A 144,179-nucleotide genomic window follows, 5' to 3' on the forward strand; every position below is an offset into this window, starting at 1 on the left:
GATTACAGCGGCAGTTTTTTGCTTTTTGCAGCATTTTGTACTTGCCGATCCTTCGGCTCTTCTTCGTTTTTTCTCTTTCTAGACTCGCCGCTCCGGCGGCGGGCGTGCTATTTTTTTCCTTTCGCTTTGCCGCTCTTTTCTCTCGCGGCTCTCCAGTTTTCCTTTTTTCTCTGTCCATCAGTTTTCTTTTCTCTTTCTCTCACCGCTCCCAACTTATCCGTGGCCTGGTTCCTTCCACCATTCTTTGGAGCATTGGATATCCCTCCTGAGTTCTAACCAGTGGATCACGCATCAGCTTCCAGTTCGATTCGTCCCACTCCTCTTTACCAGAACTTCCTAAGGGTTTTTTCCCACTTGTGGGTTTTTCCCTTTCTTGTCCGGCCTGTTCCCGGTCAAGGGGTCCCAGGACGGCTGTCCAGTCAGCGGTCACTGTGGCTTCTCACCGAGACAGGCAAGTGCTACCTAAAAAACAACGGGATTACCTGAGCCGGCGAAACCTACAGAACACCGGTGACTCTGAGGACTCAGGTGAGGAGAGTGTGGAGGGAAGAAAAGAGAAAGGGGAGACACAGCTTTCACAGCCACGTAAATCACAGATTGAAACGCCATCTAGGACCAAGATGTCTGCCGAAGAACAAGTCCAAGAATTATGGAAGGCTTTTCAGGCCATGTCACTGGAATTACAGGGGGTAAAGTCGGAGAATGCCCTTCTAAAGCAAATGGTAGCGGTCCGGGAACCCTCACATCCTCCGGAATTGCCTCCTATGACTCTTTCGTCAGGAAGATTTGATGGCTCACCTAAAAGGGTGAAGGAATTCCTGGAAGCCTGCAATGTATATTTTACCTTCAGACCACACACCTTCTCTACAGATCAAGCCAGAGTAGGTTTCATGATCTCCAATATGACAGGGAATGCTTTAGCCTGGGCTACTCCGCTAGTTACGAGCAGCAATGCTATTCTACAGGATTGCTCAGGTTTCCAGAACCTATTGAAACAGACTTTCGAGCGACCTGAACTATCTTTTACTGCAGGTGAGGACCTGCTGGATGCACGACAGGGTGCACTGGATGTGCTGTCATATATTTCCTCTTTTAAGACACTGGCGGCAGGAGCAGGATGGTCCGAACAAGCACAATACGCTGTATTCCGAAGAGGGTTGAGAGAGGAGATCAAAGATGAGTTAGCCAGATCTCCACGCTCTCCCACATTTCCAGACTTACTTGCTGCCGCGCTCCACATTGAATACCGTCTCCAAGAGAGAAGGACAGAACGCAGGAAACAAAGAGGACCAGGAAATCTCATGAACCCTCCTTCACACTCTCCTTCTGGACGATTCACCTCTACTCCAAGCGAAGAACCGATGCAGATCGGAGCTACCAGAGCACCTCTATCGTCAGCGGAGAGAAGGCGAAGAAGAGAAAATGGGTTGTGCGCCTATTGTGGTTCCGATCAACATGTACTGAAGGACTGCTCTGAAGTACCGGAGAAGAAGGTGGGAAACGATTACCCTCGGCGCCAATAGGGACGGGCAGCCGGGGGTATTCAGATCTTTTTCAGCGTCCCTATGTCACACTTTCGGTATCAGCGTCAGAATCCCAAGAGGATTCCAGACTGATGGTACTATCTGTTACCTTGAATTTGAATGGAAGACTGGTAGAAACATTAGCCTTATTGGATTGTGGAGCGGCCGGAAACTTCGTGGACACTCTGTGGGCAGACAAGATGGGGCTCACACGGATAGTACGGAAGGTGGGTCAGAAGGTAGAAGGAGTGGACGGTACACCTTTGTCATCCGGATTAATCACTCATACCACTGAACAACTCTCCATGGTCATCAACCAACACACAGAAAACCTGCAGTTCGACATCATTAGAGCCGCACATTTCCCCATAATCTTAGGCATTCCCTGGCTGCGCAGGCATAATCCGTATATCGACTGGACGGAAAATCGACTAAGCTTTTGCTCTACTTACTGTTCGGTACACTGTTTTCCTCCCGATACCAGGGCGGATCAACAGTCTATCAGAGTTCTCTCCAAGGATCATATAGGTATTCACGCGCTTCCTAGTTTCTGTGCAAGATATTTCGGGGTATTTCAAGAGAACCTTCACGCTCAGCTACCTCCCCATAGACCAGAAGACTGTGCAATCGATCTCGAACCTAATGCACTGGTACCATTTGGGCGCATGTTCTCTCTCTCTCAGGCCGAGAAGAAGGCATTAAGAGTCTATCTGGATACCAACTTGGAGAACGGTCTTATTAGACCTTCGAAGTCGCCTGCTGGCGCCTCCCTGTTCTTCATTAAGAAAAAAGACTCGACTGATCTTCGACCCTGTATCGATTACCGGGGCCTCAATAAGGTTACAATCCGTGACCGGTATCCCATGCCACTCATAACCGACATTATTGAGGCAGTACAAGGGGCTCGAATATTTACAAAATTGGATCTCCGAAATGCGTATCATTTGCTTCGCATCACCGAGGGGGACGAATGGAAGACGGCTTTTCGAACTCCATTCGGTTTGTTTGAGTACAGAGTAATGCCGTTCGGCCTAGTGAATGCACCGGCTATATTCCAAAGGTTCATGGACAGGCTATTCTCTGATCTGCTGTCAGTCTCAGTCATCATCTACCTCGATGACATTCTGGTTTTCTCCCCTACCCAGGAGGAACACGTTCAACATGTCACACAAGTACTGTCTCGCCTTCAGAAAAATCAGTTGCTAGTCAAGAGCGGGAAGTGTAAATTTGCAGTATCCTCAGTTCACTATCTCGGATTCATTCTTTCAGAGGAAGGGGTGGCCATGGACCAAACCAAGGTGGATGCGATTCTGGATTGGCCAGCTCCTACTTCAGTCCGAGAAGTCCAGAGATTCCTAGGACTAGCCAACTACTACCGCAGATTCATTTCAGACTTTTCAGAGGTAGTATACCCGATTACGCGCTTACTCAAGAAGGAGGCTATTCCTTTTTTTTGGTCTGAGGAAGCAGAGAAAAGCTTCAACTTTCTCAAAAGATTGTTCTGTACTGCTCCCATTCTCCAGCATCCGGATCAATCAAAACCTTTTGTTCTGGAAACGGACGCGTCTGCGGTAGCTGTAGGAGCGGTGCTTCTCCAGTTTATCCAAGGAGCGGAACACCCCGTAGCCTACATGTCAAAGACCCTTTCTCCCAGCCAGCTCAACTATTCGGTACTGGAGAAAGAACTTCTGGCCATGAAACTAGCCTGCGAAGAGTGGCGCCATCTCCTGCTAGGAGCCAGACATCCTTTTCTGATTAGGACCGATCACAAGAACCTCAAGGTATTACAAGAATTGGAATGTTCAAATTCCAGACAGGCCAGGTGGGCACATCACTTCGCACAGTTTGAATTCCAAGTCTCGTATATCCCGGGATCCCAGAACAGTCTGGCGGATGCCTTATCCCGCAAAGACTCTACCAAGGAACACTTGGAAGTAAAGAGGGAATCCATGTTCAAACGCAACCAAATTCTGGCCTTGGTTGGTTCTTTCCTCAAAGAAGTGAAGACTGCCCTCACTCAGGAAAGACTTCAAATACCCCTACGTAACACCTCTCCTTTTCAACAAAGAGGTGACTGGTTATTCTACAAACAGAAATTTTACATCCCCACGGGTCCTCTTCGTTCGAGAATTCTAAAGTGGAGTCACGACTCTCGCTCGGCCGGCCATAGAGGACCTGAGAGTACTTTGGAACTTCTCTCTAGAACATTTCTTTGGCCAAATGCTAGAAAGGAGACATACGAGTATGTCAACACTTGTCCAATTTGTGCCAGAGCCAAGTACCGCCTAGGAAAACCATTGGGTCTGCTCACTCAGGTCAAACTTCCAACGCGCCCTTGGGGTCTTATATCGACCGATTTCATAGTTGATTTGCCTGTTTCGGAATCCTGTACCTGCATCATGGTCACAGTAGACGCTTTTTCAAAGTTGGCTCATTTTTCTCCCCTTCCTGGTCTGCCCACTGCTGCTAAGATGGCGGAGGTTTTCTCTCGAGATATATTCAAGCTACATGGTCTTCCCGATAAGATAATCTCGGATCGGGGAAGTCAGTATATCTCAAAGTTTTGGACCGCCTTCTGCCACCGTTTGGGCATTGAAAGAGCTCTGTCTTCAGGTTTTCACCCAGAGACCAATGGTCAGACGGAACGCCTTAATGCAACACTGGAACAATACTTAAGGTGTTATATTTCTCAACATCAGGACAACTGGGTATCGCTGCTTCCCACAGCGGAATTCTCATACAACAATACTAGACATTCCTCGACAGAACTCTCTCCTTTCTACTGCACTTACGGGGTTCACCCTCGTGCAGTATTTCCGGAGGTTCCCAGTTATACTAACTCCCCTACAGTGGAAGAGGTATTAGGAAATATCAAGGAGGCCCAAACCTCTGCTATGCGGAGTTTAGAGATTAGCAGAAGACGGACGAAATCCAGTGCCGATCAACATCGGAAAGAATGTCCTGTTTGGAAGCCAGGGGATCAGGTGTGGTTATCCACCAAGTTTCTACCTAGATGGACAAGGCCTTCTAAACTGTCTCCTCGTTTTCTGGGACCTTTCACTATTCTCTCTAAAGTGAATCCTGTAGCTTTCCGCCTTCGGCTTCCTTCCTCTCTTCACCGCATTCACCCGGTCTTTCATTCCTCTCTTCTCAAACCTTACCATCCCGATCTTCACCAGAGAACTATCCCCAGATCTATACTAGCAAAGTCCTCGGAGCCTGAGGAATATGAGGTATCTAAGATCCGTGATTCCAGGTATTATCGTGGACGTCTTGAGTACCTTCTGTCCTGGAAGGGATACCCGGAGTCGGAGGACTCATGGGAACCGGCTTCTCAGGTTCATGCACCAAGGTTATTGGCTACTTTTCACCGCCGCTATCCGGGGAAGCCTGGGGCGGTTAGGTGGGGAGGGGGTCATACTGTCATCCGCAACCGCTACCGCGGATGGCGGCTCCTTCCACGTTGGAGGCTCTCCGGCAGGTAGAGCCATTTAGTCCTTTCTTTGTATCTAGTACCTACCACCACCAATCACAGCACTGCCGGCAGTTTATCTGTCATCCAAGCCCGGCAGTCGCTGCGTTTCAACCGTTGCTGGCGCTCTCTCCAGCGGCTCGTGTTTTTGCGCTCTCCAGCGTTGCCCTCTGCTAGCCTCGACTTGCAGCGGGTCTCCTTTGCTTGCTCACTCCTCATTTTTGGTATAGGAGTTCTTTTCCTCTTACCTATTTCGCTGTTTGATTACAGCGGCAGTTTTTTGCTTTTTGCAGCATTTTGTACTTGCCGATCCTTCGGCTCTTCTTCGTTTTTTCTCTTTCTAGACTCGCCGCTCCGGCGGCGGGCGTGCTATTTTTTTCCTTTCGCTTTGCCGCTCTTTTCTCTCGCGGCTCTCCAGTTTTCCTTTTTTCTCTGTCCATCAGTTTTCTTTTCTCTTTCTCTCACCGCTCCCAACTTATCCGTGGCCTGGTTCCTTCCACCATTCTTTGGAGCATTGGATATCCCTCCTGAGTTCTAACCAGTGGATCACGCATCAGCTTCCAGTTCGATTCGTCCCACTCCTCTTTACCAGAACTTCCTAAGGGTTTTTTCCCACTTGTGGGTTTTTCCCTTTCTTGTCCGGCCTGTTCCCGGTCAAGGGGTCCCAGGACGGCTGTCCAGTCAGCGGTCACTGTGGCTTCTCACCGAGACAGGCAAGTGCTACCTAAAAAACAACGGGATTACCTGAGCCGGCGAAACCTACAGAACACCGGTGACTCTGAGGACTCAGGTGAGGAGAGTGTGGAGGGAAGAAAAGAGAAAGGGGAGACACAGCTTTCACAGCCACGTAAATCACAGTGTCCTTGATGTCCCAAGAAGAGTCAGGTTTTTCGGATGGCTCGACCTTAAAACCGGAGAACAGGTCGAGTGTCCCATCATCTTCTCCGGGTACCCCTCTTGCCTTTGCTCGTGTTCAACCCATCTCCGTAAAAGCTACTCTATGTCCCTCTACTGGCCTTCTTCATGCAGTCAATATCATTATTGATTCCGGTGCCACTGGTAATTACATAGATATTGATTTGGCCCATTCCCTCAATCTACCCTTAGTGGTAAAGACACGACCGGAACACGTCCATGCCGTAGACGGCTCCGCATTGGTTTCTGGTCCTGTTAGACATCAAACTGCACCCCTCTTGTTGAACATACAAGACATACACACAGAAACCTTAAGTTTTGATTTGATCACCGCACCTCAATTCGGTATCATACTAGGGATTCCCTGGTTACGTGAACATAATCCACTGATTAATTGGCAAGCAGGCACTGTACTCTTTGAGTCCGATATTTGTCAGAATTATTGTCTCCCAGTCCATCAAGCCCCTGACACACCCTCTCGGGTCTTGGGAGCCCTAGCACAACTCACACTGACCGTTGACGATCCAGAAGTCATACAGTCCCATACTGTTGGGGGGTTGATTTCTGGGATTCCGCCAGAATATCGGGCTTTCGAATCAGTTTTCGATCGAGGCTCATCTGAGGTACTTCCTCCACATAGAACTTATGACTGCCCAATCGAATTGCTTCCTGATTCCACTGTTCCTTCGGGCAGGATCTACTCTTTGTCTCCTTCGGAGGAACTGGTGTTAAAAGAATATGTACAGAACGCCCTGCGTTTAGGACACATCCGCCCCTCCACTTCACCAGCGGCAAGTCCTATCTTCTTTGTACCCAAGAAGGAGGGGGATTTACGTCCTTGTGTGGATTATCGGCGTCTTAACGCGATCACCAAGAAGGATAGATATCCCATCCCGTTAATTACTCCACTCTTAGATCATTTATCACATGCTTCCGTCTTTACCAAACTTGATCTACGCGGCGCATATAATTTAGTACGCGTTCACGAGGGAGACGAGTGGAAGACTGCTTTCTGTACTCGTTACGGCTTGTACGAATATCTTGTCATGCCCTTTGGCTTATGTAACGCCCCGGCCACGTTCCAACGATTCATGAATGACATTTTCAGGGATATTCTGGATGTGTACATGGTTGTGTATTTGGATGACATCCTGATCTTCTCTCGTGATCTTGATGACCATGTAAAACACGTCCGAGAAGTATTAACCCGTTTAAGAGTACATTCCTTATTTGCCAAACCTGAGAAATGTCAGTTCCATAAGACCTCTGTTGAGTTTTTGGGTTTCCACATCACCCCTGGGGCGTTATCCATGAACGAGTCTAAGGTCAAAGCAGTCTTAGATTGGCCAGTACCTCAAACACTCAAGTCCTTGCAGGCCTTTTTAGGATTCGCCAACTTTTATAGGCGTTTCATTTCTTCCTTTTCCACGATTGTAGCCCCACTCACGGCCCTGACTAGTCCTCGGGTACCATATCAGTGGCAGAGAGAACAGAAGGAGGCTTTTGAGACTTTGAAAACCGCCTTTACTACCGCACCGGTGCTCCAACATCCCAATCCTGATCTTCCGTTCATAGTCGAGGCAGATGCCTCTTCCTTTGCCCTCGGGGTGGTACTGTCACAAACATGTCCTAATACAGGCAAATTACATCCAGTGGCATACCACTCCCGTAAGTTTTCCAGTACTGAGTCTCATTATACCGTTACGGAGAAAGAACTCTTGGCTGTCATGGACGCTTTCCGTGTTTGGCGGCATCATCTTCTGGGGGCTAAACATCCCATCACAGTATACTCCGATCACCGGAATCTACAGGATTTGGCCTCTCTGGAATGCATTAATAGCAGACAGGTCCGATGGCATCTTTTCTTTTCCTCTTTTGACTTCCGTATTATGCACCGTCCTGGAACGGCACATGGGAAGGCGGATGCCTTGTCACGTTCCCCGGGGGGGGGTCCAATTGCCTACATTCCCCGACACTGTTCTCGGAAAGAGTCATGTGATTTGTCTCTGTACTCCCTCATTGTCACTGATAGACTCGGTTCGATCCTGGACTAGCAATCATTCTGACCAGTTGAGAGAATGGGACCCAGTGTATTCTGATGGATTACCGTTCGTACATGAACGCCTGTTCCTTCCTACACCTGACACACGTAATCTGGCCCTTGAGTGGTCTCATGACGCTCCCTTTAACGCTCACCCCGGACAAGAGCGCACTTTAGATCTTCTCAAGCGTTGGTGTTGGTGGCCTTCTATGAAGCGGGATGTAGAATGTTATGTTAGATCATGCGCAGTGTGTGCTCAGGCTAAACATTAAAGGGGTCGACCGATTGGGTTGTTGCTTCCGCTTCCGGTACCTCCCAGGCCCTTGCATACGTTGACGATGGATTTCGTTACTGATCTCCCCAAGTCGAAGGGCTTTGACTCCATCTGGGTGGTGGTGGACATGTTCACTAAAATGGCCCGTTTTGTTCCTTGCAAAGGTATCCCTTCGGCTCCTGTATTAGCGGAATTGTTTTTTGAACATGTGTTCATGCTATTCGGACTTCCTTCGGTCATTATATCTGATCGAGGGTCACAGTTCACCTCTCGGTTTTGGAGATCCCTGAGGAAGCTATTGGGCATTGATACCAGGTACTCTTCGGCCTATCATCCTGAGACCGATGAACAGACCGAAAGGACGAATCAATCTATGGAACAATACCTTCGTTGCCTTATATTGCAACATCAGACCTCTTGGTTGGCCGCTTTACGGCTTGCGGAATTCGCATATAATAATGCGGCTCATTCAGCCACTGGTTATTCTCCTTTTTACGCCCTCTATGGCCAACATCCCAAGGTCTTGCCGGTCCCTGATGCTTCTGGTTCTGCGAACCCTGCGGCCACGACATGTCTTAGGGATCTTTCTGCCTTACACGCTAGTACAGTGGTTCATCTCACTGAAGCAAAGGCTGCTATGAAGGCCCGTGTGGATGGCACGCGTCGGGCTGCTCCCCCTCTGGTGGTGCGTTCCAGGGTCTGGTTGTCTTCACGTCATCTTCGCCTAGTGGGTTGTCGGAAGTTGCTACCTCGCTTTGTCGGTCCTTATGTGATATCAAAGGTTGTGAATCCGGTGGCTTTCCGTCTAGTGCTTCCCAGCTCTTGGCGCATCCATCCTGTGTTTCATGTCTCCCTCCTCAAACCTTGTCCCGACTCTGTCCGTCTTCGTACCCCTGTTGCGCCGGTGTCCTTGACCTCTCCTGATGTTTTCGAGGTGTCGGCCATTTTGGGCTCCAGATGGTTTAGGGGTAGGATCCAGTATCTGGTGGATTGGAAGGGTTACGGCCCGGAGGAACGTTCATGGGTTTCCCCCTCTGACCTGAACGCCCCTCGCTTGGTAGCCCGTTTCCATTTAGACCATCCATCCTGCCCACGGGGTCGTGGGCCGTTGGGGAGGGGCTATGTTAGGCGATCCTCAGCACATCAGGCCTCCCCACATCAGAACACTGCTCACATTCCCCCAACATCTCCACCCCAGCTTCGAGGCTCAAGGGATTCGGTGAACCCACAGAACCGAAAACACTGTACCTTCTTTGGTGTACGGGCTCGATTACAACCTTTCCTGCATTGGCAACTGCCTTGGAGGATATATCGCAGAAGGGGCGGCGTTACGTCATCACGTAGGTCACGTGATACAGTGTGGCGTTCCTCACGTGATCTTGGTGGACGTCGCATGGCCCAGAGACGTCACATGACCCAGGGACACACAGTATAAAGAACTGAGAGGCAGGACGATCATTGCTTCTCAGCTGGCTTCGGACCCTGTTTGGCGTTACTACTTGCTCCTTGCTACCTCGACCACGGAACTCTATCTTGGACTCTCTTGGACACCCCTTTGTACCTTTGCTTGGAACTGTTTACCTGTTGCCGGATTTTTGGACTGCACATCGACTTGTCTTTGGATCATCCCTGAGTATCTTGCTGTACTTCTACGCCCAAGTCAAGCCCTACCTTACAGGTGGCCTACCCGTATCCACACTTACCTGCGGTTCTACCTCTCCAGGGACCGCTGTATCTTTTTGAGCCTCGAACCTCCCTACTAGGTTACCTGGGTCTCCCTTACACCAGATAGGTAAGACACTTTAGATTCTTTTGTTTACCTGCCTGTATTGTGATTGCCTGGTGCTTAACCTCATTCCTTCTTGACAGCAGCATCGGTGTTCCAGAGGCTCCGTGGATCTGGGAAGACATCTCTCACCTGTGGCCTCAAGGGTCGCACAGCGGGTTTCTATTTGTTCCCCTGTGCGTCACTTGGGGACGGAGGTCTCATCGGTCTACACGACACTCAAGTCAGAACATGGAGAAAGAATTGGTGCTTGACAAAGCAATCCAGATCACTAGAGGTGTATAAGAAACCTAGAGTGGGAATAAGAAGAATGGCGGGAAGGGCACCATGCCCAGGGGTGCCTGCCATTCAGTACCGAGGCACCAAAGAGAAGCCAAGGTGGGATGGCAAGGCTGAGAGGACCGGTAGAAGAGAACCATTGAAGTGCCACAGGTGTGCCAGCACTCGCCATCTAGCAAACAATAGGGAATGCCCAGCCAGAAGCAAGAAATGCTCAAACTGTAGGAGGTTTGGACACATGGCGTTTGCTTGCAAGTGGACAGGCAAGAAAATCACATTGGTGGAAGTGAGTGCTGATGCAAGAAGTGACAAATCTTTAGAGGAGGACAAGCCAACCGTCATCATGGTCAACAGTTCCACTGCAAGGAGAGAGAAGCCACACTGTGTGATTAGGGTGGATGCAAATGAGACAAGGGTCATGGCCGTCTCAGGGTCAGACTTAACCACCCGATCAATTCGCACCCACAAAGAGATGGTGGACCAGAGTGAGGCCGAAATCATGAAAACAAAACCCAGACTCACTGTGTTGGGCGGTGCATCTGTTCGCCTGTTTGGATACATCAACAGTAAAATCGAATTCAAAGGGAGGAAAGCATACACAACGGTGTACTTCGCTGAAGAAGGTCCAGCTGTGCTGGGGTGGGATGACCAAGCAAAATTGGACACAAAACTCGACCCGAGCACAGAAGATCAAGTTCTCTCAGTGGCAGTCAGAGGAGCGTCGGTATCACGAGACGAGTTCCCGAAGTTGTTCTCCAATGACCTAAGCAGAATTTAAAACTTTGTACACAAAATCAGGTTACATCAGAATGCAATCCCAACTAAACATAGGGTAAGACCAGTGCCAGCCACTGCACGGCAAGCACTGCAGGTGCAGTTGGAGAAAATGGTCTAAGAAGGCACCATAGAGCCTGTGGAGTCATCAGAATGGCTGAGCCCGGTGGTGCTTATAAAGAAGCAAGGCTTGAATGACTTGAGAGTGTGTATAGACTTACGGAGTTTGAACTTGGAGGTCATCACCGACAGCTACCCACTTCCTGGCATCAATTAACTAATCGTAATGTTGAAAGAGGCAAACGTTTTCTCCAAATTGGACATGCGGGATGCGTACAACGACATTACGTTACATAAAGAGTCTAGACCGCTGATGGCGTTTATCACCTGTAAAGGCATCATGAAGCAAGACACAGACAATAGACTTAAATTAAATCAAATGTCAGATGGTAGGAGGCCTAACTTGCCCTATGCTAAGGTGGGATTTCCCAACCTGAACGAAACTAAGGAACATCTGAGTCAAAGAGTGCAACTTAAAAGTCTGTCTGTGTCCAAAACCTTTCCTTGCCCTCACAACTAAAGCTAACCAATGTGTAGGAATATCAGAGTTAAAAGAAATAGGGCCTCATTACGACCCAGGCGGTAAGGGGTTTACGGCAGCGTTAACAGCGCCGACCCTTACCGCCTGAGTACGAGGTCCCTTAGCGCCATGGCGCTTTTAACACCTGCTTTTAGCAGGTGTTAAAATCCATGGCGCTAAGGGACCATGGAGTTAATTACGCCACCGTAATTTACGGTGGCGTAATTAACGCCTTCCCCACTCCCATTATGCCCTATGGGGCAAAAATGGGAATGGGGAAGGGTAAATGGGGATTGGGGACTTACCGCCCCGCCAAGGTCGGAATGGGGCGGTAAGTCCGCCAACCACCATGGCGTAAACGTAGTTTACGCCATGGTGGTAAAGTCACGGCCCAGGCGGTAACTTACCGCCTGGGTCGTAATGAGGCCCATAGTGTTCAACTCAAAGTTCTGAGCTTCTCCCAGCTCGCAGCTTACTTTCAGCTCCCCTTCCCAAAGCATAAAACAGTTCCATGAAAAAAGTCTCAGAATTACCTTTCTCCAGTTCAAGGTGATAAGTTCAAAATCAATGCTTGGGGTTCCCTTCGCCAAGTTTCAAGTAACACAATCCGAAAACAAAAAGGCCTTGAGACTCCATTCTCAAGACAACAAGTGTGGTCTCTTTAAGTCATAGGGTTCCCTTCCCCAAGACTTCAACTTTGCCACTTACACTTGCTTCAGTATTTTCAAACAGTCTTTACAAAACACCAGGTCAACCTGACCCTCTCTCTGGCTTACCTCGCCAGTTCGTTTGCAGTGGTTTCATTGGGCTGTTTCACAGTGTCCTTATCTTTCACCATTCATGGATGTTTGGTCTAGGTGGCATTTTTGGAATGCACGGTCCACCCATCACAAGTCGCTCAACCAGGATCCCTTGGCTGCTCAGCCGACACAGGTTCCTTGGCACTTGCTCATGTGCACCAAGTCACCTCTTCACTTAGTTCCTTTTATTGTCCTCAGGTTTATGTGTATACTTGCACTCCTCTGGCTTCACCTTGCTAGCCTTGTGGCTCTTCTACCACGTGTCACACACCTCTTGCCAATCTGTGGCCTTGCTGCACTGCATTCATTCATAAAAGTTCACTGTATGGCTTCCTGCAGCCTTTAACGTACTTGACTTCAAGGTTTGAGTTAAATCGTTGTGTGACATGCATTCGATATTCTTTACTTTCAATTCAGTGTTCAATGTGCACTTATTTGCTTCAATGTTAAGTTTACATTTTGTTAGGTATTCAATATGCATATGTTTGTTTAAATGTGAAGTTTACATTTAGTTCCGTATTCAATATGCATATGTTTGTTTAAATGTCAAGTTTCCATTTCGTTTGGTGTTCAATATGCATTCATTTGCTTACTTTCACAGACCGTAGCTCACTTGCAATCGCATAGGAGCGCCCCAGTGCTTGAGCGCCCTCTCGACACTCACCAGCCTTCTGTGTCTCTTCCCGGTGGTTCCTGAAACTTCCTCTGGGCTTCTGAAGCCGGGAAATCCACTGGCGCGAGCCCCACTCACCTGCCGTGTGTTTTTCTTTACACACCGGCACTTCCAAGGCTTCTTCCCGGACGTGTGCAGCGTCCTCTCTACTCCGGGCTCATTAGCAGCTCCTGCTGCTTGTTCTGCGTTATGGAGGCTCCCAGGCCTGTGGGGAATACACAGCCCCCTCGTTTCTGGTCCCACCAGTCCACTTGGGTAATTGCCGGAATCCTGTCTCTTCCTCCGGTCCCACCATGGCGGCATCCTCACAAGGGTCTCCTGCTGGTCTTCCCCATACAGGTCTCCCTGTTGCTCTCTTCCCTGCTTGGCTTGTCTCCCTTTATACACCTATAGCCGTTTAACAGGCTGCAGGTGTGGATGCTTGATTAGCCCTGGATGGCCATGATTAAAGGGACATGACTGACCTTCACAGCTCTTAGTAGGAATATTCCTCGACCCAGTACTAAAGTGGTGAAAGGGTGTAATCTTCATTGCTCTTGGTGGCCTCTTCTTCGTCCCAGTACTGACAAGTGTCATATGTGGGAAAAGGACGGGAGGCGGCTTATAACAGCCCATAAAGGTTTGGGAGTGTTAGGTTTGTTGTCAATAGGAAAAGGGGATACAATGTCTCACTTGAGGGCACCAAACTCCCAATCCTCAAGGACCCTCCACCCAGGTGATCCTGCCTCGTTTCTTCACCCCCAGGGTCAGAATCCAAGAGCGATGGCCTTTCCCTGGCCATCTGCGCAGTGGAGCCAAGGGAGTAGGAGTGAGAATACCCTCAGGTTTCTCACACACCCCGTTTGGCACATTTCAATATATGGACTCATTATTAAAGAACAATGGAAATGTGTCATATTTTCAAGATGACTTTCTGATATACCCAGATGATATACAACCCATGACAGTGTGTTGAGAAAAGTGCTCAAAAAATTACAGGATGCTGGGGTACGGTTGCAGTTCAAAAAGTGCGTAATCAGGGCCAGGGAGGTGGAGTACTTAGGGTACATCATATCCAGAGAGGGCATCAGTACCAAGAAAAAAGTATTACAAGCCATAGTGAAGGCTCCGGCAGCAACCAACAAGGAGGAATTGAGGTCCTTCCTAGGCCTGGCAGAATACTACACAGGGTTTGTGCCTAGATTCTCAGAAGTGGCAGCACCCCTGCGAGAACTGTTGAAGAAAGGGGTGGAATATGAGTGGCATCTGACAGAGGAAGGTGTGTTTAAAGAAGTAAAAGAGAGAATAATGGGTGCACCGTTTCTACAACCCTTCAATCCCCACTGGAATACATTCAACACGACGGACGAGGTGCGTATGGGCTGGGGACATCACTTACCCAGTAGCAGGGCGACACCGGACATGTGGTGGCATTCGTGTCCAAAGCTTTGGCAGATGCTGAAAATAACTATTCAATGATCGAGAAGGAAATGTTGGCGCGCGGCAGGGCCATTGAATATTTCCAGACTTATGTTTGGGACACCAGATTCAATCTCCTCACTGATCACAAAGCACTCATATACATGTTGAGTCCAGGGGGTACGAAAACGCTGACGCCCAGTCTAGCACGCATAGCTGCAGGAGTGCACATGTCATATTGGACACATAGCAGGATGGAAGAACGCACAGGACGAATGCATGTCGAGGCTGCCAGAGGCAGGAGGATCAAGGTCAATGTTCTTAAAAGACGAATGCTTGGTGGCATCCATTGGGGACTTGAGCAGCAAAGCGTACATGGAAATGGGTGAGAACTACCAGAGAGATGAGTCGGAGAAAGATCCCATGATACAAAAGATAACAGACTGGGTCAGGAAAGGGTGGCCCGATGAGAGAACTGTCCCAGAGGGGCTGAGACTATTCTGGAAGGTAGCAGATGAGATATACGAGGCGGATGGCATCCTGTTGCTAGGAGATCCAGTCATACCACCAGCAGGCATGAGGAAAATAATCTTGTGCAGACGTCATTTGGGACACCTCGGGAGCATCATGATGCAGTGCTGTGTCAGGGATGCATTTTGGTGGCCGTGCATGGATCACGACATCCGAATGATGATGTAGCGATACCATGAATGCTTAAACACTGACAGGCGTCTGAAGGTACGACAGGCGCCACTGATTCCAACCGAGATACCAGAGGGAGTATGGCACAAGTTGGGGTTAAATTTCATAGGCCCATTAGAAGGCATGAGTCCGGAGCACAGATACGGAATAGTGATGATCACTTGTCCAAATGGATGGAAGCTGACTTTGTGTCAGACATTTCCACAGCAACGGTCATTGAGGTACTGACCGCAGTTTTCAAAAGGGAAAGATTGCCCAAACTGGTCATCACAGACGATGGTGTTCAGTTGGTATCCAGGGAAATGGAGAAGTTCTTGATAGGAAACAACATCAAGCAGATCAAAGCCTCTCTATACTATCCCCAAGTCAATGGGTTGGTTGAGAGACCAGCAGATTTATAAAGGGTGCACTGCAACTGGCCAGGGACTCAGGCATGGACCCGTACAAAACAATCAAGGAAGATATTGCGGCCCATCGCCTCACTCCCAACAGGACCACCAATGCATGTTACGGGGTAGAAGGGCAGTAGCCACACTGGTGCATCCATGGCTGAACAGAATGTGGGTAGATGAGATAGTGGGCATGGAAGAGGTTGTGTGGAGACAAAGAAGAGTAAGGCCACCATGAAGAGAAGAAGTGACGAAAGGAGAGCCGTCCACAGAGCAGAAGTACAAGCGGGAGAAACAGTCAAAATGTTGCCTGCCCCACAAGGTTTGAGGTTCAGCAGACCGATCCAAGTGGTGCGCAAGGGATCGAATCATGCATACACCCAAGACAGCAACCGATGAAACCTGGAAAGGGTTGCCATTTACAAAAGGACATCAGAGCGGCTGAGAGACTACAGATTGAGAGAATGCAACGTGCAGGAAAATAACAATGCCCTTGCATCTGATGCCAATGGCATGGAACTTGCGAGGGAATGTACCCAGGAGACAGAAGAGCACTGGGCAGCATGGAAGGTGAGAGCGAGGGTCAAGGTGAACGGAGCAGTGTAGCGGTGGAGAGAGTAAGCAAAAGAACATCAATGGTGGGGTCGTCTGTCAGGGAGAATCATGATGGTCGCCCAGACCGAGAGAAATGCAGACCATCTAGGTATGCAGACTTTGTGATGGAGTGGGACCATGCTGCTGAAGAAAAGGAGGTATCCGGTGAGAGAGACTCGCGAGAGCGCGCGTTGAATGCGACATAAGAAGACTCAGCAAGCGAGGAGCGGGGAAGAAGAAACGCACGCGGAGAGAGCCAGAGCAGGTGTAGCATTCCGGAGCTTTTCCATGAGAGACACAACATGAACTTATGCTGAGAAACATTGCTTGAACTTGTTCTGAGAGGTTGCCTTGCAGTGTAGGAGCAGTGAAGACAACTGTTCCCTCCCTGTACATAGGTCTCTGTACATATAAACCTCATTGCAGCAGAACCCTCCCAGAGCTCCAGTCATTATTTACAACAGCCGCCCACTAAAGGTGCCAGAGCAAGTTAACTTTTACAACATGCAAAACAAGAAACAAACAGTATCCAGGCATGGGCACTCAGTGTCCTCTTTCTTTGTCTACTGCTAAAAATGCATGGCATGAAATACACTCTGTCATGTGTCCCCTCTATGCTTGCCTTTTCACCACTTAGCAAGCCCCGCCCATCTGGTGCCTTCCTGCCTGCCGCTCTGTTTCCCTACTTAAGGAGCCCTCCAGCCTCTTTTCCTTTGCAGATGGGGAGCAGGTGCAAGTGGATCTAGGTCATCTGGCCTAAGCCCTGCCCACCTGTTGCCTTCCTGGCTGCCGTTCTTTTTCACCACTTAGCAAGCCCCGCCCACCTGCTGCCTTCCTGCTTGCCGCTCTTTTTCACCACTTAGCAAGCCCCACCCACCTGGTGCCTTCCTGCTTGCCACTCTTTTTCACCACTTAGCAAGCCCCGCCCACCTGGTGCCTTCCTGCTTGCCCCTCTGTTTCTCTACTTAAGGAGCCCTCCAGCCTCTTTTCCTTTGCAGATGGGGAGCAGGTGCAAGTAGGTCTAGGTCACCTGGTCTAAGCACCACCCACCTTCTCAGCCCTGCCTCTTCCTTCCTTCTCTTAACTCTTAAATCAAGGGCGTCTCTCGCCTGGGCGTCTGCAATGAAGGGCAGACGAAGAAAAGGGCAATTCCTGTTTGGACCTGTTTGGACCAGGACCCCCTACTCAGACAGCAGGTAAGCATGCACCAACATGTGTTACCCCCTCTGTCCCCACAGGCCATCGCAACCCCCTCTGGTCCCCCTGTGATGTTCCCTTGTACCCCCCTTCTCGCACACAGGTGTTGCCTGTTTTGCTTGATTATTCTACCCTGCTCCCCCTCATCCTCCTCCAGCCTACTTCTGCAGGAGTCTGTCCTGATACATTCTGGTTTCACCATCACCGTCTTGTGGCCAATGCTGGATTTGACTTTTATGGACTTCATTCATTTACGGTGCGTCACCCTTTCTCAACTCTCATGCTGGATTTCCTTTGCATCTTGTACTCATGGTGACCCTGAATCATGATGTTCCCATCTTCATCTTGTATTCTGTCTTGCAACATTATGTGTTACTACTGACTTCTACAATTATATTCGCTCTCCCATCTTGCTTCTCCACTCTTTTTGACTGCTTACTCTCTGTTCTCTCCTCCTTTCCCCTCTCCCTTTTCCTATCTCCTCCCCTTACTTTCTTCTATGCACTTACTCTATCAGAATGGTCCCTGGACCTAATATGATAGCAACCTCGTCTGTTTCCTCCACCCTCCCATTACTGTTTTTTTCCTCCCCACACCCCCTCCAGCACTATCTGAAATGTCGTCAGGCCTAGTATGATAATCGCTTGTTTTGTTCCTCCCCTCCCTTTCTGCACCCCTCTCCCTGCCCTATTGTTTTTCTCCGGCACTACCAGAAATGTCGTCAGGCCGAGTATGGTAGTCGCCTGTCTGTTTCCATTGCCTTCCCTCCCCCTCCCTTCCTTATCTATGTCTTAGCTCTTGCACTATCTGAAATGTCGTCAGGCCGAGTACGATAGTTAATTTCACATCCTTACTGTTCATGGCCTGTAAGAATGTCATTGTGTTTTCCCTTGTTCCCTCCCTTGCCTTGAAGCGCTTTGAAACACATTGTGTATAGGCGCTATATAAATAAACTATCATATCATATCAGCTAAGGCTAACTTCTTCAACTCGGAAATCGAGCTTGCTGACAACAATACAAGCAAACTCTTCAATATCTTGAAGAGCATAGAAAAACCTGCATCTCTTAACCCCCCCCATTCACGCCATCTGAGGAGGACTGTAATATGGTGCTTAATGCATTTCAAGCCAAAACGGAAAAGGCGAGACAAAACATTATTAAGGCCATAACTTCTTCTAAACAGGAGACCTGCCCCATTGAAGTGAAGGTATCTGCAAGAGAACAACTCTTTAAATTCGACCCCATCTCAGAGGCAGATATGTTATAGGTGCTGAATAGCATGAAACCTACCACTTGCGCAGAAAATATCCTGCCTCTTGGTATCATTCTCCAACACAAAGATATATTTTCTCCCATCCTCCGGAGAATAGTGAATGCTTCGTTTCAAGAGGGCATGGTGCCTAAAGATCTGAAGAAAGTCACTATCACCCCACTTGTTAAAAAAGCGGGACTAGATCCCAAAGATCCCGCAAATCTTCGTCCCATAACCAACTCGAACTTTGTTCTCAAACTGTTAGATAAGGTAGCTACACAGCAACTCCAATACTTTGTAGAGAACCAGGAGATTCTGCACCAGCAACAATCTGGCTTCAGAGCATCCCACAGCACTGAAACAGCCATGCTGGATTTGCAGAATCAGATGCTGACTTTGTTGGACGATAACAAGTTGGGGATGCTGATGCTCCTAGACCTTAGTGCCGCATTTGATTTGGTGGATCACCACCTTCTCATCAAGGTGCTTAGAGAGAATGTTGGTTGCTCGGAGGGAGCTATTGATTGGCTCCTGTCCTTTCTTTCCAACCGCCAAGCGAGAGTACACTGGGGTAGCAGTTTCTCCGACCCATGTGACATCCTATTCGGAGTGCCTCAAGGGGCCAGTTTATCTCCAATGCTGTTTAACATATACATGCGCACTTTGTGTAGCCTACTGGTGAAAGCCGGAGTGTCGTTTACAAATTACGCAGACGACACCCAACTCATATTGGAGTTGGGGGGTAGGAATCATGCCACGGACAGTGACGTGATCACTAGGGTTTACAAGATAATAGACGACTGGATGCAGGCAAACTGGATGTGCCTGAACGATTCAAAAACCGAACTGATGCTGTTTGGCTCCAGTCGTCAGCTGGAAAAACTGGGGGCAGAGTACAACTCATTCCAAATTAAGAATGCCACTATTCAGGTGGTCCCCAAGGTGAAGACTCTGGGTATGATGGTCGATTCTGTGGTCGACTCTCACGCCCAGACCAGTTTCCTCCAAAAAAACACAGCGTACTATCTCAGGCTTATGAAAGCCATTAAGCCATTGCTTAATGAGGGAAACAGGGCAACGATAGCCAGAGCCATTATCCTCTCACGGCTCGACTACGGGAATGCCCTGCTGTTGGGGGCCTCATCCAAGGATCTATCCAGCTGTCAGGTGATCCAGAACAACGCGGTCAGGTTAGTGAACAATCTGAAGAGGAAAGACCATGTTACTGAAGAGAGGCTTAGAGTAGAAGAACGCATAAAGTTAAAGGCTCTCTGCCTGGTACACAAGTGCTTTTTTGGCACAGCGCCTGCCTACTTGAAAACGTGTGTAGTGCCCTACAATCCCAGTAATCTACGCTCGGGGGGAAAATGCCTCTTGATCGTGCCCAAGTTCAAGCTAAAAACCGGGCTGGGCAGATCTTTCCTTGTGCTGGCTCCTAAATTGTGGAACAGCGTCCCCGAATCCCTGAGGTCTGAAGTTAATCACTCTGCGTTTAGGAAGCTGCTGAAGACACACCTTTTTAGATGAGAATTCGGGTGAAGGCCATTTCTCAGGGACACTCTTTAGGCAGTAGCTATTTGTACTTGTCGTCCGTCTCGTACTTGTCGTCCGTCTCGCAGTATCAGTGTTTTATGTACAAGCGCCCTGATGCCCGTGGGCTACCGGCGCTATACAAAAATTAAATACATACATACATCATATCACCATGGATAGACTTAGCCAAAGGGTAGAAGGGAGTGCAGAGGCCACCGGTGTTCTGCATCCAAAGCAAACACTCAGTTTTGCAGAGATATCTGAGCTATTGCGACACTCAATGAGCACGCTTGGACGAGATGAGTGTTTCACAAGCAGGACACGCAATATTGTGCAGGTCAGCGTTACCTCTCTGTTTAATAAAAAGCCCCCCTCGATACTTTGTCCTGTTGGGATATGTCCTGGGTGTTTAAGTGCGCCATGATGCCTGCAGGCTCTGGCGCGTAATAAATAGATAAATAATGAAATACCCCACCAATGGTTTAGAACCAGAACTTTATGGGCATAAAATGCAAGCAGTGGAAGAAGAGAAGTGTGGAAAGTAGGAAAAGGTAGGCACAGAAATACAGGGGCATGAGTCAGGGAACCATGCTGAAAGAGTTGCTCAGGATCACTTAGCATACTCCATGCTAATCAAATGAAAACAGGCTCATGTTAAGTTTGCCAAGTAGCAGAGGGTAACAGGGTGTGTCTGCATACCACATGCCTACACATTTTCGGTAGTGGGCACCACACAGCGTTGGTCAGTGCTTTGAATAGATAAAAGAACTGCAGGTCCTCACCAATCTAGGCTTTAAGAGGGCTGGGGCTCAACCTGGAAGGGTTTTAAAATTGGTCTCACGCCGGAGCACGGCCAAGGCTCATTGACCCATTTCATTTACTCTCAAATTGTGTGTCTGACTCCATGTTGGTAGTTCTCCATTTTTGCCACTTGTGCATCTCGCTCTTCTTGGCTCATTCTCTATTTCTCGATTTGTGTCCATTTCTATGTGTCTCCCTCCCCAGACCCACAATCCAGTCATGTTCTCACACCCTCTTTCACTCTTTATGTAAGTCAGTATTTTCTTCTGAGCCTAGCCTTGGGAGCAGGCTGTGCTGGAACCTCTCAGTAATTCCAACCACAATCTCAGGATAATAGTTTACTGTTAAGCCATTAAAACTAAATGAGATTCTGTCAGACTAATGCACCCATCCCTCAAAGACGCTCATCAATTACAGACTGGCTTTCACCCGTTTTGACAGCCGTATTGTGATGTGCAAAGCATGGCAGTATTTGAGAACTCCCACTCAAACACTCAAATGATTTGCCAAGGATCACACACTTTGGTTAAGCAGTGAATCTGGGATTCTTTCACACAAACGCCCAGTTTGTTGTTTTCACTGTTTTAAGAAAATTTGAATAGCCATATAAATTAGACTTATTTTGCATGTCAAAGTTGATGTAAACTTAGCTTTAAAAGGGGCCCTTTTACTGTTATGTACCTAATATGTTTAAAGTGGACTCATACGGTTGGTCTGCTGGATCACAATATTGAAATGTTTGCCACGGGGGGAGCACGTGGAAGCGGGGTAAAAAGTTGTTGATCTAATGGGTTGCGAAATATTGTATCTGTTTGAAAGAGGCAATAAAAAGAAATGTCACAAAAAAGTTTTTTTTAATTATTTCTCACTGTCATTGCTTATTAATGTATTAGGAATTTGGAAGGTAACTGGAGATGTGTGGGGGTTACAGTCTGAAACGTTCCATCACAATTCCAATTGCTTAAACACTTAAACATTTAGCTATTAGAAAAGTCACTGCTAAAAAGTAGTTTTCTCCGGCTTTCCAAATGAATCCATGCTCCATGTGAACACTCTCAAGGGAAGGCATGCAGAGCTCTCAAGTTTCCTGTGGCCATGTTTGAGAAGACCAGCCAGTCCTGTTTTGGCGTGGAATTCTGGAACTTGTCGTTTTTCTAAATTTCAAATGGGAAAGAAAAAACAAGAATCCAAAGGGAAATAACCAGATGGGACGGCTTTCCCAAGCATGGTGCTCCATGGTTGGTGCTGGCAGCTCTGAGGGTGGATGTTTGGCCCTCCTTTATCCTTCACGGTGGCCCCTGTAGAGACATTATGGACACTGCGGCGGTGGAGAGAAGGCGGGAGAGGACACAGCAAAGGCTGCAGGAAACTAGTCCTTCCTTCCTTTACAGGTAAAATAAAATGCTTTCATTTTCACCTCACCACATAGTTGAGTACCGATACTCTCTTTCCGCTTCGAGAAGTGCAGGAACTCCTATTCTCAAAAGTAAGAAGTGTGGGTACTGAGGGTATGGTGGGGTGGCCCGTTTAGAGCACTGGCATTGGTTTAAAATCGTTGCCAATGAGTTTTTGGTCTGGAACCCACCTAAAGGGCTTTGAGGGTCATGCTGAATCCGACGTTCCATGCATGCCAAGGGAGCGAGCCACAGAGGGGGAGGCCCGACATGGCAATGTTGAAACATCAGGATAGTATAAGGCCTTCACGCGGGACAAAGGAGCATTGTGTCCCTAATGCACGAGAAGGGGTCGCCAGCACATCATTCTGGGCCCCCCTTGAAGCATGTGTTAGGGGAGGTTGCATGTGCTCAGGGGCAGGAGGGCTTACTTGCACACAGTAGAAAACCTGGGAGGTATGCATACAAAGCTGGTCTCCAGTGGCGCACTAGTGCCACCAAACACATTCAGGGCACAGCTCAAAGAAATTGCCGCCACGCATGCAGAGACATGTGTTCAATGCTACAGACAATCGACTTTTAGTCCACACACCAGACTCGGGAGGATAGCTTCGGTGCAATGTGCTCGCCTTGGAAACAAGACGACACGGAGCAACACAGGTTCGATCCCCGGGTCCGCGCTTAGAAACCTCTGGGTATTAAGCCCGTTATAAATAGCCAATCATATCATATCACCCAATAATGCAGCCAGAAACAACATACAATATCTGAGATTGCTGGTCTGAGTGGCACCAGAGATGTGTTGGGTAGAAACAACCATTTGAACCCTACTATGTAGACATTTGCACCTGCCCCCTCATCGTAAGCGGTCTGGAATATTTCTGTTGAGATTGTGTGCCCTCGGAAAGAGAAGAAACTGACTTTGAACGATCAAAAACCAGATTTCTATGGTGATTTTGCAAAAGAGCTGGGCTGCGTGTCCGGACTGGGCAGCCATCGGCTTTTACCAATAGCGTTTGGCCTCCAGCCATTCTTCAATGATGTCATGCAAAGATGTCTTCTTCCTGAATCAGGCAGCCATTGTCTTAATCCTTAAGCGAGGCAACAAAGCCTCGCGTCAGATCGATTCACACCACTAATGCATTCAGATGGTAAAGGTTCTTGACAAATGCGCACATCAGGATTCAACAATCTCCTTTCCAAAGTGGTGAAATCTGACCCAGACGGGCCTACACCAAACAAGCATTAAAGGGACAACATCCAAAGGGTTTGTGGTATCCATTGGGACAAGAAGCTGTTGTCCTTTCTCGTGACCCTGAAAAGGCCTTCCACAGGGTTAGATGGGATCCTGCTGCACAAGTTGGAGGTCTTCGGTGTCCAGTGGCGATGGAAGCACATGGAAGACCTCATATGCTTTCTGACTGTTCGCCAGCTGAAAAAAGGATTCCTGTTGTCACCTTTGCTGCATTTGCTTTTTAGGTACGTTTACCTCAAAATCTATGTCATATGCTGGTCCCAACCTGCAGGAAAGCAACCAACTGCAAGGATATTTCCAGGGATGTATATGAAATAACACTCTCCCAAAGCCCGTAGTTGTACCTCGGATGCTGTATAGTGCACATTAGCGTGGGTCCTGCATCTAAAATGGACTCTAGCCATCGATGAGCGCTCCCTTATTTTTTGTGTGTGTGTGTGTGCGTGCGTGCGTGCGTGCGTGCGTGCGCGACATCAGTGTGTGGTTACTTTAACCCGAGAGATAGCATATCTTGCCGAACTCCCTCACTGCTAGTGGGTCCTCCCTAAATTGTCATTGTTTCATTGGATATATCTGTGCTGCAGATAAAACACAGTGCAATTAAATGATTTGCCCAGGACCACACGTTTTGGTTGTACCAGAAGTGTTGCAGGATGCGCTTCGTTATGTAGACAAGATCACCCCTGTTCATTTTTACATGCTCTTCTTTAGGCCACACCTTCAAGTTTTAGGCCAAGCCCATCAGGCAAGCCACGCCCTCAAGCTCCCCCTCCCCCTCAATTTCTTACCTCACTTAAAGCACTGCTTGCACTCCTGTGAGTTCTGGGAGCGCATTTCAAATTAACAGGCCAATAGAGAATCTGTCATTTTGAAATGCATGGTGCTATACATAAAAAAAATCTATCCCCCAAGCAGAGAAAGAAATCCTTTTTCCCTTTTACCGTCATTGTTCATGTACCCTTTTCTCTTTTCTTTCCTAAATTGGATCAGCGCTGTGATACTTACGGGTTTGGGCGCTGCCAATAAATAAATACTGCTGCTCTTCCACTTTACAAAATGCATTAAAGTGTCAGGAAGGACCCGGTCATGAAATGTGCAAATGCGCAGAAAGGCCCTGAGATGTGCGCAACGGTGTGGGAAAGGGAACTTTGATGTGTGCATCTGTTATTTGCGTATTGGGCACTTTTTTGGGCACAAGTCTTGAGATGCACTAGTGACTACTATGAGATGTCATTTCTGGGGGTAGTGTAGCGATAAACAAATCTAGTGGCATTGCACGCGGATGTTCAGGCGGCAGTAGGAGAGGAGCAGAAGCCACCTCTTCTTTCTGTTGAAGCTTTCGCTCCAGCACCACCATGCCCCAGAGTTCTCATTCTTCAGTCTCTCTGAGCTCAGTCAGCCATCAAAATAGGTTCCATGTGATTTTGTAGAAAAGATTATATGGAATTCGATTTCATCGAATCTTTTTTTTTTTGTGGTAAATTTTGCCGCAAATATATTTGGGGGAGACACCCCAAAACCCCACCATAACCCCTGTACATTCTTTATTCACAGAAAACCACCCTCCCCATATATTGTGGCAAATCCATTCAAATAAATTCGATGAATTCTGCCGCAGCAAAACCTCCCCTATCCCTCAAAATCAATGAGTCAATAGATCAAATGTATGCGGCCTTCAAGGGTGGAAAGTCGCTAAAGTGTCGTGTCTCCATAGAAGCACACGGTGTCATTACTCCACAGCGAGTGTATGAATCGGATTATCCCTGCAGATAAGATTACACCAAATGCACGTTTTCTGGGGGCTCTTTACCAATCCAAAGTGACACTTATGTGAGGGAGTCTTGTTCTACAATACTGCAGATCTACCGGTATTAGCATAATTGACCTTAAAACATTTGTTCGAATTAGTTTGACCTTTTTTTCAGTCAAATGTAATTAATAATATATATGGGGGTGGGTAAGGGTATAGATTATGTTGAGGGGAAGAGGGGGGTGCGGCTGTGGGGGTCTCCCGCCGCATTTGAGACCGAAAAAAAGGTCAAATAAATTTGATCAGATATGATTAGGTCAAATGTTTTAGGTCGAATAGACCCAGATCATAGTCGAATACCACCATGATGGATTCACATATCCTTGGTACAGGCAGGTTCATGACTCGTGGGCACGATAAAGCTTTTGAGTTTAATTTCCTGCACCCTGGAGGTAACATGATCATATAATTACAATGTGTGGCAATGTGCTTTGTGTGTGGAGGTTCTGTGATGATGTCAGAGCTTCTGGGGGCTTTGTGGAATGTGGGTCCTTCCGTGTTCTAAGGGTGACCGTTGGCCGTTGGCAGAAGGAAGTTGGCTGCACGGGTGTGGGGGATCCAGCGTCCGTATCTGTGAGTCAGGTCTTTGTGTACCTACCTACTTTCCTTGCCTCTCCATGAACCCCGAGTGTTTGGCAACCAATGGACATTAAAGCAGAGTGTACTTACCTATGACGATCCGGCCTCCGTCATTTCACAATGCGCACAAAACAACACCCATCTAGCTTGTCTTTGACGCGTGCCCTTAGTAGTCTTTGCAATGGTCAGTGGTGATGCTGATCCCAAAAATAATTTCTCTGTTCATTCTCGTTTTTGCAATAGCACGGTGTACTATTGAGCCGGCATAGGTTCCACCAAGGATAGCTATAGAATGGTAGCTGCTTGGAACCCCAGGTCATTCCAAAGTTCCAGGAGTGACGGTTGGTGACCAGACAGGATGGGAGATTAAACACTGAAGGATGTATATGCTATCTCTCCTACCTCCCTTCTTATTGAAACCCTGTAACTAAATAAAGCGTATCTACATTTATACCAACCTGATCCCAGAGTGTTTCCTGCTTCCAGACTGCGCATGATAAACCCCAATACTACACACGGCTGAAAGTAGGCCCCCCTGATCGCCGAAAAAAGGTCATGTTTTTTCCTCACTCCATGCAGCCACCACACTCAGATGATTCCTGTACAATGGCATGAATCTCTGATACAACTCATGCCAACTCAAAAGAGGTTCCGTGTGTCGCGAAGATTTGGTGAGAGGCCCTTTTCCTACATCAGTACCATGTCATTTAGTCTCATCAATCGCAATAGTTCCTGGAGCCGCCAGGGGCACAAGGAAGCAGAATTCACAATTTTATAATTTAGTATTCATTTTTTCAAAGAGGAATTAAGGCTTTTTTTCATTATTTTGGAAATGTTTTGGTTTATCTTCAGGAAAGAAAACACAACATGTAATATGGGTAAATTAGTCTCCATTGCGCTTGGACTGAAATTGGTGTTAGGTTGATGAATAGTTTGGAAAGCCGCAGTGTTAGTTAGTAGGGTCTTACCCTAGATCCATCAGTAAAAACGTTTCTCATCAAGATAACTATAACACTCTGCTAACTGATATTGTCCAAGAAAATGAATTCAATAACTCAAATTAGTTTGAAATTCGTTATATTGTAAAACAGTTTGTAAAACCTCAATATTGAAATCAACCAAATTGAAAACATCATATGCGAATCTACATTATCTGATGACACTTGCCAAATACGTTAAAAAAAACACACTTAGATTTTAAAGCTTCAGTCTGCCAAATTATAAATGTTGTATGCAACTTAACATGGTCTGGTCACACGTTGCATACATTCAATAGATATGTCATATGCCAACCTAACATTGGATACAATGCAAAAGAAGGTCTGGGAGTCCCACTGCCGACATGAACAGAGCCATTGACCTGTTCTTGGGTGGGTGGCCCCCGGGAGAGTCTCAACCACGCTTTAGCTCACTGCGCTTTTCACAGAGGAGAAATATCCCCACATATCAGTCTTTGTCCTGCCCAGGGGCAGTCCAGCACTGAAATGCTAGGCAATTCTCCTCTGAACAAGAGTACCAAGAGGAACAGTAGACACATGTTTCGGACTAGTCGGGCCTCATGTGAGGTGATGCTTTGCCTCTCTGAGCATAGTGAGCAAGGGGTCCACGTCTGGATTACCCTGGAAACTTAGGGTCCAAAATGTGCATTAAGAGGTCTGGGAGTCCCTCTACTGGTGCGAACACAGTCCATTGACCTGTTCTTGGGTGGGTGGCCCCCGGGAGAGTCTCAACCACGCTTTAGCTCACTTCGCTTTTTACAAAGGAGAAATTTCCATATGCAGATCAGTCTTTGTCCTGCCCAAAGGCAGTCCAGCACCAAAATGCTAGGCAAATCTCCTCTGAACAGGAGTACCAACAGAAACCCCAGACACGTGTTTCGTGTTTCGGCCTAGTCGGGCCTCATGTGAGGTAATGCTCTGCATCTCTGGGCACAGTGAGCAAAGGGTCCAAATCTGGATTACCCTGAAAACTTAGGGTGAGACCCCAAGTACCTCAAAATATGCAAAAGAATTTCTGGGAGTCCCTCTACCGTCCACCCCAGACATGTGTTTCAGCCTAGTCGGGCCTCATCAGTGAGGTGGAGCTGTGTGAGCAAGGAGTCCATGTCTGGATTACCCTGGTCACTTAGGGTGAGAACCCAAAGTACACAAAATTAGCATCAAGAGGTCTGGGAAACCCTCTACTGGTACGAACAGGGCCTGAAAACCCAACAGGTTAGGCTGGCCAGGAGATCCGTGGCCCCTACAGGCATTGTTGTAGTATGGCGGTTTGTAAAGGGTGCTGGTACGTTGCTACCGGTACCCTTATTTCCAGACTACCATACTCGGAATGAGGGCCTACGTCTCTACAACCAACGTATGTTCCACAGCCCTGGCCAATGCATCCTTTCATTGCAGGAAAATAAGGCTCCCCTCTGGGCAGAGATGCCTCTATGCTCTTAACACAGAGCGCCTAGACGTAGACCCGCATGCAGAGCTCAGGGTACTTTTAGTCTACCCGCCTCAACACAGCAGCAAAGCTACCTTGCATGTTGCCTCTTTCCCCACTAACTTAACCCACTCCCCTCTCTTTCACATCCACCAGAGCGCCTGGAGACCATGGCAACAGCAGTAAAATGCAGTGTAAATCCCAGTCATATGACATAACATTGAAACTGATGCTATAGCGAGGTGCAGAGGCGACTGGCACTACAGCCAATGCAAACGGTGGAGGTGCAAAAGGGCCAGCCTCTGCAGGTAGTGCTGCATAAAAGTCCAGAAGGGAAGGGCTCTGCAGCTCGTGTAAAGGGGTAGAGGCACAAAGAGGCCCATGACTGAGGCCCACAGGGATCACTGCAGCTAGTGACAAGGGGGGAGCCAACTGAGGTGGGGATCTGCAGATAGTGTCAGGTTAGAGACACAGAGGGGCCTGTCTCTACAGCAAGTGTAAAAGAGTGGATGCCCTGATGGGTCAGGCTCTGCAACTGTTAGGGGAAGGCACCTAATCCTAAAGGGTGGTGGCTCAGAGGCACCGGTCTCTGCAGGTAGTGCAAAGGGTGGAAGCCCAAAGAGGCACGGCTCTGCAACTATGCCCTGATAGGTCAGGCTCTGCAACTGTTAGGGAAAGGTATAGGGAGCACAGACCATGCAGCTAATCCAAAAGGGTGGTGGCTCAGAGGCACTGGTCTCTGCAGGTAGTGCAAAGGGTGGAAGCCCAAAGAGGCACGGCTCTGCAACTATGCCCTGATAGGTCAGGCTCTGCAACTGTTAGGGAAAGGTATAGGGAGCACAGACCATGCAGCTAATCCAAAAGGGTGGTGGCTCAGAGGCACCGGTCTCTGCAGGTAGTGCAAAGGGTGGAAGCCCAAAGAGGCACGGCTCTGCAACTATGCCCTGATAGGTCAGGCTCTGCAACTGTTATGGCAAGGTTTAGGGAGCTCAGACCATGCAGCTAATCCAAAATGGTGGTGGCTCAGAGGCACCGGTCTCTGCAGGTAGTGCAAAGGGTGGAAGCCCAAAGAGGCACGGCGCTGCAACTATGCCCTGATAGGTCAGGCTATGCAACTGTTAGGGGAAGGCATAGGGAGCTCAGACCATGCAGCTAATCCAAAATGGTGGTGGCTCAGAGGCAGCGGTCTCTGCAGGTAGTGCAAAGGGTGGAAGCCCAAAGAGGCACGGCTCTGCAACTATGCCCTGATAGGCCAGGCTCTGCAACGGTTAGGGAAAGGTATAAGGAGCACAGACCATGCAGCTAATCCAAAAGGGTGGTGGCTCAGAGGCACCGGTCTCTGCGGGTAGTGCAAAGGGTGGAACCCCAAAGCGGCACGGCTCTGCAACTGTTAGGGGAAGGTATAGGGAGCTCAGACCATGCAGCTAATCCAAAATGGTGGTGGCTCAGAGGCACCGGTCTCTGCAGGTAGTGCAAAGGGTGGAAGCCCAAAGAGGCACGGCTCTGCAACTATGCCCTGATAGGGATAGGTCAGGCATTGCAACTGTTAGGGGAAGGTATTGGGAGCTCGGACACTGCAGCTAATCCAAAAGGGTGGTGGCTCAGAGGCACCGGTCTCTGCAGGTAGTGCAAAGGGTGGAAGACCAAAGAGGCACAGCTCTGCAACTATAGCCTAAAAGGGTAAGGATCTGCCAATGCTGGAAATTGGGCCTCATTACAACTCTGCGGTAGCCGTTCCGGCAAAACCGCCATGGCTGTGGCCAGAGTTGTATTTTTACCGGCACCCGCCAATGGGCAAGAACCGGGTCATGCCGAGTTTGGTGGACCCAGTAATTGCCCATTTCCGGGTGCCAGCAATAAGGGACTCCCCATCCCCATTCGACCCCATAGGGCTGAATAGGAATGGGACGTCGGATGCACCGGCACCATTCAGAATGGTGCCGGTGTATCCGACAGGCTGTGCTCGCGGTGCTGCTCTGCCCGCCAGGAGAGACCTGGCGGGCTGACAGGCGCCCGCAAGCACAGCTCGTAGTATGGCAGTCCGGGAACTACGGTACCGGAATGCTTACCAGTACCGTAGTTCCCGGACCGCCATGCTTATAATGAGGCCCATTTACTTTTTTGTATTACTGGGGATCCCACCCAGTTGGGGGGTTGAGGGCGGTATTGTACCCTCTCCTCATAAACATTTGCCTCTCATGCCCTCACAAGATGAATCATGAGCATCTGAAAAATATGTGATGGGTGGGGGGGGGTGAGGTCATATTCTGCAGATAGTTTTAGGGTAGAGCCCTGGCGAGGTCAGGCTTTCAACTAGTGTTAGAGTTTAGTGGGCCGGCCTTGAGAAATAAGGCCCTGGAGCTATGGTTATAGGCAGAACCGAAGAGCCTGGGGAGCCTGGAGCTAGTGTAGAAGCGTGGAGGCCCAGGGAGGACGGTTTTGTAGTGGGCAAGCAAGACTATACTGAGGCCGGGAGGATAGCTCAGGGGCAACGTGCTCGCACAAGACCACGTGGAACAACACAAGTTCGATCCACGGGTCCGCACTTATAAATCTCTGGGTATTAAGCGTGGTGTAAATAAATTATTATAATTATAATATTGAGTTATATTGGCGGCGGCGGGGCGGCGGGGCGGGGGGCAGCCGAGCTCCAGAGAGGTTAGGCCCTGCCACTATACTGTTTGGGGAGGGACTAAGGTTGCCAGAGTAGACCAGTAGTAAAGTGAGAAAGGGCCTCGAGTAACAGGTCAGAGTGCAAGCTCTACAGGGTGCATTACAAGTTAGAGAGGAATACAGGGTCAGGCCTGGAGCCCACCGAACCGAACGGGGATTCGCGTAGCCCGCAGCGTATGTACACCCCGCGCTCTTGGGGCTATTTCCGGCAGACACAGTCGGCTTCTTCGGCCGCTGGCGGATATTAAGTTTCTTCTTGCAGTTAGCCGCCCTAAGCGTTCGAGACCTCGAGGCTCCGAGCCCCCGGGACAGCGTGTCGCGCTGGATGCCCCGCCTATCACTAGATCCCGTGATTGTTATGATGGGATCTCTTCATTTCCCGTTGTCGTGGCAACCCCTACGGGGGTGGAGGCTGGCAAGGAAATGATGGACGGGTTGCCATAGGGACGGTCTTCATTTGTTTAGCAATGACTGCATTTGACTTGTGATGATATCGTGACCGGATGGAATGCCTACGTTCAACGGCCATAGCAACGGTCTTTCGGAAAGTGCACTACGTACTGTGCCAGGGGGAGAGCGGGCATTATCTAGAGCCTTGAGACTGGAGTGACTGTGCATTTTCAGCGTCCTGTGTAGGGAGTACACCGAGCTTTGTTATCTATCCTGCCGCAACACAGGACATGGTATCAGGTTGCAGAGACACAGGGCACTATTGTAAATAGTGCCCTGGGGTATAGGGAAGCTGTTCGTTATTATCAATAATGCCCTCTGCCGGGAGGCACGAGGGCGGCGGAAACTAAATTACCTATACAGTGACTGTTTCAGAGGTGGATTGACTACTGTTGGATGCAGTGTGACCTGCTTTGGCAGGTGGTGAACAATCGCTACTTGATTCAGGGCATTAACAATGATAGTGCCCTGCTCCAGGAAGACTGGGCGTTATCAGGTCCTGTGCTATCTGCTCCACAGGGAGCCAATATCGAGACGGGGCGTTACCACACGAAGTGCCCTAGGACAGGGTGTGTGGGGGGGAGGTGGGGTGGATATGTTGCTCATCACCAAAGCCAGGATGAGCGCTTAGCTGACCATTTTCAATTATGTGGGGACAAAAGCTACTTTAGCTACTAACAGGTATAGCGCCGGCCTAGGCCAGGGCATGGGTGATTATCAGATGCGGGGCCAGGCAGGCACCTTGGCATCAGGCGATACTGCCCTTTGTGCTGGGGCGATGAGAGAGACTGGGCCTTATCAGGCATAATTCCACGCGCCAGGGAGAGGTTGAGACGAGCCAGATTTAGCATTAAGCAAGGGGGAGCGAAACAGGGCATTATCAAGTATAGTGCCCTGAGCTAGCCCCAGCAGCCTACAGCTAAGGGGACCATTATAAGATAGGGCTCTGTACCTTCTCCCCTCAGATTTCACTCTTTCCTCGCCTTAGATCTCCTTCCCCACACTTCGTTTCACCCCTCCCTTCAGTTCTTATTCTCCGGGGTTCCCTTTCCCCTGCAATCTCCATCGCTCGGCCACCCACCCCTCTCTCTATGCCTCCCCCACCCCTTTCCCTCCGATCTCGCTAGTCCTGGGTTTGCACCAATGTCTCCCTCCTTGGCATCCTCACACCCCCCCTCACCCCCCCTCTCCCTGGATTGGATGCCAATCACAGCCACCATTCAAGCGGTCCCAGCCAACCAGCAATACCACCCCCTGGACCAACAATACAAGTACACATGCCATGGTGGGGCTCTGGGCCCAGGCAGTGGTCGAAGTGAGCTGGAACGGTCGGGAGCAGCGTTCCACTACTTTTATTTTTTACTGTTAACAGTTCCACTACTTTTTTCACACTTCCCCACTTTAACGCACATTAGCAGTTCCAGTTAAAAATCGATCTGTTTGAAATCAATTGGCTGTCAACTAGCATGGCTGCAATGCTTGTAAAATGTGTTGCACGTTGCCCCCTTCCTACCTACGCTGTCCCCTGCTTGAGGTCACAGTTCCACTACATTTTCTGATACACTTCTACCACTGGGTCCAGGCGGAGAGGAGCGCGTGGGGGACGGTCCTAGATTTGTCATGCACTTTGAGCAGCAAAGGATGCGGAAGACCTCTAATTGCGTGTGTCCTTATATGCCTGGAAGTGACATCACACAAAAAGGATGTCACAGGAAGTGCTGCTTCAGTCTTTAAAAGTTGTGGTCTTCGCGGAATTATAGCAGCGCACCTCATTGAAGTGGGTAAAATGCAGGCTAGAGTTAAAGCCCTCGGTTTGATCGGGCTTCTAACTGGCTTGGGGCATTATCTGACCTGCCTGTCGGGGTTTATTGCTTAAGCACAACCTCTGCCATTTCACGGCACTTGGCACTTCAGGGGATGGGCTGGGTAGCATGGGATGGGTTGGATTGGAGTTGGTTGGACTGAGAAGTTAGGTTGAGAGGGAGGAGAGTAAGGTTGCTGTGTGCAGGTACGTTTCCAGGTATTTTTGGCTGTGGGCATACCCCGGGGCAGTTATACTTTGTATCAGGAAGACCCTGACCACCACCTGACAGAACCTCCCCCATCACCGCCTCTGTGCAAGACCCAGGGGCCTGAAAGAACTTCCTTGGACAGGTGACAGCCAGCTAAGATTTCTGATGGGCTTCCAGAGGATCATGTGACATAAGACCACCCCCCTTATTTCGTGTCCCCGTGGCATCCGGCCTGTTGTCCCAAAGTAAATAGCCAAAAGCAGCAAAAAGGCAGCCCCGCAGGGCAGCTTCCTGTTTCAGATTGTAAGGGACAGAAGCCCTGACCAACACAGGGCAGCCTCGCCCGTGCTGTCCTCTGCTCTTGAGAGGTGGCATGGATAAGGGACACTTACCCAGCTCCCTGTGGCTCTACCCCTTTTTGGTACTGGAAAGCACATCGCTCTCTGCCTGCCCATGTCCTACAGTCATGAGTGTCCCCTAAACATGGGTCCTCCACATGGCAGTGCCCCCAATGCACCTGTGCGCATTCACTCTGCTAGCCCTTCGCGCCCCACACCCCTCTCTAGGGAAGTTGGTGGTGCTGGCCTCATGATAACAAAACCAGAACGCCCGCCCCCTGCTTCCTCTAAATTCTCCAGTCTTCTTTTGAAGCCATTGCTGGGCCACATCTCACACCGACCTCTTTTGCTATCATCCTTCTCTGCTGGCACCCTCAACCTTTTCTTTCCTGATCTCGGCCTCCCCCTCAGATCTTCTCCCACCGAAGCCCCAGTCGCAGGAGACCTCAACCTCCCCACCATAAGCTCCAGGTGGACTCCATTTTCTCTGACCATTGTCTCGGCTCCCTTCATAACCTGCTGACCCAGAACCATGGCAACTCACTTTATCCCCCCCCCTCCCCTTCATTCAATTCTTCACTGCTGACCCATCATCCCCAGACCACAATCTTCTGCATTTCACTGCTGTCCCTGTCTTTCCCCTTCTCTCTCTCCCGCCCTTCTAAAATCACTGATGAAAAATGTTAACCTGACTATATGTCCTCCTACGTAGACCAAGCCAGGACGCCCCTTAAAGCCCTCCTCCACCTCTTGCTGACACCATCTCATTGGCATTTCTGGAGGTCCGTTCAGCAATGGCCTTCGAGAACCATTGCACCTCTCAATGCTTCACTCCCCCTTCTCACCGACTCCCTCAACTATGTATCTCACCAGTCAACCACCAGCTGAGGACAACCACACACCTCAACCAGCACCACTCGCATAAAACCCACTCTTTAATTCCTACAAAGAATCAGTTCTTGCTTTTGCTTTTAGCCCAGATACAGTAAAATCCATCTGTTACACCACACGCATCTCGACCCTCACCCCCACAAGCTCTCCACAACCCTCAAGTCAATGCCTGCCCTCCTTGGACTTCACGCTTTATCTCCATTCTCTACTGACAACTTTGAAAGCTGCTTTCTCTTCCAACATCAATCGGTTACTAGATACCCAGTCCTCCTCTTTCTCGTCCTCCTTCCTGCTCCCACTCTCTCGTCACTATCACGCTGGCACCCTTGGTCTGCTCCTACATTTACCTAACCTTTCACTTTTCTCTTGTATCTTCCCAGCCTGTTTCAAGGTGTCCACCATCAGACCATCTTGAAGAAGGCCATCTCTTTGCCTGTCCCTTTCCTTGCTCACTATTCCAAAGTCCTCGAGCCTATTGGCATCAGCCACACCATTGAATACCTGAATGTCAATGGACTCAGTGAATCCCTCCTCCAATCTGGGTTTTTCAGCACTCGGCAGAGACACTGCTCACCCATGTCGCTGACTCCCTCACTACGGCCCACCACTGCCATCTCACATTTATCCCCATTCTCGTTACTCTTCTGCTACACATGACACATTTGATCATTCCGCTATCCTGGAACACTGGGACCTCCTCTGCTACCCCCTTCCCACGAGAGGTCCAACAAGGATCCCTTCTTGATACCCACTCTTAATAGTATACCTTTTCTCCCAGAAAGCTCAACCCCCCCCTCCTTCACTCCTGAACAGTCATCTCACATCACTAACTGCCTATCTGCTATCCATCCTTGGATGGTGCTTCATTGCTTGATTTTCAACTGATGTGCAATGGCACAAAAACATAAGTGATCTTTCTCCTGGTCTCCAATGCCACATCCTTTAGCCCCTCTCTTAACTTTTCCCATGACCTTCTTACCGTATCTCCAAAGGCTCACAATCTTGGGGGGTCTCTTTAACAGCGACAAGGCACTTCAGCACTTCCTCACCCGCAGGGCTCAAGCTGCTAGGCTTAACAATTCGTACAATCCGTCCCCATCTCACTTTTCACGCTTCCAAAACACTCATCAGCCACCTGGTCCTCAGATCAGCAGCTGGATGGCTGCTTCAGCCACCTTACGGGACTCCCCTTCTCCTTTGCTCCTCTTAAAAAGGTGTTGAACTTTTAAACCCCTACTCACTAAAACCCCTGACTGTCCTCTCTCCGCTCCACTCACCGCCTTCATGGAGGCTGGCTGTCCATGCATAGTCACTCCGTACACACATTTTATCATCTGGTGTTTCAACCCATACATGGGCGAGGTTCTCCACACACCTAGCTCCACCCATCTATCGATAGTCACCCTCTTATTGCAATCCATGCTCCAAACCCCTCCTTGTTAGGTAAGAATTGGTGCAGTCACACTGCGTGAGACTGCACAACACATATCTGCTTGGTATTAGTTAACCCACCTTTTGGTATAGGACTGTACTACACAAGTTGGTAGTGTGACTGAGCTGCCAGGCTTATCTCAAGAGGGGTACATGTGAGCTGTAAAGCTGTACAATTGAGATTTGTAAATACAAGTAGACAAGTAACACTTACACTCAAGGTTTCAGTTATAAATAGTTACTTATTTATTTAATGTCAGTTTTAAATAAGCATTCTTTAAAAAGGCAATTCATTGTGACAATTCAAATGCACTTTAAAATTACTTTTCAGAGTCAAATAAAGCTGCTGATAATCTTTGGATGTGCTTCATACACTTCTCCTACACCGTGGGGTGACTTCAAGCACAAGAATAGTATTTGCATTTATATACCACACTAATGTACTTTTATAGACTCTAAGGGCCTCATTACACGTTAGGCGGTAAGGGTTTACCGGTACCGGTAAGGGCACCGGTACCGGTAAACCCTTACTGCCTTACTATGAGTTCCCTTTGCGGGACACGACTTTAACGGCTGGTTTTACCAGCCGTTAAAGTAGGGTGCCGCAAAGGGACCTCGGAGCTAATTACGGTACCGCAATTTGCGGTAGCGTAATTAGCGCCTTCCCCATTCCCATTATGCCGTATGGGGCAAAAATGGGAATGGGGAAGGGCCTTGGTGAATGGGGAATTACCGCCCCCGCTCACATTAGAGTAGGGCGGTAATTCCGCCATCCACCAAGGGGGACATGGTAAAATACCGGCAGCAACCATGGCGCTAATAGTGCCATGGTTACCGCCTACCGTGTAATGAGGCCCTAAGTTAGTCTAGATAAGCCTTTCCCAGCAGTACTAGTATCAAGCTCTCAACAACGCTGCCCCCAGCTACCTTACCGAAAGATTCCACAGGAAAACCTCTATCAGACCCATGAGACTAGCCCACACCAACTGCCTCACTGTCCCAATATTCAAGCTCTCTAAAATTGGTGGCTGCAGCTTCCCCGTTAAAGCAGCCCAACTGTGGAACTCCCTACCACACTCCATTAGAGAAGACCAACTTTACCAGAATTTCATACTTAAGTACATTAACTGGCTTAAATCCACAGATCAGTAAATCCCATTCATATATACAGACTGTACAGCTACATTGGCACTCCCCCATCCTTCCTTCCATCTAGTTCCACCAGATTTGTATATAGATTGTACATATGTTTATCATTTTCCTTGATGTATGTCAATGTAAGATCCTCCACAAGGTGTACATGGAGGCATACGAAAACGGAAACTTACCCAACACCATGAAAGAGACGATTATCATCCCTATACTTAAACCCAACAAACCCGCTAATAACTGCGAATCATACCGCCCGATTGCCATGCTAAACTACGACTGCAAGATCCTGACGACAATCCTGGCCAAGAGGCTGGCGAGGGTGATTGGAACCTTGATTCATGAGGACCAGAACGGCTTTGTGCCAGGACGCAACACCACTGCGAACCTGAGGAGGCTCCAACACATCATGGCAGAGACCTATGATCGGGACGAGGACCTAGCGGTGCTCTCCTTGGATGCCATAAAGGCCTTCGATTCAATCTACTGGGAGTGGCTGATCGAAGTGCTAAAAGAATTCGGCTTTGGCGAGAGCTTTGTAAAGTGGGTCGAGGTACTGTATAACGCACTGACAGCGAGAGTGAAGACTGGCAGGATATTGTCCGAAGCCTGGCTGATACAGCGGGGCACGCGGCAGGGATGCCCGCTATCCCCAATGCTATACATACTGGGCCTGGAGCCAGTGGCTGCTTATTTCAGGACACAACACTTCGACGCGGGCATTGGGCTGGGCAGCGATTACGCCATAATATCCATGTATGCAGACGACGTCCTCCTATATCTGAACAATCCCCAGCTCAATGCACAAGTCGCATTGGACATCCTCGACAACTATGCTCGATACTCTGGAATAACATTCAGCAAACTAAAGTCGTGTGCGTTTCCACTGGCCAGACTTAGGGGTCTAGATGCGCCCGACCTCCCAGATGTCGGGATACAATGGCAACCAGAGCAGTTCAAATACCTGGGAATCGAGGTGCGCCATACCCCAGCGCTTACGCACGATCACAACACTGAAAAAGCAGTAAGAGCCCTCCGTAAATCTATGAACTTCTGGTCGAAGTTACCACTGGCAGTTATGGGTAGAGCGGCAATAGTCAAGATGATAGTCCTCCCCCGTCTCTTATACCACTTCACGAACGTATGCTTCTACATCAGACCTCCTTTCTTCAAAAAATTGGACTCTTTGATCAAGGACTTTATATGGGGGTCATCTAGGCACAAGATCTCCCTACCCACACTCACGCTTCCATACAAAGAAGGTGGGATACAACTACCCGATTTGCAAAGGTATTACCTAGCCGCGCAGCTCAGCCACACAACGAAATGGCTCTCCGACGACCTCTCAGCAGAAGTAGGGCTCCTGTGACATCCGACTCCCAAACTGTTCCCTAAAGAAATGCTTTGGAACCCGACGAAACAAACTTCTGGAGTCCCCATGATTGTCAACCTGGGCAGGCAGGTATGGGCCAGAATTGGCTTCCTTCGACAGCTGCAACACCCCTATAATCCCAATACTCCCATCCTGGTGGATGTGTGCAAAACTCAGGCGGACTTGGCGACAGCCAGGAGGTGGGAGAGAGCTGGAATTTATACATGGGGAGATCTGTTTGAAGACGGCATGTTCAGAGAGCTCGAATCGCTACAGGCCAACGAAGGCATCTCGAACACCCAGTTCCTGTGGTACCACCGCCTCAAACGGACAGCAAAGGCACAGTGGCCTGACTGGCCAGAAGAACCCCAGCCGGACCCCCTCCTTCAGGAGATGTACGATCTAGCAGATGGTTGTAAACCGGTCTCCGGCTTGTACACCAAACTAAATGATAGACCCAACCCGAAAAGCGCGTCCCTGAGGCAGAAATGGGAATCCGAACTAGGGATCGCGCTAACCGACAGTGAATGGGAGCGAATACTACTATACCCCAAGGAGGTGTCGAGGAACATTAGATTTAAACAGGTTCAATTGAATGTACTGTACCGGACATACATGACCCCACTCAGAGTTGCAACTTTCAACAAACATGCACCCCCGAACTGCCCCTGGTGCGGAAATGACAAAGCGGACATGGTCCATATGTTTTGGACTTGCACCAAAACAGCAAATTTCTGGTCCATGGTGGAACGTACCTGCACCGCAGCGGGACTCACGAGATATGAGTGGAACCCAAAGGAATGCCTATTGGGAGCTCATCCCAGGCCTAGCAAATACAAACACCTGGTCAAACTGATGGACCTAGCCTGCATCCTTGCAAAACGTTCCATTGCAATGGCATGGAAATCCCCAAGGGGCCCAAGGCACGGACGTTGGCTTATGGACCTGGAAAAGTGGACGGAGGCTGAAACTAGGGCCTGGCACGATGGAACTCGCTCAAACGATGATGACTCCAACGACACCTTAGACTCATGGAAGGCCCTGGTGCGTGACATCCAGTTTGCCTCCGACCACAAACCCCCCTGAGCTTTCACCCTCACTAGAGACTTGCTTGTGACTTACCCCAAGAATGGTCAACCTGATGATCAAGCCCCCCGTGAACTTGGGTGTGCCGCACACCAGCCCCTCGCCCGCCGCCACAATTACGAACAATATAGTCTATGAAGACTGTGGTAGTTAGTTAGTTAATTTGTTTTAGTTTGTTTGTTGTGTTACCGTTTGATGGTTGTGTTGTATTCATATAAATGCCAATAAAATACTTTAAAAAAAAATGTATGTCAATGTAAGATCACAATGCACCCATATTTGCATTATGTAACTTCTGTACTCAAACTTCGTATATTCTTGTAACTGCTGCGCCCTGATACCCCTGGGTCTGGAGCGCATTATAAATGATTAAACAAACAAACAAAGTCATTTGGACACAGTCTACGCATCTGATGCACTTCTTGGACAAACGTCTTGCACAAAGTTAGAGAGTTCAGAAAAATCACTTGTAGGTTCACAAGCTGTTAGACTTGTGAGAAGGGAGTTGAAATCAACCCAATAAAGGTAGCCAATGCAATTCCCCAGTGAGAAAAAGCGCGGCTAAAGGCAATAAGGTAAGTACCCCAAGCCTAAACAGTACCTATGGTTAGAAGAAGAGTGGTCCAGCTGGATTATGTCTTGCTACAGCAGTGCAGACCCTGGTTCCTGAGCCTCAGTCATGAGGACAAGAGGGAGGACGTCTGGAGGGCTCCTGCGGCAGTACTCCTGAAGGTTGCCAGCAGCTACGGGCTCTTTTCGGTTCAGCAGCACTTTGCGGTTTCAGTGCTTAGCAAACAGCACTGATGCGGATCTGATGCGGATCTCGGACACCGGTTGGACTTCCTTCACTCCCTTGGTCCTGCACTCTGGTGAGGGGACTCTGGATATGGAGGTCCTGCTTCTAGAGGGTTCTTAGGATGCTCCTGGAGCTTCTAGCCGGATTTGTTCCCGGGCAGACGTTGCACTCGACTACGGACACTCAACCCCTGGCATTGGGCTACCACAGCAACAGAGAGGCACAGCAAGTCGGGGATGGTAGTCCAGTGGAGTTCGTCTCAGGGTTAGTTGGTCCCATTAACCCAAGGGGAGAATTCATTCTGTCCGGAGTTTCTCGGTCTAGGTGAAAAAGGAGGTCAGCACAGCAGCAGGGCTTCACCAGGCAATTTAAAGGACCAGGAGGTTGCAGCAAGCTTCGTTCACGGTTTCTTCGTTGGGTGTTTCTCCCAATGGTCGACTGTGCTTGTAGTACCAAAACCCTCACCTTTTAAGCAGTTTTCTCCTATTCATGCACAGCCGAGGCTGTCAATCACACAGCAAGGTGGCTGTCCTCAAAGACAGCCAGCCAGCCAATCAGGACTAGTAGCATTCAGGCATTCCTAGAGACAAAGGACAGAGGAGTTTTGTGACCCTCCCTCACATCCTGCCCTTCCAGACACACTGAAGCCAGGGGCGGGCTTCAGGGCTGAAGCTCACCAAAGGCAAGACAAACAAAGTGCTCAAACCTGTTTCAACGCACAGAGTAAAACCCAAGAAAGACATCACAAACAGAAAATGGAGAAAAAAGACTGGGGCCATTTTGACGAAATGGTCACCCGTGGGTGCTGTACTGCAGCTGAGGGTTCAGCCTGAGGTAGAAAAGCACAATGTTAGAAAATTAAACCATTGCCACCAGCCATTTAAAGTAGTGAGGGTAACATAAATATGTTACATGAGATGTAGGATAAGGGGCTACAAAGTAACCACCCAGCACTCCACATAAAATGGTGTGTGCCTGACCCACAAAAAGAAAAAGTAAGTAAAGTCAATTTCATTTAAACCTTATGAGAAATGTAAAGGATTTCTCAGGGACATTGCATTGAGGGTGCTGTGCGTCACCATACAAAAAGCAGATGCCTATGGAGTTTGTCAGACTCCAAAAACAGAGGAAACACATAATCCAAATCAGGTCAAAACACACGAGAGAGTGAGGAAAAGGTCATACTCACTCCAGGGTTAAAATGAAAACGTCCTAAGTCCAGCAAAATGAGCCGGGGGTCTCTAAGGTGGCAGGAATTCAGCACAAAAAAATGAAAATTCTCCCTAACACTCCTCAATCTACCTGCCACCATACCCCCCTCACTCCACTGCCACCCTGTGCTACCTCCTGATTTTCCTCCTTCTGACCCCTAATCGCTGGAACCACTCTCTCTGTAAAAAACCAGGCATTGCAACAGTGACTTGCTTCAAATCACTCTTAAGAAGCGCCGTCTCTCCCAGGAGTCTTAGGGCACTATCAACTCTCCCACAAATGATCCCCAGCCATCGCCAGTCACTGTTGGATTGTCGTTCTGTAATCCCTGAAGATGTTGAGCACGGTTGTCTTGCGCTGTCTCCATTTTCTGTCCCTAGCTTCCGCCCCCCTCCAGCCCATGTAATATAGGAACTCCTCCATTTAGACTTTCAAAGGTTTTGTAAAGGCCCCAGACATCCAAGAGCAAATCATGAAAGCAAGCTTGTCTCGGGCAGCGGGCCCAGACGGCCTTTCCAATATGATCTTCAAGGCCTTTCCGTCTGAATGGGCCAATATTTTACACAACATTTTCCTCAATATTCTAAGGCACAAATCAATTCCTCCCTCCTGGAAGACTTCCCTTATCATTCCGATTTTCAAAAAGGGCGATCGCAGCTTACCATCCAATTACCTCCCCATCGCCCTTCTGGATGCCCCAGGTAAATTATTCTGTAAATTCATTTTACGGGACTTCAACCAATGGACCAAAAACTCTCATCTGCGTGACCCTCAGCAATCAGGTTTTGTTGCAGGCTTAGGCACTTCCATCAATTTAATCTGCCTAAATGCCCTCAAAGCACAGTGCCATGCCACAAAACAGCAATTTTTTTTTGCTTTTGTGGAGGACCTGCACGCTGCGTTCGATTCTGTCAGCAGACCCCTCTTATTTGCCAAATTACTACATGACCATTGCCAGCCTACTCTCTTTGACATAATCTCATCTTTACATTCCAGCACTCTATACAAATCCGCCTTTCTTTAGACGGGCGCTTGTCTCCAAGCATTCCTACGGCTCGTGGTTTAAAACAACGCTGCCTCTTGGCCTTAGCTGTCTTTAATTATTTTATTCAAGACGTGAAACTTGCCTTCGAAAATATCATCTCAGACACACCCAAATTCAATAACCACCAAGTCAAAGCATTAATGTATGCGGATGATTTGGTGCTTATTTCCAAAACACATTCCGGTTTACAGAATTTCTTGAATGCCTTTCACGATTATATTTTTCGTAATGAATTACCAGTTAATACCAACAAAACTCAAATTGTATCATTCTGTCCACGAAATCACAAGCCTCTTTCCCATCTTTGGCACATTAATCAGTTCCCTCTCTCTGTGGTTTCCCAATATACTTATCTTGCGATGATTTTTGAGGGCAAGTCTCACGCTTCCAGTCACATCATTCATGTAGGTAACAAATTGAAGACTGCTATCTCGCAGGCCTCTCTTATAATGTTCAAATATGGCAAATTTTCTGTCACTCCGGCACTGCAATTTTGGAATTTGAACGTTACCCCATCTTTACTTTATGGCCTGGAAACCCTTCATGACGATCTATCATCGCTGTTCACATTTTGGGAGGCCAAATTCTGGAGAAAAGTGTTACACTTACCACAATACACTCCTTGCCCATGGAGTAGGTTTGAGTTGGGTCTTGTTTCATAGCCAGCTCTCTATAATTGGCGTGTCTGTGCACTTTTTAGGAAATGTTTGCTCTCTACTCCTCATACATCTATACTGAAATTGTTATCTGACTATATGTTCTCTGTAACACATGTTTTTATACACACATGGTTAACAAAAGCATACCATATTCTGATGATTGCAGAGGTCTCAATTGAAACTTTATTAACAAATCCCGACAGAGCCAAATTCAAAATTTACCAATCTGATTGGCTTCTGACAAGAGATCTCTGTCTTCAGTATAAAGATGGAGATGGCCTAAGAATCCTTCACAAAAAAATTCATACAGAGGCCCCATATTTGCTGCTATCGCCTACCCCGAAATACCGCTTAGGTATTCTACGCTTGAGATTTAACCTATGCCTTACAAGAAACATACAAAGTCAGACGCAAACTCCTTCCTATATCAAGCAACATTTGTCGATTTTGTATGACACCTGACACACATGAAACTCTCAGTCATTTGATTACTGAATGTGTGCCTCTCAGTGGTGAAAGAGAGACACACTTCTCAAAATACTGTAACTATTTAGGTCACTTAGACCCGCAAGATTGTTGGGCAGCAATTTTAAATTCTTCGTGCACAGCAATACAAATAGCTACTGTTCATTTTTTGAATTGTTTGTTGCTAGATTCTGTACATTGCTAGCCCTTTGCTTACTTGTTTATTTTATATTTGCATTTGCTTTGAAATTTGTTCTGTCACCCTTTGCTATTTTACTTATTTCAAATGTGTTGTTGTTAAAAAACTTTTTATTCATGATTGTTTTGTATTTGAAAGGTTGATTAATTTCAACCAACCAAATAAAAAAATTTAAAAAAGGCCCCAGCAATGGGACGGCTCCCACCGTCAACAAGCCCTTTGTACAGTGCTTCTCATTTTCAATTAATAAATAGAAATAAAGTGGGGGCGTGGGGGGCTTGCGTGGTGACCCAGTAGGCTTGTCATGTGCTTTGAGGCAGTTGCCAAGGGTGATTGGCATGGAACCGTTCAGTGTATTGATGCTCCCATTTGTAGACCTGGTAACACCTCTGTGGTGAAGTTGTGGTTCAGCCGTAACTGTGCCTGTGTGTTATTGGCCTTTTGCGTGGTTGTTCTAGGCTATTCCTGATCTGGCTGGTGTGTGCATTGATTTGGCTGCTCACGTGATATATTATTTCCAAAGTGCCCGGATGTGGGGATATCACTGATATGGAGGGAATTCTCCTTATTTCCAAAGGATGCTTGACTTTCGAGGGCAGGGGTCTGCAAACTGCGTAGCTGCCCTCACCCTACCCCGCGGGACTGGCGCATGTGCAGAGGGTGCTCGAGGCACTTTTTTCAAAGGAAGGTGATGGTTGCTTTTGATACAAAATATAAGCAAGTCTAGCATTTGTTGGGACCCCACCAAAATTATGTTTACTCAAGAGGGGTTGAGGGGGTGGGGGGGGCTTAACATTAACAAGTGAGAAATCCTAGGTAAGAGAGCCTTGTGACGCCCCCGTTCTTAAACATTTTCTGAAAGGCGAGGGATTTCTGCTACGTCATTCCTTTGGGCGCTGAGTTCTAAAGTCTGGTGGTCATGATTGCCGTGACGGCTGGTTACTTTTTTAATTCGAGGGGCGTAAATGTTTTCCATAAATATGTGGAGCAACGACCGCAGTAAGGTTATGGGGTTCGTCCCCGTGAGAACATTTTTAAAATATTGGGTTAAGATTGTGCATTTTCAGCTGACTTTCTGCAAAAACATGGGTAAAAATCCACTGTTTGCAATGACTTGTATAGGGTAGCACCTGTACATGCAGCAAGTCACCACCATTGCACAGGAGCATTCTCCCACTCCTGTTCATGATTCATGATGCCCCTGCCCACAATATATGTTAGTATAAGAGACAGAGTTCATGCTGGCTGTGCCCATGCATAGCCATGCAGTCTGCACCAATATATACCGATCCGTATTAGCACTAAGGCAGGCAAAAATGCGTGAAAATTGATCTTGATTTTTTTCACTAGGGCAATTTTTGCCCTGCTGTTTATACCATGCCAAACTACACTTGTCACGATGCAAAGGTTTTTTAATATGTGTCCCAGTGTTTATTTATTAATAGGGCAAACTTTGCCCTGGTGCTAAAAGCGTGTACATTTGCACTTGCACCAGTGTAAAGTTTCTGTAATCTGGCTCCAGGTGGCTTGATATGATAGGATAGGTTATTTATAACGCGCTTAATACCCAGAGGTTTCTAAGCGCGGACCTGGGGATTGAACCTGTGGTGCTCCATGTCTTGCTTCCAAGGCGAGCACGTTGCCCGTGAGCTATCCTCCCGAGACCTGTTTTTTTATCTTCATGGGTAGCATGTCCTCCATGGCAACTAGTGTTGCGTGGACCTGTTCTTCGAGGTCAGTGGGGTGCCATGAAGCTGCATCTGGGTTTGTGTTTCCCAGTACAGTGTTTAGGCTTAGGTTGAGGGTCTTTCCTACTCAGTTGCCGATGGGCATATGTGCTTGTGAGTTGGTAGGATGCATGTTGGTGAGGTGACGAGGCAATGGATGGCAGGGTGGCTCCTCTATTGCCATTGTAAAGGCAGGACTATGGTTGTGGAGCTCTCCTTTCAGAATATAGTGCGTGGCCTGCTGAGTGTGTTGCTTCTTTGATTGTATAATGAGGAGGCTCTCCATTTCAAAAATAGTGACCTCGATGCCAAGTTGCTCTTTTGTTCAAACCAAATGTCGAAATTCCAGAGCGCACTTGCGCAATATCCACAATGAGGTTGGTGATCGCATCTGAGAATCTGTCTATAAAAGCAGGGCTTTATGATGGTGGGGTGGCAGAAGGGAAGAAAGGGCCACGTGGCCCAGTGGGTTGGCAGTGATCTAGGCCCGACTCGCAGTCTGGGATTACCGTGGGTGGCCAGACTTTGGTGGGAATGTCATCCTTGTGGACAAGGCAATTCCTCGGCCTTTTCCCCAGTGGACGTGGCCTCCAATTTAGGTGAGGACAAGTGTTGACAACTTGGGGGAAATAAATTGGACATTTCTCAGTTTGAAGTGGCAATTTCTTTTTTTTTTTTTTAACCAAGCTCCCAGCATTGAATTCTTTATTTTCGTAGCAGATTCTCTCAGCAGGAAACCGATAATAGTCTGAAAAGCAAGTCTGTTTTATGCAGCTGAAAAGGTTGCAAGTATGCTCCTTGTGGTCTTGAGCAAACAGTTCCATGGGAAGAAAGTAGGCATAATCAGCACAGGGAGTTTGCGTCCATCAATGTAGTGCACACTTCTGATGTTGTGAACGCAGGTATATTCTAAGCACCCTGTGGAGGAACAAGTCAGCAATGGGAGGTGGTGGGATTTAATTCAGTTCATCCTTGTGATCTTGGACAAACAGTATATTCTGAGCTTGTGTCGCCGGTGGGAGGTACAACATCAGCAATGTGATGTGGTGGGACTGAATGCAGTGCAGCCTTGTGATCTTAGGCAAACAGCATGTTAGTAGCTAATGTTCCCCATGAGGAGGAAAGAAAGACGACCGGCACAGGAACTGTTGGTGCGTTGTTGCCGCGCAGGCTGGTCATGTCGGTGGCCCGTGTATTCTGAGCTGTTGTGTTGCAGCCGTGGCAAGGAAAGCAATCCGCAAAGACGCCAGTACTATAGGAGTCGGGGTCGGGGGAGATAGTTTGGGGAATTGGGAGTTGCAGGGCATCTTGTGATAGTGGCAGAAGAGTATAGTAAGAGCACCTGTGTTTAATAATGGGGAGGGAAGTAGTCAACACTGGGAGAGGAAGGAGTTCAATACACTTCATGCTTCTGATGTCGGGAAAGCAGTACATTCTGAAAACGTGTGTCCAATTGGGTGAAAGAAGTGAAATACACACCAAGACGCGAATGGATTCAATGGAGTGCAGCCTTCTAATCCGGGTCCAACATTCATTATATACTCAGCAATCAGCACAGCAGTTGGCATTGAGTTTAGTGGCTGCATTACAGCGGAGCCTTGTGATCTTAGGCGGACTATAGCCATAGCTGTTGTGTTCCAAACATGGCGCAGAACCCAGTCAGCACTGAAGGGTGGAGGGATCCATTAAAGGGCATCCTTGTGATCTTGCTTAAACAGTATATTTAGATATCCTGTGTTTTAACCATGTATTGTGTGGAAATACTAAAACCTAAACACTAATGGGTGGAAGGTTTTGAATTAATCTGAACCACTGGCATTGCTCTGGGCAACCTTTCACACCACCGCTTTTTAGCCCGTCTGCACCATTGCAAATCAGTCAGGTACTGTCACCAACAGGAGCAGCCCTGCCTGACTTGCTAGACCAGGTCCCCTCTGCACTGAAACACAAACAACCCCAGACATGTTTCGGCCTTGTTGGGCCTCCTCAGTGAGGTGCAACTTGGTTCACTATGGCGCAGCGAGAATGGGGAAACACTGTCCTCACTGTGACATGTAAAGATTAGTTAATGTATATCCTTGTGATCTTGGGCAAGGAGTATATTCTGATCACGTGTACTCCACGGGGGAGGGAAGAAGACAGGACTGGGACTTGGAAGGAGTTAATACATTGTGCACCCTTGTGACCTTGGGGTATCTGTATAATCAGAGTTCTTGTGCACCATTATGAAACGTTAGACACGTTGCCCTCTGAGCCTTGCTCCCATATGTGAGAATCCATGTCCTACTAATTCACCCTCCCCAATCACTATTCAAGTAAATTGGGCCAACTTACCCATGCCTTTCCCATTATTCCCAGGATCAGGGATTTACAGAGTGGGCAGAGATAGGCTCCTGTCACTCAATTGCCCCCTACTCGCTCTTCTACCAGTCATGAAAAATGCCCCACAAAAGCCCCATGGATGCTACAAAGCCACTGACAAGTGCCTGCAACCCTTCAAACGGGCACAGCAGATATTGAGCTTGGAGATCACTATCTAGCAGTGATGCATCTGAGGTTTGGCAGAATGATGTTGTCACAATGTAGTCTTCCGCAAGGTGTCCAAGTTGTCATATTGAAGCGTAACTCAGTATCACCATCATTATTATTAATGCTATTATGGTATTTAATGAGTGTGGGCCTGGCTTTGTGAAGCAACGGAGCACTTCACAGAGGTATACAACAATGCAGATACACAACAGAGCGCTTTACAAAGGTAAACAACAGTACAGATGCATAACTGAGCGCTTTTCAGAGGTAACAGCAGAACATATACAGCAGAGGCAGGATACAGAAGGGCACAGAGAAGGGGTACAGCTGTGCAGGGTGGCGGGGAAGAGAGGAGCAGACAGCGTTTAGCGAGTCAGGTGGTGCGGGTGTGACGTGTTGGCCTAGGGGTTGAGGAGGAGAGACTCCTTGAAGAGGTGGGTCTTGAGTTCTCTTCCGAATTGTAGGAGCGTGGGGCCATTCTGATGCTGACAGGGAGGGCTTTCTATAGTCTTGGGGCATAGGCAGAGAAGGCTTGTTTTCTGCTCCTTTCCTTTTTGCTGCAGGTTGCTGCAGCAGATTTCAAGTCTGCACGTGTCCTTGCTTCTGGTGGTGCACTGTCCACCGGAGATGCTGAGTTTCTCCACGTGGTAGAGGGGTGACTTGAGGGCAACTTCCTTATAGATTATGCAGCAAGACTTAAAAGTGATAAGTGTGTGCAGTGGGAGCCAGTGAAGATTGATGAGGGCCAGGGTGTTGCGGTCATATCTGCATAGATAATTGATGAGGTATGCGGCCGCGTGTAGGACACTTTTCAGGGGCACAAGGGAGGATGACGGGAGGTCTTCGAGGGGGGCATTGCCCCCATCCAGATGGTAAAATACCACTTGACTGCTGGATCAAAAACTATCCGGAGGGAGGAAGGGCATGACTTTCCACAGGAGGGAAAGCTGATACCAAGAAGTGTGAGAGTTTTTTTTTTTAGCTATTTGTGTCTTGAAGGAGAGGTGTTTGTCAATGTGGAACCCGAGGGACTTCACGCACGAGGTGAGCTTGGGTGTGAAGCCCTCGGGGTTCATGCTTGATAGCCAGGTCTGTATGTCTGGGCGTTCGGTGTTGTTGAGGAGTAGGAATTCGGCCTTGGAGGGGTTAAGCTTCAAGTATGCACTGGACATTTTTTGAGCATGTTAATGTCCTTGATGGCCTCCCCCAGCACCGGATTCGCTGTGGGGCATCCCTGGATCCCCCGCCAGCTAGATTAACAGACTCTTAACCCCCCAGGAGAGGTAAACGTGCTTTCTGTGGATGAGGTAGGACGCGAGGGGTGCCGCTCACTACACTCTGCGCCCCACCGATAAATCAGAGGGAGGAACCCCTCCGGAGCTACTACCACCCTGGGTGCTGGGCCAAGACCAGGCCATCCTCGCCCCGGGCGGAATACTGTCTATGCCATCACCTTGCCCCCTCCTCAGTGACTCATGGGAACAGCCTTTCTGTGAGAGCCCTGTAGGGCCTGACCACGAGAGGAGAGTGAACCCCTCGCATCGCCCTTCTCCGTGAGCCCCAGCGGATCCGTGGGACACCGCAGCGTCCCACCTCCTGCACTGGACAGTTCACCAGTTCTTCTCCAAGGCCTGACACCTTCAGCGCCATAGATCCCCTCGGCTCTACGCCCCGTCGAGCTACCAGTGTATGCAAGAAGCGAACAGTTGCCACACCACGCTCATCCCTGGCCATCGCAGTGACATCGCACCGCTGGGGTCTTCCAGCACCCCCTTGTTGTCCGGCTCCTAGAGAGGAACATCTGCCGAGCGAGGCCCGGCACCGCCCAGGGCACATATAGATTCGGCATTGGGGTTCTTCAACTGACTATCGGGCCCTAGGGAAGGGACCGCCCGGCATTGGTCATCGCTTCTGCCCATCCAGACGGAATCTCTGCTACTCCCAGATGAGCTGGGCCTGATCTCTCCAAAAGTTCTGCTACGTCCCATCCCTAGCCCCGGTCTCGTCAGATATGTCAGCCTCCTCGCCCTCAGAGGTCATGGATACCCAGGCGATGAACAAACTCATGGCCGCCCTGCACAAAGAAATTTGTGGCTTCAGATCGGACATCAGTAAAAGGTTGGATACTTTGGACAAAAAGCTGGATTCCGTTGAAGATCGTGTCCAAGCCCTTGAAGCAAATCAAACCTCAGTGGACCTCCTGGAAACTCAAATAGATATGCGTCTGTCCGAGCTGGAAAGGAGATGGGAGAAATGCACCCTAAAACGTGATGATTTGGAAAACAGGGAGCGCAGGAGCAATTTGCGGTTTCTTGGGGGTACCGGAGCGAGAGGGGGAAACCCAGGCTGACGTTGTCAGGACCATCCTCTCGGTGATTAGTAAACTGTTCGACGAGGGCAATACCAATGAGCCAACGATCGACAGGGCACATAGAGCGGGCGCTCCCAATAGGGGGTCCCAGGTCGATCCTGGTAAAATGTCACTATTACTTGGAAAAGACTAAGATTCTCGAGCTGGCACAGAAAAAGGGCCCCGTCACCTGGGAGGATGCCACTGTGACGATATATCAAGACCTTTCGGCTTTCACTTTGGCACGTCGTCAACTGTGCGGTCCTCTCACGAGGTGGCTCCAACCTAAAGGTGTGAGATGTAGGTGGAGCCACCCTTTCTCCCTTTCCTTCGAGTATGAAGGCTATAAGTACTCCCTGGTCACTGAGGATGATATACAGAGGGTGACTCAGGAGCTCCTGGGCGACCCTAAGTCAGAGGTCAACCGTGAAGCCCAAGGAAAAGAACCTGCACAGTCCCGAGCCCCCCGCGTTCCCCCCAAGAGGCAGCGAGTCCGCAGACACTGGAAATGTATGACGATTACCCCAGCCTCACTGGGCACGTCCATGGATTGAATCTGTTTTGTTTCTTGTTTATCTCAGACCTCAGAGGTCTGCGACATTGCCTGTGTGGAGGGTGTTGGGGGCCCGGGGGTTAATCCAGCTGCATCGGCCTGGAGTGAATGCGGTCCCAGGAATGTATTTAGCATACTTACTCTGCTTGCATGGGTGAGGTGTGGTTGCCATGCCCCCCGACCTGGTGCTTTGGAGAGCGGGGGGAGAGGGGCTCAATACTACAGTTGAATATCATGAGTATCCACTCTTCGGAGGTGGACACTGGTGGCCTGGTTTGTTGACATCTTTGATGTCGAGTTTCAGCCAGGCACTCGGGGGGCAAAAGGGGGGTTTGTTGTTGGGGGTTCTTTTATTGTTGTTTTTGGGGTTGAAATTTGCACTACTACCAGGTGGGGACCTGTCTCCGAAGGAACCTTTTAGTTCGGTCATGGATCAGAGTATATAAAATCGGCAGCAGGGTTTGGCTCAGGGGAACATCTCTAGAGGATCTTTGAGAGAATGTTGTCCCCCTTATGGCTGACCCTAATCACTCGCTGACCCTGGGTTCACTTAATGTTCGAGGTTTGAATTCCCCTCATAAGCACTCCCTGGTGGTCAGGGGAATCAATAGGTTAAAACTTCATGTGCTTTTCCTCCAGGAGACACACTGGGCGAGGGGCAGGGAAATGGTGCTTAGAGCCAGAGCGGTGCAGGAGGTCTTCCATGCTTCGTGCCAGACAAAGAAAAGGGGGGTAGCAATAGTCATGTCCCCTAAAGCCCACTTTGTTTCACAAGCTCAGATAAAAGACCCAGAGGGCTGTTATGTGATGGTTAGGGGGGAGATCAGGGGCACTAAGATAACGCTGGTCTCAATTTATGCCCCGAACGAGGCCCAGGACCAATTCTGGGAGGAGACTAAGCAAAACATTATGGGATTCTCTGAGGGTGTTCTCTTGGAGGGAGGGGATTTTAATATGGTGCTCTCCCCCGAACTCGACAGGAAATCAGATCACCCCCAAATCGACCTCCATAAACAGAGGAGGGTATCGGTCTCCTTGCACAACAAATTCCGACTTGGGTATTTCGGATTCACACTCAACCCGGGAGGGGTGCGCTCCGCTGTTTACCTTTTTCTCTAGCCCTCGCTCTTCCTTTTCTCGTATTGATTACATTCTAGTTGATAACTCACTTAAGGAGAGGGTTTTCGATTTTGGAGTGGAGGTGATCCCATGGTCGGACCACAACCTGGTGAGGACCCAGTTAGGGATGCCCCAAGAACAACCTCGAAGCTCGAGGTGGACATGCAAAGACTTGTTGCTGCAAGAGAAAGTGCTGCCTCAGGAGCTTCTGGTGGCCATTAAAGACCATTTTGCATTTAACGATAATGGTGAGGTAGGTGAAATCAGTGTATGAGAAGCCTTTAAAGCTACGATTAGGGGGGTCCTCATAGGTATGGGGGCAAGAAGAAAATGAGAAAGAGGTAGGGAGGAGAAACTCCTTAGGGACAAAATTGAGGTTCTTCAACCAGGGGGTAAACCTAGGTCCCAGGTGTTCCTGGGTAAATCGTCGGAGCTCCAACGACTCAAAGCACAACTGGCGGCCCTCTTGGTGGGACAAACTGAGAGAAAACTGGCATTCCTAAAACAAAGATATATGGAAAAGGGGGACAAGGCATATAGGATCTTGGCCTGGAAACTACGGGCACTCAGAAATAGCAAGAGAGTCCACGCTCTACATCCCCCTGGAGCGGAGAAATCCATACATGATGTAGGGAAAGCGGAGCACTTCTGCTTGTACTATGAACGCTTATATTCCTTGGAACACAGGGGGGATGGCCCTGAAGCAGACAAGTTCCTAGACTCCCTACCGATCCCCTGCCTTTCCCCTGAAAAAGCAGACTTTCCCGAAAGCCCCATTACTCCTCTGGAGATAATAGACACGATAAGTTCCATGAAAGGTGCTACTACCCCAAGAGACGACGGCTTTACCGTTTCCTTTTATAAGACCTTTAGATCAACCCTCGCCCCTTCCTAGCAAAGTTGCTCAACGCCGCTCTTGACTCGGGGATCCTCCCTCAATCTATGCTCTCTGCCCTCATAGCAATGATTCCTAAAGAGGGAAAAGACCCGACCCAGTGCCCCTCCTATCGTCCCATTTCTCTACTCAATACGAACGTGAACATTTTGGCAAAACTCCTTGCTAATCGGCTGACCAAAACATCTCCCGGCTTTAGTTCACAGTGACCAGGTAGGCTTCATCCAGGGCAGACAAGGGTCAGACAACATCAGAAAGACTCTGGACTTTATGCATGAAGCCTCGAGCAATAACCTCGTAGACTACCTCCTCTCATTAGACTGGGAGAAGGCCTTTGACCGTGTAGAATGGCCGTACATGGGCAAGGTTTTGCAGAGAATGGGCTTGGTTGGGCGGTTCCGTGGATGGGTAGCCTCCCTGTACAACGGGCCCTCTGCTAGGTTGCTGTAAATGGCACTACTTCGGACCCACTTTCTCCCCCCCCCTCTTATATGCCCTAGTAATGGAACCGCTCGCTATAGCGATACGGCAACATCAGGGGATCATGGGAATCAGGGTGGGGGACCTGGACTTTAAACTTTCTCTTTTTGCTGATGACATTTTGGCCTATTTAACTAATCTGGAAACCTCCCTCCCCAACCTCCTCAATTTGATTCGCTCCTTCGGAACTTTCTCAGGCTTGAAGATTAACCCTGCAAAATCCTGTTTAATGCCAGTGGGGGTGGGCTCCCGGGACGTGGCGAGGGAGGGCATAGTGGGAGACATTAAAACTGTAAATAGTGCCATACTGCATCTTGGGATTCTCCTCCCTAGAGATCTGGGTTCTCTCTTTGAACTGAACTTCCCCCGGATCCTCTCTAAAATAAAAGCGGACCTCGCCAGGTGGTCCCCTGTGACCCTCTCGTGGTTCGGTCGAATGGTGTCTGTCAAAATGAACATCCTCCCCCACCTACTCTACCTTTTCTCATCTCTTCCCACCAGGATCCAGGACTCATACTTTAGATCCCTGCACTCCATGGTCTAGCGCTTTATATGGAACAGAAAGAAACCCAGGATTAAACACGCCACCCTGACTCTCCCGAGGTCCCATGGAGGTTTCGGTCTCCCTGACTTCGGCCTGTACTACAGGGCGGCCCAGCTTAGAGTTAAGCTGGAACATATGAAAGACGAGCTGCACACTTATTGGATATACATCGAGGATATTCACGCTCACCCTAGGAAGTTCAGGGACTTGCTCTGGGCCCCCATAGGGAGCTCCCCTCTGTGTAAAATCCCACTCTCCGTTGTCTGTCTTGTGGGATCTTTAGAGGCCCAAAAGGGAAAACCTGGTCCTTTCTTCCTGGCCCTCTCCTCTCTTGTCCTTTTGGGGCCCTCCCCTTGACCTGGGTAGCAGGGGGTCTTAGAAACACGCAGAAGTGGTCTGATATGGGCCTGGAATGGGCAGGTCAACTGTACTGGCAGAATGCCTTCATAGATTATACCACATTGGCCGAGGCGATGGGGGATACTCCGATGACGGTATTTGACAATCTCCGCATAAAAGGCATTTTAACCTCCCCTCCCTGGAATGAGGAACTGGCACATCCTCTTAAATCTCTCGAGAAGGTAATAGCAGAATCCTCCTCACGGAAGAGATCACTTTCCAGGATTTACAGGGTTTTGATTTCAGCCCAACTACAAGGTAGACAGCGGTTTAAACAATTTTGGGCATAGAAACTCGGTATGGCTATAGAGGAATCGACCTGGTCCAAGATACACAGGACTGCCTTTTCAGGCTCCCTTTATACCTCTGCTACGGAACATAATTTTAAGATGCTCCATGCATGGCACCTCCCCCCTGACAGGCTGTCAAAAGAAATTCTGGGAGTCTCCCCCCTTTGCCACAGGGGTACCTGGTATCACATGTGGTGGGAGTGCCCGACAGCCCAGATTTACTGGGCGGAACCTTTGAGTTGGATTAAGGACATAATGGGGTTTTCTCTGGACAGGCATCCACTGGAGATTCTTCTGGGGGTTCCCTCTCCTGAGGAGGAATCGGGTGATCTCCCTCAGGTTGTTAAGGGTATCCTGAGAGCTGGGAGGCTCGCCCTAGCGCAGAATTGGAAGAGTAAACTTGCGGCTTCTAAGTCAGAGTGGTTGTCTAAACTGTGGACGATTTTCACCTATGAGAAATTACTTGCGTTAATTTACGACAAGATGGAATCCTTCTTGCTGGACTGGACCTCGGTCCTTTTGCATGAAGACTGTGGTGCGTTGAGACTTTGATCAGTTTCCCTTCATGGGTGGCCCCCCTCCTCTCTTTTAAGTGAATTTCATCTTTGACCCAGCGGGTTAGCCAACGTTTGATCCTCGGCCTGCTATTCATGTTGTTCCCTTTGTTTTCATGATCCAATTTCCGACCAGGTAGTGTTTGTGCGGGGGGAAGGTGTGGGTCGGCAGGGGTTGGGTAAGCTCCACATGTTTTCGTGGTTGTTTTTTGGCTTTGTAAGGTAACCAGCTGTTTGGTCTTAATCAAAATGTTCAATAAAAACTAAATGGAAAAAAAAGGAATAGAAGTTACAAAGTAGTTTTAGGATAGGATAGCTCTTTTGGGAAATGGTGGTGGAGGGTGCAGTGTTGATATGAAGTGGTAGAGTGTTCCATGCTCTGGGTGCCAACCCGGTAAATGCTTGTTTTTGTGTGCATGTTAGTTTGCAAAGTGGGATGTGTAGAAGATGGTGGCTAGCTTGTCTGGTGTTTGTGTGAGTGGTGGGTTCCTGTTTGTCATGAGGGTTAAATGGAGTATTGCGGTGGATGACTTGCAATACAATGCCGAATTCTTTTAAGGCAATTCTCTGGATTTCGGGATGTAAGTGGAGCTGGAGGAGAGCTGGGAGGATGTGCGATGGTTTGGATAGATGGAGGATGAGTCTCACTGCTGTTTTCTATATGGCTTGTAGGGGGGGCCAGGGTGCTGTTGTGGAGTCCAGTGAGGACAACTTTACTGTAGTCCAGCTTGAACAGAACCAGTGCTTGGACTGCGACGCAGGAGTTGACAGGGAAAAGGATGTGTCTTTTCTTGTGTAGGAGATTTAGTCAAGGTTGCATGTTTGGCGACAGCCGCTATGTGGTGTGTGAAGGAAAGATGGGGGTTGATGGGGAAGCCAAGGATTTGAAAGGTTGGAAAGGGATATGTGTGGGTTGTCTGTGGCAAGTTCTTTGATTAAAAAGGTGAGGCCATCGGCCACCAGGGGGCGCACGGACGATGCCATCCTTCGTGTGAGCTCCTAACCTACGGGCCCCAAAAAGTGAATTGAGCCCCCACTTTGGCCCCCCCCGAACCCAACAACGACAGCCTTATTTGTAAGAAGCGCCCCCCCACCCCCTGAGCGAAAACCCGACCAAAATCGGACCCGGGATCCGCAAGAAAACCGCGGAAGAAATCGACCTCCCCCCGCCGGCGGAGACACAGACTCGGGAGAAGGCCGTGGCCCGCGACGTTGGACTCCGCCCCCCGGCCTTCATCGAGGAACGCCGGCGCGGAAACACCAGCGTGGAGCGCGGATTCCGGCAAGAGAGGGGACGGCCCGCCCCGGATCGTGTGGAGGGTCGCCCCCCCCCCGAGCTCCCGAAGAGCGGACTCCTCACGCGACTGATCCCAAGACACAAGGGATCGTCCCTGTGGAGGTAGGTGCCCGGCTCCACGCCACGTCGGCGGAAGCTTGCTCTGCCTCCTCGGCCAAGAAGAACTGCGCCGCCAGGACTCCACGAGACCTCCCAAGAACCTGCCCCCCCCACGGCGCCCCCCTCTAGTTGAAGCGCACAATCACCCGAAGGCCCTGGCTTGGGGTACCACAGCCCCAACATCGCTCCCGCAAATTGTAACGCGGGGACCCACACACCACCAAGCAAGAAAGGAATCAACGGGTGCTCTTGGTGCCCACACCAACCATCTACGGTTGCCCCCCAAGCACCCATTTCATCAAATAGACGAAAGAGGAGGCGGAAGGTTGGGCCCCCACTCTTGGGGCGTGTGCCCTCTTCCGAAAAGCCTACTGACGGAACAGAGACGGGACAAAGGGCCCTGCAATTGGGCAACGCTGCATTACACGGTAGCCCGCGGCCCCCCTCCAAGCGTCGGCGCCATAAATTCCTGCCTTAAGAACGGCGCCCACACACCTCCATCAGGGCCTGGCCACGGAACGGTATAAACGCCAAAGACCCTCCGAAAGGACGTCGAACCCGACAAAGAACATAACCAGAGTGGAGGGTAGAGCCCCTGGAGACAGGGCGAGTGCCTCCTCCCACCGCCGCCGAACGAGCACACACCACGAGGACAACCACCCGGGTATTCCCTGATACCCCCCACGAGCGCGTAAACGCACCGGTTCCGAGGGTAAGGCCCCCAACTCAGGGGCGTGTGCCTCCTCGTTGAACATCCATCCATGAACATATCGAACAAGCTTGCCAAATACGCCTACAAACCAGCAGCTCAGGCCACAGACCCCGGACCAACAATGTCGGTAGAAACCACCGAAACGAGTGCAGCCGCCACCAAGGGTGATATTGCCGCTCTTTTGGCCGAAATCCGTAACATGGGCGCCAACCTCGGTGGCAAAATGGATAAAATGACCCAAAGGATAGACAACATCGAGGAGAGACTGGAAGGGGTCGAGATGAACCAAACCTCCATAGACACTCTAGAGACCCAAATGGAGCTCAGAATACGAAACATAGAAAAGAAGGAGGATGAGATTCGCCTGAAGATAGACGATTTGGAAAACAGAGAAAGGAGAAATAACCTACGATTTTTTGGAATCCCGGAAAAAGAAGGGGAAACAGAGGAAGACCTCAAGCAAACTATACACGACATCATCAAAATCTTGACCACGGACGATGACATCGATGAACTCAGGACCGAGAGAATTCACAGAGCCGGTGGCCCCCCAGGAGGCCCGAGATCGGTCCTTGCCAGATTCCATAGGTACCAGGACAAAACGAAGATACTCGCCAAGGCCAGATCTGGAGGCACTCTTACCCTAGGAGGGGCCCAGATTACTATTTTTCAGGACCTCTCATCACTGACACTGGCATTGCGTCGCTTATGCGGCCCCCTCACGAGATGGTTAAAGGAACAGGGAACAAGATACAGATGGGGATACCCCTTCTCCCTCGCGTTTGAACATGGAACCAGAAAGTTCTTACTACGCTCTGAAGAGGAAATTAGAGAATGTATAGCCGACCTCCTCGAACAGACCCCGGAGGGCGACACCCAGGGGACACTAAAGCAGGACAGATCACGCTGGGAACTTCAGGGCCCGAGAAGAAAACGAGTGAAAGGCTCCAGAAAATACAGGAGACCCAATGACACACCTGAGCACAACCCATGACCACAGGTATCATACAATATGCTACCGCGAAGTGGGAATCCTTGGTGATTGACACACTGTTGTTTGATAAGTGATTTCAAGAGCAGGGGGGTGGGGGCTCAAAAAATGTTAGTTCGATAATATTAGTTAACGGGGTCGTACGGTTTCGACCCTCACTGGTGGTCCGACTGAGGACCGGTTGTTCCAGCCCGGTCCAACTCGGACGCCACTACGGACAGACACAAACCCTCATCGTAAAATTTAACATCGACGCGATAATTCAGAGGGTGACGGGTATGCACTCCGATACCCTATGGGGACGGGAGGGGGGAGGGAAACGGGGAATGGCACAGTCTCAGACAAAGCTTCTGTCGGATAGGGACACACACAAAGCTACTTCCTTCATAGCAGTCTCGTATAATGGGCTCCACGACAAGGTGAAGAAACTTCACAGACGCGCTGATGACACACAGACATGATAAACCCAATGACATGCAGGGTAAGCTCAAAATTGGCACGCTCAATGTTAAAGGCCTCAACTCTCCCACCAAAAGGTCACTGGCGCTGAGAGAATTCAGGAGGGCTGAACTGGACATCCTTTTCTTACAAGAAACTCGATATAGCAGAGGGGAGGAGAGGAAGATTCTCTATGCCAAGCTAGGATCGGAATATTGGGGTTCTGGCCCACTAAAAAAAGCTGGAGTGGGCATACTGATCAACAGAAAGATCCAATTCGAACTCTTAAAGTCATGGACGGACGTCAGTGGTAGAGCAATAGCCCTAGTGGGCAACATACAGGGCACGGTAGTTACCCTTGCGGCAATATACGCCCCCAACACTGGTCAAGACCAATTCCTCCAGAGGATAATACCCAAAATCATGTGCGAAGCAGAAGGCGAAGTAATTATCGGAGGGGATCTGAACATGTGGATGGACCCAGAACAAGATAGGCAATCAGGTCGCCCCTCTACATCTTCACTCGTTGAGCTCAGACGCCCACTAGCGGCAGACATGATGACTGCATATAACCTCACCGACGCATGGAGGCATGCCAACCCCAACCGCACTGGCTTTACCTTTTTCTCGGCACCACACGCAACCTTTTCCAGAATTGACTATGTGTATCTAACCACAGACCTCATCACGGCGATGACCGAAGCTGTCATAAACCCAATCTCCTGGTCAGACCATGATATGGTCACGGTCACCCTTGACCAAATAGCCCTGCCCCGAAGAAGCTCTAAATGGCGCTGTAACGAAACCCTCTTTAAGGATCCCACTTTTCGTGAGGAATTGGAACAGGGCATTACCCGATACTTTGAGACCAACAACACAGGGGAAGTCTCTACGAACACAGTTTGGGAAGCAGGCAAGGCGACCTGGAGAGGGCTACTTATCCGAGAAGGAGCAGCCAAAAAAAGAGAAAGACAACTCATTGAGAACAGGATCCGGAATGAAATCACACAACTGGACCGCATGGCACAAACGGCTGAGCAGGAAAGATCACAAAAGATTAAAGAAGCCAACGACAAAAGGGAGGAACTAAGACAACTAGAGGCAGAAAGCGTAGCACGTAAGCTACAACACCTGAAGCAGAAGCATTACGAACACGGGGACAAAGCGGGCGCCCTCCTTGCAGCAAGGCTACGAGGCCAACGCCAAGAGAGATGGGTCCCCACGATTCAAACAGAAAGGACTTCTGACGAAGCAACTTCGCCCAGTGTGCCTGAGGCTTTTGCCGAATTTTATGAAAAATTATACTCAGCGCGCCCCCCCCTACATACAGGAGCCATAAATGAATACCTTGAGCAAGCGCACTTGCCCACCCTCCCAACGGATAGCGCACTCACATTAGAAGCCCCCATAACAGGAGAGGAAATTGAGGAAGCTATCAAAAGACTCCCAACAGGGAAAGCCCCCGGAAACGACGGATACACGGCAGGGTTTTATAAGACGTTTAAAAACGCCCTTCTTCCATTTATGGTTCTCCTATTTAACAACATCCTACACTCCGGAGAGGCACCCGACTCCTTCTCCGAGGCGCTGATAACAGTCATCCCCAAGGAGGGTAAAGATCCTAAGTTATGCGCTTCCTACCGCCCTATATCTTTATTGAACACCGACGCCAAAATCTATACGAGAATCCTGGCCGCAAGACTCGAGTCATATATGCCGGCTATAATCCACAATGACCAGGTCGGCTTCATTTTGGGCAGGCAGGGAGCAGACTCCACCCGGAAAACCCTACACCTAATCCAGGAGGCCCAAACTTCACAGAATAATCCTACGCTACTCTCAATTGATGCTGAGAAGGCATTCGATAGAGTCGACTGGCAATTCCTCGAGGCCACACTACAAAAGATAGGCATAGGCCCTACACTCCGACGAGGAATCAAAGCAATCTATAAGTCTCCAAGAGCATCGGTCTCGGCAAACGCTCAATTCTCCCGATGGTTCCCCCTCAACAGAGGTACAAGACAGGGTTGCCCCCTATCGGCGATACTGTTCGCACTGTCCCTGGAACCTCTCGCCGTAATGCTACGAGCTGACCCCGCAGTGGAAGGAATCCAAGTGAGCGGTAAAGAATATAAGCTAGCCTTGTACGCGGATGACATTTTGCTTCACCTGTCGAACCCAATGTCGTCCGTTCCGAGAGCGATCCAGCTAATAGAAGAGTACGGCGCACTCTCGGGATTTAAAATCAACAAATCCAAATCTACTCTTTTCCCACTCCATGAACCATCATCGGAATACCTGGACACCCTTGCACAACTCGGGCTGATCGTTGGAGGCCCGACATTGAGATACCTGGGAATAAACCTGACGCGACATCTAGATGACCTCTACGAAGCCAATTTTCCCCACCTCCTTAAGGCTCTTAAGACGGACCTCAGGAAATGGAAGCCCCTTACGATATCCTGGATGGGACGGTTGAACGCGATCAAAATGGTGTCGCTGCCACGATTTCTCTATCCCTTTCAGGTCCTACCTATCACAATCCCGGAACACTTTTTCAAGCAAGTCAAAAAGGCCATCCTACACTTCTTGTGGAACGGGAAAAAACCCAGAATCGCCTACGAAGTTCTAATACTACCAAAAGAGCTAGGCGGGGTTGGCTTACCAGACATAGAACGCTACTACCAAGCGACACAGCTCAGGATCTTAATCCCACACCTCCGAGAAAGAAAAGACCTCCAATGGGTCCACCTTGATAACAACGTCTTATACAACGTGACTCTGGCGGAGTGGTTATGGGTCCCCAGGTCGAAACTATCGAGGAAGCTCCGCAACCATCCGATACTAAGCACGCTATGGAACATCTGGAGAAAGGGAAGAGCAATGTTAGGAGTTACCACATGGCCTTCGCCACTGAGCCATCTTTGGTCCCCGGGAATCAGAGAGGAAATCCCGGAACATGCCAGATACCAATCTTGGTTCGATGCCGGCCTTGAGAGGGTCGGACAGCTGTGGAGAAAGGGGAAATTCATCTCGATAACGGAACTCGAGGAGGCCCTTCAAATCCGCCCGATACCAGTCTTCCTGTATCTACGGCTGAAAGGCGTCATATCCAGAAAAGAATGGAAGGAAACCACGCAGAGAGAACTAACACCCTTTGAGACGATCCTCGACACAAATACCACCTTCAAAGGCCTCATAGCGAAAATGTACAGAGCCCTAATCACCAAAGACGATGCACCCAACCATCGTCTGAAAGCAAAATGGGAACGAGACTTTGCCAGAGAGTTCGATCAGCAAGCCTGGAACAAAATATGTGAAACACCAGCCAAAATATCGATTGCGGCCCAGTACAAATTGCATGCCATAAAATTACTACACAGATGGCAATACGATCCGCAAAGACTGTCCAAAATGTTCCAGACCTCCAGCCCGAGATGCTGGCGACGTTGTGGGATGATCGCCGATTACTGGCACATGTGGTGGAACTGCCCCAAGGTCCGCATCTACTGGCAAGAGGTACTGGGATGGATCAAACAGCTGGAAGGCATAAATAGAGAACTGTCACCCCTCCTAATCCTGTTTGGCCTCGCAGAAGAGGACGACGAAATAACAAGAGTGAAAGGTCTGATATCCCCCCTCTTGCTTGCGGCGAGAGCTGCCCTTGTGATAAAATGGAAAGCTCCTCGCTTACCTGATAAGAGGGACTGGATACAAATTGCCACAAATATTTACACCATGGAGAAAGTGACGGCAATATTACACGACAGAGCTGCGCGACAAGAAGAACTCTGGTCCGACTTCATAACCGAATACATCTCGCGCCCAGCCAAGGCAGACTTGACGCAGCAGGAAAACAGCCCTCGGCCCGTGACACCGACCACTGAAAACTAAAAGCCCCCATTCGGACAACCCTTGCATGTCATAGACTACACAGGAGAACTATGATCGTTGGAAGAGCCAAAATGTGCGTCACAGAGCCCTCTACGACTCACAAGGCCAAAGCCCCGAAGGAAGCGGATAAGAGACATGGGGAGAGGGAGGGGGGTGGGAAGGAGGGAGGGAAGGGGGGCTTTTTTTTTTTTTCTTCCTTTTTCTTCATTATTCTCGTTTTCAATCTTCTTTCTGCCTTCTCTTAGAATATGGAGTGTCAAAGTTGATAACAGTTGTTAAGGTGGACACGGAGTCTCTAATTCAGTAGCCCGATATGCACAATGTATAACCACCTGTATGTTCATATTCACTGTTAAAAGCAATAAAAATCAAATTTTAAAAAAAAAAAAGGTGAGGCCGGGTTTGTGCCAGGGTGGGTGGCGGGAGGGGGGGGTAGGGTGGCCAGATGAGGAGGTATTCTGTTTGGAAGGTTTGAGTTTGAGGTAGTGGGTGGCCATCCAGGGAGTGATGGTGGAGAGACAGCCTTTGAGGGTGTGAAGTTGTGAAGGGGATGAGATTTGGAAGTATATTTGCATGTTGTTGGTGCCTTGGGGGAAATGGATGTTGTGTTTGCTAAAGGTCTGCATAAGAACCCTTGTTGGACCTCGTATTTGACCGGGGTGGGGCTGGATCATTAAGGGGGCGTGGAGACAATGTGTATTCTGTCAGCGAGGAAGGAGGTTGAGCAATAGAGGATGGTGCACAAGAGTTTCATCCTGTGGGTAAGGGTCGATGGTGTTGAAGGCTGCAGAGAGGTCGAGGAGTAAGAGTAGTGCTGTGTGTCCTTTGTCTGTGATGTTATGGAGGCCGAAAAGGATGTGAAGTGTAGTAGTCTCAGTGCTGTGGCCGGGAGAAAGTCAGATTGGAAGGGGTTGAGGAGGTTGTTTGTGGTAATGTGTTGCTGGAGATGGGTTGTGACAAAGTGTTCCATGGTTCTGGTGAGGTGCAGCAGGATAGTGATGGTGGAGTAGTTTTTGGGGAGTGTGTGGTTGTGGGATGGATTTGTATAAGGTGGCCCAGTGGTTTCCTAGTGTCCGGCTTTGGTAATGCTTGTTCCCTCCACAGCAGTCCCTCAGCTCTTCTTTGCTGTATCTTCTTCTTTTGGAATCTTGGTTCTTGTCGGAAACCTCCAGAATGACTCCAGACCCTCTCTCCTATCCAAAGGCCAAGATGAGATGCTTCCCCAGTCCACCAATGTGAAGGGTCTGCACCATTAAAATAGGTAGTGGCTGCCCAGCCATGGACAACCAGCTGCCCCACATGTGACCAGCAACACAAATTTGCTGGCTGAAGTGTGGGTTGCGACCAAACAGTGTCTCTCCCAGTTTCAACCAGTTCCAGTCAAACAAAGCACTGACTGAGAATTGAAAGCTGGATTCACGAAAGTGAATTATCTTATTTGGGTTTTTCTAGCCTCAGAGGCAGGAAGACCACCAACAAACTAGATGGCACAAAAGGCAGGATGTGTACAACGAGGAACAGCTGTTTTGACTATATGATACTAAAGATGGCATTGTGGTAATGAAAATGGCGGTCCAACTGTTGCCCTCGTGACCCCCTACCCGACTTGCAGCTCGAAGACAGAGAAATGACAGATGCACATCACTCTTAGGCCCTTCACTGCCATCTTCAATGTAACGCAGATCTGAGAAACGTAATTCCCTTAGACAGCCATTCAAACCATACCCGACTGATGATATGGAGAAGGTGGAGTTATCATCAATCAAACAGGTCAACTGACTATAACTTGGGAAGTTAATTACATCATCCTTGACATCATGGCATAGATGCACATATACATGAAGTACATAAGCTACACTAACATGCATTAGATTATTGTAGATAGACATGAAACAAATGCTTATGACTCATGCAGGTAGATGATGGACAGAAACTGCAAGATGCCAAGAATACATGTATCCTGCTTGCACATGCTTAATTGCAAACTAACATGGAAAGTCATAAGAACAAAGATGAAAGCTATAGGTACACTGAAGTAAATGAGGAAGGTGATACAGACTTTGTATAAATGGAAGGACTGGCAGTCTGAGCTTCCAGCACAGTCACGGTGCACACCCCAGCCAAGGACGAGCAGCGATGGAAGGTTTCCAAGTTCACCAAGGCAACCAGACACCTGCAAGGAATATAGTCTAAATAAAATCCTCATAATGAAAAGCAGCAGAGCTCCATTTCGTGGTCTCTACACATATGACCAGGGAGAACAGGACAATGCCTTTTCACTCATGGTTGATGGAGAGAAGCTGTTCCCATCGAACCAGAGGTGGAAAGATACAAGTGTTGCTCAAAGTTAACAACTGAACTGGAGGCTTAGGTGAACATAGAAGGCAACATGATGGAACACACAGCACCTCTGTGTCCATCCCATCTCCTTGAAAAGGTCCACAGAGCCTGGTAGCACTCCAGGTCCCAAGGCTGAGAAGACACGTTCTGTCCAATCCTCATCTACCTTTCACGTTAAGACATATAATGTTGCAGTGGCCAATAGCTTCTTTACTTTCCTGCAACTTTGTATTTGTTGTAGGTAGAGGTGGTTCTAGGAGAAGGTGCCAGATATGGCAATCCAATGCTCATACTAACCCCTACGCATCGCATATGTAGCTTCACTAAACTTACCAATTGACATCCCTGATAGGTTTTGGGGGATGTAACCTGTTTTTGTGATGTCACTCATGAGTAAAATGGTGTGACATACGTTTGGAGGATGAGAGCTTTGGAAAATGCTATTCTAGTGTGATCCCTGTCATTTTTGTTGGATAATAAAGGCAGTGGGCTCCATTTGAACTCTGGTGGTAGCCGTGCTGGTAAAACCGGCAGGCTGCTGCTGGAGTTGTCATTTTTTCCAGCGCCTGATTTCACTGAATCACCGGAGCATTACAGCCCCGGCGGTCCGTGAAGTCAGGCGCTGCAAAATGTTACTCCCCACTCCCATTGAGTCCCATAGGACTCAATGGGAATGGGGAGGACAAAAGCACCAGCACTGTGTGCAACAATGCCGGTGCTTCCGTAAAAGTCTGTGGGCAGCTGCCGTCCCGCCCACCAGCCTCCCACAGAACTATGAGTTTGCCGGTCCGGTAACAACGTTGCCGGTACGCTTACCGGCACCGTTGTTACCAGACCGGCACACTCGTAGGCCCAGTACATTTTGCCCTATGGTTGAGTCTTCCATTCTTGCAGCTGGGATTTTTGTTGAGGCACAAGTATCCTTTTGCTGGTAATTTAGGTAACGGGTAGAGAGCCCCTGATGCTCCTTTACAAGTGGTAGCAGGAGGTTGGTCGCTAAGACCTTTTGGCATTTAGCCCACCTCGTCCCGCCACATGCCTGAAGGGCTGCGCAGTAACCCATGAGTGCTGATTCTCATGACCATGTGTGGAAAAAGTGAAGAGGTCAACTGGAGCCGCCTTTGAGGAAATTCTTGCCCACTCCCCATGGACACCAAGCAGACCAGAAGGCAGAGTGGTGGATTGTGAGAGAGGCATTGTCCGCAGGGCTTCAGCAGATCGTGGAGTGTAAGTATAGACTCAACTATATAGCAAATATGGGTGAAGGGAAAAGGTTCTGCTTAGTGTTGTGATTCTATGGTTTTGTGTTTTTTGTTTTTATGTAAAGGTTACCAATTCTTTAGGCAGTCAGTATAGGCCGTTAGCTTATATGGTCAGCTTAGTTTACGGATGAAAAAAATATATATATTATAAAAAGATTACCTGTATTCGAGGCGTAAGCTTGGTTTATGGACAAAAAACTATGAATGAAAAAAAAGTATCCCTGTGAGTTAAGCAGTTTAGCTTAGTTCATGGATAATTATGCATGGTTATCTGTGTATAGGTATTAGCAGGAGGAGCTAGCTTATATCACGGAAAGGTGGTTTCCTAATTTTTCTCTTGCAGATGTATCCCCATATGCAGCGGTATGAAAGAGGGACACCCTGTTAAGCAGGAAGACGGCTGTGTGCTGCACCATGTATGTTATTGTGTTTTTTGGTGATCAAAGCGCACCTATATAGTGAAGTATCAAGTTGTTTAGCCTCTGGGCAATTGGTGACGTCACCCTTGATGTTGTTGAATAGGATCGGAGGCATTCAAAAGGTGGTGGACTTCATCTGTCGAACTGTTGCTTGAATCGATGAAAAGAGTTATGCCATTTGGGTGGCTCTCAAGGAGCATATAAGTGGAATTGTGGTTTGAGTATTAAAACCAGTAAAAGCAGCGTGGGCGGTGCACAGAGCATGCTCTTGTTGATGGTGGTGAGCCAGAAAGGCTGATGAAAAGAGTCTTTGTATTGCCATGATCAGGAGAAATGTGATTACGAAGTGGTATTACTTATACAAATTGTGAATTGACAAGGTAAATTGGATGTGTTGAAATCCTGATTTGAGGTCCAATAAGTATTGACGAGTAATGAATAGCATTCCAAAATGAGAGATACACTCATTCAGCATTTGCGGAAGTCCCTCCTGTGATATTGAGACAAAATATGAAAGTATAGGGCGGAATGGACTTGCGATACTGAGGGCAAATTGACAAAGCCATGGCCCAAAGACAGATGTGTGCAGCAGCATATGACCACGTATTTAAATGCCGCCTACAAGGGGAAGAAATTATGTAACTGGTTGGCTATATTAGAGCTATGGAAAATGTTTCAGGGCGAGAAAGGGAACTCGATCCAAAAGCAATGGATGCTGAGTCAATGCAATATGGAAGGTGAACCGCCTTCGACTACCCCTCCTCCTGCTCAAACCTCAGATGCAGACCCAACAGCAGAAAGCCAGGGATTTTACCCCTTAACGGAATTGAAAGCAGCAGCAGGATACACCAATCCTATTTTTGCACCTCCCGCCAGTGGAGTAACTTTTCTGAAAATGTTGGGGGGGACATCACATCTGAAGAAAAGGTGCACCAGCCAAATGAATGGGGACAAAATGGTGTGCCATGAAGGTTGGGGGGGGGACAAACACCCCTGTCCCCCCCTAAAATTACGCCCATGCCTCCCACGTATAACAGCAAAGGCACAATTAGAGGCGCAAAGCAAGCAAATAAAGAAGCGCTGGATAACATCGGTGAATGCAAGGAGCGCAGTGAATTGCAAACAAAACTGAAGGAACATTACTTGGGGAACACTGGATATAGCGGAGGTCATGAGGTGATCGTCCTGCTAAATTAATGGGTAGGTGGACAGGTATTGCTAAAACTGGATAGGAAGGCCACAAGCGAGGTGGGGCATACAGGGAAGGAAGCTTCAAATCGAAAAGATACAGAGGAGAAAGCAAGGAATGGGCAGAAATCATGGAGGAAGTACCGAGAAGAGAAAAGCAAGAGAAGGAGGAACATGACGGGTTGAGAAAAGAACAAGAGCGAGAAGAAGAAAGGCGGGAAGAGGCAAGAGAGAAGATAAGGCAGAAGGAGCTAGAGGAAGCAGCGAGGAGGAAGGCTAAAGAGGAGCAGGAGAGACAGTTACAAATAAAGAGGGAGAAAAGAAGATTGGAAGTCGAGCGACTCATTAAAGAGCACTGATGTCGAGAAGAAGAGGAGGATAGGAGATGTGAGCGGTAAAGAGATGAAAGTAGGGAGGGACGTCTTAAAGGCATGGTCTAGTAAAAATGTTTATTGTCCATACGGGTCGGCCATGTTTTTTTAAGCCTAAGTGGCTCGATTTTAGAAAACTTTCCTATGGACCTTACCCGAGTTTTCGTCCATTAAAAGCACGCGAAAACAAGCACCAGGGAGCTGTCATTTTCTGATAATCCTATCTTTTCCCCGATCGCCCTGGCTGACCTGCTTTTGCGGCACTAAATCAATTCCCCCGCCCCTGAGCCTGTCATCAGCAGACTCGTACCGCCCATTTCCCAATGCCAAAGCACGTCTTGTGTCAACATTCGCTGCGCTTCAGCTAATGACGTGTCGCCATGGAAATGGCAGGACGCCTCTTTCCTCAATAAGTATAAACAGACCGTTTCACAACACACAGCAGCAGATTTTCGATTCCATTCCTCTCTCTGTGTTACTTTGAGTATTCTGTGACTCGTTTCAGTGCTCTGGTCAGCTAACTTCGCCACTTGTAGCCCGTGTGAACAGATACCAGTACCACCGCTATAAATTATTTTAGTTTGGTTAACACACAATGGCTACAATAATGCCCTACATGTAGGAGCCTGAGTATACCGAGGAGGAACTACTGGAAAGGGAAGCATGCGAAAACAATGGGGTTTCGGACGGCAGTTGGCAGGACGAATCAACAGATGAAGAGCCTGGGCCTAGTCGAATGGACGGCGTCTCCACCTGGTGCACATGCAATCGGTGCGAGCTAATGCCAACTGAGGACGAGAACTGCTGCTGCCGAGAAAACTCGGGATGCCTGGCCTACATTTCGGAAGGCGAGCCACGACCGCAATGCATCACCGAGCTGCCAGACTTCAGGGCAGCCTGCCTCACACGGGCCGTGTTGAGAATAATGATGGTGCTTATGCACGAACTTCGCGCAACTGTTCGTCCTCGTAATCCGAGTAACAAGTAAGTATACTCTGCTTGTCATGCCACCCCTATTTCATGTTCTTCTACTATATCCAAAATTACATCTACATATCATTGTAACGCATGTAAGTCGTCCAATAGTGTGCATTGTCTAGATAGCATTTGTCCATGCAGAATGCCATTAGTTACAAGAATTGTCATTGACAACAAACGTTTATTAAACTTATCTTGGTCATTTAAAAACAGTTTGTTTCATTCCTTTTCACAGGTGGTACAAGCTGGTGGCCTATCGTTCCTTTACATGGTGGCTCCACGGGAGGCTTGGACACCGCGTTCGAAGAGTGATACCCGCCTCTGCTGTTCGTGCCATTAGAGAAACGTTCCCGAATGACAGCGGTCAGTACAGGGGATTTTCTCTCGCTGTGCTGCAACCTGACCTGTATAATCTTTAAAGTCTTGTATTTTTGTGTCATGAAAATAAGATACAAAATAAAACACCACATATATTTTAATAACGGTTGTTTCGATTTTTTAAATGAATCAAGTGTGTCTCCATTCAAGGATGGTTGTCAGACATGCTCCGAATGGGTGAAGGTCTGGTCGCTGTGAAGCAGGGTGGTCACTATCTATCTAAGCTAACATAACATATTCTCGATAATGCATGCAATAAATAACACTTGTTCAAAGTCTTTCAGTGGGTTATGTCTCTATAAAAGTCACACATATGTCTATACTAACAATTACCATTGGATTATACAGGCCTTAGGGTCTTGACCACTATAATACACCGGTTGAAGTGTGGGTCTGTGCTCACAAGAATCTCCGGTATGTGGCATTTGTTATTGATAAGCAACGATATACTGATATAAAGGCGGTTCGCGCCAGTGGATGCGCGCTGGCATGGGGGGCTGTCAGGGGCGCGAAAGGCCAAGGTGCCAAACTACATGTACACTTCAAAAGGTATCCCACGCCAAGGGGCCATCGGTCACATGGCCTCCTCAGACCCCGTGTCTCCAGCCAGGCCTCCCCTTGAAGCAGGCCGCCCCCCTAAGACCACGACATACATACGTCATTCATTCACAAACACACCCCTGTTTCTAATACTTTATAAACCACTTGATATGTCTCATGAGAACATCTTTGTGCTTTGCAAGTCAACTCCTGAACGTGTTACTTGGCAACCACTGAGATCTACGCTAATCTGCTCGTCGTCGTGCTATCCGTGAACTTCTGTGACCGCTTAGAGCAAACCCATCAGTGTACTACCTGTGGCCACCCACCTATTCTCCTGCAACATACTGCTCTGCTTGCTGAATCCAACTGTTTGTTGGTCAAGGTAAGGCCATGTATCCTAGTCATATTTCGCAGATTTTTAAATTTCTATCTATTTGCGAGTTGAGTACACAATAGTGCTAGGTTCATTGGTCTCATTGCTATTGACTTGAGTTTCCATTGCTATGCTATCAATAGATCTATTTATTTTCATCTGTGTCTATTGTCATCGAATTGCACCCTTCGGGGGTCCAGTCTATAATGTAAGCATGTTTCCTTCTCGTGCAATGCAGAACATCCAAGGGATGAGTCACATGTTCAGTTTTTAGTCACATCATTTATACATTTCTGCAATTTATGCAAATACTAAGCCGCACATAATGAACTGGTATAGTTCCTGCGACCAAAACAAACCTTGCATTGATAATTGTATGATTCATTTACTTTTGTATCAAATCTTTATTCTTGAAGATTGTATAATAATGTTGATATTTACTTTTCAGATTTATCAACAATGCCTGCCTGTTCGATTAGCGGTTGCCCTTCGAAGACCCATGCGAAATCTGAAGGCACTAAAATGCATGTATTCCCGAAAACTGTTGATCGAATAAGAGAATGGGTCAGACATTGCTGATATCGACTGGATAAACTGGAAAGTAGAGTCCAACAAGTCTTACAGGACAAGAGGGGTGATCGACACCGCATCTGCAGCCGGCACTTTTCCTTGGACATGTACACAACATCTTGGGTAACAAAGAAGAATAAGCGGCGAACGACACGGAAATTGCTCGAAAACGCTATTCCCACTCTATTCGTCCACATTCCGCCACCGGTGAGTCAAGTGCGGTAGTGTGTAGGTATGCGAACGGATTAATTGTTATTGTATGTGTTCTATCCCTTGTAAAAATTTCGATATTGATATGAGTGTATAGTTTTTTGAATAATGACATTTACCAATATATTCTTTTTCGATTTCATAACCCACAAACGCAATGTATATATATGGGAACAGGGAACTGTGCTGTATTGAGCATTTTACGAGTATTCTGTCGCCTTACATGGCTATTTTTAATATTGGCATTTCATTATCAATCATTAATTTACCTTTACAACTTCTTAACTATCCCTTGAATCTGAAGCAAGAACATTCTACATCCTTGACGTGGTCGCAGTTATCAACCACTTCTAGCGCGTATCAGGTAATCTTACTAGGCTAATCCGCTACAGACTTGTTTTATGCATGTCAAGTAATATTTTTATTTTAACGTGTAATCATTTTACCGAATGTTTGGTTAGTGCTTTCCAATTGATATACACCTTAGTTATCGTCCACTGGTGTTTGTTTTTAGTTATAATTAGTGTTATCCATACTAATGCAAGTACTGTCTTTCAGGGAGATGCTGAAGCGTCCGCCACATCTACAACATTTCTAGATGTTCTTCAACAGCAGGAGGTATGGATACTGACAGCTCCATCGAGCGTCATCATCAGAGCTTGAATTCTTGTCGTTTGATTGTTCTACACAATGTTTCATTCGTGGTTAGCCGTTGATATGTACCTGTGCTGTCGACCCCAGGTGTGTGTTATGTTTTCACTATTGTAATCCTCACTAATGCAAGTACTATGTTTCAGGCAGTTGATGGAGCGTCAACCCTTGCACTTGATGCAGAGCCTGACATTCAAGTAATTCCAGGGGAAGTGGAAGCGGGACCATGCGTATACGAATCGGCGCAACAACTTTGGGAAGTGCGCACTACATTTGCAACATCCATAGATATTCTTCAGCAGCACAAGGTATGGATAATGACAGCTCCATCATGCGTGATCATATAACGTGATTCCATTTGCTATACTTTCTTCCCTATTAACGCAAGTGCTGTGTTTCAGGGAGACGACGAAGCTTCCACTACAATCACAACATCCAATTTAGATGATGCAGATGTAAATAAATCGGAGAAAAAGTTGATGAAATGTGATCATATTTAGATTTTCCTTGATTCTTTTGGACAATGCATCATTTGCGGTTATCTCTTTATATGTACCTGTGCGTTCGACCCCAAGTGTGTGTTATGTTTCCAATATTGAAAACCATACTAATCCAAGTACTGTGTTTCAGGGAGACAACGGAGCTTCCACCACAATCACAACATCTCATTTAGATGATGCAGATGTAAAGGAATCGTTGAAATAAGTCGATGAAATGTGATCATGTTTGGATTTTCCTTGATTCTATTGGACAATGCATCATTTGTGGTTATCTCTTTATATGTACCTGTGCCGTTAACCCCAAGTGCGTGTTGTATTTCCAAAATTGAAAAGCATACTAATGCAAGTACTGTGTTTCAGGGAGATGCGGATGCCTCCTCTCCAATACAACCATTCATGGCAGTCCATGCAGAGCCAGAGGTATGGATACTGACAGTTCCATCGAAATAGATCATCACTGGTCGAATACTTGTCGTTTGATTGTTGCACACAATGTTTAAATCGTGTTTGGCTATTGAGATGTACCTGTGTGTTCGTCCTCACGTGTGTTTTATGCTAACAATATTTTGATACATAGTAATGAAAGTACTATGTTTCAGGGAGACGATGGAGCCTCATTCCGTGCTGTCTATGCGGATACAGAAAATATAGTCGTTGCAGCGCAAGAGGAAGGGAGGACATGCGGAAACGAATCGGAGCTACAGCGTGCAGATGTTGAAGGTCGAGTCAGAAAAGTTGCAAAGAAAAAAACCCAAAAAAAGGTTAGTTACAAACAGTTCATAACTTTAAAAAAATGTTTGTGCTGGAGACTATTTTATGTTTTTTTCCAGTCAATTCTACTACACTCCATCTTGTGTTTAAACTGAACATCCCTTTTCCAATCTCTCCTCCAGTTACCCGTGGGTGTCAGAACTATACACACACAGACAGTGAAGCGAATGAGAGATGTGGCTTGCCAGACCGTGTACACTATGGAGGAACTATTAATTGAGGCGAGGCGTGTTCAGGCTCGAGATGCTCATGTCCAATGGCCAGAACATGAATTAACTGTGTTTGGAGACTACAGCAAAGTTGCATTGGACCATAGCTACAGTGCGACCGCACCCCCACAAGAAGATGTTATTGAATGTATTGAAGATAGCTCTGAAGTAGTTGCAGATCAATTTACACAATCTACACCCGCCAAAAATTTGCCACCAAAAAACCTGTCGACATTGTTGTGTTCTCCCATCAATGTTGAAGTAATAGATGTCGAAATGACAGAGAATGAACCAGCCGCAGCATCCATAGATGCATCAGAACTTGATATCAGCGATATTACTTTCCAATGTGTTGAAATCTCCACAACGTCACAGGCTGAAACAACGTTGACGCAGGATGACAGTCTAATGAAAGAGAGCAAATACATTGTATTCGACAGTTGTTTGATGGAAATTATAAGTATGCTGAAATGTGTGCATTCCATTAGAGGGAAAGTATGTGGGAGGCCATTGATTAATGTGACTCGTCAAATAAAAGGCAGTAACGTCAAAATAAATGCCGCCTGTAGATTAAATCATAGGTTCTCATGGTCTGCACAACGATGCTGGGGAAACTGCCAGCAGGCAATCTACTGTGTGCAGCTGCATCACTTTAGTGGCTCCAGTTTTAGAAAGTTAGAGGCTTTCTTTCAGTTTGTGGGACTCCATTTCATTTCTAAAGCGCTGTACTACATATACCAACGTGATTATCTGTTTACGGCCATTAGTGATGCTTGGAAAATTGAACAATTGTCTCTAGCAAGTACATTCGAAGGCAAACGATTCAGGCTAGCCGGCGATGGACAGTGCGACAGCCCTGGATTTTCTGCCAAGTACTGCACCTACCACTTTCAGGACATGGATAGTAAGAAAATTGTGAGTTCAGTGGTTGTGCAGGTAACACAATGTACATCCTCAGTGGCCATGGAGAAACTAGGATTTATAAAATCACTGGAATATCTACAATCAAGGGGAATGCACATCGACCTCATAGCCACGGATAGACACGTTTCAATTGCCAAGACAATGACAGAGCAGTTCCCACATATTAAACATCAATTTGACATATGGCATCTTGCTAAATCAATCAATAAGAAAATCTCGGCTGCAGGGAAAAAAAAGGTTTTGAAAGTATTTTGCAGTGGTCACATTCTATCACCAACCATCTTTGGTGGAGCTCAAAAACTTGTGAGGGGTCAGTGGAAATACTACTTGAAAAATGGCGGTCACTGATGCACCACTGTACCAACGTTCACCGCTGGACAGCAAATGAACATTTCCACCAATGTGAACATGACCCTTTGTCCCCAGAGGAGGCACGGAAGAAGAAGTGGTTGATTCCATCTTCACTGACACACAAAGCCATTGAGAAGATTGTTTTCGACAAAACTCTATCAAGAGATTTGAGAGGACTGACAGAATTCTGTCACACAGGAGATTTGGAGGTGTTCCACAATATGTGCCTAAAGTACAGGCCAAAGCGCTTGCATTTTAGCTTTCGGGGCATGAAACATCGCACTCTACTAGCGGTCTCGGCCCATAACAGCAATGTCGGACGTGAACAATCTAGGACTAGGGGTAAAGTAAGGATGCCTCGCTACACTAAGGTGTTTTCAAAACGAAGTAAGCAATGGGTGATCAAACCAGTCTATGATGAAATGCAGTTCGACTTTGTGAAAGGCCTTATTGTTGCTGTGTTAGAGAAGCAGAGATATGGAATTTTGGACGTTTCTGTGCAGAGCAGTGATCCATTGCCACCGAACATTGCGACTGTGCCATGCCCACCCGAAGCACAGCTGATTGTGAAGTACAAATCCCGGTTTAAATAATTGCAATACGATTGTCTTTTTGTAAATAAATGTTATTGTACAGTGTACCTGTAAACCTAACCCCTACCTTCACCATCATGGGTGGCGAACAAGCTGGGTGTCATCTTTGAATTCTCTCTATTCACCTCACATATGTGTATGTATATATTTTTCTCATGTCTCATCTCATGTAAATGTAAATGCTGCGCACTGTTAACGGAGGGGAGGCTTGCGTATTGCAAATAATAAAACAAACAAACAAACAATAAATCTCACTTTTAACTCAACTCCTGTGGTACTTTATACTTTCCCTGACCTTCCGCAAAAAATTAAATGTCTCAATTTGGGCTGCAAACCTCGCAGACAACGGGGACAAAATTGGGGCACTTAGAACGCACCAGCCAAGCGGGCCGTGGCATTTGGGAGAGAAGCCAGTTCGCATTTGCCCATTGAGGCGCACTACATAGACAGATTCTAAACTTCAAGTTCTCACAGATGCTTATACTACGTGATGTTGCAAATAAAGAATGCAAAGGACAGCGCCCAGATGAGGCCCACAAGTCGCACTGGAAGTATAAGGGTCTATTGTTTTTTGACCTTGAGACAGGGACCATGCCGAAAGAACTACATTTGAAGGGAGTGCGCAATAACGTAAGAGACGATAAGGCAGAAAATTCAGAAACTAGACCGAGTTTCATTTTAGTTCAGTATACGAAAAATCGTTGTCAAGAGCGCGGTCCGTTTTACAGACTGCATTACGAAGAGACACAATGGAAATTTCAAATATAATGTAAGTAAATGTTTACACGCTTTTATACCGGAATGAAGATTTAATGAATGGATGCATGAATAAATGAATGAATGAAGAGCTAGGAAAAGCAAGTAAAACGTGCTCGTAGTGGGCACATGGGCATGCAGGTCCACTGGTCTCACCGATCTCGGTCCTTGGCCCAGCCACTTTTCCCTGCACTGCCTACCTGCACTACGGGACTGTCTCTGTATCCTTCAGCCCCTTCTCCCGGCATTTACCTTGCACTTGCCACCAGCTGGCCCTATTATTTAATTTGTATTCAACTAACCATGTACAGCCCTTCCCCATGCGCGATCAGAAAGACACCTGGCCTAGTAGGATCGTTGTCTGTCTGCCCTTGTTCCCCACCTGCCTCGTCACGCCTAGAAACACTTGAGTATAGGCGCGTTACAAATGCCATATCATATATCATATCATTCCTCACGCATGTAGACTAACTGTCGTTTATCATTCTGTGTTGGCCTCGATTTATCTCGTTACTTTTCGCATTGATTTTAGAGATGAACATACTCCATTGAACTATCCTTGCAAGCAAATAGTTTCTAATCGGCCGTTATAAATAAAATGAGTAATATTAATGAAGTTCGGCTAGCGATACTAATTATAATTTTTTTGTTTTCATAACAGGTATTTGATCCCATTCTGCCACTGCCATCTGTTTGAGACACCGGCGGATGGATTCTTCAGCAGACACCTGCAGCTTCGTGTCAACAACTGGAGCACGATCACCATATTATGGGACGATCGCCAAGGGCCCACATGCCCTTACGCTGTACTAGTGGCTAGAAGCAACATATCAACCTTTAGGCTGGACTAGTGCCTAGTTGATGGAACAGCCTTGCGGTTCACCGTGCTTCCAAAGTGATTCTTTTTACGAAAATGAACACCCTGTGTACCATAAAGGAACAGCGCGTGACTCAAGATGAAACGGAACAGTTATTGCGGATACAGATAAAAGAAAATAAATGGCTTTCGGAGTTCATATGGCAATTGCTGAATATTCACTAAATATTTAATGTCAAATAAATGTACTTTACCAAATGTACCGTGTTGCTGTTTCATTTTAAAGTACAGTTTCATATTCAGAATTGTGGCGCGCTGTGTTGTGAGTTGATCTGTGTTGGTTTCCCGGTTCTGTGTGGAGTCGCGCAGAAGACGACTGGGCGCGTTTGCCTACGCAGCACAGTAACGTCACGGAGAGAGGCGGGGAATATGAATGTTTTGATAATGTCAGGCTCAGGGGCGGGGGAATTGATTTAGTGCCGCAAAAGCAGGTCAGCCAGGGCGATCGGGGAAAAGATACGATTATCAGAAAATGGCGGCTCCCTGGTGCTTGTTTTCGCATGCGTTTAATGGACGAAAACGTGGGTAAGGTCCATAGGAAAGTTTTCTAAAATCGAGCCACTTAGGCTTAAAAAAACATGGCCGACCCGTAGGGACAATAACATTTTTTACTAGACCATGCCTTTAAGAAAGCAGTGGACATTAAGACGGATTTGACATGTCTGAATAACGATGACGGCGAAGGGATACGAAGAAGACTAGGGGAACTTTACAGGAGCAGGAGAGATAGTTTTGTAGAAAAGGAGCTAAGTACCCCCACCCCAATCACTTCGCCCATATTGCCTATCTGCTGGAAACCAGAATATGACACACGTACAAAGCCATTTGAATTACAGATATCAAGGTGAATCCTGGAAGCAAGGTTCCCATTGAGGCAACCATACCCGCATATGAGACAGTATGATGGCTGTCCGAGTGATATCCCGGAAGAAAACAGGACAATTGAATAAACAAAGAAAAATAATGACGTCATACAAATGCAAAGCTGACGTGTATAGAGAAGAGATGCAGAGACCAGAGAATGCAGGCAATTTATAAGGCATCAAGAAAGTACATGACATTTTGGGATCAAGATGAAGAAACTTGTGCTACAGAAATAATGAAGATATCAAGTTATTTCACACGTGTAAATATACAAAGAAATGCAATTAGATGACATGTTCTTAAAGCTAGCTTTTTAGAGAATAGAGTGCGGCATGCGCCAACATGTGTGTGTGTATATATATATATATATATATATATATATATATATATATATATATGTATGTATATATATATATATATATATATATATATATATATATGTATATTCAGTAAAATAAACTTTGTTAAAGGGACGTTATGGTTAAGTTGTGCTACTAAAAACCTAAGAAAAATCACCAGTTATGGTGAGTTAAGCAACCATAACTCACGCCACCATTGTGCACTGCTAAGACTAACACCCAAGACGTGAAAGATGACATCACAAATATCATTGATGACATCACTGATGACATCACGTCTGGCTCCCCCTTATTTCCTTTACTGACATATCTAGGCCACATGGTTTTCTTCAGTAACAGTACGGAACTAAAAATTGAAAACGTACTATATTCATAGACTTATCCTTCAAGCATGTTCTTACAGTAATTCCCTTGGGGTGCAGTCACATCTTATGAAACATATACATAGAGGAAGACACAAGCTTGAAAGACAGAAATCCTTTCTGTGCAAGAAGATAATCAGTACGGTTATCAGCACTTTCTGATAGTTGTATTGTTTTTTTTATTGCTGTACTTTCCCTGTATATGCTCATTTTTGTATACATTGTACTCACACTACTTTCCTTAGAGTCCAGTAAAATCATGTGATACACATACATAGGGTAACTATCAGCTTTGAAACAGAGCAATGATTTCTCTGCATAAAGATAATCAGTTAAGTTATGAACAGTTTCTGCTACTACTGCTGCTTTTTTTCTTACTTCAATTTCCCTGTATATACTCATATTTATATGTGTTGTTATCTCTTTGTGTTTTGTCTGTAATAATGCAATTATGTATTAAGTGGGTTTTATTAGCTACTTGTTACATGTTTCACAGTACGCAAAACTCTAATAAGAAAGCAATTATGATTTCACTATTCAACATGGCAAGATTATGAATATTGCACCTTCATCATGTATGCTGCACACACTGCCTATGTTTCTGCATGAGTAGCTTAGTATACTGGCTAGAACTTCATAATAGAATGCTATTTATATCAATGCATTGCTTAATGCACTAAGTAGCACATTATATTTATTCCAATTATCCTTGAAATCTTTTGATGAACATTATAATAAGAATCCCTTCTACAGAGTTTTCATGAAAAGTAAATGCACATGTGATGTCATCAGTGATGTCATCAATGACATTTATGATGTCATCTTTCATGTCCAGGGTGTTAGTCTTAGCAGTGCACAATGGTGGCGCGAGTTATGGTTGCTTACCTTACCATAACTGGCGAATTCCAAGGGTTTTTCGGTTTTACTTGGAACCATAACATCCCGTTAACAAAGGTTTTTTTAGTGAATTTCATAGGTTATTAGTAGCGCAACTTAACCATAACGTCCCTTTAACAAAGTTTTTTGTATGGAATTTGATAGGTTTTTAGTAGCGCAACTTAACCATAACGTCCCTTTAACACATTTTTTTTACTGAATTTCATAGATTTCTGGTAGTGACACATAACCATAATGTAAACGAACATCTGACTTCATTGTGCACCTTCCGAAGAATGCCACATGAGCATATGCTGGTGCACAGCATGGTGACGTGTCCGAAAACCCGTACACACTTCACAATAAGATCTGTGCCTCGTGGACAGTGTGGAAGTACATTTTGTACTGCTGTAGGAACTTGCAACTTCAACATTTCCCTTCCAAAACTCCAACACCTATTCGTACGCAGCCTTTAACAATCTAGTACACAGTACATACCTTTAGCAAAACTGCTATTTATCTTAAAACAACATCAGCTAAGGGTATCCCTCCTCCCCAAGAAACAGAACCACTGCTGTAATGAAAGAGCATGAGAAACAGTGCCCCTAGCTTACAAATAACACACGCACAACATTTTCCCCGTGCACCTACCCCTCCATATTACTGTTTGGTGCCTCTTTCTTCAGTTCCGTCCGCAACTTTCGTTCTTAGCTATCCTCCCAAAAAAAAGCCATCCATAAACAAAATAAATGTTCCTTTATGATCCACCTTTCACAGGTAAAAAATGGAAGTAAAAATAAAACGCATAGACTCCATCTACTTTACATTTCACAGTAAAGTACATAGACGCAATAAGATTTTCCAACATTTCCATTTGCAGTTTGTGTTAAGCTAATGGGAATATTGCAGAGTTCATCCTCCGTTCCAGGGACTGGAACTGTGGATAAAGGGCCAGCAGGGCAAGTTATCAGCCCAATCGAAGCGAGAGTGCATAACGAGGTCTCTGGATCATTACCCCCCCTTCCACCTCTAAGATGGGGGATGAATGCCATTAACAATCTACATTTGCAAAACAGTAACCCATGCTACTAAAAAAGATGATTTTTTGTCTTAAACCAGGATGCCTCTGGCGTCCCGGTTTAGGAAAGAAAATCCTTTTCCAAGATGGCCACCATAGAAAGGGAAGGTGGGTGTTCTATACAGGGCCCTTCTTTGCTTTCCATTGCAGCCTGCAAAAAGAAAAAAAGGAAACCCTATGACGATATTACCATGAGCACATTTTTCTTCCCTTTCAAATGTATCCTAATGTGCAACAACTTTACCACAAAGCCAGTCCCAGGTGGACATGGCCACTTTAATCCTATGTTTTGTCCCTTCTGGTAATGGCCAGTAGCCACATTGTCCGGATCATGACCTTATACCATGACCCCGACATTCTGCCCACGGCCCATGGCTACAGCCTACCCCTCAGTGACTGAAACTGTACCGCTATTTTTTTTTACCTACATTATGACACTTGGCAAAGAAAGAAAACACTGCCACATCTCCAACACCATGCTTTTCGGTCGTTGCCAATCAGCCTTATGCAAATTTACTGTAAATCCACCCACATTTTTTTTTCTTCAAACTGTCAAAAGAATACACAAATAATTTATCATATTAGGTGTGCACAAAATCCCTACAAACTTTGTAAACTCATTCGCAATCACTAGTCTTGTCCATTGCTGCATCTGCCTAACATAAATTGCCCTAACGTCACTAAATCATATGGCCCCTGGCCCTGACATAACCAACCATAGTGATATTCAACACCTTTTTTGGATGACGTTCCTCTCCAGCGTAGCCAAATGTGCCCATAAGCACCTACGTGCCGTGACGCAGAACCTGAAAATGAACACACAGCGACTTACAATGTAGCACGTCACATTTTGAAATAATAAACTGGTTTTTAAAAGAAAACATTGACACGTTACAATTTGTAAAGTACTTTTATTTGACAATAAACTGTCAGAGAACATCGGACTATTCCCATGTTCAATCAAATAGTAACTTTGTTTCTTCGGTCATCATCGAAAATGTTAATCATGAGGCACACGTTGTTCTTTTCCCATACAAATGGGTCCTGTGCGATCGTCCCACAAAACAGTCACGGTTAGGCAGCCGTTCACGAGTACGTGCATTTGGTGTGCGAAAAATCCATCACTTGGCATCTGGAATCCATGGCAATCGCAGTAAGGCAGGATGTAGCTATTTGGAAAACATAACAGAAAATACGTATCAATACCAACCTTTAGCAAACATTTTCAAAAAAGACAAAAAGAACTTGGAAACTGATACACAAATCGATGTGGTCATACATGACATTTTAAAGAAATATTAGTGTTGAACATGGGTGAATCTAGTGGTAGTCTACAAACGCCGAGAATCTGCACTCTCCATAACAACAAAAAAATGACAACTACACAGAAAGATAGTACTTCAGTTACATTGCCAAAATTAATGTTCAGGTAATAAAAAATTAAATCTCGTTCTGGTGTAGAGTCGTCAAAAGCAAACTTACACAATATTGACCGTCTCCATTGTCTTCGTGAAACTCAGACAGCAATGTGCTTGCACCAAAGAATCTTCATGAACTGATATTACATGTACCGTACAAAAGTTTTGAATGCATAACCTTATCAAATGGTCCTTTTTGCAAACTTTCACTCCTGCATTCTAACTGAATTTTCCCTTTCGCTCAAGGTCAAAAAACAATTGACCCTTATGGGTTCAGTCAGATGCGTGGGCTTACTGAGCTCGCAACCAAAAAAGCAAAGCAAGTGACCTTCACTCAGAATCCAAATACATTTTCACTTTGCAACAACATGTCTCAACGCATTCATGAGAACTGGTACTCCCATACACTTGCAGACCCGCTGTTTCCATCAAACACTGCAGGTGGATGCCTCAGATTTCAAACTCTAGGGTGCCGGTCTGACTGCAATATTATTTTAAATACATTGTAACACAGACACAGTAATTCTTCGCCTGTACTTTATGGACATTATATTGAGCAACAACTTCAACTTTACTGTATGACTTTGGTAGCAAAAAAACACCACTTTTTTACTTCCTGCTGCCACATCCCATCCCAGCCTCATCAACCCCCACCTTCCGAGACAGTATTTCATAAGTTTAACAAGTGCAATGTTGTGTTGTTTTATATGTTTTAGCGGCAATGTCCGCGTAAACCAAAACACGAATGAAAGATGGCGGGCGCATCGAAACAATCTGATGCACTTCACACTCTTAAACATCCAATCAGTGAACGCGTCACATGTCCGCGGACATGACGCTGCCGATTAGCCAATCGGTATCTTGTCTGCGGAGCGAACAGGGAAGTGTGACCGCGGAGCGGACATAGATATCACTAATTTTTTAAGACCTAATTTTTGGTCATTTTAAAGAAAACTACTGGACGAATTCTCACCAAATTTACAAAAGCACGCTTTCTGGACCAAGCACCTGCATCAAATTTGGTTAAAATCCATCCAGCGGTTTGGGCTGTAGGCGTGCACAAACTTTTTCTATGGGAAAAAAAAACGTTTTGGGACCCCCCTATAACTTTTCCCCCCTGGACCAAACCTCACCAAACCTTGCAAAATAATCAGAGTGGGCCATATACTTTTTTTTTTGCAAAGTTTGGTGAGGATTCGTCCAGGGGGAGCGGAGTTATAAGCCGCCCAAAAAGTGCTCTTCCTATGGAAACAGCAACTTAACCATAACTACACAGTCACTAACATGGCCGTGTAATATATATATATATATATATATATATATATATATATATATATATATATATATATATATATATATAGTCAGTAAAAGATGGATGTTCCCACCACGTACGATAGCAGTGCTGAGCAAAAGAAGGAAGGCCGCTTTTTCATTTGTCGCAGTTAGAAAACAAGTGTATTACAGGTCAAAACTCAGAAAGGCAAGGTTGGATGAGCCAAGAAGCCAAGGTCATATCAGACTGGTGAGAGCTGACATTGGGTACAATTCGTGTGAAAGAACGAAGCTGCTGTTCAGAAGGAATAGACAAAATCAAGAAGACGTCAGAAGAATAGCATTTTAATACACTGAAAGCTCGAATTCATGGTTTTTAGTCAAGTGGGGAGAAGAAGCTGGATGAGCATGATGGTCACACCTACGCACGAGGGCAGAGTGTGCCTTCACTCCCCTGAATTCTTCAGTTGCAAAGAACATTTCCATGGACGAGTTCAAAGCTTTAATTGACGGCAGACCACTGGGGTGATGATGGATGGTCATGCTAATTGGTGGGAAGCACGGTTAAGATAAGCTCTCCAGCACCAGGACCCTCAGCCTGCGTGCTGCTAACATAGGTTGGGAAGGTACTGACAGAGGTTAAAAAGTAACCAATGATAGAGGACCGCATGATCAAAGGTCCTATAGTTGTGTAGCCAATTAGACGTTGTATATTTAGTGACGTTCATAGTGACATATATTAGGGAAGGGCTTAGTTGCCCCACCTGATGTTAAGAAGCAAACAACTTTATTTCACTGCCCAAACGATTATGGATTGTATACCTATTTGATTCGTTTCGACCCTATCACATTCACCTGTAGGTTTTGAATTTTTGACATGTAGGATGATGTTAGTGATACACAGGTTAACGTCATCAACGACGAATATGTACTATAAAAATGTGATTTTTGTATGAAATGCTTTGAGATTGTGATGAGAGACGTCTGCTGATGTCCGTTGTACTCCCTGTTTTAGATAATTGATATTACAACAGTTATCCTTTTGCCAATTACCCGAGTTGTTTTGATTATTGATGTTTGAATAATTTCTGCATTCCCATCCATCTCAAGGGTATTGCTATCTCATTTTAAAGGGCTGGGAGATCCAGTTCAGTTTGGCTGCCCCACAAACAAGTAGGGGTACCAAAGGGCCCTCGTTGAGGGGAGAACGCAGTTTTATAGATCAGGCAAAAGAAAAACAACAGGTGAAGCCAATGTTAAGAAGGCCTAGTTTCAAGGACGAAAGAGAAGGGGATAATGACGATATTATTGGGACCATGGGATCAGATGAGGACCAATGGGAAAGCGACGTGGAAGAGGGGGAGCGGCCTCGCTGCCGCTCCAGGGAGGCAAGCCCTGACAGAGACACAGTGGGGGGAGATGGGGCAGACATGGGAAGAGAAGAAAGAGAACCAGAGGGACGACTGGACCACACTAGAGACAGGTCACACAGTGCGGATGAAATTATCCCATATGTGCAGAGGCTTAGAGCCTTGCCAGCACAGAAATGGACAGAGATGTCAAGGGCATTTACAGCCACTAAAGACATAGGGAGGCATGATGGAGAAAATGCACTGACACAGTTTCCATTATTAGAGAAGGGTGGCGGGTGACCCCAGTATATACTGTGGCAACAGATAAATAAGGATAATTGAAGATGTAAGCCACCTTTGTTGACTGCAGGGGCTGGGAAATGGTTTTACGAACTCGAAAAACTGACAGCAGGGACAACACTAGCAATGGGTGACATGAATGGCCTCCCTGCCCCTCTCAAACTTGAGCCAGACTACCTGAAGTTCCTGAAGCAGCTCAAGACTTTCCTTTTCTCCACTGCTTTCTCTCTTTCCCTCCCCTGCTGACCAACTGTCTGCGGCGCCAACTAGTTGCTTGGATGTCCTCAGAGTCTCACTGTGTACCAGGTTCCTCATGATCAGTCTCCCCTGCACTTCCTCTGGGCCTAATTTGCACTTAGGGGCTGTAACTGTAACCTCTACAGTCCCCTGCCTCCTTGCACTTAGCCAGAGCCGTGCTGCCCTGGCTGCACTTACTCAGAGCACTGCTGCCCTGATAGCACTTCCTTCTTCCTTCTCTCTGACACTTCTCCTTCTCCCTTCCCCCTGAACTTGGCGTTGTCGCACTTGCATGATCTGAATGACACAATGCCTAGTAAGATTGCTTGTCTTGTCCTTCATCTGTCTTCCCTCGCTTGTCTTGTCACTCCTAGAAACACTTGTTTACAGGCCCGTTATAAATGACTTATCATATCATGTCATATCATAACATACTTTCAGCCATTCTCTGAGAGGTAGCGGATGATGTTTAGAAAAGAGCAAGTTACCCCCGAGTGACAGCACAAAACACAGCGCACAATGGCACACTGTTTAATTACTGCTGATCAGCTGCATGGCAAGCTGTAAGAGTACAGTATCCAGGTACATCAGACATAAGCGTGATTATGACACGTAAACTGTGAGAGGATGAAGACCTACTTCAATCCATTTGGGAAATTCAAAAGCATTGAATTCTGGAGACGAGGGAACCATGGGATAAACAGTGGGGTTATTTATCACATTTTATGTCAAGGGTTGCCAGAACAGATACAGAAACAGGTGAAGAGTTAGTGGGGATGGAGGCTAAGCCATGGTCAGAAATCCAATTAACTATAGTACACTATTGTCGCTTAATGCAAGAGAATGTGAGAAAGAAGCTTGAGGAGAGAAAGCAGGAGGAAGCGAAGTTAGCGCAGAAATCATTATCAAAATACACAATGGAAGGGGTGATGCTGACGAGTGGAGAGGGAATAGTCACCCAGAATATACAGAATTGACTGCAGGCAATGGGGGAGTTTTCGCAGGAAACCATTGGCCACAGGGACAGGAAGGATGCCCTGGGGAGAGGGTTCGAACATCCAATGCAGCAGGGGACAGATGGATTCAATGGGGGAACGCCAAGACCGATAGGGGGGTCCCACACAATGTCGGCTATGTGGAAGGAGAAGTCACATAGCTCGAATGTGCAGTAGCAGAGGCAGAATGCAACAGAATGGGGGGATGCAGCATCAAAAGACATATAATCATAATTGTTAATATATAACGCGCTTACTACCAACTAGTGGTTTCTAAGCGCAGGATCAGGATTCAAGCCTGTGTTGTGCTGCGTTGTCTTGCTTTCAAGGCTAATGCATTGCTCCTGAGCTATCCTTCCTCTCCAGACAGAACAAGCTGACAACTATGTCCAGGATCACACGGAAATGCAGGAATATGCATCACAACTGACACACACATCAAACATGCAAGTGCAGCCCCACCAGCCCATGACCCAGGAACACATGCAGCCATCTCAACCAGCACAACAAGCACCGACACAACAGAATATTGTAGCAATGACACACACAGACTACACAATGCAGACTCCTGTGTGAAAACTGTTAGGAGTAACTGTAGTGGGGGCAATCCATTCACAGGGACAGGAATGTCATTGTATCTGCAATAGGACAGCCAGAGACAAACCTGATGTGTTAGATCCTATCCGTTTCACCCAACCCGAATGAGGAACCACGTATACCGGTGAAAATAGGTGACAAAACATTCTCCTTTCTCATAGATATGGGGGCGACTCGAGCCTGTATTAGTGAGGGAAAATACCCATTGTCAGGCATTGACATGAATGCGCAGGGATTCTCTGGGGCTACATTTTTGGTTCCTTTTACTAACAAGCTCCCACTTTCCATGGGAGAACATGACCTGACTATGCCATTGTTATACATCCTGTTGCTGCCGGATGCATACAGAGCCTTATCAAGACAACTGACAGGATGATCACTATCCCAGATTGCCTGCAGTGTGCTCCATATGCAATATTCACCATAATGAGTTCATCTGCTTGAGGACAACACTTGTACCCTCGACAGACCTTTCAAATTTAACCATGAGAGGTAACCATTTTTAGATGCAACATTGCTGCTCTATCCTCTTCTTGCCGCTAATGAAGCTAGTACCCAGCAGATTAGAGTGTAATTGGTCCCCTAATGAAGACCTGGTGAAACTACACTGTTACGTCGAAACCGTTCAGTACTGAAATAGCTTTGGTGATGCAATCATGGCCTGTGCAACTACTATCAAGATCCACTCCAAAAAAGACAACATACATATAATTTGTTGAACATTGTATATTAATTGATGTTGTCAGCAAATGTCACCTTTGAGATGTGTGAAAGTATGATTGAAGAAGTATTGCTGTTGAATGAATGAGTGAGGATTGTTGTGTGGGAATGATTGATGTCATTCGCACTTTTATAGATGTAATTGTACCTGCAATTTAATTGTTGTCCTTGTCCTTGATATATTCATGATTGATTTTCATTAATAATTTTTACATCACCCTAAATAAATATTTTCGATACAGATTTATAACATTATGTCCTCTGGATCTATTTCAGCTCACATTGTTATCTTCCCGACAGACCCCAGTTAACATAATGGGTAGGGATATGATGAGCCGACTTAACATGACCATTTCATTCACAGACTAAGGGATAGTGTGCTCAACACCAGGAATTCACTACATGAATGTGAGGGAACTCATTCAGGCATATTGCGAGCAGACTGTACAGAGGGGGCTGCCAGTAGAACTCAAGCTGTTCCAATATGGGGTGGAAGTGCTGATAGCATGGTTTCCAGGGATACAAGGCAGACTATTATGTATACCAAACAAATTCTTGTTTGAACCAGAGATTCCTCTACATGAGAAGGAAGGACAAGTAATACCAACAGAATTGGAAGCGGTCATAGTAAAAGACGAGAGAATAGTGTTGCATGGTCAGGCGATGTGGGACGGTCATGTGGGACAGTGATCGCAGTAGGGAAAGGGCACAGGTTGACCGAAGTGACAGATGAGGAAGATGATTGTTCAGATCATGATACAATGTTCTTCATGAGCATTACACATTGGGTGAGGATACATTACAGGGAAGTGCCACAGAGAATGGTTTTATTGCAGAAGGCACCATCACCATTTCTCGAGGAAGACTTGTGGCATGTGCCCAGTATCCTATGAACCAACAGTCCATATGATGTGCGCCTGTTAAAATGGATAGGAGCTGTCAAAATAAAGCTGAAGCCAGGGGCTATTTCATTGAGGGCAAGACAATATCCCTTATCAAAAGAAGCAGATGAGGGTATTCATGAGACGATCGCTGTGTTAGTAAAGCAAGCTATTCTGGTACCTTCAGAGTCAGTGTAACACAGCTGTATACCCAGTGAAGAAGGCAATAGGGGGATCATGGCATGTTATTCAGGATTTGCATGCTTTAAATCAGACTATCCGCTGGTTCCCAATCCAGCGACAATTCTATGTAGCATCCTGCCGGCAGCTACCCTTTTCACAGTAATAGATTTGAAGAATGCCTTATTTTCTCTACCACTTCATGAAGAATCACAGGACTTGACCTGCTTTCAATATAGAAACTGGAAGTAGAAACACACTAGATTACCACAGGGGATCTGTGAGTCACCCTCTATCTTTAATAGGGTTCTCCAAATGAACCTCTGCAACATACAAATGGAGAGTACCATCATTCAGTATCTAGACGACATTTTGATTTGCAGAATGTTTTAAGAGCAGTGTCGAAATGACTCAGTATACTTGTTGACAGTGTTAGCAGAGAAGGGTTACACAGTAGACAAGGCAAAATTACAATATTGCCAGAAGGAGGTGTTGTACATAGGACATCTGATACTGCAGGAAGGTCGAAGGGTAACTCTAGAAAGGGTGGAGGCGATCTTTGGGACGCCAAGGCCAAAGACAGTGAGAGAAATTCAGCAATTCTTGGGCATTTGTAATTATTGCATAATTATTGGGTATCTGACTACAGCATATAGATGAGACCCTTATTAAGTGGGCTCCGTGAGGCACAGAGACAGTAACTTATTATGGACATACGAAATGACTGAAGCATTCGAAGAGTTGAAGAAGGCAATATGCACAGCTCCAGTGTTAGGAATTCCTGGTTACCATGACAAATTCTATCTTTTCTCGCACTCTAACGGAGGAGTGATGACTGTGGTGCTCACGCAGAAGACAACTGAAGGAAAAAGAAGGAAACAAGCCAATGGATTAATATAGTGGACATTTAAATCCAGTGATTAGGGGACATTACCCTTGAGAACAAACTTCGGCTGCTGCTGCATTCGCAGTAGAAAAATCAGCGAGTATCACAATGGGATGCATCACCATGCTCTACGTGGAGCATGCCCTCTTTGCGATCCTCGAAAAACCCAAAAGCATGTTGGCTACTCAGAGAGCATCTGGATATGAGGTAATTATCTCAAATCCAGGGATAAAGGTAGTAAGGTGAAAAATTGTAAACCCAGCAACATTTTTAGCTGAACCAGTGAAAGAGGGAGACTATGTGCACGACCGGCAAACTTATAATGAGGCCTACTATCTTTTCTTTACACTAGGTATTCATCATGAAAGTAAAGGACGTTTCAAAATACATGATTCCATACATGCACACAACCTTTCAGGAGTACTTTATTAGATTTTTAATTGAATCATCAGAGACTGAACGGATGATCCCGCCTTGATTGTTCTTTCATGCTTTTCTGCTTTACATGGCTCAAACATACCCACAATTGACGTACAGAGACCCATCTATTATAACACCGCTCAGTGATACCCGCATCTGGTTAGTCTGGGAGTGGTTGTTCTATGCAGCACTCTCACAGTATTTTAGACTACGAGCTTAACCTAACACACTAAAACCTTGATCATGCATTTTTGAGACTTTTCAGGTGATTCTTACAGAGCTTGAGAGCAGCACAAAAGGACATTCAGTACTATAAAAAAGAACTATAATTCGAACTGATGTATTGATGTTTTGTGCCTTCTGTTGTCTCTACCTTTTTACCCTTCTTGCATTACGAAGAATTTTATTTTTACATGCTTCGACCGCTACTAATGTGACCCCTATCTATGCTTTTACAGAGGCCATATCTGGACAGATGCCCATAGTTCTAATAACATGTCATGTGGTATAAGCACATGACCAAGGTAGAGAAAGAAACCATGAAGGAGAGCTGTTATGTATGCTCTCCCATCAACTATGCCATGAGTACATCCAGGACATTCATAGCAACTGAAGAGGCATATTTCAAGGGCGACAGGGCACATTAAGATGGAAGTCACGGAAAATGAGCTTGTACGAAGATATCTTGATAGATGACTACTGGAGTACAGACAAAACAATATAATACATCTCTGATGGCCCACACAATGGAGAAGCAAAGATAGTGACACAAAAGAAATTACAATGTCCTTATAAGGGGCAAAGGGAGATAGTAGGAATGTCAGGTTGGTGGGAAAGACCACAGCTATTAGTACATGGTCAAATCTACACAGCAGAAAGTTGAAAACAAGGAGTTGTTGGGAGCAAGCAAACATGCTCCTAACGGTTCCATCAGAGATTGTAAAAAAGGAGAATGACAACTGCCTCAAGGAATGGGAAGCAAGTGCAAAATTGCTCACCTGGGTAGAAAAAATGAAGCAAGTCCTATGCCAATTATTACACCTCAGAATGCTTTATTGTGCTTTCGGAATGATGGTCCAATGAAGGTTGGATAGAATAAGGGATGCAAGCAAATCTCGAAGATAGCAGGGAAGAAGGTTGCTACCGCAGTGCTCATGGATCACTATTGGGCCTGCGGGTCGAAGGCATTCTTGCAGTTGCCACCTGATTGAAGAAGGATATATCCTCTCGTACAGCTGAATACACCAGCATTAGTAGTGCCCCAGAAAAACATACAAGCAGATGGATTTCCCAAGATGGATGCTCATCAAAGGAAGAAGAGATCTGTAGAACTGACAAGATCGAAGGGAGGGAATCATGCATCATCAAAAATGGAAGATGTATTAGACGCAATACCACCAGAACACAAGCTGTTCAGCAGAACTGAAATGTTCTTTGTGTCTATTGTCACAGCAGTTCAAGCAAACGTGAATGTTAAATGGCTCCAGATCATGTGTTGGGAGCTGATGCAGATGATCATTTTGACAGTAAAGGGGTCCAATGCCATCAAGGAAAAGTTGAGAGCTGTCAAGTTAATGGCCCTCCAGAATCAATACGTTCAAGACCTTCTTACCACCATGCAAAAAGGCGTTTGTGCCAAGAATGGGCCTGCTTGTTGTACATTCACACCTGCCCACGATGAAGAGAATGGAACCCTGATAGAGGCCATTACCCAACTCTCAGAGCTACATGCTAAAATGGAAGCAGAGACAAACGCCATAGGGAAGGTCGATAGCGGTTGTCATACATCTCCTCATGGATACTGTCATGGATGGCCAGCGGACTGAAAGTACTGATAGCAGCATTGGTACTAGTGTCATTTGCCTTCTGTGTCATCAGAGTAGCAATATCACAGTGCAGGAAGACCACTGAAAAGACTATTGGGATGAAAGTACTACTAGACTTAGAGACTGAAGAAGACGAAGACAAAGACTAGTAATGCACTGAAATCACAGTTCACACAGTGTCCCCTGTTCCCTGAAGGAACAGTGTTCGAGTTTCCCTTCAACACACGTGACTATTGGGGGAAATGGGTCTGGTGCAACCCTAGTTGAGATTGCAGTTGCCTGACCTGGAGTTTGGACGACCATGCAAAGTATTGAAATTGTATGTGAATAGAGAGAGTCGTCTAGGTAGATTGATTGAAGACAGAGGTCCAAGTGTGACCCTCTTGACCCCTAACCGGCTTGCACCTCGAAGACAGAGAAATGACCGATGCATATCACTCTTAGGCCCTTCATCGCCATCATCGCTGTATCGCAGATGTGAGAATCGTTATTCCCTTAGACAGTCATTCAAACCATACCCGACTCACGATATGGAGGAGGTGGAGTTATCATCAATCGAACAGGTCAACTAACTATGACTCAGAAATATAATGGCATCATCACTGACATCACAACATAGATGCATGTAGACATGAAGTACATAGGCATCCACCCATGAAGCTACACTACCGTACATTAGGTTATTGCAGATAGACATGAAAGAAATGCTTATGTCTCATGCAGGTAGATGACGGACATATATATATATATATATATATATATACATATATATATATATATATATATATATATATATATATATATATATATACATATAGATATATATATAGATATATATATATATATATATATATATATATTTTGTTTTCCTTAATTTTATTGGTTTCAATACAAACCTTTAAAATGTTACACAAAACACACAGCAAAAAACAAAACAAACATCCCTCCCATCCCGTCATTCAATGGTATTACAGCCACCCAATGGTTAACATATGTCTTACCTCCACTTAAATTGAGTCACACTGAAATTGCTCACACAGGTTTAACCTGGCTTCAATTACAGCTAAAAAGGATGTTAGAGGCATTATTAGTTTCATGTCAATACCATTACACATTCTCAACCACCATTCTCCGCACAAAAAGAAGGATGTTCCTCGCTCCATCTTCCCAAGTGAATTGATCACGCATCCTTCAATTTAGGGCAGAACAACACCAAATGTTTGAGTGACTCAACTTCTTTGTCACAAAGTCGGCAAGAAAGGTTCAAGCCTACATTACATGCCCATGTACTTGTCCGCTCTTTGGTTTTCAGAGCATTTAAGCGAAACAGCATGAAAAGTCTTTGCGCTTTGGGATTCAGAAACAAATATAGATATTTTTGAGGACATAGAAACCTCTTGCCTCAACGGGTGAGTTTCCCATCAGTCTAGCAGTGGATCTCTCAGTACACGTAGACTCCCAGTCTGCTCGCCAGATCTTCAATTTTGCCACCGTGGGATTGGAGTGAAGAGTTTCCATGCTGATGTCGTACTCAACTAAAAGCTTTTCGCAGCGTTTTACCCACAAAGAGACAATGTCCGTTCTGTTAGAGGGAACATCATGAAGAATTTGGAATTGAAAGGTTTTCTCACTCGCTTGTGATTTTCAAAATAGGGCCAGCAAATTCCAACTGATCCGAGCGTGCAAAGAAATTAGAGCCAATTCATATCAGTCGGTATGCCGCTTGGTAAGCTTAAAGCTTTAGACCAAAAAGTGTTCTCTAACGATGCCCAGTGATTGCACGAGTAGCCCAAAGCGTTCTCTGCTCCATACATCAGAATAGGCAACACCTTTTGTTCGTAAACATTTCTCAATGGTCGCATTGAGAACTTTCCGAACCTTCTGTGCAGAAGTAGAGCCTGACATGCCAATTGACCGCATTTCCTCTTTGACTCTAGAATCCATGGGGCATCACAAATGCTGGAGTTCAGAATCATGCCAAGATACTTTACACTTTTCAAAATGCGTAATGAATCGTGGCCTAACTTCCATACAAACTTTGGAACTTTTGCAAATTCTGAGGTGACAGGAATCTTACTCATCCATGTTTCCTGGAGACAAACTAGCTGAATATCTTGTAGCCAGTCGTTATTTAACAAGTGGATAAAGCCATGCGTGTTCCATGAGGCAAAAGTGCAGACTTGCGCGGCTCTATCCGTCGGGCGTTAGCTTCGGGGTTTGTAGTTCAACGCTTTTGCGAGCCATTTCCAGTCACGGCTATTTTCCTTAGGTATTGGACTGGTTAACAAAACAGTCGCACTGTCATCCACTTATCTCCGGCTGTTTAAGATGATGCAAATTGTGTCCGTTGGACTGGATCTCAGAACAGAAGCTGGCTCGACAAACGTAACCCTATGTGAGTCCAATGAAATTGGCCCCGCTTGTTGTAAAGACTCACTCATTAAGTTTTGGACTGTTGGCGCCTGGACCACCAGAGAAGTTAGCTGTTTCATCGCCGGTGTAACTAATTTGGCCTCCTGTGTAGCTGAAAATGCCAACCTTACAGACAAGCTCTCTGGAATTTTTATGCTTACACTATCTATTATTTTAAAGATGTCAAATCCCAAGGACAGAATGTCTTCTCCTGCTTCTAGGATTGTGTTTGCAATTATGTTGGATTCAACGTGCAGAACCACCTTGTCATTGCGTGTTTCATCAGGGAATTCGATAATTTTTATGTCCTGGGAACCCAGTGCTCGTAGACGTGGAATGTGATGAAGTAATCTTAAAATATTTGTTTGATTCAAGATTAGCTTGTCGCGTGACTCTAATCTCTCCAATATCAGTTTGACCAACAAAGTGTGATCCAAATGTCGGTCTGCTTCGTGCCCTTTAATATTTTTCTGTCTCTTTCCTGTTACTTTCAGCTGTTGCCTCTCCTCTTTCCATGAGACAACTGAAACCGTTGGCAGAGTTGAAAAACTTGGAGCGATACTGTATCTTTCCAAGCTGACAGAGTAGTGGGCAAGTGGCTTGACTTCAAAATTTCAGGTTCCTTCATTTGTAAATTAGCCATTAACCGATCTCTTTTTTCCTGGAGAGTAGAAAACACAGAGATCGCAGGCGCAAAGTCCCTTTTAGTTAGTAATGCAGCATTTGGGATTATTAAACAGGTTCTGCCCCCTTTAAGAGCTGCAGATCTGTTTTGTTGCACTCGCCTAGCAAGCGGCTGATTCCTTTTGGCATTCACCCAAACGTTTGTTTGTTTGTTTGTTTGTTTTATTTAGTATAGCGCTCCAGACCCAGGGGTAAATGGGCGCTTAAGGATAGGTTACATAATTACAGTAAATAATCAGTTATACAATTGCGGCGTTAAGATGCCAAATATAGAGTATACAGGCAGGCAGTAGGAGCATTTCAAGGTATGTACAATATATACAGTTGGTGCAGGTCTAAGACAATCATCTATTCAAGGTATGTATAGTAAACGCAAGTGGGACTGAGCTTAATTTATCTGGGGGTTTCCTTCTCTAGAAGCCAGCTAATGACTGATCTTCTGAACAGTTGGAAGGATTTGGTCAATTTAATACTCAGTGGCAAGGTGTTCCAGAGTTGAGGGGCAAGGACACTAAAGCTTGAGCCCCCCGCTCTTTTGGCGGAGAATCTGGGCACGGTGAGGCAGAGAGTATTGGATGATCTGGTGAGTCTTGTGTTAGGCTTGAGGGAGAATTTGTTGGTGAGGTACTGGGGGGCAAGGTGATTTTGATTTAGGGCTTTATAGGTGAGGCAGAGGGTTTTCAAGTCGATTTTTTGTTGGATAGATAACCATTTACAAGCTAGTCTTATGTGTGAGATGTGCTCTCTCCTGGGAATGTTTAGAGCTGCTCTCAGCGCATTATTCTGGAGGATCTGAAGTTTCTTGATTATAGCTTGGTTGGCACCAAGGTAGAGACTGTTGCAATAATCGAGCTTAGATTGTATGAGGGCCCTCGCCAGAATGAGGCAGCTGTTTGTAGATAGAAAGGGTTTACAAGCCCTAATTAATTTCCCCGTGTAGGCGGTAGCTGAGGCGGTCATATTAACTTGTTTGGAGAGGTTGGTATTGGCGTCTAGGTAGAAGCCTAGGGTTTTCACATGGTTTACAACTGGAATGATGTTGCCATCTATGATGAATTTGGAGTAGTCAGGGCTGAGTTTCTGTAGGTTATTGGGGGAGCCGACCAAGAGGAGCTCGGTCTTCTCATCATTCAGGCAGAGGCCGTGTATGGCCATCCATGCCTGAATGATGGCGAAGATTTCGTTGATCCTGGTGGCGTCAGTGTTGTAGTTGCCAGTGATGGTGAGGAGTATCTGGGTGTCATCCGCGTAGTTAGTGTAGGTGACACCCAGATGGTCCAATTTGTCAAAGAGGGGTTTGGTAAAGATATTGTAGAGGGTAGGGGAGACGCAGGACCCTTGTGGGACACCGCATGTGATGGGGATGGGGTCTGCTGCAGCCAAAGATGAAAAAACCCTCATGGTTCTGTTGGCTAGGAAAGATTGTATCCAAGTGACAGCAGAGTGTGAGAAGTGGGCAGCAGATGAAAGGTGGTTACAGAGTATTTTGTGGTCAACCAGGTCAAAGGCTGCTGAGAGGTCTAGGAGGAGTAGGATGGCTGCTTTGTTGTTGTCCTTGATGCCATCAATCTGGCTTTTGAGGTCAACGAGGGCTGTTTCTGTTCCGTGTTGAGGACGAAAGCCAGATTGACGCAGGCCTAACAGTTGATTGGTCTCCAGGTAATCTTGGATTTGCAGGTAGGCGACTCTGTCGAGGATTTTTAGCAGGAAAGGGACCGTAGTGATGGGTCTGTAATTGGTGGGTATGGCCGGGTCGAGAGATTGTTTTTTTAAGAGGGGCAGAACCCAGGACTGTTTCAGGTTGTTAGGTACAGAATTGGTTGAGAATGAAAGGTTTATTAGTTTGGAGATGAAGGGGGCTAGGTCTCGTGCAGCATCTTTGATGATCTGGGCGGGGCAGCTGTCCCCTTTACAATTAGAAGGTTTGAGGGATGCTATGATTTTTTGGATTTCAGGAATAGTAACCGGTTTGAAAGTGAAGCCAGAGGTGATATGGGTCGGGGTGGTCTCTGAACCCCTTGCAGGGCTAACCTCACGCTGTGTTTTGGGCAAAGCCGTTGCTCCTGTCATGTTAGACTCATCTGCTTGTGGCGTAGCTGGAACGCTTTCTCCGCAGTGAAAGTCCTCACATACAGACAGTTCAATGAGCTCATCTTGGGCTGCCTTTGCGGCCTCGTCAATCTGGCTTGCTCCCTCTTGAAGAGAGATGACCATTGGGACAACAGGCAGCGTGTTGCTTTCCTTTGTTGATGCACGTGATTGCAACCGTGTATTGATTGCATTGTCTACAATCTGTAGCACGTTAATATTTCTAATATTTATGGGCACATCTTTGATGATTCTTCTTTCACCCTGGCAGGTTTTTTTGCTTCTTTGCTTGCAGTGGTTGTAGGTTCTTCATTTCCGCATTTTTTAGTTGGGCGACTTCCGGGCCACTAAAAATGGGAAACAAACCTGCTAACTTTGCAACTTTAACAGCCACAGCTTTATTGACAATAACCAGTTCGGGAACTGATGTTTGAGGGGCCGAGCCGGTCGCAATTTGAACATCTAGCTGTGCAAGTTTTGCTAAGCTTCTCGATTGAAGAAAAGCTGTATTAAATGAGGTTTCTGCTAAGGGTTCCAGTGTGATATTCTCACAGGGTAAGACCCTGGTGCTTAGGGGTCCTGACAAAGCAAATGCCAAGGGACCGATTTGTCCATCTCCTACGGGCTCAATGGGGCGTTTGGGAGCCAATAGAGTGCTTTCCGGGACACTGGCCATCTGGCCACGGTTGCGTGCAGGTAGAGTTGGCTGAGGTTTTGCTACTTCATCCTCTGCTACCACTGCACTAGATGGCAAAAGAGACGATACCATCGGCTGTCACAGAGGCTCAGTTGATGGTATATGAGGAGCGTTTAAAAATGCGGACTGCTCACATCCTCCTATGCCCATATGGGATTTGCGAAAGAGGGCCAGTGCCTCCTTTGCCACTTCGGCAAAAAGCTTTTTCTCAATCGTGTCATTGCGTTTTAGATCATTTGCCGAGGCGAGGGCTGCCAACAATTTGTGTGTTACTTCATCTTGTTTATTGCTATGCACACTGATCAGTTCCTCTAAATGCAGTTTTGAATTCATTAAGGCTACTAATGACGTTACATCCTTCATGTTGTCATTTATCGTTTCATAAAGTTTAGTAAAGTGTGCCAGTGAGATTGCCATCGCAGACATCAAGGGCACTTGTAAATCATTTTATAGGGACATGCGCACATGGGGCCACACGAGCACCCTTATCGTTCCTTGACACATCAGTTGCACATGCCGCATGGGCCATAGCAGTACATGCTCTTCTTACTTTAGGGAATGGGCGATCCAAAAAGGATGAATCCCTAGATGACGATTCGTCTGATGTATCATTGGTATTTAAGTGCTCAAGCAATTTTTTTGGCCGACAAGGACTCGAATGCTGATTTACAGTGGTATAAGATACCAACCTTTTCTGTGATTCCAGCACATTTCCAACTGATGTTTGAGATGAGTCCCCACCGGACACAGCTTCTGTCGTTCTTGCACATTTGTAATTCACTGACCCCCGGATGTCTTGATTGGCATCAGTCAGTTTGTTACAATTTCTTTTCAGAGACATTTTTGTCATCACATCATTTTCGAGGATGGGGGATTTAAGCTGTTTACTTGAGCGTGCTTTGTTTATCGTGATTAGATTTTGTAGGACATTTGTTACAACTTCCAATGAATTTCTCCTATTAGGATAAGACAAACCCACCAATTCATCAGCCTGACAATTGCCACTTAGCGGTGCAGAAGACTCTACAATAGATGCAACATGATCATTGAGGGGCATTCTGTTCGGGGCTGTACAAAAATCCGAAGAAGGAACAAATGCAAACACCTCATCATGTTGTTGCAGCTCAAAGAACTTTTCTGTAGTGAGAGCAACTTTACTTGATGCCAAAGAAGCTTTATTGCTTACCTCCCACTCTTCTCTTTGGAGCGCTCTTGGGCCATTGCCTCCACTCACTGGATTGATTACACAACATGGCGCCTGGTCCACGGGCGGTGCAAGCAACTGGGGGGGCACACCACATGTCCATCCAAACACCCACCCACCCGATCCAGCTGCACCTCGGCGACTCCTTCGCCGGCATCCCGTGAGTAGACTGCCTCGAAGCCCCGCCCCTGAGCGTCATCTGCCGTGACCGCAAAGGCTGCCGCAGCAACAGACACAGAGGCTGGCGGGGAACGAGGGGCTGCCGCACGCGCAATGGGTTGCAGAGATAGCACAGCGATCCGCGAGGGCCCCACGCCTCCACACGACCTGGCTGCCCCCACACCACGCGGCCCCAGAAGCGGGCGATCCCCGCCTCCACCGTAAATCCGACAGCAGCATCAAACAGACTGGGGACTATTGGGGGCAAGTAGAGCATTGGGAGCACGGTTGCAGTGTCTTGCCAGTGGGATCCATGCCGGGGGTTACCTGAATTAATGAGTCATCTAGGATGAACACCACAGTTCCTGTTGACTCAGACTCACCTTTAGTCTCGGGTGTGTATAAGTCCTCCGTTACAAAGGCACACAAAAAGTACTGGCTTACATGTTGTTGTCTGGAGAATTTTGCCATCCACTCTTCTTGCCTGCTGGAGTGTTTTATTTAGGCTCTGGTCCTTGATGATGACATAACAGGATCCATTTCGCTGGACCTCATTGGAGTGTGTACTCCTCACTGGCGCGTACGCCACTCGCCAAACAGCCAAACAGTGTAAGCTTGCCCTTGCTCCTCAGGGCTTACGCCGCAAGGGCATAGGAGGCGGCCTTTTATGGGCTGACTCACTAGGAGTCTTAAAGGCACACGCACCTTCAGGCACCTCCAGGTACCAGGTACCACAGAATAGAACACAGGAAACACAGGAAGCTCACTGGTAGAGGGTTAGAGGGTAAGCACAGACCTCCACTCGCCACAGCCAAACAGTGTCAACTCACCCTTGCTCCTCAGGGCTTAACTATATATATATATCCTTTTCCAAAGCAGAAACCGCAAGGTGCAAGAATACATGTATCCTGCTTGCACATGCTTAATTGCAAACTTACATGGAAAGTCATAAGAACAAAGATGGAAACTATAGGTACACTGAAGTGAATGAGGAAGGGGATACAGCCTTTGAATAAATGGAAGGACTAGCAGCCTGATTCAGCCAAAGGCAGACAGACAGAGCTTTCAGCACAGACACAGTGCACACCCCAGCCAAGAACGAGCAGCGATGGAAGGTTTCCAGGTTCACCAAGGCAACTAGACACCTGCAAGGAATATAGTCCTCATAATGAAAAGCAGCAGAGCTCTGTTTCGTGGTCTCTACACATGTGACCAGGGAGAACAGGACGATGCCTATTCACTCAAGGTTGATGGAGAGAAGCTGTTGCCATTGAACCAGAGGTGGAAAGATACAAGTGTTGCTCAAAGTTAACAACTGAATGTACTCTCTAAGGCTTAGGTGAACACAGATGGCAACATGATGGAACACACAACACCTATGTGTTCATTCCCATCGTCTTGAAAAGGTCCACCCATCCAAGTAGCAGTCCAGGGTTCCAAGGCTGGGAAGACAAGTTCTGTCCAATCCTCAGCCACCTTTCACAGTAAGACATATAATGTTGGAGTGGCCAAAAGCTTCTTTACTTTCCCCGCAACTTTGTATTTGTTGTGGGTAGAGGTGATCCTAGGAGGAGCCACCAGATATGGCGATCCAATAATCATACTAACCCCTATACATTGCATATGTAGCTTCCCCAAACTGACTAATTGACATCCCTGATAGGTTTTTGGGGGACGTAACCTGTTTTCGTGATGTCACTCTTGAGTAAAACAGTGTGAAACATGTTTGGAGGACGAAAGCGCTGGAAAACGCTATGCTATTCTAGTGTGATCCCTGTCATTTTTGTTGGATAATAAAGACAGTACATTTTGCCCTATGGTTGAGTCTTGCGTTCTTGCGGCGGGGATTTTTGTTGGGGCCCGAGTATCCTTTTGCTGGAAATTGGGGTTACTGCTACAGAGCCCTTGCCACTCCTTTACAGTACAAAAAAAAAGAGGGTGCACTGTACGGCACTGGAAAAAATGTAAAACATGGTTCACTGCTATTAAACTGTCCTGTGCACATCTGAAATGTACTAAAATGTTGTGAGATAACAATGGACACACAGTGTCCCTGTAACACTCCACTGAGGGTAGCGTGTGTGACAAAGTAAAAAAAGAAACAGGAAAAAGAAGCTGAGGCAAACATAAACATGGACATAAGATCTCCCTGTAACACTCCAATCACTGAAGATGGCAAGTGCCACAAAGTAAATAAAAACAGGAAAAAGAAAATGGGGGGAAAACTCTCCCTTCACTGGCAAAGTTATCGAGTGATCAGTGCCTTCAAACAAATGAGCTAAGCAGGCGAGAAAGTGTAAAAAGACCTCACTCACCCCAAAAGCATCCACAACAAATGAGCTGTGCAGGTAAGGCTAAGAAGGCCTCTCTCACCTCAATAGAATCCAGGATACAAAATCAATGACAGATATGAAGAGGGTTCCATTGAAATCAATGGAGGGAAAGTTGCAAAAAGGAAACAAGTCTCTAGCATTGGTGATTGAGCTTGCTTTGCTGGGGAGATGGCTTATGCGTGTCCCCTATCATGTTTCAAGGTACCATTTCCGCTTCTCTCAGGGTTTGCATTGTAGTGCCAGTGCGTGTGAGTGCCCTTCGATATTTTGTTTCTGTGATGTTCACCTGGGTGTTTAGGTGCTCTCCTTTCGTTCTCCTTAATAGATTCCTGTCTCTGGGCTGCAGGTGTGTAGCGGGCTATGGTGATTTGAGCTGCGTTGAGGTCTTTGCTGAGTTGGTCGAGAAGATTTTGTTGCGGGTTTGCTTTAGTTCCAAGCCTGCCGTCATCTCAGGTTTAGATGCATATGTCGCTAAGGTTATGCCTGCTTCTGGCATGGGCAGCAGGGAAGCCTTTGCTTGGCTTCTGTTGTGTGTCCTCTGCACTGCAATTTGCCTCTGAGCTGGAATGGGATTGCAGCATCCCTGCATGCTTGCTTGTGGACTTCTTGTCCTTTTGTCATTGTGATCTCATTGTCAATGGATGCAGTGAGATGAGGAGGATATTTGGTCTGGATAAGCCAGGTGGGCTCACCTCATCCCTTACCCGGATGTTGTTTGCGGGTGCTTATAGGCGCCCTGTAGATGTTGGAGTCCGGAAGCATAGGGGTGCTCTTGCCACTCCTCTTTTGGGTTTGCGCTGTGAAACTCCGGGTTACTCTGGTTTCCATCCGATTGATGTGATCCCTGCTTGTTTGTTAATGCTTTGATTTAGTGATCTTAACCCTGTTGTGATCTTTTACATGTGGCCCTTGGCTTGCAGCTTACCAAGGGCAGTGGGGACACGTGAAAACAGCTGAATCACAGTGGAGGTCCCCTGGGGCGCCTTGACGCCTATCTTGCTGCATGCATTCGTAGTCTCCTAGGCAGCAGTTGCATACCCTAAGGTTGAAGTACAGTGGTGTGCATTATGCTTTCCATTTAAGGAGCAAGTGTGGGGTTCTTACTCCTGTGATGTGTTATCGGGGGTTGCTTGTACAGTGAAATAACAGAGTTTGGGGGTGGGGGGCGGATGACAGAAGCTTGGCTGTGCCTTTAGTTGTGCAGTGTGGCCCAAGTAAAGCTAGGTTATTTGATGCGATTGAGTGTAGTGTACCATACCCTGGGGTTTTTCAGTGTGGTGTCTATGAATCTCTTCAGCTCTGGCCTTTCTCACCGGTGCCCAAGCTACAGCCTATTCCTGCATGCATGCCCTTATTTCTATGTGTGCGCGAAGTTAGGCCTTGATTCCAATATGGCTGCTACTTTGCTAGAACACTATTGCACACTTCCAGGCCTCTGCCTCATCTGAAAGTGGTGGGGGTCTGGGACAATCGTCCCCCCTTCCTAACACAAGGCCTAGCTGCGGGTAGCCAAGAAGACAATGAGCAGAACTAAACAGCAATACTGCTTCTAAGTGTGGTGTGTTATCAAGCGTGGCTTAGCTAGGGGTGGACAGGGGAACACAGTGTGCAAGACTTAAGAGAACTGCTGTCTGTAAGATCTCTGCGGGTGTAGCCAAGACCTGCAGGTAGATATTTTGAATCTTGACTGGATCATAATGTCATCCCTTTGTAGTTTAAGAAATTGAGTATCAGTGTGCAGGGCCAGAAACCTCTTAATGGAGCCCTTAGAGCCAGGTATGTTTGTAGTATGCACTGCAAAAGGGACCACCACACAAAAGTAACCTTGATCCACCCTGAGCACCTTTCTATCAGCACAGGGATCCCTTCCTTGGTGCTTCCGAAACCTCCTTTTCCCTATCCATGGATGGTAGGCCCAGAGGTCGCCATACAGTATCTACCCATTTCCCCTCACCCACCTCAAAGAGGGCCATCTAGGAGGAATGCATTTAAAAGAAATTCCAAGGACAACTCGCTGAATTTGCACCTACTGGTTTCAATGGAGAAGAAATGTAAAAATACAATGTTAAACAGTAAGAGGAAAATGACATGAAAAGAGCGGGATACATGAAGAGGAAAAGGTGAGCGAGGGGAGGGTTAAGTCAGCATAGATTACATTGGGTAATGGGAAATTCCCCCAATTTTGCAATACAGGGTGGAAAGTAGTTAGAATAGGGGAAACATTCAAATCAATCCCCAAAATGTTATGAGATGGCATAAAGTGAAATGGTCAAAAAAAGCCATGTTGGCTTGCAATTGGTTGACTGCAATTAGTTGGGAGTGAGGTGTGTTGATTTGTAATCAGATTGCTGCAATGAGTTGAGTGTGGGGTGCATTGGCTTACATTGGGTTGGTTACAATTAGCTGGGAGTCAGGTGTGTTGGCTTGCAATGCAATTGCTGTAAAGAGTTGGGAGTAACGTGTGTTGGCTTGCAATGAGATGGATGCAATGAGCTTGGAATGAGGTGAGTTGACTTGCAATAATGTGGCTGCAGTGCGCTGTCGGTGAGGTGCGTTGACCTGCAGCGAGATAGTTGTAATGAGTTGTGACTGGTGTGTGTTGACTTGCAATAAGATGGCTGCGATAAGTTGGTAGTCAGGTGAGTTGACAATGAAATAGCTGCAATGAGTTGGGAGTGAGTTGCATTGATCTGCAATGAGATGGTTGCAATGAGTTAGGAATGAGGTGCGTTGGCTTGCAATGCGGAGGCTACAATGAGTTGGAGGATGTGAGTTGGCTTGCAGTAAGATGGTTGAAATTAGTTGGGAGTGAGGTATGCTGCCTTGCAAGGAGATGGCTGCACTGAGATGGGAGTTAGGTGTGTTGGCTTGCAATGGAATTGCTGCAAAGAGTTGGAAGTGAGGTGAGTTGACCTGCAACAAGATGGCTGCAATGCATTAGAAGTGAGGTGAGCTGGCTTGCAGTAGGATGGCTTCAATGAGTTGGGAGTGAATGGGTTTGGCTAGCAGTAGGATGCTGCAATGAGTTGGGAATGAGGTGAGTTGGCTTGCAGTAGGATGGCTGCAATGAGTTAAGAGTGATGTGAATTGGCTTGAAGTAGGATGGCTGCAATGAGTTGGGCATGAGGTGAGTTGGCTAGCAGTAGGATGGGTGCAATGAGTTGTGTGTGGTGTGTTGGCTAGCAGTAGGATGGCTGCAATGAGTTGGGAGTGAGGTGAGTTGGCTTGCAGTAGTATGGCTGCAATGAGTTGGGACGGAGGTGAGTTGGCTTGCAGTAGGATGGCTGCCATGAGTTGGACTGAGGTGAGTTGGCTTGCAGTAGGGTGGCTGCAATGATTTGACAGTGAGATATGTTGGCTTGCAATCAGATGCCATATATCCCTTCCATACACTACATTATTGTGCTCCCATCTATCCATATTGGGGCACAGAAGAGGGAGCAGACAAAACTAAGACAAGCGGCCTGGAAGTGTGGAAGTTGCAAAGTAGCGACTATGGTCCAGATTCACAAACATTTGCATTGTATCAAAACACGAGAGACCTGTGAGCATCTGAGATGTGTTCCTGCTTTCACAGAACATATTCACAGAGCACACAACTGGAACAAATCCTGAGATGCCCTTGAGAAAATCTTTGCAAGTCCCATCTGCACAGGCAGCTGCAGATGACCTCCAGTGGTAAGCGTTGTGATCCATGTGGGGAAAGTTTGGAATTGAAAATGTATGTACTCCTCTTGCACATCACTGAATTATAATAATAGTGAGGAGATACTGCAAACTGCCATCTTTAAATACTGTTTCTTGCTGGTGCAAAGTGAGGCTTTAGGCTTAACTGTGCATGTCTTCACGATGACGGCTCTTCGTCTAGTGTGTAGCTATGCTCGCATTCACATTTCTCACTTCTGACGTGTTTCCCTTTTGGCATATATAAGTGTGTTTTAGGCTCCCGCTTTCCTAGGAAAAGCAGCTTTAGCAGACTGAAGTCATACTGTAAGTGTTCTCGTCTGCCTTGAAGCGTGTGTGAATCGTTGAGGAGTATGTTTCATTAAATCTATCACTTTATGCTGTCCTCCCTGATAACAATGTCTAACATGTAGGAACGCAGCTGGTATCAAAGACTTGTATAGTGGGGCCTTGTTCCCTGCTTGCAACATTGTTTCAGTATGATTCCTTGCCTTGCCTGGACCACCCCTTTCACTGTAATGCAGGTGCTCCTTTGGGTATAAGAGAACGGTTCACGGAAGGAGGGGGGTTCTCACTTGCACCGAAGTTGCGTACTATCATTGGTTTGTTTTGTCATGCTGTCTGCTTTTACTAATAAATTGTTCACCAATGCATTGGAATAGTCAGTGGTAATTTTTCCACAACACTCAGCAGAAGGACGCAGGTGAGGACCAGACATACTCACATGCATCGTCCAATTATCCAGTGCAGATCTGTGTGAATCAAGCCTTATATTTGGTGTCTCCTGCATTCCTCCTGTGCTGCTCACAAAAAATATGCATGTTAAAAAGGTGTTGCCAGACAAGGACCCCGCTAAAGTTGTGGGAAAGTATTGTTTGCGACGCTGCGCACCACCCAAACTCCCCTCATGAAAGTTCTGGTGATGGTGTGTAGTAATGCGCAGACAGGGCCGATGCATCGGGATTGTGGGGGTTCATTTCAACATGATGTGTGGGGGCCCTCTACCTACAGATGGGACGGTCTTATGCACCCCGAAGTGCTTACATTATAATGGAGACAGAGTGGTGAGGTGTTAAAAACTGCCTATTATCACAGGAGAGGCAGCCACTGGGGAGCTGAAACACTAAATGTCAGCTGAAAAGCTGTATATCACCTTGCTGATAAAGAACATTGGTGCAGGCAAAACCAGAGTAAATACTCATGGAGGGAATAAGAACGGATACTGTGAGAGGCCGAGTTGACAGCGTGAGTATTCCAGCACAGGCAGCCTGTAATGTGCACGCTTCAAAGAGCTTTATTCATTTCCTGATTTAAAGAAGATGTTGCTGTGTCATAACAGTGCACCCATGCTCATACTGGCCTATAGGGCAATAGGGCAATGCCCGAACCAAAAAATGCAAAATGCTAGTGTGGGCCCTTTTTTTGGTCGAAGTGGCCCACTTTTCTGGCCCATGTTGGCCAGTTTGATGAGTTACCTCACCATGCGGCTAGTAGTTTGACCAGTGTTACTGAATATTCTTTAAAATGTACAATTTGCATCACTCTTGGGTACTACTCAAACAGTCTGTCACAAAAGGATTGAATTGCCTTTTGCAACGGTGGGCTACGTTTTCATTGGTGCCCGTGACAATTTCATGGCCCAGTCGGACCCTGGCTGCCACCCAACTCGTGGCCCCTTCGAGGTTTGGGGCCCCTTTCAATGGAAAACGTTGAAAGGCCCTGACAACGTCCCTGCGCACAGGTTGACGACTGAAAGGCCCCCTTGAGCACAGGAATACCAACCACCATCACCACACAGTGACTGGACCGGGGCAAATAGACAGAAAAGGACAACTCCAGAAAACAAGACAAAAGAAATTCGTGGAGAAGAGGGTCACACAAGGAAGGAGTAACAGCAGAGGGAGTCACGGTTAGGAGGATTGTGGAAGGGAGCGAACATTGGGAGTGTCACGTGAGCATTGTCCTCCAGCCCAGGAATACATCGTGACTTTGTAAAAGTGCACGGATCTCCGAAATGCGTCTGCTTATGTCACTTCCCATCCCCCACATTTGGTAATTATGTTACCAGCATGCATCCAATCAGAATGACTAATTTTGGGGGGTATGGTGGCTACCAGCAGAAAACGTGTGAAGCCATGGCTAGAGCGGTACTTGAAATGCTAGTAAACATTGTCCATGTCGTTTTATATCGTCTAGTAGAGAGATGTTGGCCCAGTCAGTTTGGGTTGCTGGGCAGCGGGGACGAGTGGTGTATAAGGTCTGCTAAGCTGTGGCACTGGCAGTACCCCAGATGGGGCACCCGGAAGCAGCAGCTCCTTTGGGCGCACGTGCTGCCTGCCTGACAGTCGATGGACCCAATGGACTCAGACTGAGGTGTCAATGAGAGGACCCCAAATGGAGGCCCTGGGGAAGGAGTGGTACTCAACCGATCAGAAAAGGTACATCTCTGAGGTGTCCTCCCCCGATCCCTGCCCCACACACACACTTGATGACAAGTGAACGCTGTGTTCATGGGTTGGGGGCATTTCCGCCACAGTTTGACCCCCCTACCCACCATTACAATAGTAACAGGCACACTACTTTTTTTTGTATTTCAAGCAAAGTTGCTGCCTCGTTCTTGCATAACTATTTTTTTTAATATCCACGCTTCTCCTCTGTGTGCACGTAAACTATACTGGGGTGCGACTAGCCGGAGTGGAAAAGTGGTGTGGGCATCCGGACTCTCGCCACAGTAAAGAGATATAATTATAAAAAAAGTGTAACAGGAAATCTAGGGACTGCGTCGATAAAGAAACCCGAGGGGGTGTCGCGGAACCACGGCTACGCAAGAGTGAAAAGAGGCGGGAGTGACGCAGGGGACGTGGGGGGCACATAAGCCTCCCCCGCCGCGCGCGCACACACACAATCCTTGTAAACACACGGTCGAGACAATGCCACTGTCGCCCCGACAACCAGCGCCAAACAAAATAGACACACGCTGCTGGCTGTCACTGGAGGCCCACACCTGCGAAGAAGAACGGGGGGAGGGGGGGCGTCCTTCTCATCAGTGCTCGGAGCAGCCACAGTAGGCGCAGCAGGACTGAGCAGTGAGCATAGCAGCCGAGGAAGTAGTTGCATCCTCAGGCAGGGACGAGCGCAGGCTAGCTTGCTCCAGCAGGGAGAGGAGCATGCGCATGCGCACACGAGCTTACCCTGGCAGTGCCGACATAGGCTCCCCCCTGCTCTTATACCTGACACCTGTTACCGGTGATAATGAAATGATAGTACAGACCATATTTTTGCTTTGTGGAAAGATTGTGGCCGTAGGCCCTTTTATTTTCTACAAAAAATAATGCCACACAATAATCATGACAGCCAAACATCATTAATAATCGCTTTTGGGCACATCGTGTCCAGGGGTTATGGATGCCGAGCCTTCCCTTAGGCTAGTTTTCGTTGCCCTGTGGCATCCCTTCCTGGACACGTGCCGCCACGCCTGAGGGGGTGTTGCCTAACCTGCTCAGGTCCCCCCCAAACAGCGAACCTATTTGCAACCACGAGCCGCCAATGCTTGAAAGATGTTGTCCGTAAATCTGCCCATCCCTTTATTGGATAAGTGCACCCCGACCTGATGAAACCACTCTGGGTCATTATGTGATAGCCCATGCCTCATGAAATGGAGACCCGTGCTCCTACAGTATTTTTCTACAGATTTGTTTAGTTTTTTCCGTGCTGTCTCAATGGCCTGCCTTCTGCGTGCCCCATACCAAATTCTGCGGGTGATTATCTCTGACATGAAAATTTCCGTTTTCCACCAACAGTGTGCTATCGCCCTTAAGGACTCGCACATGTTGCGCATCAGCTCGCCCCTATTTGTTTTAACCAAGTCATTGCCCCTGAGGTGGATGACCAGGTATTCAGGGGGATCCCTGAACCCGATCAAATCCGATAGCCGGTCGTGGATGTCCTCCCAATGCATTCCTGGGAGGCCCCGCCAGGAAGTTATTGTCCGTTTAAAATGCAAACCTTCTCTGAAATCCTCGATCCACCTGCCTGCACGTGTCACGAATGAATGGCCAACTATCCATGCCGACTTGTAGGGGGTCTCATCTGCGTGGGTGGATGGGAGATGAATTATATCAAATATTCTCGCACATATCTTTTGAAACATTGTGACTTCCACCCCCCAATTTTCTTTACTCCTTTTGCCCCTAGCCCCCCTACCCATGCAGAGGTGGCTGCCCCTATCCTGAAGGAGTGGGTTCCAAACTCGGCTGCATCCCACCCTGCTTTCGCTATGGTTTTCTTTAGTACGGCTTGGAATTGATATCTGCTGAGGGCTCTGCCGTCTCTATGTATCAATAGCTGCCCCCCAACTTCAGGACGCACTTTGAGAAATTGCTCGGTAATGCACCTGGGGCAGTGGTCCCTTTCTTTAATACAATTTAGCTCAATTGTTCGCCCCTTCCCTCCTTGGTCCGTTTTCGATCTCCTTAGTATTATGGACATACCCTTAGATCCTATGCTGATGTCGCTCCTTGCTAACCCGTCTCCCGCCATCGTGTTACTTGCTACAAGCTCCCCGACCCTGAATGCCCCATAGTATGCCAATGCGAACGCTGCCCTGAACAGCATACTCTCATAGCTGTCGCTACATGTGCTATGCAATAGTTGTAACAATTTTACTACTTTCGAAAAATTCAGAGGCCTCCTGTCGTCTGGTTTCTTGCCTTCTAGCCTAGACCACCCCTTCATTGCATATTTTAGACGAGGGCTTGTTGTCGGGTCTGCAAACCCCGCCACCTTTGCCGTATAAGCAACTGCGGCCAAATGTGCTGCCGCCCAGCTTTTCCTCTTCCCTTGTGAAAATGCACTCCCCAAAAAGTCACACAAATTGGAAACTGTGATATCCCCCACATCTTTCACTTTTGATTCTCTCAACACATTATTCACATATTGTTTATATTGCTCACCAGTTTTGTATGTTATGGCGTTTCTGGCCAATCTTTCTACCACTTGCTCCCGTGGGCCTTCTTCCTCTTCTGAGTCAACCTCGTGGCTAACCGACTCTTTTCCCATGCCTCCAGCGGTACCCATGCCTTTTTTGGCGTGGGCGTTTTCATCCTTCTTGCATCTGGCCGTAGTTCCCTGAACCTGCTCCACTGAAAACGAGACAAGGCATGAGCGACCATATTTGCTTCACCGGCGATGTGTCTCGCCCTTATGTTAACATTATTATTCAGACAAGCCAGAGTTATTGCCCTCATTAACTCCAAGACCAGCGGACAAGAAGCGTTTCCGTTATTTATTACATGCACTACCGCCATGTTATCCGACCATACATTTAACTCCTTGCTGTGTAGTTTTGCTTCCCATGCACACAGTGCCACCCAGATCGGAAATAGCTCTAAAAGGGTAATGTTACTTGTCCATGCAGCCTCATGCCATGCCTCTGGCCATCTTTCTGCGCACCATTCTGTATCCAATATTGCACCAAAGCCAAAATCCCCAGCTGCATCCGTGAACAACACCCTTTCGCTTTCTTCGTTTACATGTGTGCGCCAGATTACTGAACCATTGAACGCTTTTAAGAATTCTGCCCAAACCTCCAAGTCTTTCTTTATTGCTCCACCGATCCGCACCCTGTGGTGCCCCACCTTAGCACCCTTTGTTCTTTGCTCGACCCTTCTCTGGAATATCCTGCCTTGCGGTATGACCCTCCCCGCAAAGTTCAATTTCCCTGCTAGTGATTGTAACTCCCTTACTGTGGCCTTGTTCCTCCCTTTCAGATCTGTGATTGTACCTAGCAAGTCCGCCACCTTCTCCTCTGGGATCCTGCACACCCCGACCCGTGAGTCAATTTCGATGCCTAAAAATTGTATCACTTGAGTTGGCCCCATTGTTTTTTCTTCTGCAAGCGGAAACCCCCACTCTTCTGTTAATGCCGTGAATTTCTTCAAGGTATTTTTACACAGCTCGGAACCTTGTGGACCCACGAATAGAAAATCGTCCAGGTAATGAACTACCCGTGCTCCCTTCATTTCCTTTGTAAGAGCCCATTGCAGGAAAGAGCTCACTTTTTCAAAGTATGCACAAGAAATGGCGCAGCCCATAGGGAGACATTTGTCCACAAAGTATTTGCCCTCCCAGTGCATGCACAACCATCTCTGTGATTCGCTCCTCACTGGCAATAGGCGAAAGGCTGACTTAATGTCTGCTTTCGCCATCCAAGCTCCCTGCCCCGCTTTCCTGACTAACTGCACTGCTTCCAGGAAATCTGAGTAGTTTACCAATGACGCCTCTTGTGTGATGCCGTCGTTAACCGAGGCCCCTGGTGGATATGAAAGGTGGTGAATCAGCCTAAACTCACCTGCCTCTTTTTTTGGGACTAAACCCAAAGGTGAGCATATAAATTCTTTAAAAGGAGGAGAACTATAGGGGCCTCCCATCCTCCCTAGCTCAATTTCTTTTCTGATTTTTTTGCCCACCAATTCCTTATTTTCTAAAGCAGATTTCAGGTTTTTTGGAGTGTTCTGGGAGCCCTGTCCACTAAACGGTATTATGAAACCTTCTTGGAAACCTCGCCTTATTGTTTCTGCTCCATCCTGATCTGGGAACACCCTTAGCCACTTTTCCATATTCTCGATTTTCACAGGTGAGGCCCCTTTCTCTCCTTTGCTCCTAGTTCCGTTTTTCTGGTACCCTGTACTTACTGGGCGCTGCTCTGGTGCATTTGGTAGTAATATGTTCTCCTCCGCAATTCTCTCATTTGTGATTGAATTTACATCTCTTCCCCCAGCTGCATGGTATTCCCTTCTCAAAGTTACGGCATTGTGCTGGCTCTGACTTTGCCGTCCCGCTACTCCCTCTACCACCCCCTTGTGCTGTCGGAGGTATGTTGCTCTGCCACCCTCTCTGTGTCTCGTACTGTCTACTCCGAAAATTCTGCTCCCTTGCTCTGTCATAATAGTTATCGTATCTCCTGTTGTTGTATCTGTACTCGCTTCTATAATCGTTCTGGCCATACTGTTTCCTATAATAGCTCCCTGCATTATACTGTTCCCTGGTATCCCATTTCTCTTTTAGCACGTTAAATATGTATAGATTGTAATTTTCTTCATCCCACCCTATATCTGGGAAGCAATCCATTTCTTTCCTGAATTCATGGTCGTATTCCTTCCATGCATCACCCCCAAATGCTTTGTACACCCTCAAGACTCTCTGTTGATATGTCACTAGCGATGGGCCGTCCTCGGGAAATTTCTGCAAGATGATTGAGGACATTATCTGGAATGCTGCTGTCCAATTGTCAAAATTCCTTGACACAGCTGTTCTTTTTAATAAGCCCTTCTCATCCTCTTTTATGTCTTCCTTTGATACATCATGACCCCTTTGCTGTACGTCTAACAGGGAGAAGATATCTATCAACTATTTTCTCCATATCTTCTCCTTCACTTTGTCGCTAATGTACCAGGCTTATGCTTTTAAGGACCGCCCTTGTGCATCCTTGCCTATCGTGGGCCTGCCATATTTGGTCATAATTGTGGTGGGTTCTGTCATTTTTACTATGGCGGGCCCTATCATAACTACTGGGGTGTCGGTAGGTGACCCCTGGGGACCAGGAATTTGGGGAAGCCCCTGTGAGATGGGAACCCTGCTGTCTGTTAGCCCTTGCTCACCTGCCCCCTGATCTATACCTGCCTTATCCTTTTTTTGTTTTTCTTTACTTATAACCCCCTTTGTTTTCACCCATGCTTGAAGGTGATCCCTCTCTTCATCTTCGCTACTTTCTGTATCAGATGCCACCCTCCTGTGCTCTTTTATTTCCCCTTTACTGGCTCTGGGCGACTTACCCTGAGCCGTGATACATGCATTTAAAACTTTCACCATTTTGTCAATGTTGTTACTCAATTTTACGATACCTTTCTTGGTTCCTTTCTTCCGTTTTATTTTTGGCATCTCCGGCTCTTGTGACTTCCTTGTTATCTCCCTTAACCTCTTTTGGCCTTAAGGTATAGCAGTTTCTTCATCGCTGCCAGCAGACTCCTCGAGCAGCAAGGGCGACATTGCCCTAGCCCTTTCTTCCGTCTGCACCACATCCAGCACCCATTGTGCCCCATACTCTTTTTCTGCCTTCTTAGCCCATGCGCTGAATTCCTGTGCTCTCTTTGCTCTTTCCTCTGCCATTTTTGCCTTTTCGACCTTTCTTACCAATTTGTTGACCCACCGGGATTGAACCCCAACTTTTGGCTTTTTATATTGCCTAAAATCTATTCCCTGCTTCCAGGATTCAATTCAGTGTTGCTGGCGTGGTTTTTAAATAATTATTTAAATATCTATTCAAGAAATTCCAATGCCACAATTCGACTCTAGTGGGATCCGAACCATCCCCTTTGAAAGACTTAATACGTCAAGACCGACGTGCAATCCATTGCGCCACCGCGCCTGATAATTATTTTTGTCTACCGAGCTCTTGAAGGCTCACTCGCGTCACAGCTGCCCTCTGCCGGCGTTGCCAGCCGTGCACGCCGCGTTGTAGCCCCACCCCTTTTTTTTCCAATTAGCCCTTTGCCGACTCGTGTTCACCGGCCGCTGCCGGCTGGCCTTTACGTACTAATCGGGGCGGGCCTGGTGCCGCTTTGTGCTGCCTCTTGCCACCCACACCGCGTCCCGAGTGAAGATAGAGCGCCAGCCTCCTGCAGTGCGCTTTGCGCTGCCTCTTGCCGCCCACGCCGCGTCCCGAATGAGGATACACCGATCAGGGGATTAGAGCGCAAGCTTCCTGCAGTGCAAGACCCAGCACTTATCGCTTGTGAACTCCGACTGCTGCCGAACTGCCTTTGACGCCCGTGCCGCTTCCCTGCTCCGCTGGCGTCCTTCCTCCTGAAGCCGAGCTGCCTCCTCCGACGCCTCCGACGTCTGTGGACCTGACTCCGTAGCTCGCCGATCCCGCTCGTCCTCCGACTTCCTCGCTGCAACTCGACGAAGGATGTCCCCTGCAGAAAGGGCAAAGACACAGAAAACGGTAAGCCCGCCGAGGCAAACGTTTCTTTCTCCCCTTTTCTCAGGTCCGGGGAGCTTACCCGAGTGAGGTGAGCTCCGGACCTGTTTGTGTTTACCTTGGTTTTTACCTGGGTATTTATCCTCCTAGTCCCCTTTGTTGTGCTGTTGGGGGCCGGGCTTCCTGTCCTCCCCTGCTGTTTTTCCTTCGCACCTTTTGGTGCGCTCCTCCGGCAACGCTGAGGGTGGGGGCGCCGCTTTGGCTGCCCCTCCCTCTAGTTTCCCGCCGTTTGGCTCCCCACCCTGCGCCTAACCCCCCAGGCCCTCCATCGTGTCACACTTCGTATGGCACGGGGCCTGGGGCATAAGAGACTGAAGTCGGAAAACACCCTTCAGCACAGAACCCTGAGTAAGGAAACGAGGAAGTAACTTTCCTTCAGCAAAGCCTTCTGCAGGGACAGCACACGCGCTTCCTTCAACGAAACCCCAAGAAAGGAAAATAGAGAGCAAGCTTCCTTCAACCCAACCACAAGAGTCGAAAATAGAGAGCAAGCGTCCTTCAACCCAACCACAAGAATCGAAAATAGAGAGCAAGCGTCCTTCAACTCAACCACAAGAATCACAAACAGAGAGCACGCTACGTTGAACAGGACCCCTAGAAAGGAACTTCAACAGAACCATGAGAAATTAAAATAGAAGTAGAGTGCAAGCTGCCTTCATCAGAACCTCAAGAATGGAAAATGGAGAGTAAGCTTCCTTCAACAGAACCATTACAAAGGAAAATGGAGGCCAAACTTCCTTCAGCAGAACCATAACAACAGAACCATAATAAAGGAAAACAGACGGCAATCATCCTTCAACAGAACCATAACGAATGAAAACAGAGGCTAAACTTCCTTCAACAGAACCATAACAAGGGAAGGAGGGCAAGCTTCATTTAGCAGAACCATAACTAAGGAAAATGGAGGGCAAGCTTCATTTAGCAGAACCATAACCAAGGAAAATGGAGGGCAAGCTTCCTTCAGTAAAACCATAACAAAGGAAAATGGAAGGTACGCTTCCTCAACAGAACCACAACAAAGGAAACAGAGGGTAAGCTCCCTTCAACAGAAGCACAAAAAAGAAGAGGAGGAGGCAAGTTTTTTTCAGCAATGAGCTGAGCAGGCACTTTCCCTTAAGCACTGCTCTCTGCAATGACAGGCGCAGATAGGTTTTCTTCAACAGGAACCCCAAGAAAGAGAAAATAGAGGCCAAGCTTATAACAACGGAGCGATAAGGACAAGGGCAAGCGGCCTTCAGAGGTGCCCTGGGCAACAGTAAGAGGAACAGATGAGTTCCTCCAGCCAAAGCATCTTCTATACGGACCCGAGGTTTTGGCTTGCAATCTCGCAAAGGGAATGGCTAATACATGACGTTTGCATGCAGAACCATTCGGATTTCCTTTTAAGAACGCCCCCACAGAGCACTGCCAGCCCCTCTGCTACAGGATAACATGCAGCGCTAGATAAGTGCCTTCTCGAGGATGCGAGATACAATGTATGCCCCTCCCAGCCACCAGAGATAAAAAGTGTACTGTTACCCAGGCCTGCTACTCTGTCACCCTCTGTTAGTACATAGAAGACTGCTTCTCAAAGAGAGGATGTAGCTGTTCTCAGGAAACCACACAAATGCTGAAGTGTGTGCACACTTGCCGCCGATGGCTTTCGTGTCGCCATTCCTAGACGGGGACAGAAGCAGGCACGCTCCCTTCTGCTGTGCATTGAGCAGGAATGCGAGCAGGTGATCCTTATCCAGAAGAGGCTGGAACAGGGGACAGGGGCAGGTGAACTCACCCCAGCGGTGCACACAGCACGCTAAGAGCATGCAATATTCCTTCTGTGCTGCCCTCATCATGGATAGTGATAGGAGACGGCAAGCTTCTCAGTGACCTAAACAGAGATAGAAGCAGGTGAGCTTTATTCATCAGCACCCACAACAGGCAGGGATAAGAGCCGGCACACTTAATCCAGCAGTACCCTGACCAGGAACAGGAGCTGGCAAGCTCATTCCAGCAGTGGCCTGAGCAGAGATAGAAGCAGGTGGGCATCTTTCAGCAGAAGCCCAGAGCAGGGTTGAATTCAGGCACACTTAGTCCAGCAGTACCCTGACTAGGAACAGGAAGCTGGCAAGCTCATTCCAGCAGTGGCCTGAGCAGAGATAGAAGCAGGTGGGCTTCACCCAGCAGAAGCCCAGAGCAGGGTTGAAAGCAGGCACACTTAGTCCAGCAGTACCCTGACTAGGAACAGGAAGCTGGCAAGCTCATTCCAGCAGTGGCCTGAGCAGAGATAGAAGCAGGTGGGCTTCACCCAGCAGAAGCCCAGAGCAGGGTTGAAAGCAGGCACACTTAGTCCAGCAGTACCCTGACTAGGAACAGGAGCTGGCAAGCTCATTCCAGCAGTGGCCTGAGCAGAGATAGAAGCAGGTGGGCTTCTTTCAGCAGAAGCCCAGAGCAGGGTTGAATTCAGGCACACTTAGTCCAGCAGTACCCTGACTAGGAACAGGAAGCTGGCAAGCTCATTCCAGCAGTGGCCTGAGCAGAGATAGAAGCAGGTGGGCTTCACCCAGCAGAAGCCCAGAGCAGGGTTGAAAGCAGGCACACTTAGTCCAGCAGTACCCTGACTAGGAACAGGAAGCTGGCAAGCTCATTCCAGCAGTGGCCTGAGCAGAGATAGAAGCAGGTGGGCTTCACCCAGCAGAAGCCCAGAGCAGGGTTGAAAGCAGGCACACTTAGTCCAGCAGTACCCTGACTAGGAACAGGAGCTGGCAAGCTCATTCCAGCAGTGGCCTGAGCAGAGATAGAAGCAGGTGGGCTTCATCCAGCAGTGCTGTGAGCAGGGACAGGAGCCCAGTGCATTCTCCAGCAGAGACTAAAGCATCTGAGCTGAACCCCGGGAGCTGGTGCCCTTGAAGACGAGGTAGCAATACTTATAGATAGATGGGGATGCAGAACATACTCCTACATCAATAATCAGACCGACTCAGGAAGTTGGCAAAACACTGTACTGTTTTATTTACAATGATCTAAAACAGGGAGTTACAACGGACATCAAGGGAAGATCGCTCGATTTCTCTCAAAGCATTATATGAAAAAACAGTATTCTTATACATAAAATGTGTTACTACTGATGTCACCCGATGTGGCAAACTAAGAAAACCTACTAGTGGATGTCATAGGCTTAAAGGGACCATCTAGATATACGTGTTAGGCTGCGTCTAAACAAGCTGTGAAATCCCACATCCGAATCCAAATACAAAAGGAAGCCACCTACCTGGATCAGAAGCAACCGTTGGAGTTGTAAAGAGAATTCCCCTGGTCGCCCTATGCCCACCCGAAGAATGTACTAGAAAGTACAAATTGGGTTTCCAGGGAAACCCTCTAGGGAAGAAAACCCTGTTGTCGGTAAAGGGTGGGATGTCACCTCCTGGCTGATCTTTTCCTGGAGGACTGTTGTGCAAGAGGAGCTGCAGATTTCTTAGTGTGGAGAACTCACACCGTGCAGACCTTCAGGATCTGTCGATACAAGTGGTTGGATTAGGGCCAAAATGTAACTCTGAGTCCTGGAGTGATTAGAATCACGCTTACCAGTAGTGCAAGAAGTAAAGGAGATGGGTTTGTAGAAAGGATTCATCTGGCATGGCAAGGAAGCCACTGAGAGGCTGGAATACGCTGTTGAATTCGAAAAAGGAACACTATGAATAGTAAGAATAGTATATAAAGAGTAGAAAGCCTCCCATACACGTAGATTAGAAAGGAGCGTTTCCCTACTGGTATCTATGAAGGCAGAATATCGTGGCGAGGCTGCACTGGCGGGCATGACTGAGCGCTCACAGACTTCCGTACTGCAGAACGCGAGAGCCGTTACTGTGGAAACCGATCGGTGTCGGTCGAAGGCAGCTGAATGCATAACAGCAGAATATGTATTATATGCAACAAAGGTAATAAAGACAGAATATAGTTCCCCCAACTATCTAATACTGTTTCCAATGTACATGTAGAGGATTGGAAGACTGAAGGCATACGAAGGAATCAAAGCCGTCACGGGAGGCTGGATCACAGTGGAGGCTGACGTAAGGAGAGAAAACAGGATTAGCACAGTACAGAACACAGGAAAGGAACAGAAAGTGAATGCTGAGGCAATCCAAGAGCGAAACTCACGGAGCGTAGCTAAGGGAGGAGTAGCCACACAATGTTGCTCTGTTTCTGCTGCAAGATATCTGTTCCTTGACAACGGGGGCGCAGTTAGCCTCAGTGAAGCACTGTTGGAAGCAGGAAAACCGCTCCTTCTCCGCAGCGCTGTCTTGGAAAAACAATGAGTAACCAACCGAATCCTATTCCAACAATGCCATAAGGACCATCTGTGCCTGCGGGACATGACAATACATTCCATACTGCCGGGAGTTGTGATTGGGTCTCTAAGATCAAGTGGACAACTAAGCCCATAACAAGTGCAAGTCATCTTCCATGTCATACTAATACACAACACCCTATTGGTTACATACTATAGGGCTCTTTAATATGTGGTCGTCTATAATTGGTTGGCAAGCTTGTACCCTTCTGGAATATTCCACTTGCTAGCAGCATGCAAGCTGGCTACCCCACGTGCTGGAAGGGTTGGCCTGGCCATTCCTCTGAACCAGGACAGCCGACCCAGCCCTTTAAGGCAAGATAGCAATACTTTGAGATGAATGGGGATGCAGAAGATACTCAAACATCAATAATCAAAACGACTCAGAAAGTTGGCAAAGTTGACTCTTTTAATATCAATCATCTAAAACTGGGAGTACAACGGACATCAACGGACGTCTCATAGCATGGTTTCTCAATTTTCTTCATAAGAAACATCATACTTACAGTAAATACTCGTCATTGATTACGTTCATCCTACATGGCAAACTACAAAAACCTAGTGGCAAATGTGATAGGCTTAGAGGGAACATCTAGGTATATGTTCCATACTAGTCTAAGAAAGTGATAGGCCCCTTAACATCAGGTGGGGCAACTAAGCCCTCCCCTCAAACAGATCACTATGAACGTCACTAAATACACAACGTCCCAATGGTTACACAAACTATAGGGCCCTTAATCACGTGCCCCCCTACAATTGGTTGGCACTCTTACATCTGTCAGTACTTTTCCACCCACGTTAGCAGCATGCAGGCTGGACTTCCAGGTGCTGGTGAGCTGGTCATAACCATAGATTCCCACCAATTAGCATATCATCTATCATCACTTCAGTGGTCTGCACCTCAATTAAGGCTTTGAACTTGGCCTTGGTCATTTTCCTTCCTCTGGAGAATACAGTGGAGTAGAGGCACGCTCTGCCCTTCTGCTTAGGTGTGGTTTGTTATGTTTGTCCAACTTCATTCATCCACGTGAATGAAGACCACAAATTTGAACTCTTGTGCATTTAAATTACTATTTTTTAATAGACCTCTGATGTCTTCCTCGTTTTCATCCATTCCTTCTAAACAGGAGTTTCATTCTTTCACATTATTGTAACTAATGTCTACTCATCCCAGTCCGATAAGATCTTGGTTTCTTGGGGCTGATCCAACCTCACCTTTCTGAGATTCACTTCTGTAATTTCATTGTTTTTCATCTGTGACACATTGGAAAAGAGGCTTCCTTCTCTGATCCAGCTATGCATATAACAGGTCATGGAAACATCCATTCTTTACTTAATCCTATATATGTATACATTGGTGCTTGCTGCAATATATTCACTACATAGCTAGCCTCAAGAATACCTCATCTGCGTGCGTTTCTTTGCATCTGTGCATGTGTAAAATGACTTGATATCTTCATCGTTTCTGTAGCATAAGTATCTTCATCTCGAGCCCAAGATATCACTTATCTGTGATACTTTCTTGATGCCTTCTTGTCTATCTTCATTTTCTTGTCCCTGCATCTCCTCCATGTACATCAGTCTGGCGTCTTTTGACGTCACAAATCTGCACTTTCATTTATTGGTCCTGCTTCTTCTGGGATTTCATTCAAATGGCCATCATACTGTCTTGTATGCAGATATTACTTTCTCAATGGGAACCTTGCCGTCAGGATTCTCTTTGGTATCAGTATTTTCACTGGTACTGCACGTGTCTCACACTCTGGGTCCCAACATATGGGCAATATGGGCAAGATGGTTGAGGTGGGGGTGCTTAGCTCCTTCTCTACACTCCCCCCCTCTGGGCGATTCATCGACCACTCTCCCATCATCCTTCACATTTAGACATCCTTGTCTGAAGAAATGCTTCTTTGGGACCCATAGCTTGATTACCCCTTTCAGGCATCCAGCTGATTTCACATGCTCATCCTTGTTCCAGGTCATGCGCATGCACTGACAACTTGGACTGTCATAGATCCATCTCCCCACAAACTTGTTATAATTAACTGGATACAGGAATCTCGTTCCCTCATGTGCATGGATGCTGGCTTTCACAAAATCTCTGCTTTCTTCATCTGTTAATTCTTTGGTTTTCCATCCTGGTTCAACATCAATCATGATCTTCGTCCTTACGGCTTTCTTTGCTTCTTCTTGCATTGTGAGATTATTATCCTATCCACACAAAATCCAAGCAATACCATCACTATCAGGGGACCAAGAAACTTGAAAATATCTGCCATCCATTGTGGAACCCAAGAAAAGAGCGCTCCAAACCAACTATCATCAGCAATGTCTTCCACTTTGACCACCATTTGGACATGCAGCTTCGTCAGCATATCTATGGCCTCTGTCAGGGTGCCATTCTCATCATCACGAGAAGGTATACATGTGCAACATGATTCTCAAACTTTTGCACAAACACCTCCATCCATAGCTGTGATCATGTCCAGGATTTATCTATTCTGAAGAGTCATCAGTCGCATGGCTCTCAGCTCCTCCCTGATAGCATTGGATCCCTTTATGGTAGCGTTGATTGTATGCAACAACTCACATCTGGTGATTTGCAGCTATTTAGTATTTGCTCCAACCTGGATACTTGGTTTAAAGATCTATGTGAATAGCAGCGAAGTCTGGCTGATCTGTCTGTGTCCATTTGGAATGGAATGAAAAGATTCTATTGACTTGGCTGAGAAATAGTTCTCTCTCTTCATTCTACTCATCAGCTCCACAGATCTCTTCTTCCCCAGGTGAGCATCTGCTTTTGGAAAGCTGTCAATGTTCAGGTCACTTTTAGGAATGACCAACGCTAGAACATGAACATTTACTATGGGACATCGTCCTCCCCAGTCCTTGGGCAGCTTCATATAAGCTCTGGATCCATAGGTCAAGTAGTGATTCATGATCACTGCTGTCCCAATGTTCGTCCCTTGTGCCTCAAAGATTCGACCACAGTTCTGGTTCTCTCCTACTTTTCTTGTGCTATTGTTTCCGAAGCACAGCTTGGCACTTTCCAAAGGCACTATCTGCAAAGGTCCTCCTTTATGTTAGACCCATATCAATAGTTTAGCAAGTTTCGACCATAAAGGCTTACACAGCATTTGCGCATTTTCAATAGTTGGCTGGTAGTGACCAATTATTATCCAGTCTCTGCAGATAACCACACCTTCTTCCCAACCATCTGGTGAAAGCACTGATCCCCAGATCTGCATTTTGTCAAGGAGTTCCCTCCTTCTCACCTGGGTCCGGTGTTTGCCGGTGTCTTCGATCGCTGCCTTCTTGCGAAAGCTCCTGGTCTTGAACATCGCTGCTCGAGTCTTGTCTGGTTCCAGGTTGCGTTTAGTTCCGGGAGCACGGAGTCCAGGAATCTGGGAGTCTAGGAAAGGCTAGTAATGCTCGGAATCAGGAAGGGGGAAAGGGTCAGGAGCGGGTAATAGCACTGGGACAAAGGAAACAATACCGCAAGCTATGAACACATGTCTCAGGCTACTCTGCAAAAGCATTGAGACGCGCGGAGCCGCGGAAGGCGTGGTGTATAAATAGATCACGCTGCGTTCAGCGCATGGAGCGAGCAAGGGCTTCAGCTCTGGACGGCCATGTTCGAAGTAGTACGGAATGTAAGCCCCGTTGAGACAAGGACCAGGAGGTCCAAAAGGGGCGTGATCTGAAGTTCATGACAGAATGCCTCCTCCGAAGGCCTTTTCCTCCAAGTTTGCTGGGGTGTATTAGGTGAAATCTTCTGAGCAACCGAGGAGCCTTGATATTTGAAACAGGCTCCCAGGTCCTTTCGCTAGGAGGATATCCTTTCCACTCCACTAGGTATTGAAGATGGCCACTCTTATACCTGAAGTCACAAATCCAGGACACCTCATATTCCAGTTGGTTGTCAACCAGTAGAGGAGGAGGTCTACTGGATTTTCAAGAGGATTGGATGTAGGGCTTCAATAGGGATGTGTGAAAAACTGGATGAATTATTTTCCAGGAGTCAGGTAGCTTGATTCGATATGAGACAGGATTGATAATCTCCTTGATGGGAAATGGACCATAGTAGCGGGGAGCCAGCTTGTTTGGTCTCAAGTGTCGGAGGAGTAGTTTTGATGACAACCACACTCGGTCACTGACCGTATAGGAAGGACCTGGTCTTCTCTTGGAATCCGCATACCTCTTGGTCTGTAATCTGGCTTTCTCTAAGTGTTCTTTAGCCTCCCACTGAATGTTGATAAGAGTTTCGATCCAGGAGTCAACAGTAGGTACTGGTGTAGGGTAAGGAAGAACTGAGGGTAAAACCGATGGATGGAACCCCTGACTACAATAAAAAGGGCTGGTCTGTAGCGCTGAGTGTTCAGAGTTGTTGTAAGCAAATTCCGCAACGGTATCAGGAAAGACCAGTCATCCTGGACCTTGATAGCGAAACATCGGCGATATTGTTCCAGGGTCTGATTTGCACGTTCTGTGGCTTCGTTGGTTTGGGGGTGATATCCTGAAGAGAGGGCACGTTGGATTTCTAGTACCCGACAGAGGTGTTTCCAGAATTGTGAAATGTATTGGGGACCCCAGTCAGATATGATCTTGGAAGGAAGCCCATGTAGTCGGAATATGTGTTCCAGAAATATTCCAGCTAGCTCTGAAGAGGAGGGTAGTTTCACCAGTGGTGTAAAATGGGCCATATGGGTAAACAAATCTATGGTGACCATGATGGCAGTATATCCTCGGGAAGGTGGAAACTCCACTATGAAGTTTGTAGCGATGATTTCCCATGGTTTAAAGGGTAGAGTGGGCTGCAGAAGAAGACCAGCCTGTCTTTTGTTATCATGTTTATTTTGGGCACAGGTTATACAAGCCTGGATGAATTGCTGTACGTCAGACTTCATTTTAGGCCACCAGAACTGTCTCTGTATAAGACAGAGGGTGTTGGTGATACCTCGGTGCCCGGAATGGAGTGTGTCATGACAAAGGTTTATTATTATTTGCTGTAACTGCCATGTAGGAATGAGTAGTGCATTGTCCTTGAATAAGTAGCCTTCCTTGGCTCTTAATTTCCTGTGATTTTTTGTTGAAATGTCCTTCCATATTTCCGAGGATTGGGTTTGCAATCGAACTTCTTCCAGGAGATCAACTGCTTGGGCTACGAAGATCGTGGGAGAAAACATTTTAGGAAATGCCTTATCTTCAGTGGTCACGTAGTCAGGACAGAGAGACAAGGCGTCAGCTATCAGGTTCTGTGATCCAGGGACATGAGTAATGTGGAACTGATACTGGGCAAAAAAGTAGGCCCAACGTGCCTGATGACTGTTCCTGCACTCCAGTGACTGTAGAATCTGAAGGTTTCGATGATCAGTACGGACTTGGACAGGATGTCTGTCTCCCAGAAGTAGGTGTCGCCATTCAGTGAAGGCTTGGCGAATGGCTAAGAGTTCCTTTTCCAGGACGGAGTAGTGTGTTTCACTCGGAGTTAAGGTTCTTATAAGATAAGCAACGGGGTGTTCCAAATCGTCCTCCATTTTCTGCTTCAACAATACTCCTATAGCGTAATTAGAGGCATCCGTTTCCACTAAAAAGGGTCGACTTGTATCGGGTTGAGCCAAAATGGGAGCTTGTGTGAACTCGGTCTTCAAACGTTGGAATGCAGTTTCTTGTAATGTTGACCAGACAAATGGGGTATCCTTCTTTAGCAGAGCCACTATAGGTTGTACAATCTCGGAAAAGGTGGCTATGAACTTTCGGTAGAAATTGGCTAGTCCTAGGAAGGATTGGATTTGTTTCACGGACGTGGGAGTACGCCAGGCGAGAATGGCCTTTACTTTTGAAGGGTCCATGCCAATCCCCTCTGGACTAAGGATAAATCCCAGATAGTGCACAGAGGTAACGTGAAACAAACATTTTTCAGGCTTGGCTAAGAGGTGATGTTCCCGGAGTCTTTGTAGAACTTACATGTCCTTCATGCTTCAGAGGATCCTTGGAAAAAATCAATATGCCGTCCAGATAGACAATGACGAAGAGAAACAACATATCAGAGAACACCCTATCCATAAAATGTTGGAATACTGCTGGGGCATTGGCTAGTCCAAAGGGCATGACCAGGTACTCGTAGTGGCCAAAGGGTGTTCTAAAGGCGGTCTTCCACTCGTCTCCTTCCCGGATACGGATCAAATGGTAGGCACCCCTGAGATCCAATTTGGTGAATATTACGGCTCCTCTCACAGCTTCCAGGATATCCGAGATCAGGGGCAGTGGGTACCGATCTTTGAGGGTGCATTGATTTAAGCCTCGATAGTCGAGGCAAGGTCTGAGTTCCATGGTATCCTTCTTGGGAACGAAGAACAACGAAGCACCCGCTGGAGATTGCGAGGGTTTTATGGTGCCGTTTTCAAGATTAGTGTCTAGGTATTCCCGAAGGGCCTTTTTCTCAGGTTCGGAAAGAATGAACATTCTGCCGAAGGGAATTACAGCTGAGGGATCCGTATCTATGGCACAGTCTTCGGGCCTGTGAGGGGGTAAGGCTTGGACTATGGCAGTAGAAAATACATCAGCATGTCCCTGATAGGCCTCTGGAACTTGTATGATATTGGAAACCATGAGTGGTGTTTCTTGGTCTCTTGGTGGTTCTTTAGAAGTTATCGAGGAGGGTTCCAGGGATAGACAGTGGGACATACAGAACTCTGAGCCCAGGAATAAGGATCCTGCTGTCCAATTGATATACGGATTGTGCTTTTGTAACCAGGGCATTCCCAAAACCATGGGGTAATGGGCTGACTTAATGATGTCGTATGTAATCCGCTCTTGATGATGGTTTATGGAAAGTTGGATCTCTTTAGTCTGCAGGCTTATGGGTCCTGAAGAGAGGGGTCTTCAGTCAATTGCTTCCACCAGCTGCATGGTGTTTCGTGTCTCGTACAGAATATGATGACTAACAACCCAGTCTTGATCAATGAAAATTCCCATAGCTCCGCAGTCCACCAAGGCCAGAATGGGATAGGTCTCGTCTTTGGAGGGCGACAGGAAGGCCTGTAGTATCACCAAACTGTTTTGTCCAGGAGAGTTCAAGGATGGAATTGATGTGGAGCAAACATCTCTCTCCCGAATCTCTGCTCCATTTAAGATCGGAAGCTGGCGTTTCCCGAACACCGAGGAGGTGCCAGAGGACATTCCCTGACCAAATGTTTGTCTGAAGCACAATACATACACAAACCCGTATGGATCCTTCTCAATCTTTCTTGAGGTGATATGGGTCCACGAAATGCTCCAATTTGCATGGGTTCAGGTTCTGGGGCTGGACTTGGGTTTGCGTCCGTTCTGGCTGTGCTCTCAAAGGACGTCTTGGGTGGGTTTCCCTTGGATTTCTTCCTTTCAGCCTTCCTTTCCTGGATGCGAAAGTCTATTTGCAAGGCCAGGTCCATTAGTGCTTGGAATGAATTTGGTCTGGCCACCCTGGCCAGTTCATCCTTGATCTCATCATTCAGGCCTCTCCTGAACAGGGTAAAACTAGCCTCAGAGGACCAGTTTGCTTCCTTAGCTAATTGTTTAAATCTGGTCACATAAGTGAGCATATCTTGGGAGCCCTGTTGAAAGTCCAGCAAGCGTTCTTGGGCAGTATAGACCTGCTCTGGACGGTCAAACATGCCTTTAAGAACCTATATAAACCCATCATAGTCGTCTAGGAGGGCATCGCCGGAGTTAACAAGGGCTATTGCCCAAGTTAAGGCATTGCCGGAAAGGTGGGATATGATGAAACCCACCTTAGCCCTAGGAGTCAAGAAATAATAGGGCTTAAAGGTAAAGTGGACCAGGCATGAATCCAGGAATCTGTGGAGTGTTTTTGCCGTACCATCATACTTGTCAACAATACCGCCCAACAGGGCACGCTCCTTTGTAGCAGAATCACGGAATAAGACCAATTGTTTGAGCGCGGCATTTTCCGCCTTAAGATTTTGAACCTTGGTTGATAATTCTTGCATGTGTCGCATTAAGTCCTGCACGGCGGCTTCCATCTCGTTTTTAGGTTCGATGGGGTGGCGTCTCAAACTGTCAAGGAGTTCCCTCCTTCTCACCTGGGTCCGGTGTTTGCCGGTGTCTTCGATCGCTGCCTTCTTGCGAACGCTCCTGGTCTTGAACAGCGCTGCTCGAGTCTCGTCTGGTTCCAGGTTGTGTTTAGTTCTGGGAGCGCGGAGTCCAGGAATCTGGGAGTCTAGGAAAGGCTAGTAATGCTCGGAATCAGGAAGGGGGAAAGGGTCAGGAGCGGGTAATAGCACTGGGACAAAGGAACAATACCGCGAGCTACGAACACACGTCTGAGGCTACTCTGCAATAGCATTGAGACTCGCGAAGCCGCGGAAGGCGTGGTCTATAAATAGATCACGTCGCGTTCAGCGCATGGAGCGAGCAAGGGCTTCAGCTCTGGACGGCCATGTTGGAAGTAGTACGGAATGTAAGCCCCGTTGAGACAATGACCAGGAGGTCCAAAAGGGGCGTGATCTGAAGTTCATGACACATTTGGCCTCTTTATTTTCCATTCACAAACTTCTTCTGCAGATTTCCCTGGACTCTCCAGTCTTCTGTTTACTTCCCATCTGATTCCAGCTCCTTTTACTCCTGGTTTTTCATATCTGAGCACATAATTCCTGGTATGAGCTTAGTCTTGTCTTTGTGTCTTGGACATAATCAACTTCTTCAGGATCCGTCCATTCAGTTACCCATTTGAGATAGGCTGTTCGGCCCATGACCTGAACACTTGTACGATAGAACGCAATATGTGATAGACAAGGTGCTGTCAGGACGTCTATTCCAATAGCTATGACGATCTTAGACTTCCCCATGCTATAAGGCAGGAGTGCACATACAAAGCATTCCTCCTTCGAGGTCCTTCTTCCTACTTCTTTCATATGCTGATACCATATGTTATTTCTCAAGTGTGCTGTACCATCCAATTAGTCATTCAACTCATGATGACCCTCCGTAGCACTTCTCTTAGGTCTCATTATTTTGGTGTGAGTTTCTATAATCTTCACATGAAGTATGTCAGCATAATTCCTTCCTACTGGACCAATCATAGGAACATTTGTCAGTAAACTCAGTGCTTTTACATGTGCTACCTGTGTAGGTTTGCTCCTAGAGGATGCTTTCCTTTGCCTTTCCTTATGAGCCTGTTTCTGGTGCTCCAGGACAATCTCTATAAACCCCTTTTCTAAGGAAAGATGTCTAGGGACATTTGTCATAGACCCAAGAACATTTATACGGTCTACTGGAGTGGGGACAATCACATAAGGTCTCGGCTGCCTGGTAGTTGCCACATCTGTACCCTCCTTCTGAATAGGAAGATACATAGGTATCTTTGCTCTATTTGGATCCAAATAGTGAGCAGTGTGCTCTGTAAGTGAGAGAATTATCACTATAAACAAAATACATGTATAAATGACGTGTAGGTAGGCCCACTTCCTACAACAGTAGCTTTTTGCACATGGTGGAAGTCTCTCGTTGTTGGCCACGGCATTATTACTGTTGACACTGCCCATTTAAAATCTTTTTTAAGGAAGGAAAAATCTACTTTTATTCAGGCAACATCATGCAATACTCTGGCAATATCTTAATCTCCTCAACACTTTTTTTAACAACTGACTGATTGCAGGATGATTAACAGGTTCCTTATGTATAGAAAAGAGTCGTCCTTTCGCCAATCGAAATGTGGATGCCTCTCCAGCAAGAAGTAGAAGACTACAGATAGTAGGCTCTGGATCTCTTCCTCCAAAAGTCTCATTCAGGACGTTCTTAATGTTCTCTCAGAAAATAGATTATATCCCATAGCAATTCATTAAGTGCCACTATATTCCTTGGATCTCTCAAGAACGTGCAAACATCAGTTTGTCTTCCAACAAGATGTGGGCATTTCTCAATCAGGTAGTAGAAAACCAACCCTACAAGTCTATGAGCATTTTCATCCGATAAGGGCATTTGTCTTTTCCCACTGTACTCAGGAAGCTGGAGAACTTGCTCTACTATGGCTGCGAGCAATCTCCTCACGATTGGGCCATTCTTAGTATCTTGCAGAAACAAATGAATGTTAGTAGTTCTCCCCACCAACGAAGGGCAAGAATGAAGAATGTAGAGAAAAATAGCAAGAATGATCCGATGAACGTTGTCATTGGGCACCACCATGGGCGCCTCCAAAGAGAAACTCAGTGAGAATGGAATCGGGGAACTGTTCCCTCTTCCAGTCGTCGAAAAAGGAAATCCAAATCTGACATTCTTTCCTTCCCGATCAAGACTTAGGCATGTCTCAGTCCAATGTTTGGCAAGCTCCTGTGGCTCAATAACAAATAGCCTTCTTTCACTCCCAAAACAAGCCACAGTCCAAAGTATTCTGTATCTGTTTATTTGACAGTTACTGCGTCCTTCTTCCTCATCATGGATCTCGTCTGCACGTGCTGAGTTTCTTCCACAATGTTTGCTTCCGATGGGGGTGGGAGTGAAGGAGGTTCTCCAGTGTAGATGTTTACATCTCCAAGAAATATCTAGGCACGTTTTCCTAGTACTTTCACTGTTGACAGCGTCACGTCCTCCATGACAAATGGGCCGTTAAAGTGTGGCTCGTGCCATCTACACGTAAAGTTCCTGATCAGGATCTGATCAGCGGGAAAATGTTTGGGAAGACATCATTCTTTAAATTCTCCATCTTTGTTCTGAGCCCCACACCCCTTCCGTTTGAGCTGATCTGAAATGACAGAGATACTTGTAGTCTCACATGTTAAGTATTCACGTTACTCCGTTCCTAACAATTCTGCTGTCGTCTGGGCATCACTTCTAGTTCTAGACAGAGGTGTGAAGGGTGTCCTCATCTGCCTCCCTGTCACTATTTCATGGAGTGTAAAATGGTGGTCGGAAACCTGGTTGGTTTCCCAACGCATTCAATGCCAGTGGTAGGCAATGCAACCATCCTTTCTTCAAGGTAAGCTTCAATTTGCTATTCTTTCTTTAAGCAGGCCGTTGAGACTCTCACAGACTCTGTTAGCTTGCTGGTGATAAGCCAATGAAAACTTGTGCTTTATGCTAAGCAACAAGCTTATCTGTTCAAAGACTTCATTAACAAAATGAGGGCCATTATCTGATCTTAATACTTTACATATTCCCCATCTAGGAAATACTTCTCGTACTAAAAACGTCGCTTCGCAGGTGGAGTCTAGATGTGCACATGGGCCAGCTTCAATCCAGTTTGAAAAGAGACGTACTACTACAATCATATATCTGTATCCATTACAGACTTGCAGCATGTCAACATAGTTGATATGTAAATGCTGAAAGGAACCATTAGGTCTTGGGATAACTCCTCTAACTGTATGCAGTGTCTGCCCAGCAGTAAACTTTTGACATATGCAGTTTACTACATAAAATGCAACGTTTTCTAATAAATTCGGAACAAACCATTCCTCTGCAACAACCACCCTTAATAAGGCTACAGGCATCACCAGTTTACCAGTGCTTTCCTGTCGCCAAAATGATTCGGAAGGAGTTAAAGAGCACCCCTCTGCGTCCACAGGTCTTTTTCATCCTGTGGCACTTCCTCTTGAATTTCCATTAACTGAGTTTTAGACAAGTTGCTATAACAATCAGGCACACTCATCATCATCACCATACTTTCATTCACATCAGACATATCAAACTTCAAGATATTCTCTGAACATGCAACATGTTTTGCTTTCTTGGCTGCAACTTGATTTCCATGTGAGATAAAATCTGTTCCTTTGGTGTGAGCTGTGCATTTCATGACTGCAATGGCTACTGGGAGTTGTAGTGCTCTGATAAGTTTGTCCAATAAGGTGGCATGGTGTACTGGAGTGCCGTCCGCTCAGTGGTAGCCCCTCCTTTTCCAACATGCTAGCCCTGTGTGTACTGTCGACATCACATAGGCAGTGTCACTGTACACCGTTACTTCCTGATCTGCATGATTCTCGAGTGTGACAATTAGTGCCACTAATTCTGCAGCCTGTGCCAAAAAGTGAGACGGTAGCTGTGCACTTATCAATACTTCAAACTCTCCATTAGCCTTGTGCTTTACCACAGCGACACCTGTTTATCTCTTTCCATCATTTTGATTGATTCTAGCAGAACCGTCAACAAAGAGAATCTCCCCAGCTGCCAAAGCATTTTCCTTTACCCTTGGGATCTCATCATAGAATTCCTCATAGTTTGAGCAATCATGCGAATGCTCATCTTCTGCCAATGGTTCTGGGTTCCATGTCTTAAAATCGCGGCAAAAATGGCTGTGGATACAAATTATCATGGCAAAAATGCTGTGGTTTTGCCCCCACAATCATGTAAAGGATGCAGGGGACACCCCCACAACCCCTGGACCCCATTATACCATTTAAGGGGAGCGGAGGAAACCCCTGCAACCCTCATACCCCTTAAATGGTATAATGGGATACACCTTTACCGGGTCAAACCACAGCATTTTTGCCACAAATAATTTTACCAGTGTCATTTTTGCCGTGATTTTATTACCCAGTACCTGGTTCTGCTATAAACATGGTAGGGTTCACTATTCTGCACCTGACTATTTTGATTGCTGGGTTCGATATGACTACCTCATAGGCAGAAGCCCTTTGAGAAGTCAACATACCTTTCGGTTTTTCCAAAATGGCAAACAAAGCATGTTCAACAAATAACATCAGGGACCATCCCATTACTATGCTAGCAGCCGTCTCAATGGCGAATGCAGCGGCTGCCAAAGATTGTTCACAGGGAAAGTGACCCCTCATTACTTGGTCCAAAATCCCACTTTAATATGCTGGAGGCTTGTACCCCAATGTGGTTCTCTGTGTGAGTACTGCCATCATGACTGTGCGATTCATATGCAAACATAAGAATTCATCAGCATAATTGGCAATCCCTAAGACTGGAGCTGTGCAAATTGCCCTTTTCAACTCATCAAACCCTTCCTCCATTTCCTCAGTCCAGACATTTTTTTCCTGAGTTGCCTCTGCTTTTTTCAGAGCCTGCAACAAGGGCCTTATATATGAACTGTAATCAAAGACCCATGCTCTCACATAATTGCATAGTCCGAAAAATCTTTGCATGTGCTTTATTGTATGTGGCTTTGCTGTTTTCAAAATAGTCTCAGCTCTCTCAGGTGTAACTTTCTTTCCTTCATGCCAAGTTAGCTGACCTATGCATAGCACTTCTTCTTGGCAATACTGTAATTTCTCCTTATCTACTTTATATCCTTTCTCTGCAAGAATAATGATCAGCTGAATGGAGTCACGTCTACACTCTTCCTCTGAGGTGCTACAGACCAATATGTCATTCACGTATTGCAACACAATACTTTGCAAATCAATATTGCTTAAGTCCATCTGCCAGGGGAGTTGCTAGGTCTGGAAAAGACCCGGGGCTAACCTGTTGTCGGAACTGTTGGGACTGGGGGCTAGCTAGTCTTTTGGCTGTAGATCCTGAGATTCTATTCGGGGCTACAACCAAAAGATCAGGGGCTATAGCCCCCTTAGCCCCCCCCTAGCAACGCCCCTGCCATCTGCAGGACTCTATTGAAAATTGATGGAGACTTGCAGTACCCCTGAGGCAATCTCATGCCTTTTAACTAAGTGTGATGAAACGTAAATGACGTCAGATCTTGAGAGTCCTTATACAATGAGATTGAGAAAAATGCATTTTTCAAGTCAATCACCGTGAAATATCGTGCCTCAACAGGGATACTACATAAGATTGTCGCAGGATTAGGAACTAGAGGTTACTCGGCCTCTACAATCTGGTTAATAGGGCGTAAATCCTGAATTAAATGCCACATCCCCCCCATAGATTTTTTGATAGGGTTCACTGAAGTATTACATGGTGCCTCTGACATCACTAAAATACTTTGTTAAATCATGGCGGATATCGTCTTGAAAATGCCTTTGTCTGCTTCTCGAGACATGGGATACTGTCGTGCTTGAGGTAAAATTGCTCCTGGTTTCAATTTAATCTTAAGTTCTCCAGCCCCTTTCAATAGGCCTACGTCATAGGGGCCTGTAGTCCATAATGAAGCTGGCACCTTTGCCATATCTTCATCGAAAAACTAGGGACGTTTCAATGTTAGCATCATTTTCTGAGGAACCCAATGTTTGATTGCTGCCTCCCAATAAGTAATACTCATTTCAAATACTACTTCGTCATCTGACGGATGGTCTCTAAATATATACTCTTTGGTGATGTCAGCCAATCTATAACCTTCCCCAATGGCAATCACTGTGCACCACAGTCGTCCTCCATGATCAGTTCCATCAAGCAAAACCATTTCTCCCTCCAATATGGCTGCTTGTAATTCTAAGGGAAAGACTTGTACTCCCTCTTCATCCATAGGTATCCTTGGCCTGAATAAAAACTCATCAGGTATTTTCACAATTTTACCCACTAAACCTGGTAGCCATGTTAACAAAATGCATACCCCATAATGAAAAACCTCTGGTTCAAGCGCTATTCCTCATATGGCCATTTGTCCCATGAATGCCATAATAAATTCACTCCCGTTTAAATGTATTCCTGGCATTGAACATGCTATGCCTTCATCAGTAAATTAAATCGTCATGTTCAATTTTGTCATTAAATCTCGACCTAATATATTAATAGGCGTCTGTCTCGAATATAATAATGGTACAGAAATGTTGCACTCTCCCATAGAGACTGGAAATTTTTCTGAAAAAGGAACTCTACTTGTAGCTCTTGTGAAACCTGGAGCATTCATGGCATTCCCATATAATGTAAATTCCCCCTCTCGTATACATGATTGTGTTGCCCCCGTGTCTACTAAAAAAGAAAAGGATTTACCTCCTATAGTGATGGCAACCCTTGGTTTTTCTTGAGAATTGGGCGTTACTGGTAGTATCGAACACATCAAGTCTCCCATTGAGCTGTCCTATTGTGGTACATGCTTATCCCCGTACCTGTGAAAGGATTTCCTCCTTTGACAGTGTCACCCCCATCCTAGGATTCATTAAATATCCTGTGTTTGTGCCCTGCTGTATCTGCATGGGTGAATGCTGTGACTGTCCTTGCGGCAGATTCATTATTGTCTGTTGTGCTTGCAAACCTGGTTGCATTCTCGGCGCTTGTGTTTGCTGCACTGTCTGATTCTGAGCAAACCTATCTCCATTCTGCTGCAAATATGCAGATGGGTTTGTGGTCCCCCCTCTTGAGAATTGCCCATTTTGCACAAATACTTGACTTCTACATGTGCGAGCAAAGTGCCCTTACATGCCACATGTCCAACATATAGAAGGAGGCCTCCTAATTTGCCCCTCCTGCATGCCTTGATTATTGTTCTGAGTGTTTTGTAACCCACTTTGATTGTTCTGGAAGTTTCCCTGATTATTCTGGAAGCCTCTACCTCGAAAGCCTCCCCTTCCCTGTGGTGCAAATCCATTATTGCGTTGATCAAACTACCTTTGGTTATTCACCTGTGTCATGCTTGCTGCAAACCCGATCCGTCTCCACTAGTCAAAATCCCCCCTTCAATGGTGTACTTTGATAGTTTTTTCTGCACTAACTTTCCCTCTTCACCTTTCCTAACATCGTCTTTCTTTCGAGTCTTCTCTTGCAACAGCCTGGAATAATGCACAATGGTCAGCAGAATCTCTGACCATGGCTTTGCTTCAATGCCCACCAATTTCTTGAGCTGCTTTTGTACTACTTCTGGCAGTCCTTGGCACAATATATAGTAAAAAAACAGGTATTGATTTCCCCCAAGCCTTGCGTGTCTCCAAAGCCCACTGCTCTTGGAAATTCTGAATGTAAACAAGAGGATCACCCCCTTCCTGCATCTTTTTTGTCATTATAGCTCCCATATCCGACGTGTTCGTATACAGTACTCTAAGCGTTTTCCAGACCGCCGCCCTACAGTTATTAAACAGTGCTCCATCATGAGCAGTGTTTATCGTAGTAACACTGGAATACCCTGCTGTTGACGAAACTTCATCAGCCCCATCCCCAAGGATAGTGATCAGGAGACCTTTAATGTCCCCTATATCTAACATGTTTCCTCCTGTCATTTTCTCTAACTCATGTGTCCATTTCCCAGTGCCAGAAGTTAAACTCCGGAGTTTACACCTTAAATGATCCTTATCCTTCTGTGGCCAAGGTATGTACTGTAGCCTGGCTCCTCCTTTCTCTAACAAGGGAAACTGTCAAATCCCAAACTTACATTCTTCCCCCATTGCCTCTCTGTCCATAACAGGGACAATGGTTCTGCTCCGCCTTCTACCTGACAGTGACCTTAACCTACTCACATAAGGTGGTGAGTCCCCCCTCTCACCATGGGATCTCCTTGTAGGTGGATCTAGCTGCGTCAATGATTCTGATGCCCGAGATTTGGGTTGGTCTAGATCTAACCATCTTACTTCCTTGTCCATTGAAAAACACCCTTCAGGGCCACATGCATTGCTTTCCTCCTCCCCATAGAAGGTCTCCCTGTCCTTGTCTTACATATCCTATCCCCAACTCGTGTGACTTCTCTCTTCTTCATCTCTTTTCTGAGTCAGTCTGTCTAAAGACAGCTCCTTTGGCTCAAAACTACACAAGGCTCCTTCTTTATCGTACAAATACATACTCTCGAGTCAATCATTTTTACCCTTCCGCTGCAATACTTTCTTAGTCCTCATATCATGATAGACTTTATCAATAGCGTCCCCAATGCTTCTAGAGTCAAACTCATCCTCTAGATTTGATCTAGACGGACCTGCTATTGGCTCATGTGCTGGGAAGAACTATTCTATGTCCTCCAATGCCCCTACTGGATTAAGATCTATTAATTCCTCTTCCATACGTTCATGATCGTGTGCTCTCTGCCTCCTCTTTCATTCTAGTTCATCATCAAACTCTCTTTGTTTCCTCGCTTACTCTCTTACCCTTTCTTCCTCTTTCCTTTTCATTTCTCTCCTCTCATTTGCCCTTTGTATCTCTTCATCTTTCATCTTTGTATTCTTTTATCCCTTAATTTCTGTTTCTCCTCTTACTCTCTCTTTGTTTATCACTTTTCTCCTTCTTTGATTGCCCTCTGTTTATTGTCATACTTTCTTTGCTCCTCTGCTCTTTCCTGCTTTTTCAGTTGTTCCTCTTGATACAACTGTTCACGTATTTGTCTATCCTTCCTTTTGTCCTATCTTCTTTCAATCTTTCCTCTCTCTCTATATTCTTTTTGTCCTGTTCTTCTCAATCTTCCCTTTGCCTTACGTCTCGGTGCTCTTACCATCGAGTTTGGGCAAAATCTGACCACCCATCCATTCAGTCTGAATAAGTGCCAACTCATCAGTCTTATCTTTTTTCTCCTTTCCCTTTCTTTATTTACCATCCTCTATCTAAGGATGTACTTGGTCGATCACTTCTCTCATTGTCCCATCTCTCCTTGTCCCTCAGGACCTTAGATATCACATCCCTCTCAGGAATTTTCTCTGGGCCCTCGTTGCTGCTTTGCGCAGGTGACTCATATGCCGGGTTTCTGTACCCTGTTGCTGCCTTAGGCTCCCTCAATGGGAACAACCCGTCATTTTTCTTACTCTCGCCGCCTGCTTCAGATGCGGCGGGGGGAGCAGAAGACTCCTCACCCCCCCTCTTTGCATATATTAAATATCCAGTCTTCAGGCGGTAGCTCTTCTCTTTCCTACTAGTACATTTTCCAGAGCTCTAAGCTCGCTAATAGTTTATTTAACTTTTTTCCATATATGCTACATGCAAATATGTCATCATATGCTGCAAAATTGTTTTCGATAGTGATCCCGTTGTGGCCATGGCATGAATATTTTATCTGCCATGAACTTAACCCATTAAGCACTGTACTGCTTAAGTTTGAGTGCGTGTTTCGGCAACTGTTTGCAGAGATGTACAAGTGGAGTAATATCCTCCATTTTGGCTCGTCACCCATGACTGTCAATACTCACCTTTACTCTTTGCAAATTTCAAAACTACGTTTCTGAAAAACAAAACAATATGAGCGTGCACCAATCGTCGCGGGCTCCGAACCCTCTATATCATGTTTTTCACTTTTATCTACTTTTACATTAAACGCCATCAATTCAATTCCAATAAAAAATAATTAATTCTTAAATCTCGTGTTTTCCTTTTCACATCTATCAATTCCTCTATTGTTTTTTCATCATATACAGTCACATAAAACAAACAGACGAATGGACATACTCGACCGGCCACATATATCTCAGTCTTCTCTTCAAGACCCCTAAAAATACCCCGATTGGGATGTGAACCGTTCTCTTTTACCAAGTTCATGGCCTACATCACCCGTAAATAGGGCTCTAGAAATGATTCCTTCTGTTACGTCTTTATGACGCAGGAAACTGGGCATACTCTTTATTGTGGCACCTTACCTCATGATATCTCTTAATTGCTTGGTCTCTCCTCAAGTCAATTACTTTATAACGCAATTGCTTGACCTCTCCTTAGGTCAATTACTTAATATTTGACGCTCATCGTTCTCAAGTTACTTTACCCCAACCTCCCTTCGTTACTCGTTTTTCCCTTATCACTTTCTCCACTCACTGCCCATTCACAATTTTGCCACCTCACTCAGTTTTTACTCAATATTCATTTTTTCAACTTCCGACTCTCGAGATCGTCCGCCTCTTTATCAGCCTCTTCAACTTTCTGTTCATCCAGCTTCCTGTAGACGCCAGGAGGGGATTCTGTCTGAAACCAGGGGACCTGCCTCACCCGAGCTTGCCAGCCTGATGATTAAAAATGTTTCCACTATCTACAGGAATCTTCAAGTCCTTTCAGCCGAATGGCAGAAGTTCTGCAATATTTCCGGGACCCCAAAGCCTACTATCCCGATGGATTTATAACCATCCTCTGCTACCACGTGCACTGGAAGACTCCAGCCCTTTAAGATGAGGTAACAATACCCTTGAGATGAATGGGGATGCAGAAGTTACTCAAACATCAATAATCGAAACGACTCAGGTAGTTGACAAGAAGATAACTGTTTTAATATCAATTATCTAAAACGGAGTACAACGGACATCAACAGACATCTCAGCAGATAGTTTCTCAATGCATCTTGAAAAAAAGCATTATTTTATAACACAAAATTGTAATTGATGACGTCAACCTCCATTTTTACTTACAACATCCTACGTGGTAATCTTCAAAAACCTAGCGGCTATGATTGGTTCTAAAGGAACATCTAAGTATACAATCCATACTAGTCTAACAAAGTGAAAGAAAATTATAGGTTTCTTAACATCAGGTGGGGCAACTAAGCCCTCCCCTTAAACAGGCCACTATGAATGTCACTAAATACACAACATCCCATTGGTTACGCAAACTATAGGACCCTTAATCACGTGGCCCCCTACAATTGGTTGGCACTCTAACCTCTGTCAGTACTTTTCCACCTACGTTAGCAGCACACAGGGTGGGCTTCCTGGTACAGGTGAGTCTTAACCATAGCTTCCCACCAATTAGCATATCATCTATCATCACCTTAGTGGTCTGCTGTCAATTAAGGCTTTGAACTTGTCCTTGGAAGTGTTCTTTTGCTCTGGAGAATTCAGGGGAGTGAAGTCACACTCTGCCCTCATGTGTAGGTGTGGTGTTCATGTTCATCGAACTTCATCCTTCCACATGACTGGAGACCACAAAATCGCGCTCTAGTGCATTTAAAATACTATTTTCTACTAGACCTCTGACGTCTTCCTTGTTTTTGTCCATGTCTTCTGAACAGGAGTTTTGCTCTTTCACACGATTTGTATCCAATGTCTGCTCACCCCAGCCTGATATGGCCTTGGCTTCTTGGGCTCATCCAGCCTCACCTTTCTATGTTTCACTCCTGTTAATTCATTTAATTGTTTTTAACTGCAACACACTGGAAAAGAGGCCTTCCTTTTTAGTCTAGCTCTGCTATAACATGTAGTGGAAACATCCATTTTTTACTTGCTCTTATATATGTATATATTGGTGCATGCCGCAATCTATTCACTATAAAGCTAGCCTCAAGAATACTTCGTCTGCTTGCATTTCTTTGCATATGTAAACGTGTAAAATGACTTCATATCTTTATCGTTTCTGCAGCATGTTTCTTCATCTTGACACCAAGATGTCACTTATCTTTGATACTTTACGAATATCTTCATTCTCTTGTCTCTGCATCTCTTCTATGCACGTCAGCGTGTTTCATGTGGCAGTGACATCACCATTCTTCTCTTCCATTCAGCTGTCCTGTTTCTTCTGGGATTTCATTCAAATGGCCATCATACTGTCTCGTATGCACGTATGGTTTGCTCAATGGGAACCTTGCTTCCAGGATTCTTCTTGGTATCTGTATGTTCAATGGTTTTGATCATGTCTTACACTCTGGTTCCCAAAATATAGGCAATATGGGGGAAGTGGTTGAGGTGGGGGTACTTGGTTCCTTCTCTACACAAAGCTTACTTGGGTTGATGGCTCTTGAACCATCCTCTGCAACTACGTGGACCGGGACAGACGACCCAGCCCTTTAAGGCGAGGTAGCAATACTTTGAGATGAATGGGGATGCAGAAGATACCCAAACATCAATAATCAAAACGACTCAGAAAGTTGGCAACGTTGGCTGTTTTAATATCAATTATCTAAAACAGGGTGTACAACAGACATCAACTCAGGTCTCAAAGCATGGTTTCTCAATTTGCTTCATAAAAAACATCATACTTATAGTAAAAACTTGTCATTGATGACGTTAACCTACATATTTACTAACGTCATCCTACGTGGCAAACTACAAAATCCTAGTGGCAAATGTGATAGGCTTAGAGGGAACATCTAGGTATACGTTCCATACCAGTCTAAGAAAGTGATAGGCTCCTTAACAACAGGTGGTGCAACTAAGCCCTCCCCACAAACAGGTCACTATAAACATCACTAAATACACAATGTCCCATTGGCTACACAAACTATAGGGCCCTTAATCACGTGCCCCCCTACAATTGGTTGGCACTCTTACATCTGTCAGTACTTTTCCACCCACGTTAGCAGCATGCAGGCTGGACTTCCAGGTGCTGGTGAGCTGGTCATAACCATAGCTTCCCACCAATTAGCATATCATCTATCATCACCTCAGTGGTCTGCACCTCAATTAAGGCTTTGAACTTGGCCTTGGACATTTTCCTTCCTCTGGAGAATACAGGGGAGTAGAGGCACGCTCTGCCCTTCTGCTTAGGTGTGGTTTGTTATGTTTGTCCAACTTCATTCATCCACGTGAATGAAGACCACAAATTTGAACTCTTGTGCATTTAAATTACTATGTTTTAATAGACCTCTGATGTCTTCCTCCTTTTCATCCATTCCTTCTAAACAGGAGTTTCATTCTTTCACACGATTGTAACTAATATCTGCTCATCCCAGTACGATAAGACATTGGTTTCTTGGGGCTGATCCAGCCTCACCTTTCTGAGATTCATTTCTGTAATTTTGCTGTTTTTCAACTGCGACACACTGAAAAAGAGGCCTTCCTGCTCTGGTCCGGCACTGCTTATAACACTGTCATAGAAACATCCATTCTTTACTTAGTCCTATATATGTATACACTGGCGCTTGCCGCAATCTATTCACTACATAGCTAGCCTCAAGAATACTTCATCTGCTTGCATTTCTTTGCATCGGTACACATGTAAAATGACTTGATATCTTCATTGTTTCTGTAGCATGAGTATCTTCTTCTCGAGCCTAAGATGTCACTTATCTTTGATACTTTCTTGATGCCTTATTGACTATCTTCATTTTCTTGTCTCTGCATCTCCTCCATGTACATCAGTCTGGCTTTGTGTGACAATATGCTCTGTCATTTATTGGTCCTGCTTCTTCTGGGATTTCATTCAAATGGCCATCTTACTGTCTCATATGCAGATATGGCTGTCTCAATGGGAACCTTGCCTCCAGGATTCTCCTTGGTATCGGTATTTTCACTGGTACTGCATGTGTCTCACACTCTGGTTCCCAACGTATGGGCGAGATGGTTGAGGTGGGGTACTTGGCTCCTTCTCTACACTCCCCCATCCAATTAGCCCTCATCCATCATCACTCCTGCAGTCTGCCATTCAATTAAGGCTTTGAACTCGGCCTTGTAGAGGCTCACTGTGCCTGAGAATAAAAGGAAGCCTGGCATGGTCTTATCTTCTGGTTTTTGTGTAGTTCGGCCCAAAGTCTATTTCCATCTTGACCATGTGACTGAAGACCATGTTTTTGAGCTTTTTTACTGCATAAAATATTATTAAATGATGGACTCTTGACACTTTCAGTGTTTTTCCATTACACCTCAAACAAGATTTTGCTTCATTCTCATGTTCATGTAGCTTCTCAAGCAGATAACCAGGCTCATGGCGGCCCCTACTTTTAATACTGGGCCAGCCAGCCTTTCTTGAATTCTCCTTCGACATCAGTTATTCTCAACAGTGCCACACTTCAAGGCCTTTTCATTCACAGGGTTTAAATTTGCTAAAGTGCATTGTGGAACATGCAAAGTATGTGAATACCTGAAACAGTTCCCTGATAAAAGGGTCAGGGACCATTTTCTTAGAGCTCGTTTGAACTTACATGCTACTAATGAGATCCAAGCAATTCGGGTCAATCCGTGGAAAAACATTGCCGGTACTACAAAGACAACTGTAAAGTCGAATCTCTGTTTTATTTGATGACACTGTGCCCAGCCTTAAGAGAGCTCAGTTCAAAACACTTTAGACCTCTCTTTTCTGACTTTGCGCTTTCCGATGTCAAAGGTTGGTGGTCGTCCTTGATGGCAGGACAAAAAATCAATCATGTAATCGCGGTGGTGAAGTTCCTGACGGAGGTCCTCCCGGGGATCGGAATTGTCAAAATTTCTTAAACTGGAAACTGTATTTTCTTTCTCTTTCTCTCCTTTCACTCTCCTTTTAAATTATCATAATAAGCTGATGGGAAAGTAAGCTTTTTGCTTAAAAGAATTGTTGATTCAATTTTAATGCAAATAAATACATTTTAAAAAAAAGAATTGGGGAACATCCAGATTCTATACATTCTTATGTATATACATTGGTGCATCGCCGCAATCTATTTTCTATGTATCCAGCCTCAGGATTACTTTGTTTACTTGTGCTACAGCATCTGTACAATTATAAAATTACTTTGCATTTCTTCCGTTTTTCTTCACACAAGCAATCTTCATTTCGATCCCGAAATGTTGCTTTATTTCAAAACTTCATCCTTAAATCCTATAGAATGTCTATATTCTTTCATCATTTGTGTCCCTACTGGGTGCGTCAGTTCTGCTTCACATGATGTCACCAGTCTTCTTTCTTATTCTTTCCCACACTTCTCCCGGGACCTTCTCCAGTAGACCATTATTTCTTTGTGAATGCATATAGGGTTTTCTCAATGGATACCTTGTTTCAAGGATTCTTTGCAGTATAGGCATCCTCACAGGTACTGCGCACGTCATCATTTCCGGTTCCCAACATATAGACAACATGGGGGCGTAGCTTCTGGTAGGGGGACTTAGCTCCTCCTCTACACTCCCTCCTCTGGGCGATTCAATGACCACTCTCTCATCAGTCTTCACAACGAGACATCCTCATCTGAAGAAGTGCTTCTTTGGAATACATATCTTTATGAATCCTTTTAGACATCCTGCTGATTTCACATGTTCATCAATACTCCAAGTGATAAAGCTGTATTGTCCATTCGGACTGCAGTAGATCCATCTTCCCACATACTTCTTGTCGTTCTTCAGGAACTTTGTTCCTTCTGGTGCATGAATGTCATGATTCCTGCCCCTCATTTCCCCAGCCCTCCAAGATGTCAGGCTGGAGCCAGGCCACGATCACCTACATGGCCCTCAAGGGCCTCTCCATCCCTCCAAAGACCCACTTGGAGTCAGACTTGGCGCTTGTGGCACCAGACTCACTCACTCCCATAGGATAACATTGGGGATTGGACTTGTAGTGCATTGATGGGGACAAGATGGATGCCCCCACATATTTTGGTTCCCAGAACTGCATGTGCAGTCTAGTCTTTTGGGAGTGGTTCAGCCCAGAGACACCTGGGATACCCAGAGACTATTTAAGCCACGACCAGGCTGAGAAACATGCTTTGCGTTTTCTGCACCTGCAGCGTGACACTCACCGTGTTCGGATCGGTCTCCAGTAGGCCTGCATCTTTCTTCTGCGCTCAGCTCCTGCAAGAACAAGAACACAGTTAGGAACAGCCTTACCTTGCGGCACTTCTGCCCATCATTCATCGCTCCTTCTGTTCTGCGGGCATCTTCGGTGGTGTCATTCCCATCCCGGCACGCCGCTTCCTAAGGAAAAGGGAAAAGAACAGAAAAAAAGGCATTAGTAAGCATTTTGCAAATCTTCGCTTATTTTTAAAGACTGTACGAGTTTCAAATGCTTACCTGAATCCCAGCCGCTCTGGGGGAGCTCTGTTTCCGGAACTTCTCATCCATCTGCAAGAGGGAAAAGACACAGAAAAAGAACTCTGTTCAATACAAATACGAAAGGGGTGCATCGCGCATCGCGCTCCCACTCACCTTCAGCGCTACTCATCTCAGCAGCACGCCGCCATCCCCGGTCGCCGGCCATCATCTAAGGAAGGAAAGGAACGAAGTTAGAGAACTGTTCAAAAGACTCATTATACTTACCTGTCGGAATCTCTTGCCAGTGAAGTAACTAGGCAGCAACGAGCCTGAATCAATCAACGCGCCCCTGCGCTGAAAGCAGCACGGAGAGCACACTGTCCAAGAAAACAAGGTGAGCTGTGGATCAAAGGGAAGGGTTGGACCCCGGGAAGAAGGGGTTCAAGCACACAGAGACAATAGGGAGTTAAACTCTACCAATCCTGTGTTTCAGGCCCAGTCTCCAGTCGAGTAGCCTCCAGGGAAGGGTTTGAGGTCGTAAGAGGTCAGAACAGGCTGAGTGACGTCCCCGTGGATACCAGGTGAGCATTACAATGAATACTAGCCTTTAGATAGTCTCTGATTTCTTCGTCTGTCAGTTCCTTGGGTTTGATCTTAGATTCAACATCAATTCATGATTTCCATTCCTACTGCTTTCTTTGCAGTCTTCTTGGATTGTGTGATTATTATCCTAAGCACACAGAATCCAAACATGATCCTCGCCAACAGGGCTCCAAGGAACTTGAAAATGTTCGCCATCCATTGTGGAGCCCATGAGAAGATTGACATAAACCAACTGTCATCAGCAATGTCTGCTACTTCATCTTCTATGTTGACGTGCACATTTTTCAGCATCGTTATGGAATCTGTCATGGTGCCATTCTCGTCGTCATGAGAAGGTATGAATGGGCAACAAGAACCTCTGATTTTGGCCAAACACCTCCATCCGTGGCTGTAATGATATCCAAGATATATCTGTTCTGGAGAGTCATCAGGCATATGCCTCTTAGCTCCTCTTTAATGGCAATGAATCACTTTATGATGGTGTTACTCATCTACAGGAGGTCCCATTTGGTAATCTGCAACCATTTGGCATTAGCCATTGTCTGGATCCCAGGCATAAAGATAATATCGAAAACTGAAG

The sequence above is a fragment of the Ambystoma mexicanum genome, chromosome 2p (genome assembly GCF_040938575.1).
Source record: "Ambystoma mexicanum isolate Mex_15411 chromosome 2p, UKY_AmexF1_1, whole genome shotgun sequence".
Lineage (NCBI taxonomy): Eukaryota > Metazoa > Chordata > Amphibia > Caudata > Ambystomatidae > Ambystoma > Ambystoma mexicanum.